This window comes from Ornithodoros turicata, chromosome 4 (genome assembly GCF_037126465.1).
Source record: "Ornithodoros turicata isolate Travis chromosome 4, ASM3712646v1, whole genome shotgun sequence".
NCBI classification, from domain to species: Eukaryota; Metazoa; Arthropoda; class Arachnida; order Ixodida; family Argasidae; genus Ornithodoros; species Ornithodoros turicata.
The window spans coordinates 4,268,249-4,409,309 of NC_088204.1; the positions used below are offsets into that span (position 1 = coordinate 4,268,249).

Below are 141,061 nucleotides of genomic sequence, written 5' to 3' on the forward strand. Positions count from 1 at the left end.
TGCGACCGGCTAGGAAAGATATCCGAGAGGCCAGCTATGTTAGGCGCTCAAACGGCACGTCCGGGGCTCTCATAAATTTTTAATAACAACTGTGGCACCTAACAAAGGACAACCTGTATATCCTCATGTGTTTCCATACTGACTCCCGGAAGAATTCGAGGCTCGTTCGAGTAGACCGATTATACAATCGTATTTATGAAATAGCGCAATAGAGTGAATGTTGGCGTGGATATGTATTAGTGACGTAGATGGTGTCGTCTAGACGAAAAAAATCCTGGAGGCTTGAAGGCTCGGCAGTGCAGAGAACCTACGGATACGCATGTAAGATGAGGGAAGTAGGACAACCATGCACACACGCGCATGACGCTGAACTATAAAACCGATCTATTCGATTTGTCGAATAGGAAAACTCTTTTGATCACAATAACGCTCGTTGCCTTGTCAATGTCATCTGCATTTTTTAGATACTGTAGATAAGTCGTTCACCTCGAAACTGCAAAAAAAGTGAAGAAGTCACGACTTCTGTTGTTTGAGTTTCATTTGTGATTTTGTGGCGACTTTCTGTTCTATCTATCAAAGTCTATCAAAATAAGCACAATTTCAGACAACAACAACAAAAAAAAAAACGTATCGTGCTACGTTGCTGTCTTTTATTTTTCATACTTAATACAGCTAACGCCGTAGTGGCTCAAATCTATCCCTATTGCAGCCTAATGTCGCGTGCTTTTCGACAGCCGCCCAAGCAGCACAACGTACTAAAAGTCGAGTGCAATAGGGGTGGACGGTGTGTGTCTTATCAATGTTCCTTAGTTTCAAGAGTCTGTTCAAGGTCTTCCACCTACCCGTCCACCCCTAATGCCCTCGACTTTCCCCAAGCAGCACAATGTACTGAAAGTCGAGTGCAATAGGGGTGGTCGGTATTCGTCTTCTCAGAGTACTTCAGTTTCACGAGCCTGTTCAAGGCCATCCACCTACCCGTCCACCCCTATTGCACTCGACTTTCAGTACATTTTGCTGCTTGGGTCAGTACATTGTGCTGCTTGGGCGTACTCCTGGCTTTTCTTTTCGTCAGTGGAGAGGGTTCTAGCAGGTTGCTGTCTCATCAGCGTATTTCTTCTGAAGATTTACTATCTTGATCTAGCCGTCGTACATGCTCACGCTTTCAGCAGACTGCTTGGGACTGTGTTGTTCGCTGTCGCGTCTTTTTTCATTCGATCATCTTTGTTTCTGTAGGTGTGAAGAAAAATTTATTGACTAGTTGATAAGCAACTGCGTGCACCACGTACAAGTCAGTTGTGTAGCATCGATTGCTAGTAGGTATGAGTTGAATAAATATGAACGAAGCACGGTGAACATTTGATTTACACATAAGAGTTAGTGACGTCTTCATGTTGGGAAAAACTTCGCATGGCTGCATATGCGACTACAATGTCCTCCTTTTAACGTTGAAGCCAAAATAATCGGGGGCACTTCAAACCACGTTACTCAAGCTGTGACGCAACATTTGCCTCAGCTTGCCGTCGTCTGGATCTTTGGACGTCGTACCCGATTTCCGCTCTTAGCTCACCTCGCGTCATAGAGTCCACATCTAACATGCGTGACACGCGCTGGTTGAGTTCGACACTTCAGCCTGGCCTCTTTCCTCTTGGGTGCCACCTTCTTCCCAGCACGTGACGTCACGTTCCTGATATCTCCTAGCCTGTAGCGCAGATGAATTTTCTTCTATCCTTTAACATATTTTAGCCCATCCCATGCTGCGTCCCATTTGTTTGTTCGCCAATGATGTAGACACAATTTTTCTTTTTTAGTCCTTGGCTAGAAGGCCATTCTAGTCAGCGCTGCTGCATGTGGCTCATCGCGGCGTGATGCGAAAAAACATGTATATACGGGATCACGCTCTACTGTCCATACCCCTTGCATTTGTTTCCCAGATCTAGAAACATAGTTAGGACGTTGAACGTCTCCTGACGCAGATCTTTCCCTGCAGTATCTTGCCCAATTCTTTTACCACACCTCTGAAAAGACCCCATAACTGTGCTAGTTCATCTCTGGTGTCCGAGGACAGGGCTGGGGGCGCAAGGCGTGGTAGATTCTCAAGAAGTAAATCGTCATTCTTCCCGGTTAATGATGTGAATTTAGCAACTTCCGTTTTGCTGTCAGTGAGCAGTCTGACGTTCGCACCAGATCCCTTTATAATCTCTGCCAGCTTTCTCACGCACCTGTAATATATTCCTTGTATATTCCCATACAGATTATCGAATACCCTTTAGCAATTATTCGTTCTATGGCGTACAGGGAGTCTGAAGACATATAGGAAGGCCCATCTGTTCGTACTCCCGTCGCAGACTCCCAGAATTCTCAGCCGCAGAAAATAGGGGCACAAAAGCTCTTGCATACAGGAACAATAGCAAGAACGCGCGCAGAGCGAATAAGCTATGGCATCATCCTTTTGCGTTTTCATCATCTCATCATCGGATTGAACTTTCTGTATTAAGTGTACTGGGGTAGCCAGTTTGACTTCGTCGAAACTCACATCCCCATTTTTTTCTTTATTCACATCACATCACATCACATATGGCAACGTCCTAGCATACTTCCTACTCAAGACAAGACCGCAGTGCTATCAGGTCCAGTAGATATATTGATGAACAAGCAATGATTTCATTAGATGAAGTACGGAAGGGAAAAAAAGTCACTAAAATCAAAGAAAACAATAAGTCGGTCGTTACTTTTGTGCACGGGTTTCGTTGATAGCTGCTCTAATCGCCCTCGCCTTTCTTTCTGTCGTGTGGTTAATGCAGAAGCGGGCAACTCAACAAGATACAGATAAAATAATAATTCCGCGCTTGATGCCCCGGTACGAGTACATCATGAGCCGTGCAGCAGTGGCCGATCTGCAACCGCTGCAAGAAAAAAAAGAAAAGAAAAAAAAAGAGAGAGAGAGAAACTTCAGTAGTCGAGTGGCATCGGCGAGTCCCGGAAAAGAAGCTGATTATCGCTCTTATCTCTTATCGCTCTCAAAGCATGTACGCAGAAGGTGGACGGTTGTTTTGCTGTGAGACCTCCAGACTCATGTATTTATTTCCCCTGGCGGCCATGGAGGCAATACAAACGGCAAAGCATTTCGTAGCAGAATGTTAACATACCAGCATACAACCACATGAAAAAAATGTGCAGATACGTGGTGGTAAATAAACAAGTACATGAAACATTTTGGTCAACTGGAGCAAACAATGACAACACGTACAAAGTGAAAATTTAAAAACGGCAATGCAGCGCAATGGTCATGCCAGCCAGACGCGTGAGCCTTCCTCCTTCATCTCCCCCTCTTCATCCCTTCCCAGGCAAAGTGCCGCTAGTGTAGGCATGCAGATCGCTCCAATTTCCACGTCACCCCTCCGCCCGCAATGGTCGCATAAGCATTTCTTAAATTGTTTGGCATCGGTAATGGAATGCATATAAGCTCTTGAATTAACGATCCTCTTAGGTATTATTATGATAATCAATTTTGTGAAACAAACACTCACAAGTTATTATTCGGCCAGTGGAACGCAGACGCAGATGTACGGCAACATGAAAAACTCAGTGCGGCACCCCCCATTGTTCTCTATCGAACCCCGCTTCATTGTCCCTGATGTTTTGCACATGAAGATACGAATAGTCGAGCAGCTTCTTGAAAACCTGCTCTGGAAATGCAGGACGTAGACACTGCTAATACAGTGCGCGATCCAAAAGGAAAAGACACGTCCGTGAGAAAACTGGTGGACATTATAAAGGAAACTGGCGCGAACGTCAGACTGCTCACTGACAGCAAAACGGAAGTTGCTAAATTCACATCATTAACAGGAAAGGATGTCGATTTACTTCTTGATAATCTACCACGCCTTGGGACTCCATTACTTTCCTCAGACACCAGAGATGAACTAGTACACTTATGGGATCTTTTTAGACGTGTGGTAAATGAATTTGAGCAAGATACTGCAGGGAAAGATCTGCGTCAGGAGACGTTAAACGTACTAACTATGTTTCTAGATCTGGGAAACAAATGCAAGGGGTACGGACAGGAGAGCGTGACCCCGTATATACATGTTTTTTCGCATCATGCCGCGATGAGCCACATGCAGCAGCGCTGACTAGGATGGCCTTCTAGCCAAGGACTAGAAAAGAAAAATTGTGTCTTAGAGAACCTACATCATCGGCGAACAAACAAATGGGACGCAGCATGGGATGGACTAAAATATGTTAAAAGAGAGAAGAAAATTCATCTGCGCTACAGGCTAGGAGATATCAGAAACGTGACGTCATGTACTGGGAAGAAGATGGCATCCAAGAGGAAACAAGCCACGTATAAGTGTCGAACTCAACCAGCGCGTGTCACGCATGCTAGAACGGAAATCGGGAACGACGTCCAAAGATCCAGACGACGGCAAGCTGAGGCAAATGCTGCGTCACAGCTTGAGTAACGTGGTTTGGAGTGCCCCCGATTATTTTGGCTTCAACGTTAAAAGGAAGACATTGTGATCGCATATGTAGCCATGCGAGGTTTTTCCCAACATGAAGACGTCACTAACTCTTATGTGTAAATCAAATGTTCATCGTGCTTCATTCGTCTTTATTCAACTCATACGTATTAGCAATCGATGCTACACAACTGACTTTTACGTGGTGCACGCAGTTGCTTATCAACCGGTCAATAAACTTTTCTTCCCACCTACAGAAACAAAGATGATCGAATGAAAAAAGACGCGATAGCGAACAACACAGTCCCAAGCAGTCTGCTGAAAGCGCGAGCATGTACGTCTGGATCATGATTGTAAATCTTCAGAAGAACTACGCTGATAAGACAGCACACCTGCTAGAACCCTCTCCACTGACGAAAAGAAAAGCCAGGAGTACGGCTGTCGAAAAGCACGCGGCATTAGGCTGCAATAGGGATAGATTTGAGCCACTACGGCGTTAGCTGTAGTAGTTGACCAAATTTAGCTGTATGAAAAATAAAAGACAGGAAAGCAGAACGATATATTTTCTTTACTCTTCTATTTTTTTTTTTCGTTGTCTGAAATTGTGCTTATTTTGAGAGATTTTGAGAGATGACGACAACAGAAAGTCGCCAGATAATCGCAAACCAAACAAAAACAGCAGAAAGTCGTGATTTCTTAACTTTTTTTGTAGTTTCGAGGTGAACGACATATCTACAGTGTCTAAAAAATGCAGATGACATTGACAAGGCAACGAGCATTATTGTGGTCAAAAGAGAGCAGAGTAATGTGTTGTAATACAAACCGACCACGTGACCGCCTTTGCGCTTTCCTCGCTAGAGAGGCTCCTGCGTTAGCGAGCACCCTGACATCCTATAGCTGTATCATAAATTCTCTTCAGGTATTAATAAGACCCCCCCCCCAAAAAAAAAGAAAAAAGGAAAAGAAAAAGGGAAAAAGGAGAGAGCGAGAAAGAAGAAACGAAACCGGCAGTCTATACAAACGGTGCCACTTGGAGTTTCGGAATATATAGATCGGTTTTATAGTTCAGCGTCATGCGCGTGTGTGCATGGTTGTCCTACTTCCCTCCTTTTACATGCGTATCCGTAGGTTCTCTGCACTGCCGAGCCTTCAGCATTTTTTTCGTCTAGACGACACCATCTACGTCACCGCGACATATCCACGCAAACATTCACTCAACTTATAGACCTATCGTGCCTCAAAATACCTTGTTTCTACAATCAAACTGAATGTTGGTTCGTTAGTCAATTTTAGACAAATCTTTTATTTGTGTATGTCTAAAATTTTGCAACCATGTCATTTTTTTTAGTTTCCTTTTTTTTTTTTTTGTGCGCTATTTCATAAATACGATTGTACATTCGGTCTACACGAACGAGCCTCGAATTCTTCCGGGAGTCAGTATGGAAACACATGAGGATATACAGGTTGTCCTTTGTTAGGTGCCACAGTTGTTATTAAAAATTTATGAGAGCCCCGGACGTGCCGTTTGGGCGCCTAACATACCTGGCCTCTCGGATATCGTTCCTAGCCGGTCGCATCAGTGTTCGATGGCTAAATGAAATGGTATACTTAATTAGCTTCACTAATTTTCAAAGATAAGAGATTGACCGAATAACAGCATCGAATCCCTTGGAGTCATTGTCATATGACCGACGCATTGGTGTCTATAATTATTAACCTATCCTCGATAAACTTGGTTTGACAACCCTAGCACATCGTAGAACCTCAGATATCACATTTTCCAATGCAAAGTAGTACATGTCTCGTCTTAAGCTGTCGTTGGTCTATTTTCTGCCGTTCATTTTAGTTCTTTCTTGTGTTCTCATCCTTCCTTCATCATCTTCACATAATGTTCCACGTGCAGTGGGGTAGGGTGCGCACCCCCGCGGTGAAACACCCCATCTCATCGTCATCATTTATTATTGTTTTTGTTGTGCCGTTCACTCCAACCACACCTTTATTTTATGTTTTGTTTGATTTCTCACAGTTTTGAAGATACCAACAGACTTCGTAACAGCCATAATGTACACACGTTTGCTCTTTATAACCTCAAAGATGTTAGTTCTCCTAACAGCTGTCAAGTTTTTAGCTTTTTATATCCTATACCATTACCACGTGAAGTAACACACAAATCTATGCTCCTCCTATTGTTATTTCTTGTTTGTCTTCTTTATCTGTTGTAGTCTCTTCTGCGGCGAGCCATTTCCCAAACCTGTGGTTGCGCGTGGCCTTGAACGTAGGCTTCGCCGCTACGCGTTCGTGCGGCGATTGAAGGCTCCTTTACATGTTCAGAATTTCGAACCCGAATGGAACCTTGAAGATGCCACTATTCATGCCCCAAAAAATGCTCAAAAGTTTTGTCTTGGCAGAGGCAACATGCCATTAGAGAACGAATGCAAAGCGCTGCCAGCAGAATATGTAGCACGCGCTTTTCGTTCCAAAATACACAGGCTCTATGGGAGGCGTTTTAGGTGAAGCCTGCTTTACGTTGTGTCCCTAATTCTTGGGCATGTATGGAGTTGCACCACATCAAGTTCTGTTCCGAGTTCAAAAGATCGCGGGTGGTGTTAGGGAGGTAGACATTGCTTCTTGCACCGTGTGTCGGAGATTTCCGGCGCAATCGATGGTACCCCAGGTGCCCGAAATTATCCGCGGTCCCATACCCTCCACGTTCAGCATGTCGCCACAAAAATGGGCTGACACGCGCCGTACCCGTAAATCTATCCCAATAACCTTACCTTGCCTATTTTCAGAGTGCATATCGCGCGTGTATTATCTAACTAATTGATGATTTGTAAAAGAAAATTGAGACGTTAGTCCGAAGCCACTAGGGACGGGCTACACTCTTAAAAAAAAGGGTGTACTTTATCTCCTTTCCTTGCCACATATATAACACCCTTTTGGAGAGTACAATTACGCTCAAAAGGGTGTCTCCTCACTCCCTCAAGGGAGTAGCATAACACCTTTTTTCTGCAGGGGAGTAATATTATTCTCCAGGTAGGTGGAAAAGGGGAGTAATATTACTCTCACTCCTTCTATGGAGGGCATTCCCTGAAAGGAGTGAGGAGACACCCTTTTCAGCATAATTGTGCTCTCTAAAAGGGTGTTATATACGTGAAAAAAAAAAGAGTTAAAGTACAGTGACCCCTCGTTAATATGACCCCCGATAATCTGACATAAGCGCTTTACGACCATACTCCTGGGACACACTGCAGTGAAACCTCTGCAAATCCCACCGTTAATATGACAATTCCCCATTCTGACCAAAATTTTCGGGAACGACCATGGTCATAATAACGAGGGTTCACTGTACACCCTTTTTTTAAGAGTGTACTCCAGGACGCCTATTGTCCTTCTCTTCTGACATTAGATGTAACACCTATAGGACATTCTAAAAGTGAACGCAGTGTGTAGAATTACGTGAATCCAACTAAGACGAATGTTTCATCCCAAGAGGCGGATCCAGGATTTTTCTCAGGGGGGAAGTCCGGCCTTGGACAGCATGCTGTTACAGTGAACCCTCGTTATTATGACCATGGTCGTTCCCGAAAATTTTGGTCAGAATGGGGAATTGTCATATTAACGGTGGGATTTGCAGAGGTTTCACTGCAGTGTGTCCCAGGAGTATGGTCGTAAAGCGCTTATGTCAGATTATCGGGGGTCATATTAACGAGGGGTCACTGTACACTATCGAGGTCACTTTAAACTCTGCTCAGAGACGGATATCGAGGGAGGTCAGGATATCGAGACCCCCCAGAGATCCGCCACTGGTCCTCCCTGTGGTGGAAAAAAAGTGCCACGGAAAACAAAACGACCTCGTGGAAAATAATTGACTCTACAGTTTTGTGAAACGTACACGTCTATTTAACAAACTTAGACCCAGTGACACATGAAGTCTTATTCCGGAAGTGGTGGCGGTAGTTCCTGGTCGCGCATCAGTGTGATTCAAAAGTTCCTCGGTTATTAAGCCACGATATATATGTATATAAGTAAGATAAGAAGACGTGGACGACAGATTACAGGAAAGCTAACAGCGTGAACTGATGTTCCGACGCTGGAACAAACATAGACAGGACAGACACAAAGAAAAAGTCAGCCAGAGGTTGGCATGTTATTCAAAAAATCAATAATTATAATGAAACGTAGGGAAACTTGTAGCGCTTCGCTTGCCTCGTTCCAGTAACGCCGCTCTTCATTCTGGCGGCCCAATCAGACCTCTTCCGCTTTGTTCCGGCCATCCTAACGTGACGTCACCGGCACAGTGTATAATCGCGTGTTCATCGCCTTTTTAGGCGCTTCCGGTGATACGAAAAGCCAGTGTGAGTTTAAAAACAGGGAGTGTGTAGCGTATGTGAGTATAAATATAAATCATCACAAACCCTGACACCCTACCTTAACACATATCACTCTCTGAGCGAAGAGCGTGGTAGCCTCTACCGAGGCTTAATCGAAGGGTCATGTGCGGCGGTCATATTAACGAGAAGATAATGCCTGTGTTTGACCCTACTTGTGTCAAAAATGTTGGTCATTGTCCGATAAACGGGTTGTCGTATTAACGAGGGGGACTTACATGCCCGCGGAACGTGTTCGACAAGTTCTGCGCGGTGATTCACTGCCGGTGGTTTTGATATCTGACGGCAGTGAATCACCGCACAGAACTTGTCGAGCACGTGCTAAAAACAGGTCATATTCTTTTGACTTTCACGATGCAAAGACCGTGGCACACGAGCATAGATGGGGCGTAAGAAAATTTTTGGAATCTAGGCACATTCACCGTGATGATAACGCATGTAACAGTCACAAAGGGCCACTACCTGATTGCTACAAGGTCATGATTAAGCTATAACTAGAACTCGGATGGCGTACTGTTTCTTGTTTCATTCTGATGATGATGATGCCCGAACAGGCATCGAAACGTCATATTACATTTTGTTTCATTGTTGCGTCAAGCCAGTGTGCGTAAGTTTTCCTCATGATGTCCCCTGGCTTTTGGTCTATCTTCGGTGTTGTTTCTTGTAGAGATTTAGTGTTCAACGACTGGGACAGCAACACAGCTCTTCGAACACCCGCAAACCCTTTATTATTTATTGGCCGTCAAATTACTAGATCAATAGCGCTCTGGTAAAGCACGATTTAGGCTATAGTTAATCTCATATAGTTCGCTGACGCACTATCTGGAACTATATCGGTGAAGTCCCCGGTGTCGGTGGTTACAGAAAATTCTAGGAATGTTCCTGGAGCGATTATCGCCGCTGTGAGTTTGTCACATCTTCGACGAGCCCAATTTCGGCCACGCACTGTGTCTGTGGCTTGGGAAAGTGGGCCACACCTCATGTGGCGAATTTCCCCATTGATCATCATTAATTCATCTGTTGTTGCGTACTCAAAACAGCCGGACGTTGCGTTAGAAACATTTTAAGGAAACACACTAGCAAAAGTGAAGAAAGAATACAAACCTGGTCTTGGAGTGACTTTCTGCACGTTTCGGACCATGTATATACAGGGTGTATGCTCTAAAGGGCCAGTGATATTTTCACGTGTGACGCGATGCCTATTGGCGGATAGACCACCGCTGCGACACAGCGAAGAATTTTATTCGTGGGTTTTTCTGGCATAAAACCTTCACTATGTGGCAGCCGTAGTCTGTCCGTCAAGTAGGTATCGCGTCACACGCGAAAATGTGATTGATATTCTGATATACTGACTCACTGATATGATGACTGATAGACAGATTGTCCTACTCTCATATCCAATCATATTTCTGGAACACTGCTACACAAAGAGCAGGAAGAGTTTATAAGGTCGACTAGTAGGCGGGGAGGAGCGGTTCGGGATTAATGTTCGTATGTAGGAGTGTGCTTATGAGTGATAGCAGTCACTAGTGGCTGACTACAGACATTAGTGAGATGGCTCATGCCGTCAAGCTGAAGCACTGTTTTTGACAGTCCGCTGTAATTTTCTTTGTGGCAACGTATCGAATTATACGGCTATATGTTACGCACGTAAAGAAAACACAAATGAATGTGTGCTGGGAAATATTATTTGCGGGTCTGGAGCATGGAGGCATGTTCCTTTAGAGGCGTCTGCCTCCACGGCAATACTAGGCGTAATGGTGTAATTGGACTATTCATTGTTGTTTCTTTTTATTTGCCGCATGGAGGCCACGTCGCTAGAAAGCTGCGTCGCTCACTGCCTCCTTGCCTGTGTCTCGGCACCCCATTGGTGAAATAAATCGAAATAAAAAAAAAGATAGAGACAAAGGAGCAGAGAGTCTTTTCCAGCATTCATGTGGAACAGTAAAAACCAGTAAGAATAAAGGCAGCCCTGTTGGTTCTCAGGTCGTCCAAGGGACGTCGCGATGCCGTGAGGACCCACACTAGTCACTCAATCATGGCCTGATATAGATCAGTGTTTCATGTACGGGGAAAGAGGGAACCCCCAAGAAATGTGCAACTTCATTACATTACTAACGGTGTTTCTGTACATGCAAAAGGGAACGCATTGAAGGTATATACTACCTTGCACTGAAGTGTAACACAAGAGCCAAGACGAGACAAAAAAGAAAGAGGAAAGAAAAAAAAGAAGTGTCACCACTCTAAAACAGCACTCACCGTCACCGCAGGAGCCACCAATCCAACCACACACGACGAAACAGCAGAGCACGAGACAGCGACGCATCACGAAGACATCACCGTACCACCTCACTTTGAGACAACACCCTCGGCGACCGTACAATGGGCGAAAGACAGAGACCTTTTGTGGGATGCTGTGACTTCATACTTCCCGTGTGTTTGCCTTGCCGTTCCTGGTTGTGAGGCTCCGGATATCGCACGGAATCAGAGTGTCGAACCGAAACAATTACGTGTTCGGTGCATGTTCAGGTTCGAAGATTTTGGTTCGGTTCAGGTTCAGTTTACAGAGCGCAGAAATAACGGTGCATTACGGTTTATTCGAGTTCGTTACGGTTCAGCGCACTGCAGAAAGTTGTACCAACATTCTCAGGTAATACGATGCGCGGGGTGTACGGGAGGTAAGCGTCGCGGTGAACACATTAAGTCAACGGTGTTTTGAAGTCGGACGTTGATTTATTTAAGATATCCACGATGAGTTGATGGCAACGCATATGCGCGCACACCAAGAAGTAAGAGAAGGTTAGTAAAATAATGAGTATATGTAGTACACTTTCGATTTTGAAGTCTAGGAATTGGACCACACCATCTTTAAGGGGTGTCCTTAGTGAACGAAAGCCTCAAGAGGCTGTCCCGATAAACCTGGACGACATCTTGAAGGGAAGATGCACCTTCCCAGCTGTACCTTTTCCTCACCAATGAATAAAAAGATCATCCACTAGCGCCGCGAAGCAAATGTAGCTATAAACGCCGTACAGACTAGGAGAGGACACCAGGAGTGAGTGTAGGAGAGAAGGGTTAATACGCATATAACGTGGCAAGGAAGCAGGCAAGATGGTGGTGACGTACGGCTCGTGTCAAACTTAACTTGAACAGCGCTCCAGCCCGAGAAGCGGGAGGAGAGCAACTCTGGCAGCGCTAAGCAGAGAACGACGCCTTATCATAACGGAGTTCACACACTCTGTGCACTCTTAAAAATGAATTTCACCGCATAGCACGCTCCTAGCCAACCATAACCTCGAATGATGTCGTTATCTGCCCTGATTTGTTGAAAACAGGAGGCGTACGCCCTTTCTGTGACTCTTATGCTGTTCATAATTGTCACAGAAAAGGCGTACGCCTCCCGTTTTCAACAAATTAGGGGTGTGAGCAATGTCGCTGGGAATGATGGTTGGCTAGGAGCGTGCTATGACGTGAAGTTCATTTTTAAGAGTATAGGCGTGTTTAACTGAAGGAAAAGAAATCTAGTCCGTCGGCTCTCAAAAGATTACTGCGCCGCATGTGGCATGGGCAACACCAGCTATATAGAGAAAGCCTGCGCATTGCCTCCTCTCTCTCCTTCGCTACGAGGACATATAAAGTCAGAAATCGTCTGCTACAGCGATTCGCCGTTCTGCAAGTTCAAGAACCCGCCAGTGATTGCAGCTCAGTTGGAACGTACAAGCCTAAATATTTAGACAAAAAGTGCGACACGCTTTTCAGAACATCACTTTTGAGAAAGATCGAGACAGTTTTCCGCTTAATTTTTTTCAAGTTTTTCCATTTAGTACGCGGAGACTTGCAGTCACAACTCGCACACGACGGTGGTTCTTCTCCATGGCCACGGCCGCTGAAAGCACGTTCGTGATTGGCTACGGCCGTTGAAAACACGTTCCTGATTGGCTAACTCTTAAGTCTTACGTCAGGTCTACGAGCGCGCAGGCTTTCTGTATCTAGGTGGTGTTGGCATGGCTGGGCACACAGACGTCACTCTCCCCCTCCGCCACATAATGTAATCCATCACACTCACTCCCCCCGCTGTAGTGTCTCCTGATCTCCAACGGCGTATGTATACACGACGGACTAGATTTCTTTTCCTTCTTAAGTTGAACAGGACTACAACTGTAAGTAGACGATCAAAACACCCTCCGCCGTTATTTCTACTGCGTACCACCAGGGTGCGCAGGCCGGATTGGCGTTCAAGTTAACTCTGATGCGGACTGTACATCCACAATGAACGCTGCGACGATGGTGTCCTTTGTTTTCTGTCTTTTCAGTCCTAGGTTTGATTATAGAGATTAGCGTACGTATTGGGCCGACTTCGAGGAGGGGGAGGAGGAGGAGTGTCGTTGGGAGGAACCCGAGAGGTCTGCCTGCCTGATTAGGCGGCATGTTTCTCGGGAAGGGAAAGGTGGTGGAGAGGAGGAGAGGAAAGGGTGAAGTGGAAGACCAAGCGGAATCCGCTCGGGGTGAGGATAGCTGCGTCCATGGGCCGACTTCAGGGGAACTGTGCCGGCATACGCCTATTACACATCTGAGGGAAACCCAGGAAAAACCCCAGACGGCACAGCCGGCCCGCGGATTCGAACCGCGGACCTCCCAGTCTCCAAGGGCACGCGTTACCGCTGCGCCACCGGAGCTGGTGGGGCCGACTTCAGAGGGAACTGTCCCGGCATTCATCTGGAACGTCTTCCGGGAGAGAACCGCAGAGAGAACAGCGGGTACAGTGGCTTCGTCTTGAAAGCGTCACTTACTACTGAAGCTCAACTACCAGAGGTTCAAAACCGCGTGGGGGCTGTGCGATCGTGTTTCTGCACGTTTCACTACGATTTAGGGACGCGAAGGGATTAAAGGAGCAGTGAAAGCCTCCCTCCAAGCCTCCCGTTCTCGTACAAGAACTTCGGTGGTAGCCGACTTGTAACGCGCGCGCGATATCTATGAGTACACCCTCAATCTAATCCTACGAAATCCTTCAGGGAACCTGTGAGAGTATGCTAGTATATTGAAACTGTATTGAAATCAGTGTATCGAACCTGTACTATATAAGTTTACTTGGTCATATTAAATATACTGATTAGTATATGCCAAATGGTAGTTGTTTAGTGTATTCGTTCCTGATTTTCAGCAATCACTTCATCGTTCGTTTATCGCTCTTCTTGCTTGTTTCTTGTTACAGCTGAACGAGTAAGGCCGGTTTCACATCTAACGTTTTCCTTGTCCGTATTTTAGGCGGGGTCGAAACGGACCCATTGGAACCTACTGTGCTCTTCCGAACTGAGAGCACAAGCAACGCGGACAAAGAAGTTATCTTCAGTTCACGTGTCTCACCACCAACTAGTCCAATAGACTACCGAGTACGACTATTATGCAGGTTTCGCCAAGACAACCTTCGGTGTTTGTAACGAAGATAAAACAACTAAGAACAGTGTCGGAACGCTGAAGTTGGTGCTAGGGCGTATATTATGTCCCCAAATGCCGCAAATTTTATGTCCAATACCGCGTAGTCTGTTTCTCTGCGGATAAATCGTGAAAATTAAAAAAAAACACCGCTGCCTACTCGGCTATACCTATATGTTCCAGCTACTTTCCGTCAGATAACGACAAGGTCGAATGCGGCGTTGCAGAGTACGAGTCTGCATTCAGTTCCACTTGTTCACTTGGTTTCGATATCGTCTGCAACACCGCGCTTGACCGTTTCGCCATCTGATTGAAAGGAGCTGAAACACAGGTATTGCCGATGATGCAGCGGCGGTTTTTTTAATTTTCACGATTTATCATCAGAGAAACAGACCAAGCGGCATTATCGACATAAAATTGGGGGGCATAATACGTCCGCTAACATCTATACTTTAGGTTTCCGACACTGTTCTTATTCGTTTTACCTTCGTTACAAACCCCGAAGGTTATTTTGGTGAACCCTGTATTTTAGGTTCTTTTCTACTAGCGGGCCTCCGACTTGACCAGTTTTGATCCAACGAGCCGACAACGGATACATTTACTGGAATATGTGCCTTATCGTAGACATCAAGCCGCGAATAAGTGATTCTGCCAGAACTGAAGTGATTCACTTGTCCTCGTCCATGACACTGAGGCGTGCGGGTCTAAGCTGTGTCGTTCAAGAAACCCTGGACCCTGGCTTGCAACAAGTTGGGACACACTCCCGTACTTCCGACCCCGTTCGTCCAGCGTATTTGCAGGCCTTCAAGGAGTTGTACACAGTGTCGGTGCTTTCCCAAAGATAATTGACTTCTTGAATAGGTTTTGCCATGAGCAGGACGTTCCATCGTTCAGAACGCCTGAGCACGCCCACAGAGCGATGCTACCAGCAGACGGTAATGGACATGCGTTCGGCATGCAGTGGTGAGGACCATCGGGAGTCAGACGGGCAGGCGCCAAGCGGTAATTGTATACGGTCAGAAACCACTGGACTGCCCTTGTAGTCACAGTTACTTTGGATTTTTCTTTATTTCAATCCATCCATCCATTATCTCTTCTTCCATAGCTTACGCCTCTGTCACATGGGCAGTCTTCAATGATGATTGGAACTAATGGCTAAAAAACGTGCGCATAGTGTCACCTAGCGAGTAACGTGCCAACTTCTCAAACATCATTGCATCCAATGTTTCCTGACAGGTTGACATGTTACACGCTTGACGGCGCTAACCGCATATTCAGTGTCCGTTGGTTTCAAAGATGATTGGAGACTGCCCACGTTACAAGGGTATTACAATCATACCCTCCACCCAATGCGGTACACTCTTTAAAAGCGGCGAACATCATGAACTAAAAACAGCCCACTTTCACTGCAAGTTCGCGTAGGTGCTCAATTTGTCGAGGAAAGCCAAGGCCACATCGTAGCAAAACTGGTACTGGACCTGCAAAGGAGGAACCCATGAGTTATCGTAACAGTTTTGAGCGATTTCGTCACCTTTCCTACGCTAACATTGCCCCAAGACTAAGAAAAGCGCTGTTAGGCACGTTCTCTCGGTAACAGTTCTTATAATATCAGAGCGATGCGCCAAGTAGAATGATCAACGGAAGAAACGTCAGCAACCTCCGCTTAACGATATTATATCCCCCTAAACAAATATTACCAGTTCTCGCACGAATTCTGTTCGACTTCTTCGAATGGTCTGCACGCTTTGAAAGACATCCACCATTTGTTCTGTATTCATTCGTTTCCAGATGATACTTGAAGCGCAGAAGAGTCCACTCGCAAGACATCCGTCCCTGCATAACACGTACGACAGACAAGTTATTATAACGATCATCCTAGCGGGATATGTACTATGGAACTTACGTGCACTGAATGACTAGCACAGCGTTCGGCAATCGACTCTGCCAGTCCTGTACTTGCTGAATGATGTTCAATATGACGTCACAAGATGGCGGAACCGGGGCCGATCGCGGCCAACGTTGCAGGTGGAACTGGCGCACTGCTCTAGGAGGTTGCTGGAACCATTCATCAATTATTTAAATTTATGTCATTTCTTTACACCTAAAAGAATATAGAGACCATTACCTCATTCTGCTCAACTCTAAAGGTTCGCACGACGATTGCAGAGTTTACCGTCGTCGCTATGTTGCAGACTGAGCAGCCGTAGCTTCTCAGAGTCTGGTGAACTTCCGGCCAGAACTGGGGGCAGTTCTACAGCAATATTTAAAATACAAACCTATTATAATACGCAATACTGAATGTGTCCTTCCAAACCTTATCTCCCGGATGCAGGTTGTCCAAAGTGACGATGGTTGTCGTCTTGCTCGTCGAGACCATCTGCCAAAAGTCCCCGACCGTGTCTGGTCTCGGGAACTGAGTCACCAGAAACGCGTTGCAGCTTCTGTAACCCTGCAAAATAGTCTTAGTGATTATTCCGAAACAAAAGAGATTTCCTACTGGACGAGGTAGTCTTACATCAACATAGACGGCGTTGATGTAGTCGGTACGACCAGAACCTTGCGGAGGGCACAGGAGGAATCGTTTGGAGTCGCCTGTAAAAATCCACGGCGAATCTTGGAGGAAGGCATGGGAAGATTTTTGAACACTGCTGTCTGTGTCAGAACCGAGGAATTGTACTAAGTTTTAAGTTTAGTTCAGCAGTCGCTTAACCCGGTTATAACGCGATTTAGAAGAGTCATAAACGGGAATACAGTAGGTGTACGGGATTATACAAACAAACGGAGCATGGGATTCAACAGATTACAATGCTATAGGGACCTTTATAGATATGCTTCAGCACCACGTCACGGACCACGGATTTTACCTGCCAGAACGTCACGCGTTTGATTTTTCCCGACGTTTTCGTTGCTGAGGGCGCTCTTGTAGGTTTCGTTACTTCGATATATTGGTCTGTTGAGTTCCTGCAAGAGGGAGGATCAAGGAAACCCTTAATGTACTCGTAGGCACGGATATTCAACACTTAATTCCAGTTATAACGATGTAACCCTGACCTCAAACTCCTCTTCAATTATACTTTTTCTCGAAGCACTATTTGTAACTCTGAGTTCCTGCAGTCGCTTCCTGAAGTCTTTGATGCTTATCGAATGGCACGTTTTACAGAGGGCCTCGATCGCGCGGTGCGCAAAGAAGTACTGGTCCTATTCGGGAGACAGAGGGACGAGGGTGACTCAGGTCCTTGTTATCCACAGTCTAGTAGCCGTGTTCGTACCAATGACTCAACTAACTTGGCCCGACATTGTCGCATAGCATTTAAGTGAGAGAAGACGTCCAACTGCTTCTGGGCCTCTGCTTGGTCCAGCACGCTGTCCATTAGAATGAAAGTACCGGTTGCACCAGTGCCTGCACTGCAGTACGTAGTGGGGACGCACCAACAGAATATTATGTAGATATTGTCCAATTTATATCAATAACTCACCTGCAGTGGACGATGATTGGAGAGTCTTCATGATGAAAGCCCCTTACCCGTTTCATAAATGAACATGTGGCATCCAGACAAGCGGGAACGCCATGTTCGGGCCAACTGGTGAAGTGGAACTGGAGGAGGTGTCGGCGCTCCTTTTCCTACAGTGAAGCAGACGTGAAGCGCTATCCGTATGGGTTGTGTACTAATGGGTACGCGACCATTTTAGTTGTTACATTCTTCTACTTGCCCGTGACATAGCGAACTCTCTTATAACGAAGTCATCCGTGGTGTCGGTGTGATGGAGCCTGACTTCAATGTCACTGTACTGCTCCACTGAATCTGGCCAATACTTGACGCACTTTACCTACGTTGTAGACAACAACAACAACAGCAACATGAATGACGATGGATGAGGTGATTCCCCCCCACCGCTACGGTGTAAGAAATATTGTCGAGCTATGCATTTCCAGGAAGCAGTGCTTGATATATTGAATACCACTTTTTGTTCCACCAGATTGGTAAGCATGACGATCTTGCAGCTACCAGATCCCCACACCATGCGCCAGAAGTCGGTGACCGTTCCAAGTGTTGGACCTTAGAATCATTAAAGTACCTTGTCCAGAACAATTGTACACGACGACAGGAATACGAGGGGTGTTCAAGTCACATCGGGACTTTCTGTTTCCTTAGTGTACAAATGCCTCGCGCTGCTACTTTTTCGTAATTTTCACACGCCACATGCCTCCGCATTCACCACGTGGTAGTCCAAAGTTTGAGCAAAACAAAAGACACGTACTGGACAAGATGACCGACAACGAGGTGAGCGCGCACATCGAACAGCGAACTGTCATGAAGCCTCTCGTGAATGAAGGCGTAAAGACATCTGAAATTCACAGAAGACTTCAGGCTCAGTAGGGCCACGATACATTTAGCTGCAGCAAAGCGTTTGAGTGGTGCGAACGGTTCCGAGACGGCCGTACATTAGTACAGGACGATCCCAGCCGGGGCAGCTCAGAGCCCAGTGTCAGAGTTCCCGAGAACATCCAACTTGTGGAGCGCCTGAACCTCAAGGACCGACGGGTAACATGGCTCGAATTGGCTCGAAAGACGGACCTTTCTGTGAGAGCATTGAACACTATCAGTCATGAACACCTCCAGTTTCGGAAAGTTAATGCCCGTCGGGTCCCGAGGCACCTCTCCATGTTTGGCTGGCAGAGAAGACTGAAAATCTCCCAAGAGCTAAGGTACCTTTTTGACACCGAAGGACAGCGTTCCTTGATCGGATCATCACATGTAATGAAACGTGGGTGCACCATTTCACTGCTGAGTCTAAAGGCGCATCAAAACAGTGGAAGCATCCAGGCTCCGAGCTCCCAAGAAGTTCCGAAGCACCCCGTCTGTAGGTAAGGTCATGGCCATGATTTTCTGGGACAAGGCTGGCGTTGTTCATGTTGATTTTCTGCCCAGTGGTGCCACCATCAATACTGCATATTACTGCCAGGTTCTCAAGGATGTGCGTAAGGCGCTGAAGCAAGAGCGGATGGGCCTCATCACTAAAGGAGTCCTCCTCCTACAGGACAATGCACGCCCGCATAGCGCACATCTCACGACACGCACCTTACGGGCACTTGGATGGGAGTTGCTGTCACATCCCCCTTACAGTCCAGAAGTCGCCCCCAGCGATTTCCATCTGTTCGGGCCACCGACTTGAAGGCGTCCCTTGGCGGCCGCCACATCAGCTGCGACGACGTGGTCAAGAATGTGGTCTGATCATGGCTGCTACGCGCCGGTAAGGATTTCTACGCTGCTGGCATCCATGCCCTTGCAAAACGCTGAGACAAGTGCGTTATTACTGCTGAAGATTTCGTTGAAAGATAAAACTAATATCTCGACCGTAAGTTAATTTTACTTTGGCGAAAAATGAAACGTCCCGATTTGAATTGAACACCCCTTGTATATACTCTATGAACTATAGAATTAGTAATACGATGGTATGGTCAACATTTAACGATCTGTGTGGAATAATTGAGGAATGTGAGGAACACGAAATAAAATTGAATGGTAGGCACAAAAATCCTCACCCACCTTGTGTTGCAATGTACCTTCTATCGTTATTGTAACCCTAGAAGAAGAAACCATTCATTGTGACAAGGTTTCCATGTAATGTGAAGCTGACTGCTCACAGCAACATAATTTGCGTTGATATAATCCGACCCACCATCTGGGAGCTCTGACAAAATAACGCGCGAATGGTCGTCTGGAAAGCAAGAAAAGTTTAATACTATATGTGAGCGTTTTCAGTTATTGAAAGATACTTCTTCAGTTGTTTTCAATGCTGACTTCAGGACATAAGATAGACTCACACGGCAGAACGTTCCCGTATCGATTCTTATGCATGTTTTCCGGCCTTTTTGCAGCTTCACAAGGATGCAGCTCACCCGAGTCAATAACCTACCAGGAGTGTGCCATAAAACTTGCTATTTATCCACTTTTATATGTGTACTCCATATGTATACCATGAACTCCTCCTTGAGCCTGCCGTTTGCCTCGGCATTGATGACATGTGACCTAAATTGTTGGACCAATATCAACGTTACACTCGTTCCCTTTCTCTGCGGTGCGTCCACGGCGACGTACTCTTCAGCTTCCGGGGCACAGTCCACATAACCTGCGGATTGTTGAATGGTTGTTGAGTGTGAGGTGTGTGTTGATTGTGTTGGGGTACAAATGGTACTGCACCTGGTAGTACATCTCAAAGTAAGAGTTATTTGAAACTTGTGTAACTAATTTCATAGAAGGCAAGGTCAACAGACTGTGTATTCACACTAGGAAGAGCTTGTAGAATGTCTCCGAAAGACAGTGTTTCATACGAGGTCTCGCTCACGAAATCATTCGCCTCACTTCCTATTTTGTCACTTTCAAGTTGAGTAAAGTTATGTTAGTTGCGAAAAGCGAGAGTCATACCTGCAGAGGGAATGTCCAGAAGCTGGTTCGCGGAAAAAGGTGCTACGGAAGTTTCCCGTTCGATGGACAGGTTTCGCTTGCGTCTGCTGGACATAGAGAACAGGCGGTGAAAACACTCCATAATGGTGGTGTATTCATGCGCAGGACTACATAAGTCAATCCTTACCTGCGGTAGTATAATGCCGTTGCTGAGATGGCTAATATGAGGAGAACGCTGACCACTACCGCCACAGTGGTTTCTATGTCTGCCCAGGGGCTGACTGCAGTAAAAATGGAAGATAAACTATGTGGGATGGAGTAAGAACAGCACGTCCCACTGAACGACGAAACATTCCTGTACAGCAATTCAAAGGAGTGATGTTTACGAAGCACTTAGACGTAGACTCTCTAGACTCAGTGAAGCTCCTTTGAGAACGGCCGTATGTTCATAGACAACATCCGACAGCTGGTATAATCGTATTCCTTGTGCACCTTGCAGCGCGTCTAACTCATGAGATGTACTACTTTTTACTTTTGTAAGTGTTTTGCTGTAGCCGGCTTCTGTGTTTTGTAGGGGCACCATCTCCTGTGGGACTAATGTGGACTTCACTATGGCTACATGAAAAGGAACAGCACTGACTCTTCTTGTCAAACAAGTCTCATACACCGAATGATAAAGTTACACATTCCACAGATTTGCGTGATGAACCCGTATGTACCTGATGCCTTGGTGCTGACTTCTCTGCATTGAGGAGGTCCAAAGCCTGCAACTGTGCTTGCTTGTATGCACACATTGTAACTGCAACCCGGCAACAGGGACTTCAGGTCATACCATAGGATGGAGGTATTCCGCAAGACAGCAGAATATGGACGGCTTGTGTTCAGCAGCTCCGCGTTATATGAGTGCACCAACGATATGTTCAGCTGCAGGCAAGTTTGTAATAGATACAGCACGATCGTCAACAGGGCTCCTGCATGAATTCTGAACATTTATCTTCATCATCACTCACCATCTTCTCCCCCTCAAGCAATGGGATAGGGTGCTGCATCAACAGTAAAACATTCCACGACATAATTATTAGTTATTTGTTGTTGTTGTCACCTTCAAACTCATCTACAATACTTTGAGGTTATAGGTGAGTCACGCAGGTGCGTATTCCGGGAGCACGATGTCCAATTTAAACGTTTATTACAGTGCACGTACGGTGTGTGCATTATCGCTTTATTACATGTCTGCTCTTTGGAATCGCCTGCTACAGTTGTCGCTTTTCCGTTAGATTAAAGGGAAATATAGAAGGCTGTGAGGTGGGGTAGTTTGTACATAATGAATTTTATTCCAAATAGCCAGATTCACAAGGGACTATTGAGATGTGGACAACACGTACACAGCTCAAACTCAACTATCAGACATTCACTTTTCGCACATGTACATGTAAATGAACAATGAAGAGGTATCCACAGGATCCTCATTCTGTTATCAATGTGTGATTGTGGGAGTAACTCCCATTTTTGGAAAGACCACTGTCAAAGGCATACTAAAAGTCCACAGGACCTGAGACGTACTAGAAGCAGCTATTCTTACCACTTCTGGGAGAAATCAGTGCATTAGTCAATCGTTAATAATGCTCCTTCATCAAAAATTTCAAATCCTACAACAGTGACTGATAACCGTATATACCGACGCCAGGTTGACGTCGCACAGCAATGTAACAACGTAACAACAACAACGTAACAGCAACAACAATAAATGAAGTAGTGATAATGTTATGGGTAGTTAACTTGGATAACAGAATTAGAATCCTGTGGAAACCTGTATATTTTAAATTTGCATATATGTCTGCAAAGACTGATGCTCCAAGATCGTCCATCTCCATTTCGACTTCTTGTGACCCCTCTGGCTACCCACGAATGAACTGCCGATGTTCTCTTTTTCCTTATATTTTTCTGCCAATAAATTCTCCCCCGTAGTCACTTGTGAATCTGGCTGCGTAGACTGAAATTCAAACTTAAGGAGGTTGGACCGACTTTCGTCAACGGGCTGACGGAACGAGCTGAATTCATGGGGGCGACAATCCTGGTGGCGTGGTATGGCGCCCCTTCTCCCTCGTTAGCGTATAAGGAGGAAATGGAACGAATTCTCCCCCCTACTATACTACTAGCATCACTTCTGGGGGTTGTGATTTTCAGCATTTTCTTTCACACCAATTCGTATGGTGTTGATCGTCATTTATATGACTCAGGAAAAATCGGATTCTTTCGGCAGCTATATTCAGCCCCGAAAATAAACGACCGAATGCGGGTATCTATTCAATTCTTCACGAAGGCCTTGCTGGCTTGACCGTGTTTTAACGGGCCTGAGAAACGAAACCAAGGGTCAGTCTTAGTCGTTATTGGAATGGTGTAGCCAGAAGAATGCAAAGTGGAGCTAAAAGGCTATGGAGTCAGTGATCAGCTTTTGGAACTGTTTGGTGTTCCGAACATTCCTTGCCGATAACAGACCTCACAACCAGGTCATCCTTCTATGTATGACGTGTTCCGAAACATGCTCCAAAACAAGGGCACTGTTCCAAGATAATAGTGAGTAGTAGTGCATCGTACGCTACCATCTGAGTGGTGGCTGTGTGCAGTGCGCGAGCTCCCTTTTGGTTTTTTTTAGCGTGCTAGCTTTAACGCTATCCCTTTAAAGGGCATATTCAAAATTTGAAGTAAAAAATGGTTGGGGTGATCACCTTTCGGCATTTTCCCGCAAATACCGTAAACCGCGATCCCTACATGACGTAGTCCCACCCGCCTTTTCTGAACTATCTCGTAGGCAGTGCTCTGCAGTGAACTCCCAGTGGGTACGTAGTTCCTTGTTTCCGTCTTTCGTAAAGGTCAATCGAAGGACGCGTCACTTGCCCTGTACTGCTTGATAACTCCATTCTTGCGCAGCGGCTCCTTCCATTCTACCCTGATACTATGCTCTGTTCTGTCCGTGGCAGACAATTCTCTCGGTGGATCGGGAGCTGTAAAACACGTTCACTCGGTGCATAAGTCGGTCATCCTTTCCCTTTTAATTGACCTTGCTTCCACTTACGTAAGTCTTTCGTTTCCGCTTCTATTTCCTCCGATGGGGGTCCCGTCATTGTTCCTACGTTAGTCGCAGACACCTGCAAACAGCGTTCGACAAGTTACTCAGCAAAGCGAAACGTTATGAGCAACAATGTAAACGAAGAACGAGAAAAGAGCAAATCCATCATATGTAACGTAGAGCTTTGTTGTCTCTTTTAACCATGGTCTAGTTATCGATGACGTGCGAAATGGCCAAGTCAATGCAAAAATAAAGAGAACAAATTAGGCAGTTAAAAGGAAAAAGAAAAGGTGGTGGCTGCTGCCCATGAAGCCCCTGGCGGCAGCCGATAGCCACGATTGTGTTTATGTTGGTTTACTGGATTCCATCAACTCAAGAGCCCAAAGAGTCGACTCCTGCTTTGCGAAAATGCCTGGGCGCGGCTCTCGTGACGTCATCCCCACGACTGTGACTCCACTACTACAGGTGCTGGAGGGTCGACTCCCTGCGACTCTCGTCTCGTTGCGAGGAGCTGGAGTCGATGACGTACGATGACCCACGACTCCGGCCCGCAGGACTCTGAGTAGTCGCTTGAGAGTACTCGCGTATTGGGTGTGTTCGACCTTCGAGTCGTGACGTATGAGAGTCATCGTATATATGTCATTCGACTCTAGCGACCCATCTCGAAAGGAGAGCCGGTGCAAGTCGACCCTCGAAAACCTCTACTGTTGAATCCTCGATATTGTAACGGGACCCATTGCTTCATTCCCCGCTTCACCTCCCGCAATGGGGTAGAGTATCGCCCCCGACGATGAAACTCCCCATCCATCATCCTGAAATAAAGTTGGGGGGAATGTTATTCAGTCGTAGGCCGAGTTGTAAGAATGGCGTCAAAACGCTGCTTCTTTACATCGCAAGCTCCGAGTTCACATAAGGGAGTACGAATGATGTTGCAGGGGTGGTTACCGTAATGAAGTACTTGGTGTCCGGCTGAAGATCCTCGATGGTAAAACACTGTTTCTTCCGGTCTTTCATTCCACGACAGATGGCGCCTTTGGGGCCAATTTCCTTTTTCATCTCAAAGTAACTTTGATGTTGAGGTCGAAGCTCAATCGTATACCTCTCCAGGATACCGTAAGGTGGGTATGGAGCGTCCCATGTTAAGGAAATGCTCGTTTTTGATTGTTGTTCTGCTACGAGTGAGGTGGGGGCAAGAGGCTCTGGAGAACAGAAACAACAACTCCTTTGGTAACCACAGGTTTCCCGTAATGCTGTTAGAACAAATAGACTTATCCCGTTATTTTTCAGTTATAGCCTGTCTCTTATGACTACCAATGACTATACGTCACTGTATTTGCACTTTCTTCAATCGCCGTCATGAGTACTCACCTATTGGCAGTGTGGTGAAGTTCATGTAATCGTGTAATCTCGATAGTCCAGCACCATTTTCCGCAATCACCCGCACATCGTAGCGGTTGTATGGCACTAAGGTATTGAAGGTTATCATGTTCTTTGTGGTCGTTTGATTGTATACTTCAGGGTCCCATGGGTCCAGGCTGCGGGCAGTCACGTGATATCTAGAGATGATCCCATTGGCTTGGTCGCACGGAACGTCAGACCATCTTATCTCCACGTACTCTCGTGTTATGGTATACGGCGTGAATGATGCTATACCATCGGGAACTGATAAAAACAATGTGATTACTATTCCAAGAAGTTGTATCAGCAACAATACAACAATAACACCTACTACTAAAATGACGATGAGATGAGGTATTTCACCGCGACAGTTGTGGTACCATACATCTGTGCATGTAGGATAATATATGAGTGGGATTACGATGAAAAATATGAGGCATACAGACACACACACACACATAACCCAAGCAAATGAGATATATCACGCACTTTGGACAGTCGTAACTGATGGGGACATAAGCTCCTCATCCGGCCGAGTCAGGGCTCTTCGTCATGGTGATTGCGTTGAACCACACGTCAGTATCAGCGCCTATCGAGTGGCGCTAGAGGTTCTGTCAAATTATTGCACCAGAACTACCGGCGTCCTCGGATCATAGCCTATGTTTTCGGTGGGAACCCATAGTCACAGCAACTTCCACGGAAACACCCGCGCGGACGCCTTAGCGCATCGGGCAAATGGGGACGTCGTCACCTTCCATAACTGTTCACTACCAATTTCAGCCTCAGCATGTCGATTACAGATACGCCGAATCCGCCACAGCGGCACTCGGCAGATACAAGAGGGCGCTGTCCGATGAAACGATCACCTCTGGTCCATCAACCCGTCGATGGATTCCGTTGCCACACATCACTGCTCGCGTCGAGACGCGTCCATTCTACACCGGACTGCAACATTATGTCGCCAGGGCAACTCAATAAAAAGTGAGTCTTCTCCAAGTCTCCTCCAGTCTGCCCCACTTGCGCCGTTGAAGATGATATCTCACATCTTCTCCTCGACTGCGGCAGATTCGACATCCCTCGAGCGACGCTCAGACGAGAAACCGTCACATGAGAATCCGGAAAGAGAAACTGTAAGGGTAAATGAGACATTCGGAGAATTGAGGTTCGAAGGACTTGGTGATGAAAACTGGGGCACAAGCGTGTGTCTAGCCGCGTACGTGGAGTACACAGCGTTTGGTGAAATTTGAACCCCAATTCCCGGAATGTCTCATTTACCCTTACAGCTTCTCTTATCCGGATTGTCATGTGACGGCTGCTCACGTGATGCATTGTATTCCTGTTCGGTTATTCTATTCACTTGGTTCAGGAAACCTGTTTTAGTGTATCTGTTTCTTTGATTATATATATTTCTGTCGCTGTTAGTTGTGTAACCTGAAGTGCAGCGCCTCTTGCACGAAAGTTCTTGTTCAAATAAACCTGTGTTGCTCCTAACCGTTTTCATGATACGTTTGTAATTCCCTCATCATTTTTAATGGGACATTTGTAATTCCCTCATCATTTGTAATGGAACATTTGTAATTCTCTCATCATTGACAGTGTTTCGTCCCCCTCGTTTTTGTTTTTGTTCCCCATTTCGACGTATACTCTGGAGTCGCCAAGACAGGTTCTGAATCTGCGTGCAAGGTGGCACCGAAGTCTTCACGAGCACATTTTAATAGACCTCTCCGTGTTTGTAAACAAATGACGTCACGGTGTTCGACAGCGCCACAACTTTGGCACAGTTGAACTACGGCCGAAGCTATGGGGCGAACAAGGTAGCGCCCGAAAGCCACGGTCTTGAGGGGATTACGATGGTCCCTAAAAGGGACGCGACCTTCGATCCTACTTTCGTTTCAATAGCAGGCAACGAACAAGTGCGCATTCGTCGAATCCAGCCCTCCCCTTGTGATTTGTTTCGGTTTCAGTCTGTCTACCAACGTCATGATGATGCTCCTTGGATAGAGGTCTATTTATATCCCCACGTTCATGTATGAGGTTGATCAGTCCAGTATATGATCATGCAATGACATTGTTCTTTTCATGTTCTTGCATTAGAAATAAAATAATTGTAATACATATAATTCGGTTTTCAATGATAGGCTGCCTAGAGAAAAATTGTGAAGCGGTATCCTACAGCATGTTTATTACAACAAGGAAAAAGTCTCGTTAGTGAATACCGCTGTGAATGACCATATATGACAAACTGAGTCAACGACTTAAGCTCAGTTAATGACCATAATTTAGACCATAAAGCCCTAGCCATATTTACACCTCATGATCACATAATCTGAAATCACCAGTTTATTGTCTCAAGAGAGAGCCCTATACGTCTGATAACACTGTCATTTTGCTTAGATAGTCGATGACGCGCTTAACCATCGCTTTTGAAACCCAGCATGATCATTTACTGGTGCTGGTTTATTCACTGAGCTACTCCCCCTACTCAATATTCCTTTTTGTTCTTCTTTTCTTGTACACAGAAATGCATCCGAAGAGGAACACACTGAAAAAAAAGGAAACGAAAAAAAGGCAAAGGCACCGCAGGGGGGCTCTACTGTACATTTTGTGTCCAATCTGCCCTCTAAAAAAAAGGATTTGACCGCATAGCACTCACGTCCCAACGATTGCCACGAATGACCGTGTTATCGCTCCTGATATGAAAGAGAGAGTAGGCCGTACGCCTTTTTGCGTCAATTGGGATATGTGATAACTGACACAAAAAGGGCGTACGCCTCCCAGTCTCTTCGAATCAGAAGCGACAAACCTACCATTGGTAGCAGTGGCTGGCGCAGAGCGTGCTACGCGGTGAAGCTCAGTTTTTACAGTGCGGAACACAAACGCCTGATGCAGCCTGCAGCAGCGCACGCGTGAAATACCAGTTTATTTCTTCCCTGTTCTCGCGAAAGGCCGACGGTTCCCCATGATCGTGACGTAAGTAGCAGTAGCCAACCGCCTACTGGGACTGTATAGTATTGCCGATATCTCACGAGGTAAGCACTCACGGGACATAGGTGCTTACCTCACCTTTTGCTCCCTTTGCGGTATTGGGAAATAGTCATGTAGTGCTCACGTTACTTATGTCACGTGACGTCACCAAGAGATCCAAGAAGAGGAAAAAAATGGGAGAGCACGATCGCTCTTTTTTTCTCAAAGCATTAACGTGTAGTTTTTCAAAGTCCCGCTTGTCCGAAAACCTCGTACACCCGCGCTGTTAAGATTGTGTCAAAGCATGAAACCAATCACCTGCTTGTAGAGTCTGGAACCTCAACGTGGTCTCTGGCCCAGCTTTGATGGTGAAAGCTCTGATCGCAAAGACATATTCAGCGTATGGCTTCAACCCTCTAAGCTTTAACTGTTGAGCACCGTAGGTCAAGTTGATGCTGTTAATTCGTCCCTTATCAATGCTGTAGCATTGTGGCGCCAGAAGCCTTTCCTCCTGGTACGTAATCCCATAGCTCCGGAGGATCCCGTTGGGCTCGCTGGGTGGAAGCCATGCAATGATCGCACTCCGAGCATGTATCTTTACTGTGGCTACACCCCGAACCTCAGACGGTGCTGTAAGACGAAGAAACGGATGTATTAGCCACGTATAGGTACGCTGTTTTATATTACCATCTTGAACGGAGACGACTGTTCCCATAGCAGTCCATTCTCCTGGTTCTCCATCTGGAGTCTCCATACGAAGTTTGATGTTCCATAAAGTATACGGCTTTGTGGAGAACGAGTGATTAGTTTTTGAATGGGATTCTGGATGTGTTAGATTGAATGTAGCTATGTAGTCGTTGTACATGAGGGTGACATTGATGGTCCAACAGTTCCAAGAGTGTCGAGGAGGATTCTGTAAGCAGATTTCATAGAACTTACAATTCCCATGCAGCCATGTTATGCTTGCTGGTATTGTATATGCGAAGACACAGTTTGGAAGATGATGGCACTGGACAGTTCAACGAGACCTGCTTTAAAAAGCATTTTGTACACTATCAGTAACAAAGTAAAGTAATAGTAAAGCTAAGCAAGAACTGGGAGTATGGCATAGATGCAGCCCAACTGGTGAACAAACTCCATAATTGGAAAAGCCTGTGTCTGGGCATAAGTACAGGAAGCAAAAAGGTCTTTTAGTCATTGAGAGAAAAGCAGGCATTGGTGTCACAAACCTCCCACTTGACAATGATCAGTCTGCTGCGAGAATTATCGATCCATATGGAAGAAGGTGGTTGCGAAGGACCTTGAAAGAAGAAAACAAACTAGGTTAAGTATTTTAATAGCGATAGGCCCGTATAACGGCACTGTCGAGCGTTAAAACAATTTCGATGAAATATACCACTCGAGACTATATTTCACGCAAATTGAACAAGTCCTCCGGCGGTTTCGCAGTACATGGAAAATCCCATAGCGTCTGAATGGTGTCACATATAAAGCTGTGTTCTCCAATTAGAATGACCTTGACACGAGCTAGCACTCTCAAGACACAATGACGATTTAATTGATGAGCATATGAAAGTAGCGGCACGTTGCCCTTGAGGAAAGTGTCGCCCTGTTGTTACGCCATTCATTCTCAGATTCGAAATGCCTTTGGGGAAGACAATCTACAATAACAGCGTGTTGCTGACTTTCGTATTTGTACACAGCACTCGAGTACTCACGTCCACAGTGCGTGCGAAAGTGTTCTTCTTGGGCTCCTCTTGTCTGGTAGTTGTTGTCACTGTCTCTCACCAGGACTCGGACGTCGTAGAATGTGCCGGGTGTCAATCCTGTGAGCGTGTGGCTGTGTCTTCCTGCAGAGGAACCGGGCTGTCCGAGAGAAAATGGAACCACAGCTGTAGTCCAATCCTCCGCTGTAGCTTCCTGCATCGCAGAAGCATAGCATCGTTTACCGCTTAGCGTTTATCGTTTAGGCATCATTCAGCAGTTCTACCCTGTGCTGTAGCAAGTACGCGTTAGGGACACCTCCCCCAGTTTCTGGCCCAGCCTGCCAGGCGTTCCACGACACTTTAGCGCTGGTGCCACTGATATCTTCAAGCTCAGGTTTGTCCCTAAGCAAGGGGTAGCCTGTACGAAAAGACGCGTGAAACCTGTGTATTTTAGCTCTGTAACAGATAAACCTCCTTCTTACTGATATCGCAGAAAGGTGAGTTCTTCCATCCATCGAGACATTGTCCACTGTCTTGTAAGCAGGTTCCGGTGAAGCCATTGCAAGTGCTGCCATTTTTGCAGTAACAGATCCGGTTCTGCTTGCAGTCGGCACCGTATTCGTGTGGTGAACACGCTATATGATGACAAAATAAGAACGATGTGATTCCAATGAACATTTGAGTAGCGGTCTTCATACTTTCATTGCAGAAGGGACCTTTGAAACCAGTTCCGCATGAACAGCCATAAGGATCGGGAAGACAGATCATGATGCCAGAACAGGTTTTCGACTTAGGGTCGAGATTGGAGTATGAACAACGCTTCTGGCAGTTCTGGCCGAACTTGTCATCGCCACAAGCTGCAACAGTAAACAATTCAGTATAGAGAACCAAAAGTCTCAGTGACGTCTCTGGTGGCACTCAAGTAAATACAGAGCTATGAACGACAACAACAACATATCTATTCTGATGATGAAGTGGGGAGGTTTTCCACTCTATGAGTGGAACGCTACTCCATAGCTAGGGGGGTCTCATATGAGTGGTGACAATCATGAGTGATGACGATGAGAGATGACGGGAATGATCAGAGCGGCGATGGAGATGCTGAACGTGATTCTGATGGTGGGAATGTCCTAGAGCGCTGCTGGAGTCGGAGTCCTTTAGGCCTGTCGCCTCAAAGAAGCCAACCATACGACGTAAGGCCGCCCTGGAGTGGACCACGGTGTCCCAAGGGCCGAGGATGGTCGACAAGTTGAAGGGGCGGCAGCCAAGGGTAGGAAGCTGTGACTGCAGTGAACGCCTCTCGTTGATATAGGTCCGGCAGCGGAGGAGTTGCACATAGGGCTAGCCTCGCAGCCTAGCTGACAGCGATAGAACGTAGTGAAGGCCACATTCAGACGCAGCCTGTGGATTAGCGACTTCCGAGGACGAGGAAGCTTTGCAGGCAGCCGGTATGACAGCGTTGGGTCTACACTTCCCAAAGTGGACCTAGTTGGAATGTCGTGTTGCCACTGTAGGGTAGACCAGGCATCGGACAAATGCCTGAGGAGGGATCTTCTGTCTCCTCTCGAGAGTATAATGGGCATAGAACGCCGTTGTTGATGTGCAGCGGCAGCGTGGGCCTCGTGGATTCCAGTTATTCCGCAGTGCCCCGGAACCCACTGAAAGGCAATGGAGTGGGAGCGATCTTGTAGGGACTTCAGGGCGCACAGGATATATATCACCACTGAGGAAAGGGAACCACGGATGTCCACGTTTTTAATGCACAGGAGAGCTGCTTTGGAGTCGGTGTAAATTACCCAGTGCCGCGGATCACAGTCTTCCTCACAGGGCTATGAAGAGCCGCAACTATTTAGCGAAACCCGCGTATACCTGCATCTGGGGAAGTTACAACAAAAGATCGATAACAGTGTAATGGAATGTCCTCATGGAAGCGAAATCATAAAATCACATCCATGAATTCAAAAGCAAGATCATGAACTCACGTTGTTCGCAGCGTTCTCCTTTAAACCCTGGAGGACAGATGCAGCGACCGCTGATGTCGTGGCAAATGCCACCGTTCTTGCAGTCAGTGCACGTAGATTGGCACAAAGGTCCGTACTTGTTTGCTCTGCACACTACAGGGTATAGACAAGACTTGCTTTTAACGTGAGTTAAACTACTACAGTAAAGGTCGTCGTGAAGGAGTCCGCTCACTTCGCACGATGACTCGCATCAAAGCACGGTTCCTTCCGGGAGATCCTGTGTATGGCCCGTTGACGACGTATACTCCACCATCATGCAACGCAGCTCTGTCGCGATGTAGATGATACGTTTTGACACCACTGTGGTTCACAACCTGATGATGGCCATCGCCACGCCCGTCCACCTTGACCCACGACGTCACCTCGCCTGGTCTCCGTGGAACCACTTCTATGTCCAGTGGTTCATCCAGGCTTACGGTGGTCGTGTAGTGTTTTGGAAGAAATGGAACGGCTGTATTACCAAAGAAAAGGAAAGACGACATTTGATAATGAAATGTCTTCACTGCTATACGGCGATGAATAAGAAGACTTGGTAACAAGTAAGAATAGCTAGCGACTAAAGGAAAGTTAGGTAGCAAGCGAGCTGCTGGTGACGATCTATGACTTGAAAACCCGAGATGAGGTAGGGACGATAACAGACAAACCGACCGTGAGACCGTGTTTGTGTTTGTCTGTTATCGTCCCTACCTCGTCTCGGGTTTTCAAGTCATAGCTAGCGACTTTCCGTCAACTGCTCACCAGGTTTGATGTCACCGAAGAACATAGCGGGAGATGCAATGTCTGATGTCATTCTACCCTGGATTCTGCACCAGAATATGTTCGTACGAATGTGAGGGTAAACTGTACTCGGCCACGTGATGTTGTAGCTTCCTTTGTAGACATGCAAATAAGATCACAAAAATTGCAGTTTCAAAGGCAGTTATTAGCATTGTCTGCCCAATGATGGTAGCATAAAGTTCAAGTGGAAAGCGTAAAGCCTAAGCCACCACCAACAAAGAAATCGTGAAGTGTAAAGCGTGCAAATCAGTGCAAAGCGTCGCACAGTACATCATCATCCTGAAGGTCCCGTCCACCAGGGCTTTCAACAGCCCGATGTTTACGGGGCTCCTTTCTATAAAAGTGGACTAATGTCGACTATGATCTGTCACTGTCTTCCTAACATAGAGAATGGGCTCCATTGCTCTATCCAGAAGAGATGGCAAGAGCGAGACTATTGGAAAATGTGACGTACCGTTGTTGGGCCTAGGTGAGAGGTCGACAGCACCCTTGAGGTCTTTTTCTTTAAGCGTGTAATCAAAGTGTGCCGTATATCCAGGAGGCACGTGGCATTCTTGCGAAGGAGTCTCTTTCAGGGAATAGATAAAGTTACGATGGAGCATGGTGACATCCAGCACTTCCTCTGAAAAATAATATAACATCAATGCGAGTACATGCCAATCTGTTAAATCCACGTATCTTTTGACTCACCGGTGATCCTAGGAGAGGTGAAATGGAAATATCTAGAGGCCTGAAAACCGCTGTGGAAAGATACATAAATTAAGCGAGTTCTTTATGGCCTCGCTCTTTCCTTGGCAATGCAATAAAAATCCCAGAGAACGCACTCTTTTGAAGGGATGTTAAAACGGACAGATCCTGAGAAGTCACTGCGTCTGTCATCCTGTGGAGAGGCCACGAAAGTGACTGTCCTTGCACTGGCATTCCAGGACGAAATGCGCAAGTCATGCACTGCACTCTTGCAGATGGACGAGCTCTACGAAAACACAAAAGGAAAATCAACTACACACAGCTACTCAACCTCGCAGGTACAATTCTGAACGTAGCCACTTTTAACCTTTCTTTATGAAAGTACTGGATATTCGGCTTGCTGAAATACGTGCCCTTGTCCGAGAAAATATGTTGTGTACGTTTTCTCCGAGAGTTCCGAATGAAATTTCACTTGCATCGTGTGCCTTACCACGTCATACACTGGTAAACACACCTTCAGATACACCTTCAAACTGACTGTTTTGTGTGTGTATGTGTGTGGAGGCTTTTTGATACAGTACTTCAGTTTGCAGACACGTGCGACTATCACGTGACCGGCACCAAATTCACAAGTTTCAGTTAACACAAAAACTGGTAATATCTATTCGACATTAAATGCAACAACACCTTACCAGAGCGTAGAACTCAGTGCCTATGACATCCGCTTCGGTGTCATTATGACAACTATGCTTGCAGTGCACTCTGAGGAAAGAAGACATTGCAGTCGAATAACCACAAAATTTCTTGTCCCCAAAGAAATGAACCACTCACGTGCAGTGTTCGCAGATGTTGGGTTGCAGAAATGACTCCGCTGTCTCTCTGCAGTCAATACTTCGTGCATCTGCACCTGTATCACGCATCAAGAAATTAACTTGTGAGTGACGATATTATAGTGTCGGCATAAGTGTCACAGAAAGGCGTACGCCTCTAGCTTTCAACGAACCGGGGGAGGGCACGATGCCATTCTGGATGGTAATTAGCTTCTTTCTTCCGTTTTTTTTTTCTTTTTTCTTTTGCTATAGTAGTGACGATGCTCGCTTTCGTGTGGCCAAGAACGGCGAGCCAATGCTGCAATTCCCCCTCTCCCCCCTCTTTTTTCAGACGCTTCAGATATATGTCGGCACAGTTCCCTTAGAAGTCGGCCCAGGACGCACATTCTCCCAAGGCGTTAGTCGTGACGTTGCCCACATCACCGTCGCCGCCACCTGTTTGAAGTATGGCGGCACAGTTTCATGTGAAGTCGGCCCAATACGCACGATCCTATTTCCCTCGTGACAGTCATGACGCTGTCCCCGCGAGCTTGGCCGACTATACGGCATGGAGTTCCACCACCTCAAGTTCTGTTCCGAGTTCAAAAGGTCGCGGGTTCGATTCCGGCCGAGGACGATGGCAGTGTTGAGGGGGTAGACACAGAGCCATTTATAGGGAGAGTTTGGCCATTCTTTGATCTTTTGCCGCCTCATGGGTGGAGCCTATTTTGACGTCAGAGTCATCGTTGCACCGCCCAAAAAGCCTGAATCCGAGCGGAATCCGCTTATCAGCCGTCTAGTTCGCGCTATATTGATGCTGTCCTCCAGCTAGTCCACAGCTTCGTGGTAGCGCTGAATGTAATCTACAGGAATAACCGGCTTATGACCCACTCGCGCCAGTGATAAGGGGGCTTTGTTGCCGAACTGAAAGAGTTCAAGGACGAAAGGCTTTCGAAGCAAGAAGTTCGCACGTGTCTTCTCTCCGTGGATTGTAAACAACGGTCAGCATCAATATGGCGTCGGTGACCAGCTGACGACGGCACAACAATAGACCACGACGAGGGAGGTCGTTCAGCCGTGACGTCGCGTGACGCGCTTTAAGTTAGGCTCCTCCTAATGGCCAAACTCTCCCAATAGACGGCTCTGGGTAGACAGTGCTTCTAGCGCCGTGTGTCGGAGACTTCCGGCGCAGTCGATGGTACCCCAGGTGGTCGAAATTATCCGCGGTCCTATACCCTCCACGTTCAGCATGTCGCCACAAAAATGGGCTGCCGGAGGCCTTACCTCGAAATCTATTCCAATTACCTTATCTTACCTATTTTAAGAGTGTATATCGCGCGTGTATTATCTTTTGATTGATGGATTTTGTAAAAGAAAAGTAGAGATGTTGGTCCCAAGCCACTCGGGACTGGCTACTCCAGGACGCGTATTGTCTTTTTCTTCTGACATTAGATGTAATAGGATATTCTAAAAGTGAATGCAGTGTGTAGAATTACGTGAACCCAACTAACACGAATGTTTCCTCCCCCAGAGGCGGATTCAGGAGTTTTCTGAACGGGGGGACTCTCCATACAGTTTATAGCGATAACGCAAAGGCTTTCAAGAGAGCAGCTAAAGAACTTTGCGTGCTATGGAGTGTAATGAGAGCTCCCATCATCCAAGACTATGCAGCCATCAGAGCAATCAAATGGCGTTTTATAGCAGAGCGGGCTCCGTGGTGGGGTGGCTTCTATGAGCGGGTTATATACGCTCGGTAAAATCCGCCATTCGGAAGACCTCATCAAGGACAATTGTACATCTCGCTGAGATGGAAACACTACTCACCGAAGTGGAGGCCATGATTAACTCCAGGCCAATCAGATACGTCTATAACGAACACACACACAGCCTACGCCATTGACACCAGCAGACATGATTACTGGGAAAGGACTAATAGCACACTCTTCAACGACATCGACCCCTCCCGAGGACGCATTGCAGGATGCTCTCCGGTCAACGGAGTTACTGAGAAGCACATGGAGGATGCGCCAACAACGCCTTGCATTCGTATGGGAAAGATGGCGGAAAGAATATCTTAGCGAGCTTTCCGGTTCAGCGCATCACTCAAAAGGCTTAAAAGGGACTGATGTGAGTGTCGGTGATGTTGTTCTCATTGAACAACCGAACTAAACCAGGCTACAATGGAGAATGGGGGTCGTGGAAAAGGGTTTCCCGAGCTCTGATGGAAGGATCAGGGTATGCTTGTTGAGGACATCGTCTCGGACCACACTTATAGCGAATTCGGGTGGTCATTTCGTAGCAACACGGCCGAGTGCTCGGAAATTGCTAGGTCGGCGACCGAGCTGGATCACGTGACCGTTGCCACCCGAACATGGTTGCTAGGAATCTAGCGGTTTTAGGTACTCGGATCACGCTAGGGGCGTCGCGGTCGCAAGTCTTCGAGTTCTGTCGTCTGCTAAACCACGTGATTTCAGCATGCGGGCCAATGAGGGCACTCGCCACCGTTGCAGTGCGGATGTGACGACACCGGATACAGTTGAGCATTCTGCTGCTGGATCGTTTTGAGACCGGGCAAAAAAAAGTGCTAGCTGGCAAATTCCGAGCGCTCGGAAAGCGCCACGCGAACATGCGACATTGCTTCATTTTGATCGAGCGAACATGACTGCTCGAAATCTGGCAAAAAAAAAAAAAAGTTGCTACGAAATGACCACACGAATTCGCACCGCGTGTTACGTCACGACTATCCCTGGCCAATCGCCCTTAGTGGCTAACGACCATTGCTCTGAGGTGGAAGAACAAGAAGAACGTCAACCTTCGTAGAATAAACAGCTCATCTTCATCCTTCCTCTCTGTCCTGTCATATCTTCTGTCATATCTAATCTGGCATGCTTGGAAAGCATGCTGTTACACTACCAATGTCACTTAAAAGTCTATGCAACGACAGATATTAAGGGGGGGTCAGGACATCCACCCCCCCCCCTCATAGATCCGCCCCTGGTCCTTCCTGTGGTGAAAAAAAAAAGTGTCAGGGAAAACAAAACGACCCCATGGAATAGTTATGTTCAACTTACACATCTATTTAACAAACTTAGACCCAGTGAGACATGACGTGTTATTCCGGAAATGGCGTTGGTAGTTCCTGGTCGCGTACCAATGTGATTCAAAAGTTATATGTATGAAGGGTTTCATCCGCGTTTGAAATGCTTTATGCGCAAGATTTTTCTTCCTCAGTTATTAAGCCTCGATATATTCACGATATATATATATATATATATATACAAATACAAAAATGAGCAAATGCTCCATGGCTGCACGTGCAGCCATGGAGCATTTGCTCATTTTTGTATTTGTATCTGTACTTACTGGCTTTGCACTGCGGCCTCCAGAGGTGTTGCTAACACCCTGGAACATTGATGTCTTGCAGAGACACAATGTTTGTGCCGACCCAAGAGCGTGTCACATCCCTACGCTGTGCCGATGAGAGCCAAGAAGCTCGAAACGGCCGTCCACAGCTGGGATTGTGGCACGCTTGAACTGTAAACATATATATATATATATATATATATATATATAGGAAATGTCCTGATATAGGAATAGTCCTGAAAGTCCAATGCTGGTGTGGCGACGTTTGGGACTTATAAACATATATATATATATATATATGAATGTATAACTGAGTACAGATGGACGCGAAAACAAATAGACTACAAGTAATGAAGAGACTTGGGAGGCCGTATAAGGGTTAAAAACACTTGCTACTTTTATTACATTAATAATTAAAGGGGCGCTAGGAATAGATTTACAGTTAGGGGTCGACGTTTCGGCAGTCAGCGCTGCCTTCGACAGAACTAAACTTGGAAATAGGTGACAAGGGCTTATATACAAGGGAAAGGGGGAAAATGAGAGGGGAACGGTGCACGTGGAGCGGAGTTGGTGATGTTGCAGGAGCATTGTTGCTAATGGTCCATTGAGCACTTGCAGGAGCGTTGGCTGTCTTCCAGGAGAGTTCTCCTTGGTCGTCTGATAAACCTGAAATGATAACAGAGAGACGGCAGAAAGAACGAAAGAGGATCGGGGGACTTGGTCTAGGAGCTAAGGCTGCGAACTGTAGACAATACGCCGGGGTCTTCGTTTATCGTGGACTGGAATTTGTGGATTAGGAATGATTCACGCTGTTGCCTGCTACGGTCTGAGGGGAAACCAGATTGTAAGATGTACACGTGGATGTCCTTGAATGAGTGGCCGGTTTGATTGAAATGACGCGACACAGGGAGATTTGGTTTCTTTGTAATATCGGACTTGTGATTATTAAAACGAATTCGGAATGATGTTGTAGTTTGGCCGATATATTGTGCTTTGCATGCGTTGCATTCCAATAGATATACTACGTTGGATGAGTTGCAGTCAGAAGTAGTTTTGATTTTTACTTGGAAGTTGCTGTTTGTGCTTTGTACCCTGTCTGCAGTCTGCATTACAATACAAATTTGGCATCTTTGTCCGTTGCATGGGTGGCAGCCTTCGGTTGTAGGAGGTGGCTTATTGACTTTTGCGTTGACTAAGTGGTCTTGAAGATTCCTTGCACGACGATATGCTATGCGAGGCGGTTCTGGGAATATTTCTCCAAGGCGCTCCGACTGTGTTAAAATTGGGTGATGACGTTTCAGTATGTTTTTAAGGTTAGGGATCGTGCCATTGAAGGTGACTGTAAGATTAACCCGCTTGGGGCGTTCGAGGCGTGTTGAGTTTTTTAGAAGTTCACTGCGATTAGTACGGCGGGCTCTACATATCGCGTCCTTCACGAGATCCTGGGGGAAGTTTCGGCTGACCAGCGTGTTTTGAAGATCGTTAAGGTTTGCGTCCAGCTCGTCCTCTTGGGAACAAATGCGCCGGTAGCGGAGGGCCTGACTGTACGGGATGGCCAATTTTGTATGTCGGGGATGGCAGCTGTGAAATGATAGGTACTGTTGGGAGTCTGTTGGTTTTCGGTACAGATTTGTTACGAGGGTGCCATTGGATATGCCTATATGGACATCTAGAAAATCTATGCTCTCTCTAGAATAAGCGTGAGTGAATTGTATTGTGGGGTGCACGTTACCGAAGTTTTCAATGAAAGACAGAAGCGAGTCTTCAGAATGTGGCCACAGCATGAATATGTCGTCCAAAAAACGCTTAAAAATTAGGGGTTTAAGTTGACAGGTGCCAAGGAACCGTCCTTCTAGATCACCCATAAAGATATTTGCGTAATTTGGGGCCATTTTCGTGCCCATGGCTGTGCCGTTAATTTGAATGTAATGCCTGTTGTCAAATTCAAAATTATTACATGTGAGTATTAGAGAAATTAGTGTTTCTACGACAGCAGAGTCGTACGGTTTTTCGGAAAATTTTTCATATGCTACGACAGTGGCATGGATGCCGTCATCCTGAGGAATATTGGTGTGCAATGAGGTAACATCGAGTGTTACAAGCAGGGAGCCGGTCGGGACTTCGATATCCGAAATTATTTGCAGGAAATGGTTCGGAAATGGCACCCTCGTAACAAATCTGTACCGAAAACCAACTGACTCCCAACAGTACCTATCATTTCACAGCTGCCATCCCCGACATACAAAATTGGCCATCCCGTACAGTCAGGCCCTCCGCTACCGGCGCATTTGTTCCCAAGAGGACGAGCTGGACGCAAACCTTAACGATCTTCAAAACACGCTGGTCAGCCGAAACTTCCCCCAGGATCTCGTGAAGGACGCGATATGTAGAGCCCGCCGTACTAATCGCAGTGAACTTCTAAAAAACTCAACACGCCTCGAACGCCCCAAGCGGGTTAATCTTACAGTCACCTTCAATGGCGCGATCCCTAACCTTAAAAACATACTGAAACGTCATCACCCAATTTTAACACAGTCGGAGCGCCTTGGAGAAATATTCCCAGAACCGCCTCGCATAGCATATCGTCGTGCAAGGAATCTTCAAGACCACTTAGTAAACGCAAAAGTCAATAAGCCACCTCCTACAACCGAAGGCTGCCACCCATGCAACGGACGAAGATGCCAAATTTGTATTGTAATGCAGACTGCAGACAGGGTACAAAGCACAAACAGCAACTTCCAAGTAAAAATCAAAACTACTTCTGACTGCAACTCATCCAACGTAGTATATCTATTGGAATGCAACGCATGCAAAGCACAATATATCGGCCAAACTACAACATCATTCCGAATTCGTTTTAATAATCACAAGTCCGATATTACAAAGAAACCAAATCTCCCTGTGTCGCGTCATTTCAATCAAACCGGCCTCTCATTCAAGGACATCCACGTGTACATCTTACAATCTGGTTTCCCCTCAGACCGTAGCAGGCAACAGCGTGAATCATTCCTAATCCACAAATTCCAGTCCACGATAAACGAAGACCCCGGCGTATTGTCTACAGTTCGCAGCCTTAGCTCCTAGACCAAGTCCCCCGACCCTCTTTCGTTCTTTCTGCCGTCTCTCTGTTATCATTTCAGGTTTATCAGACGACCAAGGAGAACTCTCCTGGAAGACAGCCAACGCTCCTGCAAGTGCTCAATGGACCATTAGCAACAATGCTCCTGCAACATCACCAACTCCGCTCCACGTGCACTGTTCCCCTCTCATTTTCCCCCTTTCCCTTGTATATAAGCCCTTGTCACCTATTTCCAAGTTTAGTTCTGTTGAAGGCAGCGCTGACTGCCGAAACGTCGACCCCTAACTGTAAATCTATTCCTAGCGCCCCTTTAATTATTAATGTAATAAAAGTAGCAAGTGTTTTTAACCCTTATACGGCCTCCCAAGTCTCTTCATTACTTGTAGTCTATATATATATATATATATATATATAGGGTGAGGTAAACGGATTATCGAACGGCCACGAAGTTTTACAGAAGTTCAAAAAAAGACGCGCAGCTGGTTACACATTACTTAACTAGGTTTGGTACATGACGTCATAATCGGTACGGGCACGCCACAGGCGTTTCTCAATGAGTCAGATTCGGGAGTATTCCAGAAGGTCAAGTCCGGGTGGTGATGTCATTCGCCGTAGGTCACTGTCCGCTTTGGGAAAAATTTTCCCCAAAGCGGACAGTTCGCTGTAATTTGCTTTGTTGCAACGTATAGAAATATTCGGCTATATGTTATGCACGTAAAGAAAACACAAATGAAAGCGTGCTGGGAAATATTATTTGTGTGTCTGGAGCATGGAAGCATGTTCCTTTACAGACGTCTGCCTCCACGGCATTACTAGGCGTAATGGTGTAATTGGACTATTCATTGTTGTTTCTCTTTATTTGCCGCATGGAGGCCACGTCACGTGTAGTAAGCTGCGTCGCTCACTGCCTCCTTGCCTGTGTCTCCGCGCCCCACTGGTGAAATAAATAGAAAAAAAAAGATAGAGAAAAAGGAGTAGAGAAAAAGGAGGAGACTTTTCCAGCATTCATGTGGACAGTAAAAAAAGTAGGAATAAAAGCAGCCCTGCTGGTTCTCAGGGCGTCCAAGGGACGTGGCGATGCCCTAAAAAAAGTCAGGACCGATACTAGTCACTCAACCATGGCCTGATATAGATCAGTCTATAGATCAGCGGGGAAAGAGGGAAACCCCTATTTCGCCAAGAAATGTGCAACTTCATCGTCTCACCCAAGACGAGATAAAAAAAAAGAAAGGAAAGAAAGAAAAGTGTCACCACTCTAAAACAACACTCACCGCCACCGCAGGAGCCACCAATCCAACCACACAAGACGAAACAGCAGAGCACGAGACAGCGACGCATCACGAAGACATCACCATATCACTCCACTTTGAGACAACACCCTCGGCGACCGTGCAATGGGCGAAAGAAAAAGACCTTTTGTGGGATGCTGTGACTTCATACTTCCCGTGTATTGTTCTTGCCGTTCCTGGTTGCGAGTCTAGGGATTGCCCGAGATGGAGTGACTGTTTCCTGGTGTTTGTAGACATCCCGCATTAGGCTAATGGGTCGCGATGTTCTTGTCCGCAACCTCTTGGTTTTGTGAAGACGAGAAAATGTTCCGTCATCTAGCCCCTGTGAGTACCATTACATCACCGGGGAACATGAGGCAGTCGAGCAATAATGCCAGACGTAGACCTCGCAATTTCAAAAGTATAAAAAAACTCCCCGGCATTCAATTTCGACTTGAAGAGATCGTTCCGGAAGTATATTCCTTAAAAGTATACGATATGACAGGCTGGGAGTGGTGGCTCGCTCCTGTAATCCAGCTACTTGGAAGCCAGGTCTAGGGATGGCCCGAGATGGAGTGACTGTCTCATGTCTCCTGGTGTTTGTAGATTCCCCGCATTAGGCAGACTCACTCCTCCCGCTATAATGTCTCCTTATCTCCAACGGCGTATGAATACACGACAGACTCGATTTCTTCTTAAGTTGAACATGACTATAATTCTAAATAGATGATCAAAACACCCTCCGTCGTTATAGCTACTACGCATCACCAGGGTGCGCACGGCGGAATGGCGTTCAAGTTAACTCTGATGCGAGTTGTACATCCACAATGAACGCTGAGACGATGGTGTCCTTTGTTTTCTGTCTCTCAGTCGCGGGTTTAATTATAGAGATTGGCATACGTATTGGGCCGACTTCAGAGGGAACTTTGCCGGCATTCATCTGGAAAGTCTTCCGGAAAACCCGGAGAGAACCTCAGAGAGGACAGTTGGTGCCGGGATTCGAACCGACGTCCCGTCCCAGTCTCGGTATGGTATAGGTGATCATTTGGAAGAGGATGTTTCCCAGGCTCGGACTTTTCACATCATCTCACACGATCCTAACTGCTACTCCTATACGACTTTTTTTCTTTTTTGGAATAGCAAACCGACCTTCGTCTGGCTGACTTTTCCTTTCTTCTTCTTAATAAACATATCCCCCCCCCCCCCCCCCGATACACGCACGTCGTCATGCAAGCGTCACTTAATTCTCTAGTCCATCTACCAGAAGTTAAAAAGACGCCTGGGAACTGTGCGATCGTGTTTCTGAGTGTCTCTCTACGGTATAGAGAGGCGAAGGAATTACTGGAGCAGTGAAAGCTTCCCTCCAAAAAGTCTGTCTTCGACTGCGGTGCAGCAAAATACCACGCGTTCTCGTACAAAACCGACGGTTGTAGCTGACTAGAAACGCGCGCGCGAGATCTACGACCGGTACACCCCCCAGACTAATCCCACGAAATCCTTCAGGGGTCCTGTGAGAGGATGCCAGTATGCTAGTGCTAGTATGCTAATATATTCAAACTGTATTGAAACTGTATCGAACCTGTACTATACCAGTTTACTTGGTCATATTAAGTATCCTGATCAGTATATGCCAAGTGGTTGTTGTTTAGTGTATACGTTCCCGATTTTCAGCAATAACCTCATCGTTCGTTTATCGCTCTTCTTACCTATTTCGTGTTACATTTGAACCAGTAGGGCCGGTTCCATGTCAAACGTTTTGCGTGCTTGTATTTTTGGCGGGACCCTTAGGAACCTACTGAGCTCTCCTGAACTGAGAGCGCAAGCAACACATTCCGTTCTTTGTGCGTGTTTCTTGCGCTCTCAGTTCAGATGTCTCATTACCTGAAGTAGCCCAATCCTCAACCCTGCTACTGGGCTCGATTGCCCTTAGACTCTATTTTTGAAGCGAACGGACGGCAAACACGTTAGTGTGAAATTGGGGGAGGGGGGTGATATGTTTATTGAAAGAAGAAAGGGAAAGGTTAGTCATGCTAATGAGCGTAACTGAACGTGCCTACGTTATGGCTGATTTTCTTCTGAGAACGACGACATTGATAAAGTTTCTCCCGTTTCCACCGCCGTGAATGCAAGGACACGTCCTCGGCTTCACCTTAACACTCCTCACGGTATAGTCATGAACAACGACTACCAAACGGCAATACAACGCATATTGGAACTACACGGCTGTATTATATGCAGGGTTTCCCAAGATAAACTTCGGGGTTTGTAACGACGATAAAACAACTAAGACCAGTGTCGAAAAGCTAAAGTTGATGTTAGAGGACGGGTTATGCTCCCAAATTTTATGTCCAATGCCGCTTAGTCCGTTTCTCTGCGTATAAATCGTGAAAATAAAAAAAAAACGCCGCTGCCTACTCTATATATACTATACCTACCCTATACTATACCTATATGATTCAGCTACTTTCCGTCAGATAGCGACACGGTCGAATGCAGAGTACGAGTCTGCATTCACTTCCACATGTTCGCTTGGTTTCGATGTCGTCTGCAACGCCGCACTCGACGGCTTCGCCATCTGGCGGAAAGAAGCTGAAACACAGGTATAACCGATTAGGCAGCGGAGTTTTTTCTTTTTTTAATGCTCACGATTTATCCGCAGAGAAACAGACCAATTATCGACAAAATATTTTTGGGGCATAATACGTTCTCTAACATCTACTTCAGTTTCCCGACACTGTTTTTATTCGTTTTATTAATTATTCGTTAAAAACCTTATCCGAACCGAAGTTTATCTTGGTGAACCCTGTAGAACATCTTCGATATTTGAACCATTTTCAACTTCATACTTCAATAAGTGAGTGCTTTAGTACAGGGGAACAAATTAGAAATGATCGCGGGCTTGTCAAATGTCCTTTCATGGTCCCTTGAAAAGTTCGCTGCCGGACGGCGGTGGTCGCTTCAATCGCCGCCCCGCTGCCGCCGGTTCAGGTGGACGTGATGAAGTTCGGGAGATGAAAGTACGCTACAGAAAACCACGCGTTCTTTTGCGTTTTTTGGGATTCGCAGAGTAGGTTTCACTACAGCTAGTATGTTTGAACCAACACGCCGTTTTTGTTCTATCTCTGCTATGCGGTCAATCACATTTATTCGAAGAGCGCTTTCGCTACGTATTATAATACATTTTATGAAATTTTACTCGAAAGAAATTGAATTACTTCAATGTAACGACAAAATTTTCCAAGGTGATGTACCTTTGACAGAAAGTGGAAATATTTCATGAAAGATTACTACCATTCCATTACGAAACACACCCGCTACAATAGCATCAAAGTTGGAGATACAGCGGGTAAATCCAATGACTCTGCCTAGCGATATTGTGCGGCGATTACTATTGTATCAGCGAATAGTCCGGAATGTGCCTTCTAATAGAATGAAGTAAATGTGAGATATGCTTTCGGTCTATGAGAACGACGTTACATTCACTTTGCAGACATCGGAGTTCAATCGACGCCGAACGTTCTCTACAGATGAATATTTTAGCCTGCATATTTCCGGCAGCGTTCCCGGTCATTTTGACGCGATTACTAAGATTAATTCTGTGAACTGGCTTTTGTACCTCACCCATTGGTGCGAAATGTTCATCAGCTGCATAACCCGTGACCGTTGTGCTTGCATAGCAAAGCCGTAATTTGGATAGGAGAAACAAAAGTTTTTCAGACGTGCCGGTCCAATGTCGACGGTATTCACGTTGAAGTTACGAAGCTCCAAACACACGTCAACACGGGAACGACGTGCACAAACAAGCTGTGTTGTTGTTCCCGCTTCTTTCTCGCTCCCAATCTCGGATGCTCCTTTCTGGATATGTGATACCAATCGGTGTTTTCTATAGGTGGGGCGCATTTGCGTAAGCCGGTTCACCAGAAAGAGGGAAAACCCACGGGTAAAGCTATGGTGTGACGTCATATGCACGCCACCTATAAGCATTCTCTTTGGGACATTTAATATGACCAAGTGTCCTATCACTTCCAAGCAATTTTAGCTCCTACAGAGAAAAGAAACAGAAACGGTCACCACTATGAAGCCAAACCATACTTCGAGTATATATATATATATATATAGGTATTCAATTCAATTTTTCAATTCAATTTTTCGTGGTCAACCGCATTCGTTTATTTCAACTTGTATATATATATATATATATATATAAAAACATGTAATTTACGAAAAGCGTGGCAGTAGTAATCACGCTGCCGCTGACACCAGCGTGACGTGAACATGCCCCGAATGGCCCCGCCGCCGCAGACTAAAAATGGGCCCAATTCTGGGCGCTGAAAAAAACAGCATCGGCGCACACCTTACCACTGTTCAAGAGCCGCCGGTGTCAAGAACCCGAGGCAATTAGGCACCCGATGCTCTATCTTCTTCTTCTTCTTCTACCAATGAGATAATGGCTCTATCGGAAGCTCCAGTTCTTCTTCTTCTTCTTCAGCCACAAAGGAAATGGCCCTTAGCCACACAGGGCGATTGCCCAGGAGTATGAGAGGGGGGGGATAATAGTTCCAGGGGCACGGGCGGGGGCGTTGTACAGACGAGGACGGTGGTGGGGGTTAGGTGGTGGGGGTTGTCTTCAGAATTTAAATAAAGCCTCGTCGTTGTTTTCGTCGTCAGCATTACGGCGTAATACACAACCATGGGTTCACCAAAGACGATGAGGAGGAAGACTTTGTTCAAGATGCGGTCTGCAAATCAGCCTTGCCTGCGTGTATATGCAGGTATGTCTTGTTTTGGTAATACACTAACCATTGACATTCTGCGAGTTCTTTTTCAGGATTTCGTACTCACCTTGCTGGCTCCTGCAACCCAGCCACTTGGAAGCCAGGTCTAGGAATGGCCCGAGATGGAGTGACTGACTTACTTCTCCTGGTGTTTGCAGATTCCCCGCATTAGGCTAATGGGTCGCGATGTTCTTGTCCGCAACCTCTTGGTTTTCTAAAGACGAGAAATGTTCCTTTAGCCCCAGTGGGTACCATCACATCACCCGGGAACATGAGGCAGTCGAGCAATAATGCCAGACCTAGACCTCGCAATTTCAGTATTATAAAAAAAAAAAGCTCCCCGGCATTCAATTTCGACTTGAAGAGAAGTTCCGAGAAGTATATTCCTTAAAAGTATACGATATGACAGGCTGGGAGTGGTGGCTCGCTCCTGTAATCCAGCTACTTGGAAGCCAGGTCTAGGGATGGCCCGAGATGGAGTGACTGACTTACTTCTCCTGGTGTTTGCAGATTCCCCGCATTAGGCTAATGGGTCGCGATGTTCTTGTCCGCAACCTCTTGGTTTTCTGAAGACGAGAAGATGTCTAGCCCCAGTGGGTACCATCGCATCAACCGGGAACATGAGGCAGTCGAGCAATAATGCCAGACCTAGACCTCGCAATTTCACAACTTAAAAAGAAAAGCTCCCCGGCATTTAATTTCGACTTGAAGAGAAGTTCCGAGAAGTATATTCCTTAAAAGTATACGATATGACAGGCTGGGAGTGGTGGCTCGCTCCTGTAATCCAGCTACTTGGAAGCCAGGTCTAGGGATGGCCCGAGATGGAGTGACTGTCTCATGTCTTCTGGTGTTTGCAGATTCCCCGCATTAGGCTAATGGGTCGCGATGTTCTTGTCCGCAACCTCTTGGTTTTCTGAAGACGAGAAGATGTCTAGCCCCAGTGGGTACCATCGCATCAACCGGGAACATGAGGCAGTCGAGCAATAATGCCAGACCTAGACCTCGCAATTTCACAACTTAAAAAGAAAAGCTCCCCGGCATTTAATTTCGACTTGAAGAGAAGTTCCGAGAAGTATATTCCTTAAAAGTATACGATATGACAGGCTGGGAGTGGTGGCTCGCTCCTGTAATCCAGCTACTTGGAAGCCAGGTCTAGGGATGGCCCGAGATGGAGTGACTGTCTCATGTCTTCTGGTGTTTGTAGATTCCCCGCATTAGGCTAATGGGTCGCGAGTTCTTGTCCGCAGCCTCTTGGTTTTCTGAAGACGAGAAGATGTCTAGCCCCAGTGGGTACCATCGCATCAACCGGGAACATGAGGCAGTCGAGCAATAATGCCAGACCTAGACCTCGCAATTTCACAACTTAAAAAGAAAAGCTCCCCGGCATTTAATTTCGACTTGAAGAGAAGTTCCGAGAAGTATATTCCTTAAAAGTATACGATATGACAGGCTGGGAGTGGTGGCTCGCTCCTGTAATGCAGCTACTTGGAAGCCAGGTCTAGGGATGGCCCGAGATGGAGTGACTGTCTCATGTCTCCTGGTGTTTGTAGATTCCCCGCATTAGGCTAATGGGTCGCGATGTTCTTGTCCGTAACCTCTTGGTTTTCTGAAGACGAGAAGATGTCTAGCCCCAGTGGGTACCATCGCATCAACCGGGAACATGAGGCAGTCGAGCAATAATGCCAGACCTAGACCTCGCAATTTCACAACTTAAAAAGAAAAGCTCCCCGGCATTTAATTTCGACTTGAAGAGAAGTTCCGAGAAGTATATTCCTTAAAAGTATACGATATGACAGGCTGGGAGTGGTGGCTCGCTCCTGTAATCCAGCTACTTGGAAGCCAGGTCTAGGGATGGCCCGAGATGGAGTGACTGTCTCATGTCTCCTGGTGTTTGTAGATTCCCCGCATTAGGCTAATGGGTCGCGATGTTCTTGTCCGCAACCTCTTGGTTTTCTGAAGACGAGAAGATGTCTAGCCCCAGTGGGTACCATCGCATCAACCGGGAACATGAGGCAGTCGAGCAATAATGCCAGACCTAGACCTCGCAATTTCACAACTTAAAAAGAAAAGCTCCCCGGCATTTAATTTCGACTTGAAGAGAAGTTCCGAGAAGTATATTCCTTAAAAGTATACGATATGACAGGCTGGGAGTGGTGGCTCGCTCCTGTAATCCAGCTACTTGGAAGCCAGGTCTAGGGATGGCCCGAGATGGAGTGACTGTCTCATGTCTCCTGGTGTTTGTAGATTGCCCGCATTAGGCTAATGGGTCGCGATGTTCTTGTCCGCAACCTGTTGGTTTTCTGAAGACGAGAAGATGTCTAGCCCCAGTGGGTACCATCGCATCACCCGGGAACATGAGTCAGTCGAGCAATAATGCCAGACCAAGACCTCGCAATTTCAGAACTTAAAAAAAGAAGCTCCCCGGCATTCAATTTCGACTTGAAGAGAAGTTCCGAGAAGTATATTCCTTAAAAATATACGATATGACAGGCTGGGAGTGGTGGCTCGCTCCTGTAATCCAGCTACTTGGAAGCCAGGTCTAGGGATGGCCCGAGATGGAGTGACTGTCTCATGTCTCCTGGTGTTTGTAGATTCCCCGCATTAGGCTAATGGGTCGCGATGTTCTTGTCCGCAACCTCTTGGTTTTCTGAAGACGAGAAGATGTCTAGCCCCAGTGGGTACCATCGCATCAACCGGGAACATGAGGCAGTCGAGCAATAATGCCAGACCTAGACCTCGCAATTTCACAACTTAAAAAGAAAAGCTCCCCGGCATTTAATTTCGACTTGAAGAGAAGTTCCGAGAAGTATATTCCTTAAAAGTATACGATATGACAGGCTGGGAGTGGTGGCTCGCTCCTGTAATCCAGCTACTTGGAAGCCAGGTCTAGGGATGGCCCGAGATGGAGTGACTGTCTCATGTCTCCTGGTGTTTGTAGATTGCCCGCATTAGGCTAATGGGTCGCGATGTTCTTGTCCGCAACCTGTTGGTTTTCTGAAGACGAGAAGATGTCTAGCCCCAGTGGGTACCATCGCATCACCCGGGAACATGAGTCAGTCGAGCAATAATGCCAGACCAAGACCTCGCAATTTCAGAACTTAAAAAAAGAAGCTCCCCGGCATTCAATTTCGACTTGAAGAGAAGTTCCGAGAAGTATATTCCTTAAAAATATACGATATGACAGGCTGGGAGTGGTGGCTCGCTCCTGTAATCCAGCTACTTGGAAGCCAGGTCTAGGGATGGCCCGAGATGGAGTGACTGTCTCATGTCTCCTGGTGTTTGTAGATTCCCCGCATTAGGCTAATGGGTCGCTGTTCGATGTTCTTGTCCGCAACCCCTTGGTTTTCTGAAGACGAGAAAATGTGTCGCCCCAGTGGGTAGCATTACATCACCCAGGAACATCAGGCAGTCGAGCAATAATGCCAGACCTAGACCTCGCAATTTCACAATTTAAAAAAAAGCCCCCCGGCATTCAATTTCGACGTGAAGAGAAGTTCCGAGAAGTATATGACAGGCTGGGAGTGGTGGCCCGCTCCTGTAATCCAGCTACTTGGAAGCCAGGTCTAGGGATGGCCCGAGATGGAGTGACTCCATCTCCAGTGAGACCCAATCTCCAGAGTGACTCCAACTCATGTTTCCTGGTTAGCGGGCTAGATAGCCCGCTTTAGGCTAATGGCGACTAGACAGTGAACAACGCATATTAGGACTGTATTATGCCGTAGGTTCTTTTCTACTAGCGGGCCTCCGACTTGACCAGTTTTCATCCAACATGCTGACAACGGATACATTTACAGAAATATGTGCCTAATAGAAAACGTCAAGCCGTGAACAAGTGAATCAGTTTTTCACTTGTCCTTGTCCATGACACTGAGGAGGATGGGACTAAGCTGTGTCGTTGAAAAAACCTTGGACCCTGGCTTGCTTCGGACCCGCTTCGGTAATATCCGATTCCTTTCGTACAGCGTATTTGCACGCATTCAAGGAGTTGTACACAGCTTCGGCGCTTCCCCGCTTTCCGACTTCTTCAATAAGCTTTGCCATGAGCAGGACGTCCCATCGTTCAGACCGTCTCAGGATGCCTATAGACCGATGCTTACGTGTTGCCGGCTACCTACAGGCACTAATGGACATGCGATCGGCATGCTGCGGTGAGGGCCATCGGGAGTCGGACGGGCAGGCCCCAAGTGGTAATTGTATACGGTCAGAGAGCACTGGACTGAATTTGTAGACACAGTTACTTAGGATTATTTCTTTATTCCAATCCATCCATCCATTATCTCTTCTTCCGCAACTTACGCCTCTGTCGCCTTACGCAGTCTTCAATTATGATTGGAACAAATGGCCAAAGAACGTGCGGATAGCCCCACCTAGCGAGTAAAGTGCCGACTTCTCAAACATCATTGCATCCAATACTTCCTGACAGGTTGACAGGTCATACGCTTGATGGCGCTACCCGCGTGTTCAGTGTCCGTTGGTTTCAAGTTTGATTGAAAACTGCCCACGTTACAAGGGTATTACAATCATACACTCAACTAAATGCAGTGAACACTAGAAGCTTAACAGGCGGCGAACACCATGAAGTAAATGAACAGCCCGCAGTCACTGGAGGTTCGCGTAGGTACTCAAGTTGTCGAGGAAAGCCAAGGCCACATCGTAGCAATACTGGTACTGGACCTGTAAGGGAGGATCCGATTTCTTTTCGTGGCAATTTTGTCAGATTTCGTCACCTTTCTTACGTTAACAATGCCCTACGACAAAGAAAAGCACGTTCTGTCGGTAACAGTTCTTGTAATGTCAGAGCGAGGCGCCCAGTAGGATGAACAACTGAGGACACGTCAGGAACCTCTGCTTTACGATATTATATTCCCTGTAAATAAATATTACCAGGTCTCGCACGAATTCTGTTCGACTTCTTCCAATGGTCTGCACGCTTTGAAAGACATCCACCATTTGTTCTGTCTTCATTCGTTTCCAGATGATACTTGAAGCGCAGAAGAGACCACTCGCACGGCATCCGTCACTGCATAATTCGTAAGATGTGTTATCATTATTACGATCAGCACAGCGCTAGACGTCGTATGGAACTCACGTGCACTGAATGACTAGCACAGTGTTCGGCGATCGACTCTGCCAGTCCTCTACTTGCTGAATGAGGTCCACTATGACGTCACAAGACGGTGGCACCAGGGCCGATCGCGGCCAACATTGCAGGTGGAACTGGCGCACTGCTCTAGAAGGTTGCTGGAACCATTAATCGATTATTTAAATATTATGTCATCTGATTGCATCAAAAGAGAAGATAAAAACAACAAGTCCATTACCTCATTCTGCTCAACTCTAAAGGTCCGCATGACGATTCCAGAGTTTACCGTCGTCGCTGTGTTGCAGACTGAGCAGCCGTAGTTTCTCAGAGTCTGGTGAACTTCCGGCCAGAACTGGGGGCAGTTCTACAGAAATATTTAAAATGGAAACCGATTATAATATGCAATACCGAATGTGTCCTTCCACACCTTATCTGCCGGATGCAAGTTGTCTAAAGTGACGATGGTTGTTGTCTTGCTCGTCGAGACCATCTGCCAAAAGTCTCCGACCGTGTCTGGTCTCGGGAACTGAGTCACCAGGAACGCATTGCGGCTTCTGTAACCCTGCAAAATAGTCTTAGTGATTATTCCGAAACAAAAGAGATTTGTTAATGGACGAGATAATCTTACATCAACATAGACGGCGTTGATGTAGTCCGTACGACCAGAACCTTGTGGAGGGCACAGAAGGAATCGTTTGGAGTCGCCTGTAAAGATCCACGGGGAATCTTGGAGGAAGGCATGTGAAGATTTTTTAACATTGCTGTCTGTGTGAGAGCCGAGGAATTGTACTAAGTTTCAAGTTTAGTTCAAGAGTCGCGTAACCCGGTTATAACGCGATTTAGAAGAGTCATGAACAGGAGTACAATAGGTGTACGGGATAAACAAACAAACGCGCAGTATGGGATTCTATAGACCACAAGGTTATAGGGACCTTTGTCAACATGCTTCAACGCTATGTCACGGACCACGAATTTTACCTGCCAGAACGTCACGTGTCTGATTTTTCCCGACGTTTTCGCAGCTGAGGGCGCTGTTGTAGGTTTCGTTACGTCGATATATTGGTCTGTTGAGTTCCTGCAAGAGGAAGGATTAAGAAAAAGCTTAATGTGCCCGTAGGCACGGATATTCAACACTTAATTCCGCTTATAACGATGTGATCCTGACCTCAAACTCTTCCTGAATTATGCTTTTTCTCGAAACACTATTTCGAACTCTGAGGTCCTGCACTCGCTTCCTGAAGTCTGTGACGCTTATCGAATGGCACGTTTTACAGAGGGCCTCGATCGCGCGGTGCGCAAAGACGTACTGGTCCTATTCGTGAGACAGAAGGGCGATGATGACTCAGGTCTCCGTTATACACAGTCTAAGAAGCCGTAGTCATACCAATGACTCAACTAAGTTGGACCGACATTGTCGCATAGCATCTAAGTGAGAGAAGACGTCCAACTGCTTCAGGGCTTCTGCTTGGTCCAGCACGCTGTCCATTAGAATGAAAGTACCGGTTGCACCAGTACCTGCACTGCAATACACAGTGGGGACGCAACAACAGAATATTATGTAGATATTGTCCAATTTATATCAATAACTCACCTGCAGTGGACGATGATTGGAGAGTCTTCATGATGGAAGCCCCTTACTCGTTTCATAAATGAACATATGGCATCCAGACAAGTAGGAATGCCATGTTCGGGCCAACTGGTGAAGTGGAACTGCAGGAGATGTCGGCACTTCTCTTCCTACAGTGAAGCAGCCGTGAAGGGCTATATGCATGAGCTCTGCGCTAATGGGTATGCAACCATTATAATTGTTATATTATGCTTCTACTTGCCTTTGACATAGCGAACTCTCTTATAACGAAGTCATCCGTGGTGTCGGTGTGATGTAGCCTGACTTCAATATCGCCGTACTGCTCCAGTGATTCCGGCCAATACTTGGCGCACCTGACCTGTGTTGTACAGAATACTGATCGGCTATATGCATTTCCAGAAGGAAGTGTTGAAGGAAGAGGTATTAATCGAATACGTCTTGTTGTTCCACCAGGTTGGTAAGCATGACGATCTTGCCGCTACCAGATTCCCACACCATGCGCCAGAAGTCGGTGACCGTTGCAAGAGTTGGACCTTAAAAAGATTAAAGCATCCCTTCCAGCACACGACTCAAATATATATTGCGTGAACTATAGAATTAGTAATACGATGGTACGGTCCGCATATAACGATCTGTGTGGAATAATTGAGGAACACGAAATAAAATTGAATGGTATATAGGCACAAAAATCCTGACCCACCTTGTGTTGCGATGTACCTTCTATCGTTATTGTAACCCTAGAAGAAGAAGCCATTCATTGACACAATGTTTCCATGAAATGTAAAGCTGAATACTCACAGTAACATAATTTGCGTTGATATAATCCGACCCACCATGTGGGAACTCTAACAAAAGAACACGCGAATGGTCGTCTGGAAAGCAAGATAAATTTTGTAATATATGTGACCACTCTCCCTTATAGGAAGATACTTCTTCAGTTGTTTTCAACGCTTTCTTCGGGACATATGGCAGACTCACATGGCAGAACGTTCCCATATCGATTCTTATGCCGGTTTTCTGGCAGTTTTGCAACTTCGCACGGATGCAGCTCACCCGAGTCCATAGCCTGCCAACAGTGTGCCATAAAACTTGCTGTGTATCCACTTTTATATGTGTACCCTGCATACCATGTACTCTTCCTTGAGCGCGCCATTTGCCTCAGCGTTGGTGACATGCGTCCGAAATTGTTGGACCGATATCAACTCTACGTTCGTTCCTTTCCTCTGCGATGTATTCAGGACGACGTACTCTTCAGTTCCCGGGGCACAGTTTGTATAACCTGCGGTTTGTTAGATGGTTGTTGAGTATTGAGCGGGTTCGGTTGAGTACTCAGAAGCCAGTTATAGCATCTCTTAAGGTACGAGTTATTTAAAGCTTGTGTAAGAAGGAAATGGGAACAGACAGTGCATTCATACGAGAAACATCCTGAATCCTGAGTTTCCGGAAGACAATGTTTCCAGACGAATTATCGCTGACTACATCGTTCGGCTCACTTCTTATTTTATTACTTTCATGCTTAGTTAGGTGACGTCCATTGTAAGAGTGATAGTCATACCGACAGAGGGTTTCTTCAGAACCTCTTTCGTGGCGGGAGGTGCTAGGGCACATCCTCGTTCGACAGACAGGTTTCGCTTGCGTCTGCTGGAGGTGAAGAACAGACTGTTATTGGTGGTGCTTTCATGCGGCGCGGAACTAGCTACGTCAGACCTTACCTGCGGTAGTATAACACTGCTGCTGAAATGGCTAATATGAGGGGAACGCTGATCACTACGGCCACGGTGGTTCCTCCATCTGGCCTAGGGTTGACTGTAGTAGGAAATGGAAGATAAACTATGTAGAATGGAGTAAATAAGAGAATTGTTCCCCTGAACAACGAAACACTTTCTATTTCCATAAAATAATCCAATGAGATGGCATTTAAGATGGAATTTTGTCTTCTAGCGTCGGGTAGGAAGTATTTGTGCTTGCTACGTAAGACAGAAGAGGCAGCTTACCAACGACGGCATGTGACAAGCCGTAAGCACACGTCATATCCTGGAATGGTAATTAGATAAAAAAAAATTATGCGTATGCACAGAACCCCGGAACACTGCCCTGTCAGTAAAACGAGAGAAGGACCGGGAGAATGATAGCCTTTTATCTGGCTTTGCATGGAATCGGTTTCAACCACCAGGAAGGTAGTGAAGGAGTCACTTATGTCCAGGCTACGCTTATTCCATACATCAAAAGGAAACTGGAGTTATAGTAACACGGCGCTGTGCCTAGCTTGCCGCACCCCAGCTACGATCCCCCATATCATCGAGGACTGTGAGCGGTACACGTGTGAACGCCGTGTACTTCGACGCCAACTTGAACTCCTCGACCATAGACCATTCAGCCTGTCCAAGGTACTTGGCCCATGGAGCTCCCCTGCGCATCAGTGCCGGGCTCTTCGCTCCCTTTTTGCTTTCATGCAGGCCACTGGACTCCTCGAAGAGCTCTAAACAGAACTCCGACCTGTCGTCGCTTCAATCTCACCATAATTCATCCTCTCATATTAACCACTGTGAAGTGGGGTAGTGTCCTGTGGCTACCACGGGGAAACATCCCATGTCATCATCATCTCCTTCATTTATTGTTGTTGTTGTTGGAGTTATAGATCGCCTTGCAGAATGTGTGCAATGTGTGTGGTTTGCTACGCATTGTGGAACCCTCGAACCAATGAGTCGTTGGCCACGACAAAGTCTCCATGTCTTAAATCTTGCAGAATGGAATCGAGCAGGGTATTGGCCACAGAAAGAGCTACTCACCACGGAAACGTTGCGCTCAACCATCAGCGCGAACCGGTATGGTGTTGCAGACTCCAGAGGAGCGTTGTGATATCCTCCCACGGTAGAGTTATCGCCAACGACAAAGATCCGGTCTTGTTTTAACTCTCCTGGAGCGACACGAGCAGCCACATAATAGGGTAGGCCACGTTCCAGAGACTCCTGGAAGGTCAGCGGCGTCACGTCTTCCTTCAAGTTCTCGTAGCCTCGTAGCACGAGCACGTAGTAGTTACTGTGTCATAACCAAAGATTGGTGGGCGATATGATGCGTGAAAAGGCACTCACGTGAAGACATTGAAGCTTCGAATGCCGAGGAACTAACATAAAAGCCATTACCTGATGGGGCCATTCTTATGTCTGGGCGGAGATAGTTTGAGGATAACAAGATTGCCGACGACTCCCTGCAAGCCAGGCTGGTCTACAACTGGAATTCCGGTCGTATAGAAACATTGTGCTGATCATAAGGTGTGTGCCAAAATAAACGACTAGACAGACTTCAAAGCTATTTCAGTGTCCATTTAAGGGTAAAGATATGTCTTTGATAGCGTCTCTCAATATTGTTACAATCTCGCGTTTTTAAAATAGTGTAGTATTCGCCATCATAAAATGCGTAAGACAGATGAAAAAGCAGCCAAGTTAGAAAGTAAAAAAGTCGAAGAGGACACGTTCGCCTCCGTTATTCTGAATCTTGGTTGGCCACCAGAGTGTCATTTGTCAACTTCTGATTTTAGTTGTCGAGACTGGAAGGTACCCGTGTTCGAATCCAGGTGCCGGCTGTGCTGTCTGGCGTTTTTCCTGGGTTTTCCTCAGTTGCTGTCAGGCACATGTCGGACAGTTCCCTTGGATGTCGGCCCACCAGGACCCACCTTCCCCCATAGCGTGAGTCATGGCGTTGCCCACCTCTGTGGGACCGACAACGGCGACCCCTTTCGTTTGCACCACCACCACCCCATCGCGCCCCATCTTTTCCTGGCGTGTGCTGACGTCAAGTCCGTCAGCATTCTTTATTGGCTGCCGAGAATCGTCTGCTAGCGAAAACGACCAGTCGTCGCACAATGCAACAGCAAAAAAAGAAAAAGTAAAAGAAAGGAAGAAAGAAAAAGTATAAGCACTATTGGGTGACCGACATGTCATAGTACACTGCCAGCCGAGGGAATCTGGAACATTTCTGACGCCTGAGATTGAAAACTGTCTTGCAAGCGAGGATTGCGCGCTGCTGTAGCCATACCTTTTGGGCGTAGGGGCTCCTAGAAGAAAGAAACGAAGAAGGAAGGGACTTGCCGACGTCACAAGAGGGAATAGGGCCGTCGGAGGTTGCTTTCTCTGAGTGTTTCTAAGTTTGATTTCAGAGTGATAGTGCACCGCGCGGCGAAATTATTTTGCATGGTAGCTCCTGATGGGCATCACGACAAAACAAACGGTGGTGGTGGTGCTGGTGAAGAGGCTCGCCATTGTCAGGACCGACGGACAGGGGGAATGTGCGTCCTGGGCCGACTTCTAAGGGCACTGTGCCGACATATGTCTCACAGCAACTAAAGAAAACCCAGAAAAAACCCCAGCCAGCACAGCCAGCACCGGGATTCGAACCCGGGTACCTCCCAGTCTCGATCTGACATGTCCAGCACGCTAACCACAGAGCCACGCGAGCTGGTGACGAATGAAACACTGGCTTCGAGCCACTTTATACGTCACCTCACTGCTCCTTCAACGACTCGCAAGTTACAATCAAGATATAATCGGTGAATATTTCTAGGCAACGACGGAATGTCCTTGGCGAAAAAGTGTTCGGACTTCTGCTGCTGCGCCTTGCATGATATCACGCAAAATGATTCCGGGGCCAAACAGATACAACTGTAGTATACAGCACGACCACAAGGAACAAAGTAAAAGGAGGGATAAAGTATTTGAGAACTCACGTCCACAACGCGTTCTAAAGCGTTCTTGCTGAGCCCCTTCACTCCTGTACTTGTTGTCGCTGTCTCTCACCAGGACTCTGACCTCATAGGGCATGCCAGGTTTCAATCCCGACAGAACACGACTATGGATCGTAGGAGAGATAACATTTCTTGTAGTCGGCCACTTCGCGCTTGTAATTTCCTGCAACAGGAAGTATTGCGATGTACAGTACACAACGACGAGAAAACAGAACGTTCGAGCGACTATGACAGTGACCTAGCCGTAGCCGTTACCCTGTATTGGAGCAAGTACGCTTCAGGGTTCCCTTCGCCTGTATCTCGTCCAGACTTCCATGCGTCCCACATCACTCTAGCGCTGGTGTCACTGATGTCTGAAACCTTTGGTTTTCTCTTAAGAAGAGGGTAGCCTATTCAAGAAAATGTGCAAGAAATTTACATTTCACCTCTCTCGGCTAAATCGTTTCTCTTACTGATATCGCAGTAAGGTTTGTTCTTCCAGCCATCGAGACACTCTTCATTATCATCTACGCAGGTTCCAGTGAAGACATTGCAGGTCCCGTTGTTGTTGCAGTGACAGACGCGCTTCTGCTTGCAGTCAGCTCCATATTCGTTGTCGGAACACGCTATGGAAGCCGTAGGGAAGTACTTATACCCGTAAGTGTGAATACAAAAAAAAAGAAGAGAAAGAAAAGGAAAAAGAAAGAGAAAAAACTCGGTACATTTTAAAATTACATCCAGCTTACTTTCGTTGCAGAAGAATCCCTTGAAGCCAGTTCCACAAGAACAGCCATAAGGATCAGGAAGGCAGATCATGATGCCCGAACAGGTTTTCGCCTCAGGGTCGGGATTGGTGTCTGAACAACGTTTCTGGCATTGGTGGCCGAATTTATCATCTCCACAGGCTGTGGGAGGCAAATGACACAACATCCTCATGAGATAAGCAAATGATCTCAGTCAACAATATTCTTAGAAAAAAAAAAACTCCACCTAAGCATAGGAACTACTAAGACTTGTGCGACGTTGGGGAACTTTAACAGTCCACTGATATGGAAAGATCTGGGGGAGGGGGATATGTTTATTATGTAAAAAAAATAGTAGTGAAAGGTTAGCCACCGCTACGGCGGCTTGCTATTCCCAGGAAAGAAAGGGGGAAAAAAAGAAAGACAAACAAAGAAAGATCTGGACATTCTTACTCACGATTGCAGTATTGCTATAACCAAGATAACACAAGCCATAAAGCAGTGTTTCTCAAACTTTCCCAGTACGTGACCCCTTTGTGTAGTACCAAACCTACCATGACCCCCCATCTTTATAAGCCTTCCGAAAATGAACTTTTTTTCAATGACGCAGATACATTTACATTGTAATTTATTTAAAAGACTTTACTCACAGGGAGAGCTACCAAAAATGCTTAAACAAGGATTGATTTAATCACGTATTTTATTGAGAAGGATGCATTTGCGTTCTTGATACAAGCAAATCAATACGTTGGTCTGTGTTGCTCAAGGCATATCGCATGTCTGCTTGAACCCTCAATGACCCCCAGAAAAAGGCTCATGACCCGTTTGGGGGTCATGAGTCATGACCCGCAGTTTGCGAAACACTGCCATAGAGGAACTCACGTTCTTCGCAGAGTTCTCCTTTAAACCCTGGAGGACAGATGCAGCGACCGATGATGTCGTGGCAAATGGCACCGTTTTTACAGCCAGGGCAAGTGGATTCGCACACAGGTCCGTACTTGTTTGCTCTGCACACTACAGGGAAGAAAAGATTTGATTTTAACGTGAGTTAAACTACTACAATAAAGGTCCTCGTAAAGGATTCCGCTCACTTCGCACGATGACTCGCATCAGAGCACGGTTCCTTCCAGGAGATCTTGTGTGTGGCCCGTTGACGACGTACACTCCGCCATGATGCAACGCAGCTCTGTCGCGGTGTAGGTTATACGTACTGTTACCCCTGTTGTCCAATTTATGCTGATTGCCACTACCATGCCCATCCACCTTGACCCACGAGGTCACCTCGCCTGGTCTCCGTGGAACCACTTCTATGTCCAGTGGTTCATCCAGGCTTACGGTGATCGTGTAGTGTTTTGGAAGAAATGGAACGCCTGCATTTCCAAAGGAAAAAGAAAGGTCAGAGTTGATAATGAAGGAACATTCACTGTTAAAATAGTCAGAACAGGTTAAAGCCGTCCTCACAACTGGTTCGGCTTCTTAACTGAGATGTATTTTACGGTTGCCCGGGAGGGCTGGACTTCCCAATAAAGCCTGAGTCTCACCACGACTGACGTCACCGAAGTACATGGCCGGAGACGCGATGTCTGACGTCATTCTGTTGTGGATTCTGCACCAGAACATGTTAGTGCGAATCTGGGGCAGAATTTTGCTCGGCCACGTGATGCTGTATCGTCCTTTATAGACATGCAAAAGTAAGATCGCAAGTATGATCACACTTATGACCACTGATAACAAGATCACAAGTTCTGCGACTGTAGTTTACCCTTGTCCCAACATAAAGAATGGAATTTGAATAATAATAACTTATGATGATGATGATGATGAGCGGGACGTTCCATCGCGACAGTTGATTCTATGAAGTACCCCACTGATAGAGCTAATGTGACGAAAATAGGATGATGAAACTACTTACACTGGAAAGACGTTATTGTCTCCTGTTATGCATGTTAGAAATGCCCTCTTCAAGAACAAAGTTTATCATACCGTTGCTGGGTGACAGTGAAAGGTTGCCATAAGGATGAAGTTCAAGTTCTTTAAGTGTGTAATCAAAGTGCGCTGTATATCCAGGAGACACATGGCATTCCTGCGAGGGTGTATCTTCCAACCAGATGTCTGACGCGTGTTGCTCATATGATGCGTAGATGAAGTTACGATGGAGCATGGTGATGTCCAATACTTCTTCTGCAAAGTAACAAGGACATCCATGCAAGCACCATACCAATGTGGTAAAACCATTATGTTTTGACTCACCGGTGACCCTAGGTGAGGTGAAATAGAAATATGTAGTGCTCCTAAACTGACTGCGAAAAAGTTGTTTGTTAATGGCCTCGCTCTTCTTTGGCAATATAGTCAGTATATTAAGGAACGCACTCCATTGATGGGATGTTGAAACGGACAGATCCAACAAAGTCATTGCGTCTGTCATCGTGACCAGAGGCCACGAAGGTGGCTGTCCTAGCACTGGCATTCCAGGACGAAATGCGCAAGTCATGCAGGGCACTCTTACAGATCGACGAGGCCTATACCAAGAAACAAAATGTCGGTTAGAAAACGCAGACGCACACATTCTAGGTTGTAAGACAGAGTTATCTTCAACTGATCTAAAGATATCGGTTAACATTTAGCTGAATACTGCGGAAAGAATACTTATCTACTTTATCTAGAGATCTTTGGTACTCGTGATTTATCACTGTCTAATCGTGCTAGCGCAGATCTGGATAGCCCGTGTCAAAGGAAGCCACAACAAAGCCCCGTTATGCCCATGCTCTGATTTTTACTAGTATGAAAAGAAAGTGACTTCTCAGTCCATAGGCGGAGAGTTCTCAACCTGCCGGATGAGGCCGGTGCACAATGCCCCCCCCCCCCTTTTTTTTTCATCCAGAGAGCTCGAGTAGGGTGTCGGGAATTCCGTGTTGCGACGTTGTGAGGTAAATTTTCCCACGATTTTCATGATAACTCTCATGAAACCCGCAATTCTTAGGATATCCCTCGAATCTTTCATCTTGAGTTTCAGCTGGGTAGACTTCCCAGAGGGGCCTGGCTCCCCTGGGAAAGCTCTGTGTGGGGAGGGGGGGGGCTCACTCCCCCAAGCCCCTCCGCAGTCGGCGCCTATGTCTCAATCGTCATTCTTTTTTTCGATAATCATTGGTCGCTGCAGTTTTTTTCCCGAGACCTTGGTGTCGTCAGACGGTGTAGGCGATGATGTCAGGGAGGCACACCTTAAAAAGAAACGTATACATATATAGGGTTTATTCAAATGACGTCATCCGTGGGAGACCGCCACTACCGCTAGCAGGCAGGCGCTACCAAAGGCAGCCATACCCAAGCCGTCACCCCTATCGCATTCACCGTATATTTGGTGTTTCAAAGTTACTGTGCTGTGTGGTTTGTAGCATATCCAAGTAATTTCGACGCTTTCGACGTTAATAGTCGTCCAAAAAGCATATGGTACCGAACGAATGCGGGAACATAACTTGGATGTACCGACAGTATGGAGGCTAGACGTCGTCAGTGAATAAACCCCATTAATACAGGGACGTCTAGTTGAAACTGGGGTATAAATGATCATTTATTTCCCAGTTTCAAGTAGTCGTCCCTGTATGTGTAAACCTTTCTATAACAAGGTACAGGGTCAACCGTTTCGGTTTCGATGGCCATGACGCTGGTGAGGCATCTTACGAAGTGCAGTGCTGGGGAAGTAGGCCACGTAGTACGACAGCCACGCGGGAGCCCGAATACTACACTACGAATACTTGTACTGTCCTGGCAGGCCATTAGTGCGGGCCACGGGTATTGTACTCCGAGGGAGAGAAAAACAGTAGGGGCTGGGTGCTGACACGGTACCGAGCGTACACGAGAAAATAAAATAATGAGAACGTACTTATAGTAACAGTAAAACTGTGAAAGATAAGCCCCAGAATCGGCACAACACCATCCCGGAAATATACCTCACATGGTGTAGCCTTGTTCGCCACCCCGTTGTCCGTACTTTTTTTCTTACGTGTGTAGTCGCGTAGACGGACAGGCAATGCCTTACAAGTAGCCAGCCCTTGTCCCGTCGGACGCTTAAGTAAGGTCGTGGGAATGGTAAACTGTTTAGTAGTGGTGAGGACGGTATACTCAGTCATGGGACAGTTGTTGTCTCAAAAGTAACTAAGTTACAGTTATTTTTCGAAAAAAAGAAACTTAGTTACAGCTACAGTTACTGCTTAACTAGATGAAATAACTCAGCTACTGAACAGTTACTCGATGCAGTTACTTTGCGCACAAGTCAGAACGAACACTCGTTTGTTCATAGGCAAACAGTGAACTATATACATGGCATTTTAACTTAATGGCGCGCAATTCAGATAGTACAACGCTACTCGTTCAGTTATTTTTTTATTTATTTATAAAATACTACAAACCCTGAAAGGGTCCAAATAGGAGGGGCACAGAAAGTCCAAAATAATTTACAACAAGACACATATGTCACATCATGTAACTGCGTTTAAGCCTTTCACAAATGCCGTGACAGAGCTGTGTGAGACCTGAGCAGATGACAGAGAATTCCATTCTTCGACGGTTCGAGGAACGAACGAATACTTAAAGCAGTCAGTCCTGCACTGGAATGGTTTGACTGTGCGCTGATGGCTTAGCCGTGTTGATCTGGGTGCGTGTGGAGTGATATAGTTCTGATGATTGATTCGAAATTGACCATTGAGTAAATGAAAAAGAAACTGGAGCCTATGAGTCTTTCTACGCTCTTCCAGCGGTATTAAGCCACTCCGTGCGTAAAGAGGAGTAACTGAGGTGAGACGATGGTACGACTTAAAAATAAAACGTATGAAACGTATGAAACGTTATGAAGTATTATTTGAACGAGTTACATTTCAAGATTGTTTTTCGAAGTTTTCATCACGAATCTTCCCACGCTTGAGTTCAAAAATGTCCCTCGCGGCGCTGAAGAGCCTTTCGATCTGCTGCACTTCATGGAATTCCGGTGTTTTACAACACGAAGAGCTCTCTTAAGCACGGAAAACAGACAACGACAACAGACAACGTGGGGCTGCGGTTGATCTGTCTTGCCCCTCCAGTTCCTCCCCATGGAAGAGCTCATGGAAGAAATCCTGAAGCTGAAAGATGTCGTTGTCATCACCTTCGTTTGCTGACAGCGCCACGTCGGCAAATCGTCTCTTCTCGATGGTCTTGTATTCAACAGAAAAAGTAGGGCCGGTTGGTAGAACTCTACTTTACTACTACTACTCTACATGCTACTTAAAGATAAGTGCGTCAGTGCTGCGACGGCGACCCTGACAGAGAAACAGCAACTCCTTATCAACTCCGGACGGGTGTTCTGAAGGGTGTTATCTTTCATGATTGGCGGTATCGTCTTTGTTTGGCGGTTGAAGCGGTATGCGGCGCTCAGGTTTGGAAGAAGAGGGGGAGGGTTTGAAAGATAGGCTTGTATTTTTTGGTCTCATTCTAGTAAAGTGGTTGAAAGTTGCGACCTCGTCTTTCCTATTCTGTTCTAACCGAGTGTCCCTATTTATTGTCGCTAAGAAATGGATGGTCTTGTATTCCCCTGAACGGCTGCTTCTCATCGATAGGGACTGAGTTACAGTAACTAGTTACCGAATATTGGTGACTATAGTTACAGGAAACAGTTACCTTTTCAAGAAAAGTAACTACGTACAGTTACTATAGTTACAAAATCAAGTAACTAGTTACTTGTAACTGAGATACTCCCCATGAGAGGGTACATCTGATGGGAGTTGTAACTGCTGTCGTTGGTTGCTTTCTTCTGGGACTTATTATCGACGATACTGCATGCAGAGTTTCTTATGACGACTAGCGGCTCTCGTCTATAGGAGTTTCATACCCATGGGGATAGCAGTGCCTTGCGATATTTCGGCTGATTTTTTTTTTTTTTTTTTCTGATATTCTCACTTTTAACGTCGAAGTTCGGTTTGACATGCGTCTTTATTCGAGCGCAGATCGTCGCATGCTACACCTTCAACGGAGGGACTTTTTTTAAGCAAAGGAGCCTCGATGTAATATAAACGTATCTTCTGATACACGGTAACTAACGCCACTGGTGACGCACCCAGTTTAGCGTACATTCTTTTCTAGCTTTGCAGCTCCTAGATTGCAGACGAAACCGCAGGTAAATAACAGGCATATGTGTAATAGCACATTGCATTTGGGTCGCATACAGTACACAACTCAACTGATAACACTTGCCATAACTGATTCTCTAGACAAAATTCTAAGTGCCATAAAACCAAATAATCGTGTCGTGGGTGAGTTTTTTTTTTTTTTTATATATCGTACGCCATATCGCCTTTGCGTACGTAAGGGGTGGCGTTGGTAGTTCAGCGCACTGCGCGAAGCTATCTCTCTCTGTTATCGGTGTGCACCAGATCAACCGCCGCTATCTTTTACGTACGCAAAAGGCGTATCGCATACGATGTACTACAACTCTCAATAGCGAGTTTTTAATACATCGTAAGGGCTGCACGCAAATGATACGACATAGGAAGTTATCAAATCGAGGCTTTGTAATGTGATGACGCCCGCTTCAAAGAAGGAGGGTGATCGGCTTATCATGTTTTCCGAACTGTTATCGTGAACACGTTCCGATGCATTAAACTTCGCTATCGTTCTCACGGAAGAGCACGACCTACTAGATTATAACGACCACGTCACAATCAGCAACCCCTATGAGGAGCCCGTCCGCACGATCCGCTAGGGGCGCTACTCATCGGCACGCCACGATTGGACGATGGAAATTTGGATTCTGAACGCGCAGAAGCGTATGTAGCAGACGACAGCGACAGCGACCGTAGCAGACGACAGCGATAGCTCCTATGAAAACGCGTAGAATGATGATGATCATCAACCTCAGAATAAAACATCTGTGGAATATCCACCGATTGTGCAGAAATACTAAGGTAAGCTGAAGTACAAAGTATTGTAGAAGTTGAGGAAGCAATAACTGGGACGATGAGAAGCGCCACCGCTACCTTCCAAAAATGCGGCGCTGGGAAGGGGTGCCCACGACATGGTCGTTATAATCTAGTAGGTCGTGCGGAAGAGGAAGAAACTTGACCGTCTTACCACCGAGTAGAACGCAGTGCCAAAAACTTCGGCGTTACTGTCAGTGTAGCAACTGTCCTCGCAGTGCACTCTGGGAAAACGAAACGAACGAACCGTCAGCTGTTCACTCATCAGTTTCATTTCTTTTAATCGAATGCATCGATTATACTCACGTGCAGTTTTGATTTGGACCGCAAGCTTCGGATTGTAAGAATGACTCCGCCGTCTCCTCGCAGTCGATAGTCCGTATAGCTGCACCTAAAGTGTACATAAAATAGTACAGACAGTGCTGTTTTTGCTACGTATGTGGCCAAATATTCCGTCTGGGCTAGCTATCTCCAGCTATCGCTCGAGGGTGCTAATAGAGTCACTAAATAGGGATCATAGTAGCGACACTGAGCCACGCCGACGAGCGAGACCGCCATCTTGGGTCCGGCGTGTCTGCGTCGCCTAGCAACGGGACGCCAATCTCTCCCTTCTCCGCCGGAAAACTGCGCGCAGTCGGGACAGCTCGTAACGGAGGAAACCGGTTTTGGATGGAGGGGACTCAACATGGACGGGGCGTTCTTGGAAGGGGAAACCACGTGATACGATCGGCCCAATCGCAGACACCGAAGCTCCGGAGCGGAAGAGGAATGCGATACTCTGTATCCCTATTTAGTGACTCTAGGTGGCCCACATAGACTCTTCATGAGACGCCACTGTACCATTCATTGAGTGTACTCGTGAAATGCCTCTTTAGCGTCGTTGGCGAGTTATACAAATAAAGAGGATATTGCTGGTAGGCCTTGCTGAAATGTGATTCCCACAACGAGCCAATAAAGCCCATGCCCCAATTTAAAGTAAAATCGGCAATCTCTTCAAGTGTTTTAAATGTATCTTAAACTTTATTTTGTGGAATTTGCTATGAGTGCTATAACTACATTCACTTCCAAACATTTGAACTCTGTCTTAATTATGTTATCCTTTCATTATTTAGTATCCGGTACTTTAAGTACTTCTGTGGCATCTTGTGCAGTGCGTGTATCGCCTCAGCGGCGGTTAATCGCACACTTCATCGTCATCCAATGTGTGTGTGTGTGGATGGGTGGGTGTAGCATCTTGTACATGTATGCAGCAACGTTCATACAACGAACGAACATAGTCTTCATAATAATAGGAACCACATGTCCCCACAGGTCCTGTAGGGTCCTATAGGAACTACGCAAAGCCTATATATAGGTCCCGTAAGAACATGTGGTATGGACCCATAAGGTTCCACAGACAGTGGGGGAAAGGAAGCCGAAGTTCTTTGGATCCACGTAAAACATGTGTTTACAATCCCAAACGTTGCCACACCAGCACTGGACAGCTGTTTCGGCCTTAATGGGCCTCTTCAGCAGTGGGCAGGAGGGCAACGTTTGAGTGGGTGGCGGCGGAAGGTCACGTGGAACGTGATGTCCCCCTGTCAGGGTGAGAGACTCACCACTGAAAACCACTGGGCACTTTGAACTGGGCTTTCAGTAGTGAGTCTCTCATCCTGACAGGGGGACATCACGTTCCACGTGACATTCTGCCGCCACGCACCCAAACGTTGGCCACCTGTGCACTGCTGAAGTGGTCCAAGAAGGTCGAAACAGCTGTACAAGGCTCGTGTGACATATCGTTTGGGACTTGTAAACACACGAGTCCCATAAGCCCTATAGGGTTTCATAACACCACAGAGGCGTATAGGAATTTGGAACTGTCGTAGTACACAAGGTATTAAAAAGGGCACTCAGCTGCAGATGTTTGAACCAACACCGCATTCGAACTAAACCCATCCGCACCACTCCCGAACAGCACTTACCATGATTACAGTAGACACCGACATAGTCACACAGGAGAAAACACCACACAAGACACCAATGCATGACGAAGACGCCGCCGTACTGCGCAGGTCCTAAATGAAATACACCGGCGATCTTCCTATCAACATCTCTTCGTAACGTGTCTCTGTCGTCTGAATTTCTATCTCCAGCGCAATACGTCATTTTCATTTCTATTTGTTCTTCCGTTTCTTTTAAAGATTGATGCGAGTGATAGCGACGCGTATGCATCAGTCAGGATGTGCGTGCAAACGCTTTTAGATAAGCGAAGCATCCGGAGAGTCCGGGGTTGACTATGGTATATGATCTCCGGATCATTTTGTGTCTCCCGTCATTCCGGAAGGTTGTGGCACAGTTTCTACCAGTATGCGTTTCTATAAAGCTTCACGCGAAAGTTTGCTGAAACTCTGCTTTGCCTGAAACGTTTGCTGGTTTGAGTCGTGTGTTCGCGTCGTCCCTCCGTGCGCACAGGCTCAGGCTTTTACAGTATGGACTTCTCTTGCGTGCTGTCTTGTCCATCATAAAGGAGGACGAGTCATTTGATTTGTTTTTCTCATGTTCTACGCCGTGCCATAAGAAGCAGGTGTTGCTTCGGGTCAACGTCCTTTGTGAAGGATGTAGTCTTGACCGTGCGGAAGTGTGAAACATGAAAATCCTCTCACTAGGAAGGACACCGCACACACGAAAAAAAAACGAGAAAAACAACACGCATGAGCATGTAACGAAGGCCTCACTTTCTCTCTTCTTTTCTTCTTTGTCTTTTCCTTTTCTTTCCTTCTCTTCTTTTTCTTCCCCTTTTCTTTCTTTCTTTTCTTTTCTTCTTTGCCTTCCCTTTTCTTTTCCTTTTCGTTTCTTCTTTTCCTTTTATTTTCTTTCCCCTTTTCTCATTTTTCTTCTCCTTCTCTTTTCTTCTTCTTCTTTTCTTTTTCTTCCCTCATTTTCCTTTTTTTTTATAGCAAGCTGACCTCCGTCTGGCTGACCTTTCTTTTCTTTTTTCTTAATAAACATATCCCCCCCCCTCACTTGGGTTCACTAAACGTGTACGCAATCACAACAGAAGTGATATACTGTAATGTCAGCAGCCTTCGCGCATATAGTTGGGATCAGCGGTAAACGATGTATACTGCATGCAGTGCCATCTTCACGATGGACGAGACTGCTTTATTAAAAACCATATACTGAGCGGAACAGCAGTAATCCTCAGAGATAATATGAGACAGACAATATCATATAGTCAACGCTGAACTCTATCGATGCCGCACTAATCTAAAAGCGTCCGCATGCTCATACTGGCGGATGCACACTCATCACGTCCCCTACGCCCTATCTATCGTTCAATCTTTAAATGAAACGGAACAACAGTCATCGAGCAGTGAAACACATAAGGGTCAGAAATTTAGCAGATACACGGACACATTGCTGAAGAACACAGTGATAGAGACGGCGTTGTTCGATTAATAATATATTGTGCGTCGGAGGAAGATGTGTTGATGGCAATATCGCCAGTCTATTCCATTTAAGGGCAGCGCAACAAGGCATCGTTTTCGTCATGCATTGGTGTCTCGTGTGGTGTTTTATCCAATGTTTCTGTGTTGGTGCCTTCTGTGATCATGGTGAGTAACGTTTGGTAGTGGTGGTGTTGGGGTTTTGTTTGGTGCTCTTTCGGTTCTGGTTGAAAGAGTAAGATTGCAAACATCTGTAGCTGAGGGCCCCTTCTTAATGCCTTGCGTACTACCATGTTTATAATGAACATTAAAACGTTCGTTCTTAGTCAGGGGCGGATTTGCAGAGGGAGGCGGGTAAGGATGTCCTGACCCCTACTCAGTTTCTGCCTTCACATACTGTTTAATTGAACTGGGTCGTGTGTCTACCATGGTGGTAAAAGATGGACCCCCCTCTCAGAAATATGGATCCGCCCATGTTTGTAGCGTACGTATATACTTTCCAGCAGACAGGGAAGATACCGAGGGAGTATTTAAAGTACGATACTAATTACTGCACGAAGAACGTAATTAAAATAGAGCACAAATGTTTGGAAGTGAATGTATAGCAGCGTAGCAAATACTCCAAAAGGAATACACTTAAATAGTGGGGTATCGGCTCTCGGAGAGATTTGACTTTTCATCGGGGTATGGACTTTATTTGCTTCTTGTTGGAGTTCCATTAAAAAAATGCCTTCCAGCAATACACTCTTCATTTGAACAACTTTGGCAGCGACAACGCTAAAGAAGCATTCCATGAGTACGCTCTGTGATACAACGGCATCTTATGAATATTGAAGAGCATATGTGTGGACGGTTCATGAGTGGGCGGGGCACGAACGTAGAGTAGTACATGGGTTACCCCCATTGAGACCTGGAGATAAGCCCGAAAGGAATGTTCGACCACATCAGTTGCAAAACTACTACTACTACCGGTATTCCTTTATGTGTAACTTAGGTGCAGCTGTGCAGAGTATCGACTGCAGGGAGACGGCGGAGTCACTCTTACAATCTGGAGCTTGCAATTCAACCCAAAACTGCACGTGAGTAATCAATACATTCGATTAAAAGAAATTAAAGTGATGATTGAAGGTTTGACGGTTCTTCCGTTTTGTTTTCCTAGTGTGTATTGTAAGGGCAGTTGCTACAATGACAGTGAGGCCGAAGTGTTGGGCACTGCGTTCTACGCTCTGGTGAGATTTTCTCTACAGAATCGGTGTTAACGGTCGAAACAGAATAACAGTGTTACAGCATCGAAAGCACACGCATGCTTGCGTTTTCGTCTTCAATACGGGAGCTGCAAATCTAGAAAGTAATTTCACGCGTATAAGCCGCACCGCAGATAAGCCGCAGAACGCGTTTTTTGGGACGTTTTGAAAATTTTCTGGCAGATAAGCCGCACCCGCAGATAAGCCGCGGGCAATACGAGACGACTGATTTGTGCGACAAAGGAGACCATAGAGAAGGCCATAAACCATGTGGTCCATACTCCGGGGTCGGCACAGTGTACAACAGAGGAGGTCAGTTCTGGAGTTCTACCAAGATCGGATTGTGCCCTTGTCGGGTGTTTTTCGTGGTCTGATTGGTCAGTGATCTTCCAGAAGACGTGAATCACTGTCACCACTTTCCTTAAAGCTGCTTGGGGGAATGCACCAGGAAGATCAGTCTAATCGAATGTGGACCCGTCCCTGTTACGCACTGTTCGTGCATCGGCAGGGCAGTGCTGTTCCAGAGACACTGTCGGCCCTTTCGTTAAAATTGGTGTATGGGGAAAATACCAGGAACAAATAGTCATCAGATAAGCCGCACCGGTGGATAAGCCGCAGGGCGCCCGTGAGAAAAAAAAATCGCGCATAAGCCGCGGCTAATACGCGTGAAAATACGGTATATGCCAAACCGGGCGCCAGGGGCGTTAGTTAGCACTTAGAAACCCTGCCAGCCACCGATGAGTACCTCACGGACGGGACAAAATGTCTCTGGGACAGCATCTTTCTGGTTTGCTATAGTACCCTTTGTAACTCTCCTATTCAAGAGTAGGCAAGGCAAGCTACTAACGTCATCGGTTCGTACAGTGTACCGTACGTGCACAACGTCACGTATAGGATAAGGAAGGTTGGTGAAAGGCATCACGGGAACGTTGTGTCAAGTATCAACTTTCGTCTCTCCCAGGAATGTCGTCACGAACACTCCAGATAGCCTATATATATGGTGCACCACAAAGAGACGTTTTCAGAATGTTCCGTGGAAGTGATTTATTCCACCCATTCGGATTATTGTTGTTAATATATAAAGGCTGACACAATTGGAAAGACACTGACGGTTTATATATCTGGCCAGCCACGTTATAAGCTGTGGTTGCAGAGCTCAGTTTCACGAAACAAAGGTTGTGGGAAGATCAAAACAACAACAACAAGAAATCAATCCTGACTATATGACATAGAGCGATTCAGCACTGGGAAGATCGAAAGATGTTTGGCGACACGATGGAAATTGATGTTCTGAGGCTGGAACACAGAAGAAACGGCAAACTTCGTTCTTCTCGTTTCTTCGTTCAACGTTCAGCACGTTGTGCGATGTGTATTGTATTGTATTTTGTCTGTGTGTTCCTAAAATATGTCGCCAGGGCTCAAGTTGCACCAATGAGCCCGTTTCGTGCTCGTGTTAACGTCATTCCTACCGGCCTCGGTGGACCAGTTGATGTACCTGTGTCCGCCCAAACGTTGCGGGTTCAATCACCGCCGAAGACGCCGCAGTAACTTGGTGGTAGGGTACAAGTTGCTTAGACACGTCGTCTTCGACGAGGTTGATTCCGTGTGATATTTCGGCGCACGTCAAAGAACCCTCAGGCGGGCGAAGTTACTCCTTAGACAGACCATTGGGGTATCGCCCATGATCGAAGCGATGAAGTATCAAATTATTATCACCCCATTAATATTGTCACGGATGAAGGCAGACGAGCGAAACGGCGAATAATCGACGAACGGTTTGTTAAGCTATTTGGCTGCTTAACACACAAGAGCGGTAACTCTGAAAAACAACGGAGGTAAAGAATGCTCCGACTGGGAGCTCACAAGCTTTTATACACAACGGTGAACATCGTAACATTGTAGAAAGCGCGCGTCGATGAAGAAGAGGAAGTAGAGAAGCTTCTCCAAGGTCGTCGATCCGCCCATGAGATTGATGCGAGCGAAGGAACAGATGCTTCTAGAAGCATCTGGAAGCTCGCTAATCAGCGCGGCGTGTCGTTGATCTCAGTCCGTCGCTCGACGTCTCGACGTCCGTTGTTACTGTTCCGTGTGGTCGCTTCAAAGATGATACGTGGCAATATCAACACCGTTAATACGATAAGTTACTGATCAATCGTCCGTAGGAACTATATATCTCAAAGTAAACGATTATTGCGTGTTCAGTATTGAGCTGAATGCCAATAGCCAAATGGTCAAAAATGATAAGTAAATGATAGGTGTGCTATCTAGTTCTTATACGTCCTGCGATGTGGAGCTGAATCGTTTATAGCTATCGTTTATTTCTGTTGCACTTTCAAAGCCGTCATCCATCTGCAAGAGTGCCCTGCATGACTTGCGCATTTCCTACTGGAATACCAGTGCCAAGACAGTCACTTTTGTGACCTCTGGACAGGATGACACACGCAGTAACTTTGTTGGATCTGTTCGCTTCAATATCCAATCAAAAAAGTGAGCTCTCTTGCCTCGGTATAAAGAGGGTTCCTCATTTCCCTTCGTCTTCCACAGCCACTTTCCGAGGACAAGAAATTTTTACTTCACCTCGCCGAGGATAATCGGTGAGTGAACAACGGCACTTGACAGTGTGGAGTCAGTCAAGAGATAATCGTTTTAGTGCACTTGCAAGTACCCGCGCATACATGGCATGTCATCTTGCAGAGGAAGTGCTAGACGTCACCATGCTTCATCGCAACTTTATCTACGGCTGTGAGGATACGCCCTCGCAGGAATGTCATGTGCCTGAGAAATATACTGCGCACTTTGATTACACGGTTAAAGAAATGAAACTCAACGGTGCAGTCAACCTGTCACCGTCGCCTAGCAACGGTATGATAAACTTTGCTTTTATAGTCAGTACCTCCGACGTTCGGCGTTTGTATACCATGAATATTAGATCCCGCCCGCGCGTTATATCTATCGCCCGGAGCATGGTTTATTTGGCTTCAGACTCTTGTCTTTGATAGTTTGTGTAGACATTGCTAGACTCAACCACAGGTGTTCCTTTTTTTTTTATAACTGTCGTTATATAAGTTACAGCTGCCTGTTTACGACTAAACGATTTAGTGATCCTATTTACATGCCTACGAAGGATACTACAACATCGTGTGGCCGAGGACGATTTCGCCCAACATTCGCACTAACATGTTCTGGTGCAGACTCCATAATAGGTTGATGTCAGACATCGCATCTCCCGCCATATTCTACGGTGACATCGGACCTGGTGAGTCATGGGCACTGTTAGAGAATCTAATCTTTAATTTGATTTAATCGCTTTGTTACCATTCCTTCCTTATTCCAGGACATGGTTGCGGTCGATGCCCCACTCAGCCCGTCCTGTCAACCGCGAGGTCCCCATATGAATGCGCAAGTCGATCCAGTTGTGAGGACTGCTCTGATCTCTTCTGGCTATCATAGCGATGAAGTTCTTTTTTTTTTTTTTCATTATCAACTGTAACATTTGTCTCTCTTGCAATGTAGTCGTACCATTTCTTCCAAGACACTACACGATCACCGTAAGCCTCGGAGAACCGTTGGAGATAGACGTTGTTCCTCTGAAACCGGGCAATGTGACATCGTGGGTTAAGGAGGATGGCAGCGGCAGCGGCGACCAGCCCGTTTTGTACCATGGTGGCCAGGATATGCATAAACTAAACTACAAAAGGGCTGAGTTGCACCACAGTGGAGTATACATCGTTAGTTTGCCATCGGTAAAAGACGTAACATTTCCCGGAGAGAACCGAGCTCTGATGCGAGTCATCGTGCGAAGTGAGCGGAATCCTTTACGGCGACCTTTATTGTATTAGTTTAACTCGCGTTAAAAGCGGGTCTTGTCTATACCCTGTAGTGTGCAGAGCAAACAAGTACGGACCTTTATGCGAATCCACATGCCCTGACTGCAAAAACGGTGGCATTTGTCACGACATCACCGGTCGTTGTATCTGTCCACCAGGGTTTAAAGGAGAACTCTGCGAAGAAGGTGAGCTCTACTGTGCCTTATCTCACGTTATAGCTATTTAGCAGTAATACGTTAATAAGTAAGGGTCATCATATCGTTGCGTACCAGTAACCAGGTCTTGCTGGTGCTCTTTGCCACTCTCCTTACCTGAGCGTTTGTTGACGAAGTTCTTTGCTTATAATTTTAATAAGGAAACCTTCCTCCCACAGCCTGTGGAGATGACAAATTTGGCCAGCAATGCCAGAAACGCTGTTCAGACACCAATCCCGACCCTAAGTCGAAAACCTGTTCGGGCATCATGATCTGCCTTCCTGATCCTTATGGTTGTTCTTGCGGAACTGGCTTCAAGGGATTCTTCTGCAACGAAAGTAAGCTGGTTAGAAATTTGCAAGCCGTTCAGTCGTGTGTCTGGCGTGCATTCGTGGTGTGTCGTGATGTATATGCAATGAAACTTGCATACAAGGACCGTTGCGAAAATCGAAGAGCTGAAGACATGATTGTTGTAGCGGCAGCATTTTGTACAAATGTCCTCACTTTTGTTGTACACTGCGTGGCAAACCGAAGTGTACCTGCGGACCGTATCCTTGTACCCTTTCCACTGACATTGACACACTGTTGTGTGTAAGAATTATCCTACGACTTTTAGCGTGTTCCCGGCACGAATACGGCGCCGACTGCAAGAAGAGGCGCGTCTGTCACTGTAAGAACAACGGCACCTGCAATATCTTCACGGGAACGTGCTTTGAAGACCAAGGAGAGTGTCTCGATGGCTGGAAGAATAAGCCTTACTGCGACATCAGTAAGATAAACGATTTAACACCGAGACGAAATGTAAATCGCTTGCGAATTTTCTGGTATAGGCTACCCTCTTCTTAAGAGAAAACCAAAAGTTTCAGACATCAGTGACACCAGCGCTAGAGTGATGTGGGACGCATGGAAGTCTGGACGAGATACAGGCGAAGGGAACCCTAAAGCGTACTTGCTCCAATACAAGGTAGCGGCTACGGCTAGATCACTGTCATAGTCGCTCGAATGTTCTATTTTTCTCATCGTTGCGTAATCGCAATACTTTCTGTTGCAGGAAATTACACGCGCGAACTGGCCGATTACTCGAAATGTTATCCCTCCAACGATCCATAGTCGTGTTCTGTCGGGATTGAAACCTGACACCTCCTATGAGGTCAGAGTCCTGGTGATCGACAGCGACAACAAGTACCGGAGTGAAGGGGCTCAGGAAAAACGCTTTAGAACGCGTTGTGGACGTGAGTGTTGGAAATGTTTCGCTCCACCAGTGAATGGCCGGCCAAATGGCCACCTCTTCAACGACCAAATGATGGTGTTGCACATTCGTGTCTTTTCGGGAGGTACCCGGGTTCGAATCCCGATGCCTGCTGTGCTGTCTGGGGTTTTTCCTGGGTTTTCCTCAGACGCTTTCAGACATATATCGGCCCAGTTCCCTCAGAAGTCGGCCCAGGACGCACATTGGCCCAGGGCGTTGGCCGTGACGTTGCCCACCTATGTGAGACCGACAACGGCGAGCCCTTTCGCCATCCACCACCACCACCACCACCACCATTCGTGTCTTTCACAATGTAGCACGAAAGGCGCAATAATCAGGTCCTCTTTCTCGCAAAGGGCATTTTGTCGCTACTTATAAATATCCCGCACCTGCATCGTCATTGTTGTGAGTCGTGGGTGTATCTGAAGCATGACGAAGTGGTCAGGTGCCAGTGCCAACAGCGCATGGTGCTTTATTGGTGCAGATTTAATACACAGCAGAGGGGCGGGGCGTACACGGGTGGAACAGATAAGTAACCGTGCTATCTTAGTGATACGAACAAACAGAACTTATCTTTCCGATACAGTTGATATTCCCAAAGTTTCTTGTGCTTTTTTTTTTTTTCGGGAAAGTGACACAATCTTCACCTTTCCATGTCTAGCTAGACTTTTTACTTCGTGTTAGCACCGCGCAGCACCTGTGGCTATGAGAGGCATCCAGACGTGGACAGAGGGGGAGAGAACCGTATAGAAACGGGTAAGGGTACAAGGTGGTTAGTACGCGTCCTCGGCCGACTTCAAGGGGAACTGGGCCGAGATTCGTCCAGAATGTTTGCCGGAAAACCCATGGAAACCGTCCGATATGTCACAGCCGGTAATAGGACTCGAACCCATATCACCTCCCAGTCGCCAGGACGACTCGCGCACCTGCTCGGCATGCCGCTGGCTTTGTGGAAGGAGGCGGTATATTCACCATATGACGGTGAGCAGTGCTATCACCATCGCCGCCACCACCAGTTCACCACGATCCGTTCCTGTACTGGATATCGCAATCTTGCAGCCAACATGCACCCTTCTTGTATCTGGCCAGTGTTGGCAGACGCTCTAGAATTGAAGCATTCCGCTGCCAATAGAGGCTGACAAGGTCCGATTCTGTGAAACTGTGAAAAACTCCCCCTTTTTATTTGTTCTTGCTCCATGTACTGTCGGTGCAAGTAGTGGTGGTAGCGGTGATAGTGAGGGGGCTCGCCGCTGTCGGCATCAGAGAGGTGGGCAGCATCACAACTTACGCCTTGGGTAAATGTGCGTCCTGGGCCGACTTCTAAGGAACCGTGTAGCCATATGTCTGAAAGTGTCTGAGGAAGACCTAGGAAAAGCCCCAGACAGCCTAGCCGGCAACGAGATTCGAACCCGGGTACCTCCCAATCTCGACGTGACATGGCCAGCAGGCTAGCCACTGAGCCATTGGAGCTGGTCGATGCAAGTAGTATGCCCTTAAAAATGTACTCAACCACGTAGCACGCTCCAAGCTAACCATCACCCCGTGTGACAATATTCTCGCCCCTGATTTGATGAAAACAGGAGGTGGAGCCGTACATAATGGCCACAAAATAGGCTCCGCCTCCTGTTTTCAACAAATCAGGGGCGAGAACGTTGTTATTCGGGATGATGGTTGGCGAGGAGCGTGCTATGTGGTGAAGTTATTCATAAGTGTGTACGGGCAAATTTAAATGCATACACACTTTATAATTCCACCCCCACTGATTCTAAAAAGAAAGCAAACCTTGCTCGGTTGTGATTCCGGTTGGCGGCTTGGTCCTATACATGTTAGTGAATACTGTTCTCGAAACTTGAGGTTGTAATGATATTGGAGCGATATTATCAAGAACATCTTTACCCCCGAAACGGACAGTAAAATTGTTTTGAAGCCAAATCAGAACACAGGACGCCATTATGATTGCCTTTTCTTCTCCTTCTTGGAAGGTCCCTCAGAGACGCCTTCTTCCATCATGATTGACACCTCTCACAGCAGATCAATCACCGTCAAGTGGGAGGTTTGTAACATACGTGTGTTTTCCATTTTCTTCACTTTATCCCCTTCATTCACGTTATAACCGGCTTGACAGACACTCTCGGAGCAGAACTTGACCGCCTATTACACGTTCAGTGGCGTAGCCAGACCTCCAAGGAAGGGGGGGGGGGGGCTCGATACGAAAACCCGCCCACTTTCACCTCCCCCCCCCCCCCCGCGCTATTCCTGGGTCCGTCAGCACACACATGTTATTGCCAGCTGGCTATTGCGCACACCGCAAGATAAGGGATGCAAATCTAGACTGATTTGAACGTTCAGAATGCGATTACATGTAGGCTGTTATAACCAATGAGGCCCTGCCACCAGATTAGAAGTATTTTGATATGCTCATACTTTGAAAGTCATTCAAGAGTGCAGACAGACGAAGGAACTGCAAGAGCTTTCGCGATCGTCACAATGGTACCCCCCCCCCCCCATATATTGTTTTCTCCTTGGATTTGCACGATTTGCATGGGTCGGACCGTAGCAAGTAGGGGGGGTTCGGGCCCCCCTTAGCCCCCCCCCCCCCCCGTGGCTACGCCACTGTACACGTTGTCCGCCAACCATTGCCACGAGTCATAGGGATACCGCTGCTGATTCGAAGAACGAAGGGGGCGTAAGCCTTTTTTTTTTCTTTTTTTAGCAATTTGGATATATCATAATTGCTACCAAAAGGCGTACGCTCACCTCTCTCTTCAAATCGATAACCGCATCAGTTCATTTTTAAGAGTGTAAAGCAGAACATTATGTGTACCTCGGCGTTGGCATATGATTGGGTGCTACAATTCTTCAGATGACGTAACAATGGATAGAGGTATCTGGATGGCGGATGGAGGTATCTGGATCAGGGGCGATAGCGTTGTCATTCGGGATGATGGTTGGCTAGGAGCGTACCATGTGGTGAAGTGGATGATGCCCTACACCCCAGAAGCTCTTTCATGGAAAGACTCTCTAAAATTTGCAGCCTCGTCTGCTTTCTCCAGGAATCTGATCTCGCCCAAAGGCTATATAAGTACTACTCGGACATCTCACCAAATCTGGCAGTGACAGCCCTAGATCTTAACTTTCGCCCGTCATCATTCCTTCATCTGTTATCACATCATCTCATCTCACCCTAGCTACATTCGTGAGGCAGTCCACATTCATGTGGCCAACAACGGCAAGCCGGTTTTCGTCACCACCACCATCATCACCATCTAATTTTTAAGAGTGTGGTGAAGTCATTTTTAGGGGTGTACATTAAAAGAAAAAAAAAAGAAAAACCTTGAAAGGCAAGGCTGAAAGTGTTAAAAAATTCTTCTTGTAGAATCCTCCTCGACACTCTTGGAACTGTTGGACCATCAATGTCACCCTCATGTACAACGACAGCAGAACTACGTTCAATCTAACAGATTATCCAGGATCCCACCCAAAAACTAATCACTCGTTCTCCACAAAGCCGTATACTTTATGGAACATCAAACTTCGTATGGAGACACCAGATGGAGAGCCAGGAGAATGGACTGCTATGGGAACAGTCATCTCCGCTCAGGATGGTAACATGCAGTACCCTACCGACGTGGCTAATACGGTTCATCGACATCCGTTTCTTTGACTTACAGCTCCGTCCGCTGTTCTTAACGTGACTTTAGAAGAGAGGCATACTCGGAATGCAACCATTCGATGGCTTCCACCCAATGAGACTAACGGAATCCTCCGTAACTACGAGATTACGTTTCGTTTGCTACCAGCCATCGAAAGAACGACATTCTTTTGGAGAGAATGCGCCAGTGCTGTTTACACTAATAACAGCACAACCGTCACGTGCGACACTCAGCGGATCACTTTGTCAGGGTTAAAGCCATACGCTGAGTACGTCGTTACGATCAGGGCTTTTACCATCAAAGCTGGGCAAGAGGCGGGATTGACTTTCCGAACAGCACGAACAGGTATATCGAATTTCGTTCTACGACATAGTTCTACAAGCCAGTAGCTAGTAACTTGATTCAATGGTACTATCCCCAGTGTGCTAGTACTGATGATATTTTTCCTGACAGTTCCTGACGGAATGGTATGGTTCCTGTCGCCTGCCATAAGACGAGACCACGTGGAAATACGTTGGTCAAAATTTCCATGCGAGCAAGTCAACGGCATACTACTCCAGTACCTCGTGACCACCCAAAGCCCTGACCCATGGGAGACAGAAGTCTATGAAATGTGGACGTGGCCAAACCTGCTACGAAGTGGCCACGCGGACGGAATTGTATACCACAGGCTTGTCCCACATACTCGATATAATGTGCGTGTGACTGTAGAAAATTTGGATGGACTATCGCGACGATCTGCTTACATGAACTTCACTACACCGCCCGTAGGTGAGTAGCCTAGCCGCCGAGAGTTTACGAACTGGAACTGCTGGTGGGGGTGCACATTTCCAGAGCTGAGAAATGCGTGGTGCATAGCGCTCTTCCATTCGCCACCCGTCATGGCTATTGCACCAAAACTGATCCTTGTGCGTGTGCGTGAGCGGCTACCGTGCCGGCCATGTCTCATCGAGATTAGGAGATATCCGGGTTCGAATCCACGTACCGGCTGTGCTGTTTGGGTTTTTTTTCCTGGGTTTTCTTCAGACACTTTGAGACATATGTCGGCACAGTTCCCTTTAGAAGTCGCCCCAGGACTAGAGATGCGAAGCCCCGAAAAAAAAACCCCCGGAAATTTTGGGGAAAAAAACAGTTTTCTTCGGGGTTTATTCCTCGTCTCCGAAAAAATTGCCCAAAATTTACAGGCAACAAAATTCAAAAATGTAAATTTTCGTGCCTTGCGTTCCAACCCGCCAACAGTGCCTTGGGTGCCTCTAATCCACCAACAACCACCAACTTAGAGCTCCGTCTGGCTGCTCCAAGCGATCGCCATCGCTTTCACACAATGTCGGAGTTCTGGTCGGAGTAGGACGGGTTGTTCCAATTACATATCGCTGAGTCGACAGCAGTCTCATGGGATGCTCTGCTCTGCATTTATGCCTAGAGGGTGAACACTACTAAGGTTTCTAGCTCATTGTATGCTGTGGCTGGGCCGGCAATGCTTCGACTCAGCAGTAACCGCGTTTGTTTCCATTTTTTCGGAAAAAAAACCCGAAAAAAATCGTTTTTTTCTTCGAGCGATTCAAAATTTCCGCATTGCCCCAGAAACTTGAAACTTGAAACGTTTTATTCAGCACAAAAGGGGTGTACATATATTACAGGGACTGCAAGGTAGAGCGTTACAGAGCGTTAGTCGTGACGTTGTCCACCCCTGTAAGGTGGGCAACCCCACCCCTGTAAGGCACCGCGAGCACTTTCCGGAGGACTATCATTTCCTCGGTTCATTCAATTTAATAATGTTGATGTGTTTTATTTTTCAGAGCCCCTTGCGCCCAGTGGACTTGTGGTGGAACAGCAATCGAGGACGAACATTTCCCTAACCTGGATCGCTCCCTACCCACCTTACGGTGTCCTCGACTATTATAACATAGAGCTTCGACCAGAGAGCACGACAGCGCCTGCAGTGACAAGGCACGTCGAGGCTAAGCAAGCGCTGTGTAGTGGAATAGAAGATCCGAGGATGCAGTGCTCTACGATCTTTGGTCTCCAACCAGATACCAAATACTACATTACGGTAACCAACAGCAACAGCAACTTTATCTTAAAGGGGCACTAAAACGCAAAAAAAGAGAGAAAACAACTTGCTATCAAATGAAAGTTCGTGTTTCAATTAGTACATTTCAACAAAATTAGTTCACACAACACTACTGTGTAGAAGAAAAACGCAATGAAAACAGATCTGTCTTCGGCGGCAGCGAATATACACTCTTAAAAATGAACTTCACCGCATAGCACGCTCCTAGCCAACCATTATCTCGAATGATATCGTTATCTGCCCTGATTTGTTGAAAACAGGGGGCGTACTCCTTTTCTGTGACAATTATGAACAGCATAAGTGTCACAGAAATGGCGTACGCCCCCCGTTTTCAACAAATCAGGGCAGATAACGATATCATTCGAGATAATGGTTGGCTAGGAGCGTGCTATGCGGTGAAGTTCATTTTTAAGAGTGTAGGATCCCCAGGAGGCGAAGATTGGCGGTATCCAATGGAACAGCAGGAGGAGCGCGCGCATGCCTATCGTGGACGTGTGGAGTTGGAACGGGTCTGATTGTAGTGTTCCGTATATGCGCGGTATGATGCGCACTGCTGCATTTTTCAATACAGATTCACTTAATTGTAGCCTACAAAAGTTCTCACTAATGTTCAGCTGACAACGTTTATCTTCACTTCCTTCGGACAGCGACGCCAGTTCGCTTCGCAGTGCTCACTGTTTTTCACCGGGACCGCTACATGGCGTGGCACGCGCGTGCGCGCGCCGCATGGACTAAAAACAGGGTAACCTAGTCTGCCATACTAAAAAGCTGAAGCGACGTTCACTCCTTAGCATAGCTCGGCATTTCGGGACTCGGAACTAGCGATCACAGTCATCTGATAAGGTGTGAGTTCGGGACTTGCTACGAACTTACGTGAAGGTCGGCATATCGTATCGGTGAGATCGATCATGCCGCATATTAGCGCACTCATCAGATAACATCACACCTACTCTGTTTACAAGTGTGATGTTATCCGGTGAGTTCACTAATATTAGGCATGATCGAGCTCACTGACACGCCATGTCGACCTTCACGTGAGTTCGTAGCAAGTCCCGAACTCACACCTTATCAGAGGATTGTGATCGTGAGTTTCGAAGGCCCGAAATGCCGAGCTATGCTCCTTAGTGCCGAAGCAAGAAATAGTCCGGTATAATCTTAATTGCTGCTTCCCGACGGAATCAAAGTTGTGGATCATGATAACAAGTACGGAATTAATATAGCGTGTCACGTAATTTGAAGTGAACTTGTTTTTGCATTTTAGTGCTCCTTTATGATTATTATTGGAGAGTTTCATCTCAGGGGGCGAGTTTCGGTGACGATTCGTTGAAGACGATTCAGAATAGAATAGAAGTAGGAAGCAAAAAATTGAAACGTGTGTCGCACTGGTGCGACCACCTGTTCCATGTCGCTTGATGTGTGAAAGCACTGAATGATTTTTAAGATTACTTAAGCGCGTATGTCCTTGAGGTAGTTCGCCGGAGCACACAGCGCATGTTGCTGTTGCTTCCTTGGCCAACTCCCCAGTACCTTCTCAGCACAATAAGGTCGGTTGTCAAGTTTAGCATGGGCGTTCTTCAGTGCTCGCCGACTAGAGTCAAAGCGTCGGCAGATAACCAGCTCGTGCTCCGTGTTCGACACGGTTTCGCATGTTGAACACTTCGGCGGTCCAGCGACACCTATCTTATGAAGGAATGCTGCTGCGAACGGGATCGTTGAGTCGCAGGCGATGGATGACGGACTCTAACTGCCTTGACATCTTCGATGGGAGACAGTACACTCTTAAAAATGAACTTCACCACATAGCACGCTCCTAGCCAACCATCACCCCGAATGACAACGTTCTCTCCCCTGATTTGTTGAAAACGGGAGGCGGAGCCTATTCTATGCCGTGCATAATGCACGGCACGTTTCCACGGCACGGCACGCTTCGTTTCCTTTTTTTTTTGGCTATAGTCGTGACGATGCCCACTTGAGTGCGGCCAACAACGGCAAGCTACCTCGACACCCCCCCCCCCCCCCCTCGCTTTTAAGAGTGCAGCTGTGTTTGTAAGTATAGTTACTTTCGATTGAGTGGATACTTTTTGTAGGTGTTCGCTGCAAACAATGGAACAGGACTAGGACTTCCTTCAGAAGTAGTAGAGGCAGAAACGAGGGTGCTACGTAAGTTGAAAAATAGCCCAGAAAAGGGATCTACGAAGGGGTAATGTACTCATTATAATTGTTTTCCATCAGCTCCAGATCCACCGAGAGGATTGTCTGTCAGAAACCCAACAGAACACAGCATCAGGGTAGCGTGGAAAGCACCCGCAAAGAAAAACGGGGTACTCATGCACTACAGGGTAGGTGGCGTGTTGTAAAACCCTGTTTTAATGTAGTCTACACATTATCCCGCAAACAGATATTCACGTGGAGTCCGCTTACAACGATGCCAGAGCTAGTAGGGGCAACTGAATTACCTTCGAGCCACTGAAGGCTGAACTCTTACGTGCTTATCTATTTACTGTTACACGACTGTAAAGACTTTCAATATACTTAATACGCAGTTTTTTTTTTTGCACATACTCCTAATGGAACAGATTCCAAAACAGCACAGAGGCTGTTTTTGCAGGTGGGTTATACGACTATAGGCAGACATTCTGTGGAAGAGAACATTATACAAGACTGCATACTATCGTTACACAAGATAGTTTTTCGAGAGGAGGCGATGTACAAGGGTCGTTCAGGGTAGACCGACACTTTTGCCCGAGTAAAAAAAAAAAAGGGTAAATGTAATTGAACAAAACTATGGGGAGGACGAAGTGCAAACCTTCCCGGGTCACCGGCACGTGCAACAGCGACAGCAATCATGGCGACGAGCAGCGTGTCTGTAGCTGTAATACGTCAAACCAGCTCAGATATCGCAAAGATTAGAGTCACGGTACGGGAACAAGTGACGTCACGGGTAAGCGCGTACGAGTGGTGCAGGCAGTTTGTCGAATGACGGGATACGGCGACGAATAAACCACATGGACACGTTCGTGCGACTGCAGTCACGCGATTGAACATCGCAGCCGTTGAGCAAACCGTCCTCGTGAACCGGACAGTAACAGTACAATGCTGCAGCCCAGCGTGATATTGGTGTCGGCGGTGCGGAGAGAATGATTCACGGGCACTTGTATACAGTTCCGCAAAGCCTGTGCAAGGTGAGTTCCACCACACCTCACTTGTTGCCAGAAGGGAGCGCGCATGACAGTCTCGGAGCAGCTGCCGAGCCGGTTTCATTCGGAGGGGGGTCGAATTTTTGCAATGAGTTATCGCATCCGATGAGACCTGGATGAATCATTCCACTCCAGAGGCAAAATGATGCAGCATGGAATGGCGACATAAGGCTTCATAAGGACAATTCGCGCGACATGAGGCCAAAGCAAGATGCAGCCGTCTGCTCCGTGGGTACTGCCTTCTGGGTGCGTGGTCTGGGACATATGGACTCCTCGGAACAATGCGTCACGATTAATGTCCAGTACTATACTGCACGTCGGTAAACTCAGTTAGGGTTGCAAACCCTGCAGGGTTCCAAAACACTGCGAAACGCAATTCGCGAGAAAAGGCCTCGGATCCTGTCGGGAAGAAGTTCTTCTTCACAACAATGCGCGGTCTCACACGGCGAATTTCACGGTAGAAACCCTGCCCGAAGTGCGCTGGAAGGTTCTTCGCGATGCCCCTTACCGTCAAGATTTAGCCCCATGCGACACCCTCGAGCCACGTTGAGACGACGCCTACTCGAGCTGCGGTGCACGGACTTTTCTCTGGCCACTCTGCTCGGCCCAGTACGAGATCACACACAGCGGTCTGTGACCAAAGCAGTTCTGACTTTCTTGAGAGATTCAGGTCTGATGAACAGCCTGTGAACTCAGTCGTGAAATCTCATTCTTCTTCTGTGATTCATCTCATCATTCCTTCGCCGTTTGTTAGTCATCTTTTTTTTTTGTCATCTTTGTCATTAATCTACCTCATCCTTCTTTGATCATCTGTTAGTTTTTCGTTATTTCCAAATTCTTTTTCTTTATTTCTAATTTCTTAATTTTCTTCCTTTAATTCTTTCTTATTCCTTCCTATTTCTTTCTTTCTTTAATTCTTATCTTTTCTTTTTATTTATTTATTATTATTTCTTATTTCTGGAATAGCAAGCCGACGTCCCGTTTGGCTGACCTTTCCCCGTTTTTTTTTCCTTTTCGTCTAAAAAAATATATCCCCCCCCCCCCCCCCATGCGACCCTTGCGGGAAAGTCGTTGCACACAAATGGAGCCCTCCAGAAAGATGTCCTGCAGAGGCTACGACAGTTGCCCACTTCTTTTCTGTGCCAAGGGCATCAAAGAGTTGCCACAGCGATGGGAGCGTTGCCTATAGATGAACAGAGACACTTTGAAGAACTGACGCACACACAGAAAAATAACCGTTCGAGAAAGAACTTTTTAAAGTTCGTCGGCTTGTCCGTATTTTTCACCGTGGAAACGTTCTTCGGAAGTAGGACGCAAGGATATCCTTGGCCATTCTTTCGTTCTCGAAGATAGGAAAAGTTCAGAGAAAGGTCCTAGCACGATGAAGAACTCTCGAAGAACGGTTATTTTTCTGTGTGTAGTTTTGTGCTTCCCGAATTTTCCATTCTATTTAAAGAACTAAAAGTTTCGATTGACCTTGAATGACCTTTGCAATAAAGGTTCGCAATAGCGCTTCACACTGGAAGGCATCGTGTTAACCGGTTCTATTTCTATTGGACATGGCTCTATACTATGTGCCTGCGTCTTTACCCACCAACAGTTTAAAATTGAGGGCTATATGCTAAGCGTGGTACGTATCGCGAACTTCATTGCGTGCAGGTGAACTCATCGTTGGTGCACTCTTACGACGCGGAGCTGCTGAACACAAGCCTTGTAAACTCTAGTCTCTTGTGGAACACCTCTACCCTATGGTATGACCTGAAGCCCCTGTTCCCGGGTTGCACTTACAACGTGTGCGTAGAAGCCAGCACAAGTGCAGGTTATGGAGCTCCTCAATGCAAACAAGCCCACACCAAGGCATCAGGTCCGTACGGTTTCACCTCGCGACTGTTCGGAATGTGTAGCTTTATAACCGAGATGTGATTCGATATATGAGAAATGTTCGATATAGAAGCGTCAGCATTTTTGACCTGGTTTATTTCCTTTTCACGTGCCTATATTTAAGTCCGCATTAAAATGTGACAGTCGTTCTTCAGCATGAAAAAGAAAACACGTCTTCTGTTGATAGCAAATCCCTGTCATAAGCCTCTTAAGTCCCTATCTGCAAAAGAGGTGGGGGCTAGCACTGCAATAAATATCAGTGATGGCCACTAACTACTTCTAAGGTAGTTTAACTATAACTACTAACTACTTCGTGATGGAGTAGTTTAACTAGTAGTTCAACTTCTTTTCAGGTGAGGTAGTTAAAACTACTTCTTTAACTACTGCAATGTATTTTAACTACGTCTATAACTACCTAACGCTGTCCGTCAACACCAATCCCATTCTGTAGTGTTCTCGGACACCTAAATATGAGTCACAAGCAGTGATCAAAGTGAAGATTTAGTACACATGCACGGCACAATTGCTCTGCACTTCCGTTCTCATCAAACAAGCAGCGCAACGTAAAAGTCGGAAGCACAATCGTGCCGTAAAGCTTGCGGTAAAATCGGAAGTAGTTGGCACCTGCAATAACCTAACTACTGTAGTTAACTACTCGAAATAGTAGTTTAACTAGTAGATGCATTGGAAACAGCATTTCTGCAAGTAGTCGATAACTACTTTTTAACTACAATCAGGTAGTTTAACTAGTAGTTTAACTACATGTACTGGCCATCACTGATAAATATTGTCACGAAGCGAAATGGATCGGCGAGTCGTCGAATAAACAGCGCACGGTTTATTAGACTACTTGGTAGCAAAACACAGGAGTGATAGCTCTCTGAACACAACTGAGTCCAAAGAATGAATGCTCCAACTTGGAGCGCACAAGCATATAAGCGTCGCGCCGAAAAGTCTAGAAACAGCACATGCGTTTGCCAGAGAGCAGGCGATGTGTCTGGAAGCTTCTTGCTTCTTCTTCAGCATGCGCCGGGATGCGACGTACCGTTTCGTGGCTGCCCTGGAAGTTTCGCGATGATGATTCGTGGCAATATGATAGGCGCTGACTTTTTGAACGCAGCTTATGATCAGCGCAACGTTTCTGTACCATGCAGTCCCATTGATAGACGAGCCTGGCTTGCAAGGAGTCGTCGACAACATGGTCATCCTCCAACTATCTCCGGCCAGTCGTAAGAATGGACCCATCAGGTAATGCTTGCCCCCTCGTGTTGTTCGTCAGCATTCAAAGCTTCTGTGTCTTCACATGAGTATCTTTCCACGCTGTGGCCAGACGCAGTATCAGTAAACAATGTTTGGTTATGATGACGCAGCAACTACTACGTGCTCGTCGTACGAGGCTACGAGGACTTGAAGGGCGACGTGACGCCGCTGCCCTACCAGGAGTCTCTGGAACGTGGCCTACATTATTACGTGGCTGCTCGTGTTGCCCCCGGAGAGTTAAAAGAAGACAGGGAGTTTCTCGCTGGCGATGACTCTGTCGTGGGAGGATACCACAATGCTCCTCTGGAGCCTGCAACACCATACCGGTTCTCGCTGCTGGTTGAGAGCAACATTTCTGGGGTGAGCAGCTCTTTCTGTGGTAAACATTATGTTCGGATCCAGACTAAATTATAAAAGAAAGATCTAGACATTGTCATGGGCAACCATCCCTTGGTTTTCTGCAAATGACCGTGGTGTTCTACTACTGGTGATCTACTCCTCCGCAATGAGTAGCAAGTCAGACACGTCTGATTACTCTTAACCCCTCTATAAAGCAGCATTGGATGCCCCTCTCGAGCCTATAACCCAGTTTTTGCTTTTGCTGAATGGAATAAAGTAACCTAGGATGGACATAAGGGACTTCTTCACTGTCTTCCTGGTGGTTGAAACCGATTGGAAATGCAAGGCTAGATAAAATCCTGTTATTCTCTCTGTCCTTCTGTGATATCACTGACATGGCTCTGTTCCGGAAACGAAGCATAATTTGTATCTAATCACCATTCCAGCATGTGACGTACACTTACAGATTGTCTCAGCCCATCATTGGTAAGTGACCTCTTATGTGTTCCATGGAAAGCGCAAAGACTTCCTGCAGGACACTAGAAGACAAAATATCATCATAAATGTCACTCATTTCGATTCGTTTATGGGAACTGAAAGTGTTTCGTTGTTCAGGGGGACAATTCTTTTGTTTACTCCATTCCACATTGTTTATCTTCCATTTTCTACTACAGTCAACCCTAGGCCAGATGGAGGAACCACTGTGGCCGTATTGATAAGCGTTCTCCTCATATTCGCCATATCAGCAGCAGCATTATACTACCGCAGGTAAGGTCTGGCCTAGCTAGTTCCGCGCCGCATGAAAGTCCCGTCGCTAACCATCTGTTCTTCACGTCCAGTAGACGCAAGCGAAACCTGTCTGCTGAACGAAGATGTGCCCTAGCACCTCCAGCTACGAAAGAAGTTCTCAGCAAATCCTCTGTTGGTATGACTCGCACTTTTTCAGTGGACGTCACCTAACTAAACATGAAAGTAATCAAATAAGAAAGTGAGCCGAACGATATAGTCAGCGATAACTCGTCTGGAAACACTGTCTTTCGGAAACATGCTGGGATGTTAACCGTGTGAATGCACGGTCTGTCGCCATTTCCTTCTTACACAAGCTTTAAATAACTCGTACCTTAAGAGATGCTGTAACTTGCTTTTGAGCACTGATCGGAACCCGCTCAATACTCAGCAATCATTTAACAAACTGCAGGTTATGATAAGTGTGCCCCGGAAACTGAAGAGTACGTCGTCCTGAATACATCGCAGAGGAAAGGAACGAACGTAGAGTTGTTATCGGTCCAACAATTTCGGACGCATGTCATCAATGCCGAGGCAAACGGCACGCTCAAGGAGGAGTACATGGTATGCCGAGTACACATATAAAAGTGTATACATGGCAAGTTTTATGGCACACTGTTGGCAGGCGATTGACTCGGGTGAGCTGCATCCGTGCGAAGTTGCAAAACGGCCGGAAAACATGCATAAGAATCGATACGGGAACGTTCTGCCATGTAAGTCTGCCATATGTCTTGAAGACAGCATTGTAAAGAACTGAAGAAGTCTTTTTCCGACTTCCGAACGCTCACCGAATTTTTTTGTGTTAAATTTTTCATGCCTTCCAGACGACCATTCGCGCGTTATTTTGTCAGAGCTCCCAGACGGTGGGTCGGATTATATCAACGCAAATTATGTTGCTGTGAGTACAGAGCTTTACACTTTATGGAAACATTGTGACAATCAGTGGCTTCTTCTTCTAGGGTTACAATAACGATAGAAGGTACATTGCAACGCAAGGTGGGTCAGGATTTTGTGACTACCGTTCAATTTTATTTCGTGTTCCTCACGTTCCGCAATTATTCCACGCAGATCGTTATATACGGAATATATCGTTATATCGTATTACCAATTGTATAGTTCGTGCGATGTGTCTTTGTGTCGTATGCAATCATGCTGAACAAGATACTTTAATCCTTCTAAGGTCCCACTCTTGCAACAGTCACCGACTTCTGGCTCATGGTGTGGGGATCTAGTACTCGCAAGATCGTCATGCTTACTAACCTGAAGGACCAACAAGAGGTATTCGATTAATTAAACACATCCTTCTGGAAATGCATATAGCCGACCAATATTTTGTACAACATAGATAAAGTGCGTCAAGTATTGGCCGGAATCAGTAGAGCAGTACGGCGATATTGAAGTCAGGCTACATCACACCGACACCACGGATGACTTCGTTATAAGAGAGTTCGCTATGTCACGGGCAAGTAGAAGCATATACCAATTAAAATGGTCGCGTACCCATTAGCACAGGGCCCATACATATAGCTCTTCACGGCTGTTTCACTGTAGGAAGAGAAGTGCCGACATCTCCTGCAGTTCCACTTCACCAGTTGGCCCGAACATGGCGTTCCCACTTGTCTGGATGCCACATGTTCATTTATGACACGGGTAAGGGGCTTTCATCATGGAGACTCTCCAATCATCGTCCACTGCAGGTGAGCTATTGATATAAATTGGACAATATCTACATAATATTCTGTTGGTGCGTCCCCACTATGTATTGCAGTGCAGGTACTGGTGCAACCGGTACTTTCATTCTAATGGACAGCGTGCTGGATCAAGCAGAAGACCTGAAGCAGTTGGACGTGTTGTCTCACTTAAATGCTATGCGACAATGTCGGGTCAACTTAGTGGAGTCATTGGTATGACTACGGCTACTTAGACTGTGGATAACAGAGACCTGAGTCACCATGGTCCCTCTGTCTCCCGAATAGGACCAGTACGTCTTTGCGCACCGTGCTCTGGTTGAGCTCCTCTGTGCAGCATGCCATTCGATAAGCGTCACAGGCTTCATGAAGCTAGTGCAGGAACTCAGAATTCCAAATAGTGCTTCCAACAAAAGCATAATTCAAGAGGAGTTTGAGGTCAGGATCACATCGTTATAAGCGGAATGCTGAATATCTGTGCCTACAAGCACTTTAAGGGTCTTCTTAATCTTCCCTCTTGCAGGAACTCAACAGACCAATATTTCGACATAACGAAACCTACAAGAGCGCCCTCAGCTACGAAAACGTCGGGAAAAACCAAACACGTGACGTTCTGGCAGGTAAAGTCCGTGATCCGTGACGTAGTGCTGAAGCACGTCGATAAAGATCCTTACAACCTTGTGCGTTGTTTACTCCCATACTCTTATTGATTACGTACACCTATTGTATTCCTTTTTATGGCTCTTCTGAGTCGCGTTATAACCGGGTTAATCCAGTGTTGAGCTAAACTTCAAACTTAGTACAGTTCCTCGGTTCTGAGTCTTGACATGTTCTTCCACGAAGATTCGCGGTGAATTTTTACAGGCGACTCCAAACGATTCCTCCTGTGCCCGCCGCAAAGTTCTTGTCGTACAGACTACATCAACGCCGTCTATGTTGATGTAAGACTCCTTCGTCCAATATGAAGTCTTTTCTTGTTTCGGAATAAGGACTAAAACGATTTTACAGGGTTACAAAAGCCAAAATGTATTCCTGGTGACTCAGTTTCCGCGACCAAACACGGTCGAGGACTTTTGGCAGATGGTCTCGACGAGCAAGACCACAACCATCGTCACTTTGGACGGCCTGGATCCTGCGGATAAGGTCTGGAAGGACACACGAGGTATTGCATATTATAATCGGTTTCTGTTTTAAATATTCCTGTAGAACTGCCCCCAGTTCTGGCCGGAAGTTCACCAGACTCTGAGAAACTACGGCTGCTCCGTCTACAACACAGCGACGACGGTAAACTCTGGTATCGTCATGCGGACCTTTAGGGTTGAGCAGAATGAGGTAATGGACTTGTTCGTTTTTTTAAGGAAATGACATCAATTTAAATAATCGATGAATGGTTCCAGCAACCTTCTAGAACAGTGCGCCAGTTCCACCTGCAGTGTTGGCCGCGATCGAATCCGGTGCCGCCATCTTGTGACGTCATATTGAGCCTCATTGAGCAAGTAGAAGACTGGCAGAGTCGATCGGCGAACACTGTGTTAGTCGTTCAGTGCACGTGAGTTCCATACGACGTATAGCGCTGCGCTGATCGTAATAATGATAACATATCTTACGTGTTATGCAGTGACGGATGCCGTGCGAGTGGTCTCTTCTGCGCTTCAAGTATCATCTGGAAACGAATGAAGACAGAACAAATGGTGGATGTCTTTCAAAGCGTGCAGACCATTCGAAGAAGTCGAACAGAATTCGTGCGAGACCTGGTAATATTATTTACAGGGAATATAATATCGTAAAGCAGAGGGTACTGACGTGTCTTCAGTTGATGATTCTTCTGGGCGCCTCGCTATGACATTAACTGCACTTGTTATCGAGAGAAAATGCATACAGCGTTCCCTGGGCAATGTTTGCCTAAGGAAGGAGATGAAATCTATAAGAATTGTCACGAAAGCGTAGCTGAGACTCATGGGTTTCTCCATTACAGGTCCAGTACCAGTTTTGCTACGATGTGGCCTTGGCTTTCCTCGACAACTTGAGCACCTACGCAAACTTTCAGTGAATGTGGGATGGTGATTTACCTCTTGACGTTCGGCCTCTTTTAAGCTTCAAGTGTTCATTGCATTTGGTTCAGTGTACGATCGTACTACCCTTGTAACATGGGCAGCCCTCAATCATCATTGAAACCAACCAATATGTCAAGCCCACCAACGCTTTGCCCTCAAAGCTGTCTTCACCTTTCTGGATATCATACTACATCCATCCTTCCCCAGACATCATTCCTTCGGGAATCTAAACTGATTGATTTTAAAAGAAAAAAATGGAGATGTTAGTCTCGAGCCACTCGGGACTGGCTACTCCAGGACGCGTTATTAATAAAAGAAAGGGAAACTACACTAAACTCCTAATCTAAACTCCTGGGCATTCTCTGATACGTCCTATATGCGCAAACGACTAGTGAAGGAGCTGTTTATTCTGGATTTTTTTTTCATAATTTTCTGTGTCTCGGCTGCTTGTATCTCCTTTTGTTTGCTTGATAGCTTTTGGGAATAGCAAGCCTACACCGTGGCTAACCTTTCTCTTCTCGCTTTTTTTTTTTTTTGCTTTGCATTAAACATATTCCCCCCTCCCCCCAGTCACCATCTCGCAATAAAGTTGTTGTTTTTGCCCTTGCCCGGTGTAGCGCTTGCCTTATCCATGTTAGGTATAACATACGTGTGTGAGCACCCATGTACCTGAACAAGCAACGGTCACAGCAAACCTGGTCTTCTCGTACACTTTGGTAAACTAGTATTGTAACTAATGTGAGGGTTAACGTACTATATTGAATAGTGGCAACACTGAAAAAGTAGAAACGAAAGAGTTATATACAGAGGCCAGAGTCATATTATAGGAGCAAACACGGAGCCATCCATTGTCAGTAATGTCAGCTAACTGTTTCTTCGCGATTTTTCTATTTCCTTTTCCAAATCGAAACTTGGAGCAAAGTAAGCAATACAGTGTGTAAACGCTGTTGTCAGTGCTCCTGAACATTGTCATATTTACCCTGCTGCGTCAAGATGGAGTTTTCCAGTATAGCGAATTTTCCCACACCGTCCGTCCCTACAATGGCTCTACACCGGCCTTGCATGCTGCGTATATTTTTACTCTATGGTACATTAGGGTATTTTATGGCAATTTCCGTCATTTCTTTTCTATGTGGGCTTCGATTATGTGGCCTAATAAACTCAATACGGCCCGCCACTTGACCTAAGTTTGAGGCGCCTGGTCTAGATCACCTTAACTTCGTCATAGCTGCTCTACAGCAGCAAAAACGGTACATGACAGCCTGGTTGTAGCTGCGAGTCACCTTCGTTTTGTGTTCATGTTGAACGTCCAGCACCTGTTGTAATGCGAACAAGAACTTGGAACTCGGGGGTAAGAATGTCTCTGTGTGTATGAGCCAATCGTCTTTTGAGGAAAGAGTATTTCGGCCATGTTAATAAATGTTTTGATCAATCAAATGACCAAAGCACCTTAAGAACCAACATCGAAAGAGGACAAACCAAATCCTATATTCACCACTCCCGAACAGCACTCAGCATCACTACATAAGGCGCCAATACGGACAGGCAGGACAAAGCAGCACACAGGACACTAATGCATGACAAAGACGACGCCGTATTACGCGGCACAGAATTTCACAACACACTGACGATCTTGCTACCAACAAATCTTCATCCAATAAAGAGTTTTAGCGTATCGTACGCTATCGCCTTTGCGTACGTAAATGATAGCGTTGGTTCTTGTGCGTACGCGCAAAACATAACGAAACTTCGCGCACTACGCAGAACCACCAACACAATCCCTTACAGTGAACCCTCGTTATTATGACCATGGTCGTTCCCGAAAATTTTGGTCATAATGCGGAATTGTCATATTAACGGGGGTATCTGCAGAGGTTTCACAGCAATGTTCCCCAAGAGTATGGTCCTAAAGCGCGTATGTCAGATTATCGGGGGTCATATTAACGAGGGTTCACTGTACTTCTTCGCCTAGACTAAAGACTAAAACTCTCTACTATTATTAGTGAGTTTTTGTGCATCGTACGCTGTCGCCTTTGCGTAACGCAAAGGATAGCGTCATGGTTTCTGTTATGGGTACGCGCGGAACCATCAACGCTATCCCTTACGTACACACAGGCGATATAGCGTATACGATGTGATATAGAACTCTCTATTAACGAAACAACAGCGTCTCTGTTCCCGTATATGTATTCTTCAGCAACGGCTGAATTTCAAATATAGCGTAATGTGTCATTGTTGGATCTCTGTTTGTTCTTCTGTTGTTTTAAAGATTGATGAGAGTGACAGGGTGAACGGATGCGATGAGTATGCATCAGTCAGGATGTGCATCCAAACGCTTTCAGATAAGCGAAGCATCGAGAGGTTCGAACATGAGAGAACTGATGTTCTGAGCCTCAGAACATCAGTTCTCGCATGTTCAACGGTTGCCGCTTGTGTCGATCCCGTCGTATGATTGTGTGTATGAGTGAGAAAAATGTAAGAGTGAAAGGGGGATGAGTGTGAGAGAGAGAGTGGTTGATGTGTCCCTTCAGATGACGCGCCGTTGGAAGTCGCTGGGGAGGTGTGGTAGCTTAGCTCAATTGGTAGAGCCCGGGATTGGTAAGCCAGAAGATGTGGGTTCGAGTCCTACAACCTTTTCAGTGACTTTCATCTTTCATCGAGAGATTCCGGTGATATGATATCCGGATCATTTTGTGTCTCCTGGCATCCCAGAAGTCTGTGACTGTATCGGCCAGTATATATATATTTTTTATAAAGCTTCACCCGTTATTTTGTTGTTGTTGCGCGCGCTGTCTTGTCCATCATGAAGGCGGACGAGTCATTTGATTTGATTTATTTGTTTTTCTCGTGCTCTTCGCCGTGCCACAAGGAGCAGGAGTTGCTCCGGATCAACGTCCTTTGTTAAGACTGAAGTCTTGAAGCGTGTGGGGCATCAACAGTGAAACTGTACAGCAAAAGCAATGTTTGTAAGTCGAGGTTTCATTGCGGAGGCCCAGCCCTTAAAACGAGCCTTAAAAGTGCGCATATCGTGATCTAGATTCGTAACATGCGCAGCGGACGTGGGTTCATCGTGTCCTTCGCCTTTCCACACGCAGTTCAGAGACATAACCAAAACTGAACTTTAGAAAAAGCGAAGGCTTTTCAGTAGACAAACAACACGCGAGGTCTATCCTCTCAGTATAGGAAGAACAGCTACCACTCAAAGAAAACAACGACAACCACATATGCTTCCACGGCTGAGCCACTGGTAAAGAAGGCCTCACTTGGATTCACTAAATGTGTATGCCATCACAACAGAAGCAACATGTTGTAAGTCCAGCAGTGAACGGCATACTTTGTACTTGCCGTAGTTGCTGGTAGAGTCCTACACGGGCCCGGGCCCCCGACCCAACCTGCGAGCCTGGTCGGGCGTCTTATTGGCTCTGCGCTCCGGGCCGAGCCCGCGTCGACAAAATATTCCAGCACCTCGTGACGGATAGGGCCCTGACTGATAAACATGTTTCCGAGAGTCTGGCTCGGCCGAAACTGCCCTCCCCTGCTTCGCCACTTCCGATGACGTCACTGGTATTGCCAGCGAGATTCCTAATCGCTGAGCTCACTGCGTCGCCAGTTCGCTCGCGATCCGATACCACCGAAAGCATGAACGGAGATGTTTCTAGCAACTGTTCAGCAGCAGATTGCGAGGCGGAAGACCACATTTTGTGACGGACAGTCTGCCTTCATAACGGACATCAGTGACGTCGGTCCGCACAGTGTTGCCTGAATTCAGCCAGAAGCGCGCAGCCGGCTGCAAAATTCGATGAAGTTCATTTTACAATGTTTCCGCCTGTTTCAAAAGGAACTATTCCGGTGATATGTATTTCATACACCCATTACTCCAACCACGCCTTCAGTACAAGTGCATTTCTTTTCTTTCTTTCGTCTTTTTCTTTTTTTTTTTTTTGTCCGGACACCAGTTTGAAACACTCGCGCTCAGGGGCGCCTACTGAACGCACCGAATGATGACAAGAGACACCAACTTGTCCCTAGACAATATGATAGACAACATTTTAGCACTCTCGACGTTGTACTTATCTGGAAGCGTCTGCCCTGACGGATGCACACTCATCACGTCCCATCCGCCCTATCTCTCGAATGAATCTTTAAAAGAAACGGAACAACAGACATCGAACAGTGACACATGGGATAGAAATTCAACCGACGCGTACACAGAGCCCAAGAACGCATACATACATACATACGGTCAGAGACGTCTGAATCCATACGTCGGGCGAAGACATGTTGATAGGAATATCGCCAGTGTATGTCATTTAGGGGCTGTGCAAGACGGCGCCGTCTTCGTCATGGATTGGTTTGGTGTGTGGTGTATTTATGTTGGTGTCTTCTGTAACCCTGGTGAGTACTCTTTGGGAGTGGTGGTGGTGGTTCTTTCTTTTTCTTTTTTGTGCTCTTTCGGTGTTGGATGAAAGTGGAGGATCACAGGAGGCGTACGCCTTTTTTGTGACACTTATGCTACTCATAATTTTCACAAAAAAAGGCGTACGCCTCCGGTTTTCAACAAATCAGGGCAGATAACGCTATCATTCGAGACGATGGTTGGCTAGGAGCGTGCTATGCGGTGAAGTTCATTTTTAAGAGTGTGACACTCTTGCTCTGGGATTTGGATTTGAACTGAACCACAATTTTGTTTAGCGATTTTGTCTGAATCACTTATTCATTTATTTTTTAAACAAAGGTTTTGCACGTTGCTTACGTCAATTTACGGTCGGTACTTCGTGAACGCAAGACAATACGGATTTAATTTAAATTCGATTTGTTTCCTCAAATTCCCAACACTGGTGTGGACCATTCATATGTGGAGGAGACTCGAAGGTAATACAGTATATATATTATCCTCGAGCCTACCCTCAGACGACACCTGCTCGACCTGTGGTGAACAGACTTTTCTCTAGCCACTTCTCTCTCCACAGCTTCTCGGCCCTAGTACGACATCCGACACAGTTGTCGTCATCAAGACAGGGCTGAAATTCCTCGGCGGCACAGGTCGCATGCACAGCACTCTTAGGAGCGTGCTATGCGGTGAAGTTCATTTTTAAGAGTGAGCCTGTAACCTGACGTCTTGTGCCATCGCATTCGTCGGTGCCCCACCCACACGCTTCATCCTCCTGCACGTTACTCTCATCCGTGCGTTTTTTGTCGCTTTTTTTTTCTTGCATCTCTTGCATCCTTCTTTATTCGTTCTTTTTTAATTGTTTCATTTACTTTGTACTCGCAGAATAGCAAGCAGACACTCCGCGTGGCTCACCTTCCCCACTCTCTTTTTCTTTTTTTCTTTTGTTTCCTAATAGACGTACCCCACCACCCCCGTTTTCGAAAGCTGGAGGTAGCTAGTCCGAATGGAATGTTTAATCACACACGCTGCAGAAATAGAACTGATTGTATTTGTATGTGTATAATTTAGGTGAAGCTGTGCACAGTATCGGTTGCATTGAGACTGCGAAGTCATTCTTAGAATCCGAAGCTTGCGGTGCAACTCAAAACTGCACGTGAGTATAATCAATACATTCGACGAAAAGAAATTAAACAGTTGACGGTTCCTTCGTTTCGTTTTCCCAGAGTGCATTGCGAGGACAGTTGCTACAATGACAGTAAAGCTGAAGTTTTGGGCACTGTGTTCTACTCGGAGGTAAGCTGGTCAGGTTACCTCCTCATACTCGCGAGAACAGTGACACGATTATTTGGTTTTCTACAGAATCAGTAAGTGTTGTCATTTGAGCTGTGTACTGTATGCGACCCACCGCTCACTCAAATGCAACGTGCTATACACATATGCCTGCTGTTTTCCCGTGCTTTCGATCGTTTTCAATCCCAGGGGTACTAGCAAAGAAAGTACGCTAAATTAGCGTCCAGTTGCACCAGCGGTTGGCAAGCCGGGTAACCCAATATCGAATTGAATGAGGCAGGGTCTGGGTGCCGATAAGGTATTACGTGCCGCATATGCGAGTGCACTGGAAAAACTCAACGCCACTCAAACTATTCAACGCTATACTCAAAACGCCTTTAACCCCCACCCCCACCCCCAAATCTGGTGGAGATCCCCCCCAAAAGTTGTGTGAGATTGCGGAATATTTTGCCAACATCATGTAAACACACACCCCTGTCCTGGGCCGACATTCGTCTGGAAGGACTGGCCCCCGGAAAACCCAAGGACAACCCCAGACAGCAGAGCCGGTGCCGGTATTCGAATCTCCCAGTCCCTCTCCCATAGCCAGAAACTGTTCAATAGTCCTATACTGCCGCTGAAGAGCAGGTCAAGGCGAGGAGAAAGGTTATCTGGGGCTTCATGTTTCTGGTTTGTTGTGCCAACCTTTGTCGCTGACAAAATCTACGCTAGCACGATTCTTTGAGGAAATTCATTGAACGTCAGGATTAGACACGGATCAATCAGCTTCCGATCAACCGATCACCGATCAACTTTCTTCTTTCAAGTGTCATTTGTTCAGTAGTCACTTAACGACATTTTTAGATCAGTTGAAAACAGCCTCTGTCGTCCTGTTCTCACAACCCAGAATGTGTAGATCTGCATTTTCTAGGTGACTTTTTGCGCTTTCGTAGAACTCGTCCATCTGTAAGAGTGCCCTGCATGACTTGCGCATTTCGTCCTGGAATGCCAGTGCCAGGACAGTCACCTTTGTGGCCTCTGAAGAAGATGACAGACGCTATGACTTCGTAGGATCTGTGCGTTTCAACATTCCATCAAAAGAGTGCGTCCCTTAAGATTTTTATTACAGTGCCAAAGAAGAGCAATGCCATAAAGAAACAACTTTTTCACAGTCACTTTCAGAACACTGCATATTTCTATTTCACCTCACCTAGGGTCACCGGTGAGTCAAAACATAGTGCTTTTATCAGATTAGTGTGGTGCTTGCATTCATGTTCTTGTTACCTTACAGAAGAAGTATTGGACACCACCATGCTCCATCGTAACTTTATCTACTCATCATATCAGCAACAGAAGTCAGACAAATGGCTGAAAGATACACCCTCGCAGGAATGCCACGTATCTCCTGGATATACGGCGCACTTTGATTACACACTTAAAGAACTTGAACTGAATGCTTCTGTCAACCTTTCACCGTCGCCCAGCAACGGTATGATAAACTTTTGTACGGGTAGATGGTATCTCTGACATGCATAACAGGACAATAATGTCTTTAAAGTATAGAAAAGCTCGTGATCATATTTTCACCACATTACTTCTAGCACTATATCTTATCCTGCACTATACTTTGGCAGGATAGCCTTTCGCCTGTAATCAACATCTTGTGACCGTGTGTGATTTTTCAGTTCTTTTCTTTTTCTGTACTTGTTGCTTTTTAATAACAAGACGACCTCTGTCTGGTTGACCTATCCTTTTGCATTAATAAATCTTCATATCCCCCCCCCCCCCCCCCCCCGTCGCGTTGATTCACCACTCCACTCATTGTCATCAAAATAAGGTGTTGGTGTCGCCACTTGAAAAGGCGTTGTTTATGTTTGAACAAAGGTAACCTACCTGATATAACCTACATATAGATAACCTTTAGTAATCTTATTTGCATGACTATACTAAGGACGATACAGCATCACGTGGCCTAGGACACTTCAGCCGCGGGTTCGCACTAACATGTTCTGGTGCAGAATCCACAACAGAATGACGTCAGACATCGCATCTCCGGCCATGTACTTCCGTGACATCAGTCCTGGTGAGATTCAGGCTTTACTGGGAAGTTCGTCCCGTTCCGTCAACTACAAGAATATATCAGTGACAAAAGTCGACCTACTTGTGAGGACGGCGTTAGCCTCTTATGGGATGACTATGTTTACAGTGAATGTTTCTTCGTTATCAACTCTGATCTTTCGTTTTTTCTTTGGTCAGCCGTTCCATTTCTTCCGAGACACTACACGACCACCGTAAGCCTGGATGAACCACTGGACATAGAAGTGGTTCCACGGAGACCAGGCGAGGTGACCTCGTGGGTCAAGGAGAATGGGAGTGGTAATGGAGATCGGCCTAAAGTGAACAACAGTGGCTACAAGCTAAGGCACAAAAAAGCTGCGTTGCATCACGGCGGATTATATGTCGTCAACGGGCCATACAGAAGATCTCCCGGAAAGAACCGTGCTGTGATGCGAGTCATCGTGCGAAGTGAGCGGACTCCTTCACGACGACCTTTACTGTAGTAGTTTAACTCACGTTAAAAGCAAGTCTTGTCTATACCCTGTAGTGTGCAGAGCAAACAAGTACGGACCTCTGTGCGAATCCACGTGCCCTGGCTGCAAAAACGGTGGCATTTGCCACGACATCATCGGTCGCTGCATCTGTCCTCCAGGGTTTAAAGGAGAACTCTGCGAAGAACGTGAGTTCCTCTATGGCCTGGATTATCTAAGTTATAGCAGTACCACACCCGTGAGTAAGAACGTCCAGATCAACTTTCCCAACGCCGCCTTATGCACATGTTTTAGCAGCTCTTCATCACTCTGCCTTGTTGAGTGTTTTTCTTTTTTCTTCGAATATTGCTTACCGAGATTATTTGCTTACCCAGTCAGAAAACGTCCTGTCATTTACCTCCCATAGCATGCGGAGATGATAAATACGGCCAGCAATGCCAGAAACGTTGTTCAGACACCAACCCTGACCCCGAGTCAAAAACATGTTCGGGCATCATGATCTGCCTTCCCGATCCTTATGGCTGTTCTTGTGGAACTGGCTTCAAGGGATTCTTCTGCAACGAAAGTAAGCTGGATGTTTAAATATACCTGATTTTGCCTTTTTTTAAAATTTAATTTAATTCACACTTATGTGTGTAAGCACTTCCCTATAGCGTGTTCCGAACACAAATACGGAGCTGACTGCAAGCAGAAGCGCGTCTGCTACTGCAAGAACAACGGGACTTGCAATGTCTTCACTGGAACCTGCGTAGATGATAACCAAGAGTGTCTCCATGGCTGGAAGAACAAACCTTACTGCGATATCAGTAAGATAAAAGATTTAGCAGGGAGCCGAAATGTAAGTCGCCTGCGAATTTTCTGCTGTAGGCTACCCTCTCCTAAAGAGCAAACCCGAAGTTTCAAACATCAACGACACCAGCGCTAAAGTAACTTGGAATCCATGGAATTCTGGACATGATACTGGCGAAGGGAACCCTGAAGCGTACTCGCTCCAATACAAGGTAACGGCAACGGCTAAGTCACTGTCATAGTCATAGTCACTGTCACATAGTCATAGTCACTGTCATACAATGTTCTATTTTCTCATCGTTGTGTATTGTGCATCTCAATACTTCCTGTTGCAGGAAATTGCAAGCGCGAAGTGGTCGTCTACTCGAAATGCTCGCTCTCCAACGATCCATAGCCATCTTCTGTCGGGATTGAAGCCCGACACTTCTTACGACGTCAGAGTCCTGGTGATCGACAGCGACAACAAGTACCGGAGTGAAGGGGCCCAGGAAGAACGCTTTAGAACGCGTTGTGGACGTGAGTTCTCAAATGCTTCACTCCACCAATGAATCCACCTCTTCAATGGCCAAATGATCGTGTATGCACAGCTGTATTTGTTTCTCTTACGTTGTATAGCACGAAAGACGCAACAACCAAGTCCTCGTTTTCGCAAAGGGTATTTTGTCGCTAGTTATGACTATTTCCTGTGAGCCGTTGATAGCCTGAGTGTTTTTCTCGTTCGAGAACATAGTTTGTGCTCGGCATGCCGCTAGTGTTATGGGATGAGCCGGTGCAGCTCGGTATATTTCTACTAGGGGTGGGCCGATCAGATCCGCGAATCTTATAGGCAGGGATTCAACATGTATTCAGGACGAAAGCAAGCCCTGCAGGGTGTTGACTCCGATTGGCGGCTCTGGCATTTTACTGAATGCGTTATAGCGAATACTGTTCTCGAAACTCGAGGTTGCAATGATATTGGAGCGATATTATCAAGAACGTCTCTAACCCTTAAAGTAGCACAGAAGTCATTTTTAACACCCAGTTTCCTTCTTATAAAACTGTTAAGTAGGCCAGTAAGATGCACCATGCGAAGTAATTTACACCACAGAGTCATAATTATCGCAGAAATCCGTGCGCAACGGTGGTGAAGAGCAGTACCAGCCTGTGATCTGCCTGGAACCTCGCGCTGACGGTATAAGGAGAACGCTCGCTGATTGGCCTAGAGAAATGTTCTCTGCTACTCTGCCGTCGTCTGCTACTCGGCTGTTCGGGGTTCTGATAAAGTCTTTCTCCTTGCTCGGTAATGCTTCGGCCGCTACTTCTATCACCAATTCTCCGGGAAAACAGGTTTACGCCGGCAAAGGGACAAGGCGCTGTCCCCCACTGACCGGCCAACCAGAACGAGTTCTCCTTATACCGTCATCGGTGACGTGGCATCATACCTCCTCATCCTCGATATAGCTGGAGTGGTGAGTTAAGGGTGAACGCGCGAAGCTATGTTTATGTGAGTTTTTTTTTTTTTTTTTTTCTGGGAAACAAATTGCACACATAAAAACCTTTCGCGCTATTCGGTATAATGACACACACGCTTTCATCAGATGTCTTAATCTGATTTGTTTTCTTTTTTTTTTTTTGGATGGCCCTCTGTACTCGTTTAAGCGGGCATTGAAATTGTTTTGAAGTCTGTCGAATCGTTTATTTTGACGAATCAAACTCGAATGCACGAAGCCATTATGATTTTCTTTTTCTTCTCCTTCTTGGAAGGTCCCTCAGAGGCGCCTTCTTCCATCGTGATTGACACCTCTCACAGCAGATCAATCACCGTCAACTGGGAGGTTTGTAACATATATGTGTTTTTCATTTTCTTCACTTTATCCCCTTCATTCACGTTATAATTGTCTTGATATACGCTCTCAGAGCAGAACTTCACCGCATAGCGCGCTGTGCGCCAACTATTGCCACGAATGATATGGTTAGCGCTTCTGATTCGAAGAAAGAGGTGGGCGTACGCCTTTTTGTGGACTGTGGACTTTTGGATATATGAAAATTGCTACAAAAAGGCGTGCGCCCCCATCTTTCTTCGAATCAGAAGCGATAATACTATCATTCTTGGCAACGGTTCAAACTTCATTCAAACTTTATTCTTGGCAACGGTTGGAGCACAGCGTGCTATGCGGTGAAGTTCTGTTTTTAGAGTGTACGCCTCCGATTCGAAGAACGAGGGGGGCGCACGCGTTTTTGTAGAAATTTGGATATAGGATAATTGCTACAAAAAGGCGTACGCCCATCTCTCTCTTCATTTCAGAGGCGCTAACCCTATCAATCGTGGCGGTGGAATGCGTGCCATGCGGTGAAGCTTAGTTCATAGAGTGCAGGCTGCGGCTGTACATTACGTTGCCATTAACAGTGAGTTTCGTCCAATGGTAACAACTGTTCCTTCCTATTGGCCACACTTGGGACTGAAGGAGCGAATTGACATATTGTAATAGCGGCATCCCTATCAGTGTAGATTACACCGTTAAACAAGAGCTCAAGAGTAGGGAGCCAACCGCCATTCAGAATGATGTCGTCCTATTTCTTGATTCGTTGAAAATGGGATGGATCCGCCTTCATTGAACGCATTATGCAAAATTCAAAGTCCCTGAAACCCCATCCCTCTGTCATCGAATCAGGAAGCTGGTCTATATCATTGAGTACACTCCTAAAAATGAACTTCACCGCATAGCACGCACGCTCCTAGCCAACCATAATCTCGAATGACATCGTATCTGCCCTGATTTGTTGAAAGCAGGGGGGCGTACGCCTTTTTTGTCACACTTATGCGGCTCATAATTGTCACAAAAACGGCGTACTCCTACCGTTTTCAACAAGTCACACTCTAAAAACTGATGGTGGTGGTGGTGATGTTGAAAGGGCTTGCCGTTGTCGGCAAACTGTCGTCCTAAAAACTGAACTTCACCGCATAGCACGCTCACAGCCAACCATCATCTCGAATGATATCGTTTTCACCAAATCAAGGCAGATAACAATATCATTTGAGATGATGGTATAGGCTAGGAGCGTGCTATGCGGTCAAGTTCATTTCTAAGAGTGTATGATAGGGGTTTCGCTCCTGATTCGAAGACCGAGGGGGGCGTACGCCTTTTTGTGTCAATTTGGATATATGATAACTGACATAAAGACTGTTTGACATTGGCATTGACTGTTTTTAGAGTGCAGGGCAGATAACGATATCACTCGAAATGATGGTTGGCTAGGAGCGTGCTATGCGGTGAAGTTCATTTTTAAGAGTGCACGATTCTGAAGGACAGATGACTCCGAAGACGTTGTCTGCACTCGTAGAAATAAATTTCACCGCATAGCATGCGCCTACACTATAAAAACAGAGCTTCACCGCGTAGCACGCTGTGGGCCGACCATTGCCACGAATCATAGGGTTATCGCTTTTGATTCGAGGAGAGAGGGGGCGTACGCCTTTTTGTGGCAATTTGGGTGTGTGGTAATTGCCACAAAAAGGCGTACGCCTCCCTCTCTCCTCAAATCAGAGGCGATAATAATATCATTCGTCGCAATGGTTGGTGCAGGACGTACTATGCGGTGAAGTTCTGTCGTTACTGTGTACTCAATGCTACAAAATAGCCTACACCTCTCGTTTTGAACAAATGAGGACGAGAACGTTGTCATTCGGGATGAATGGTTGACTAGGAGCATGCGGTGTGGTGAAGTTCGTTTTTCAACGGCTAGCCGATCCTGCCATTACCCCCTCCCCCCCCCCCCCATTTTTCAATGTGTACATAAAAATAAGAAGCAAAAAAACTTGAAAGGCGAGGTTGTATGTCTTAAAAATTATTCTTGCAGAATCCTCCTCGGCAGTCCTGGAACTGTAGGACCATCAATGTCACCCTCATGTACAACTACAGCAGAGCTACATTCAATCTAACAGCTAATCCAGACTTCCATCCAAAAGCCAATCTCTCGTTTTCCACAAAGCCGTATACTTTATGGAGCATCAAACTTCGTATGGAGACTCCAGATGGAGGGCCAGGAGAATGGACCGCTATCACAAAAGCACGCTCCGCTCAAGATGGTAACATGCAATACTCTACCGACGTGGCTAATCCAGCTCATTGACTCCCGTTTCTTCGTCTTACAGCACCGTCTGAGGTTCGGGGTGTAGCCACAGTAAAAATAAGTGCTCGGAGTGCAATCATTCTGTGGCTTCCACCCAACGAGCCCAATGGGATCCTCCGGAACTATGGGATTACGTACCAGGTGGAAAGGCTCTTGGCGCCAAAGTGCAACAGAAGAAATGAAGGACATATGAACAGCACCAACGTTACCTACGACACTCAACAGATAACGCTTACAGGGTTGAAGCCATATGCTCAATACGTCTTTCGGATCAAGGCTTTCACAATCAAAGCAGGGCAGGAGACAACATTGATATTCAGCACGCCAGAAGCAGGTGATTACGTTTGGCTATACCATATGCAGTGAGGCAGCCAGGGGATTCGGGGTTGAATTATCTCCGTACTCGTACATTTAGTAGTGCATTTGGGAAAGGAAAGGCAGGTAAAATCCTCCTCTCCATGCCAACTTCCAATAGAACTTTTTTGAACCAAAATATTTCTCTGTCTGTGTACTTCGGGTGGAGAGGGAATTAATGCATTGCTTGCGTGCGGTCTCAGGATTGTATAGGGACGTATCGACGTCTGTTCTCTCGTACTTGTCCTACTGGGAGGTCCTGGACAGCAGTTGACTGTCTTTTGGAAGCACAAGATCACAGCAGGGACGTCGCGCGGCCATTTTAGTCAGTTGTTCTGCTAATTAGGGACAGTTCTCCAGGACTGCCCAAGGTGCACACCGTCGTAGCCTTGTGTCATCGCTGCCCACCTGGGGAGGGGGGATATGTTTATTAAGAAACAGAAAGGAAAGGCACTTCTGGATAATCGTACATACTTTCCCGTAAAGGCTCTCGGGCGCTGGCAAATGCTTATTTTTCTTTCGTGTTGTTCTAATAGAGCCTATTCGATACATGAGCAGGAATTGGTTGCTGGGCAACCTCATGTATCGATTTGATAGTGCCTATAAATGCCTATTCCGGCGTTAGTGACTCTTTCTGCGTGCCTAAGGCTCCGATTACACACGAAAAAATGCCTATAATGGCCCTAAAGCGGTGGCGAAACACGTGCGAAATTGACATGGCGAAATTGACATGGGTGACGTCGCAAGTCATTTTGAAGCCATCGATCATTTGATAAGGGGCGAGTGTAAACCTATTGGAATGTAAGGTGAGAATTAGGAACCAATTACTCGGTACAGAACTCACTCGTTCTTTCTCTCCATTCCAGCATTGTTGTGTCCCGTGGGTCGTTATTAAAGAGTATAGGCAAGTTTCGTAGCGGTTTTTCTGTCAATCTAGAACACGTATCGTTATTAGCAGCTTACATCTAGATGAGTTCCCGAAGCTTTCTCTTTCTTTTTTCGTTCTCTTTTTTTTTTTTTTTTGTCGACGAGAGGGCGTGACGTATGAAGGTAGGTACAAGTCCCTATACCGTTTGGTTATACCATTATACTGTTTGGTTATACCATTATACCGTTTGGTTATACCATTCCTCCTTTCTTTTTGTTTGTTTTTGTTTTTTTCTTTCCTTCCTTTTCCTTTTTGACTCCCCCTTTTTATTTCTACTTTCTCCTTCCTTTTCTTTTTCGCTTCCCCCTTCCGCTTTTTTCGGAATAGCAAGCAGGCTCTTTGCTATAGGCTAACATTTCCTTCCTTTTGTTCTTAATAAACATATAACCCTCCTTCCTCGAGGGCTGTCGGGGCCATGGGCACACGAGCGAAGGTGACACGTGACACCGCGTTCAGCGTGAGCAGAATCGAGCCCCCATAGTTGATCCCCACATAGTATTGCGCCCCTTGTTGTAACGCTGAAAACGAAATCCGAAGGGCGAAGCCTTAAATGTTCGAGGTCTAAAAGTTTTTATCGATACACTAAAGCTTCCGATGCTCGAATGTCGTCACTATACATGCTGCCCGAGGCAAGTCCTCCCTAGTGTCGTGAAACCGGGGGCAATGGCTAGAAGTCTTGTCTTTCGACCAAAGTAGGATCAATAAGTTTTGCATTTCGTGCAGCAACAAAAAAGAAACTAATATGAAAACAGTCAAAACCACCATTTACAGTATTGTTTCTAAAGGCCAGTTCCCACATATAGCGCTTTGCTACATAGCACTAGAAAATTGCGCTATATTTTCCTCCTCGCATTGCTACGAACCGCTATAAAACCGCTCTTGTCGAAGTAGAGGCCCGGTCTACTTTTCTAGCGCTATATTGAGCGGTGAGTCTGCGTTAACCAATCATGAGACTCTTTCAACCGTGACGTCGCGGAAGCTGGGGTTTGTTTTGCTTCCGATCACTCGAAGCAGCAAGGCGGGAAGACGACGACGATGACGACGACGCGAAAATGGCCACGAGTTTCATCTGCCAATGCATGGGTGTTGGTTATAAGTCTGGTATCGCGATCACAGCATCCAAAGTGTCATCCCCCTTGATGCTGCGGATACCCGACGCCGACAGTAAGCAATCACGGTAGCACCGGTGCATCACGTCGCAAAAAGATATCCCGTGACCCCAGCAGGATAGCGCTATGTGCTCGGTTGTATGTGAGAACGGCAAACGGAAAAACAGCGCTAGGTTTCGAGCGCTATTTTCTAGCCCTATAGAGGGAAGCGCTATATGTGGGAACTCGCCTTAAGGATGAAACTGATTTATTCACTTTCTTTTTGTGTTTCAGCGCTTCAGATAAAAAAGGAACAATTTATACGCTGTACAAGTTGAACTTCCGCGCAGGAGAGGGGAAAATGGGCGGAGAAATCACGTGGGCAGCGTTCCTCCACTCACCGGTCGGCGCGGAGTAACCAACGTGCTCGATGTTGTGGTAGCGCGGTTACTTCGTTGCTTCCTTCCCACGTGGGGCCTCCGCGTCCAGTTTGTTGTGCTGGGGAGCGGCCAATCATGTGCCGCCTTAGGTTACGTCAGAGGCTGAGGGAAAAGGAGAAACTGAGGAGCTGCGCGGAATCGTGACCTACTTGCAGAGCGTATTGTGCCGATAATGCCATTTTGAGGACAGTCAAATGAAATTCATCCATCACACACTCAAGTACGTGTCACCGAGTATCGGTGTGCCGGCTACCCCAAACAACACTGCGGGCATTCATGTCTCCACAGATGATGACCGGTGAAGGACGGAGAAATCACGAAACTGATCCACGTTGATCCTTACATTTTGGGCCACATACATACTAGTCACTGTGATACGCGTATCCTTGAGGTGCACCCGGCACATTGCATATTCAAAATTTTCATCTGTCGAGCATCGTATAGGAAGGCACACGGTATGTCTTTTCTCTCGCACAACGTTGCTCTACTGTGGTTACCTGTCCTCTGAGAACTGTACACTTCGTACCCTGAGAGACCGAAGCTACTGTCCACTCTCGGTTCGCTCAATGCCAATATTGGAAAACTATGGCTAAAAATAAAGTTGCGAAAATCTCCCATTTTCGGCTTAAGGCTGTCGCAATTCCACTGGAAGATAATGGCCGACCTAAGAGCCGTTGCCATGATGCGAGTCATTGCTTCTTTCACAGTCCTTTTCTTTTTCTTTTTTTTCTTCTTTTTTTAGTAAGATAGTCTCCATGGCTAGCAACGCTTGTACTAGAGGGAGGTTCTGCGACGCAGGGTGATCTCGCAGAATGACAGGCAAGATGACGAATAACATTGGTACAATCATACCTAAGGACTCCACCGTGGTCCTGCACGAATTTCCTTTCACACGAGGTCGTCGGGCCTCCGGGGCTCTGCTATGACATCCCGCCAACTTCTCAAGGGGGCCACGGGTCTCTCCTTGAATGTGAGGCTTTCCAGCTGCGACGGCAGCATACTTTCCTATGCCCTTATTCTTCCCAGCTTTGGGTCTTGCCTTTTGACTTGTCTGGCTGGTGAGACGGGGATACTCTTGTGAAGTAGCTGTTACGTAGTCGGGGTTAGGTGGAGCCATCTTGCTAGTAGTATAGGCTGACCGCTTGTCACCCGACGAACTTGGGCTGCGACTGCCGCTCTAACCACCCTGCACTCTCCGTACGTCGCTGCATGTGGGAAACTGCACTTAGTGCACCTTGGCTCCCTCCGACCAGCTCCGGTGGTGCAGCGGTAACGCGTGCGCTTGGAAAGTGGGCGGTCCGCGGTTCGAATCCGCGGGCCGGCTGTGCCGTCTGGGGTTTTTCCTGGGTTTCCCTCAGATGTGTAATAGGCGTATGCCGGCACAGTTCCCCTGAAGTCGGCCCATGGACGCAGCTATCCTCCCCCCGAGCGGATTCCGCTCGGTCTTCCACTTCACCCTTTCCTCTCCTCCTCTCCACCACCTTTCCCTTCCCGAGAAACATGCCGCCTAATCAGGCAGGCAGACCTCTCGAGTTCCTCCCAACGACACTCCTCCTCCTCCTCCTCTGGCTCCCTCCGAGCGGTGGACACCTTGTAATCATGGGGACCAGCGCACACTTTGCATCGTTCATCGTATCGGCAATGCCGAGCAATATGCCCGAATCGTTGGCAGCGAAAACACCGAGTAGGAGGTGACACATATTCTTCTACAGGGTAGCTAGTGAAACCTAGTCGAACCTCCGGCGGCAGTGCTTGCCCTGACTGAAATGTGAGGATGACGCTGTCCTTCTCAACAGAGGTGCACGTCTGAGAGGAAGTCTGGCTTGCTCTGCTCGTTTGATCTTCAAAAGTAGCTACAGTGAGACATCTCGCACGTACGTTTTCCACGGAAGATAACATCCTTCACTAGATAATGTGCAGCCACCTGTTACAATAACGCTTTCATCAAATATTGCTCTTCGAAAGTTCTATACGTCGTCACTCAGCTAATGCTCTTCCTATCCTTCCTAACAGTGCCTGATGGATCGGTATCGTTCCTGTCACCTAACATTACAAGGGAGTATGTAAAGCTGGAGTGGACGATAGTTCCATGCGAGCGAGCCAACGGCAATATATCCCGTTATCGCGTGATCACCCGAAGCCCTGAGGAGTGGGAGGTAAAGGTCTACAATGAGACGACGAGCGAGACCAAAATTGCGTACGACAGCCTGGTCCCATATACTCTCTACTATGTGAGTGTGATCGCAGAAAATCGTGCTGGACTATCGACGCAACCTGCCAGCATGAACTTCACTACACTGCCGACAAGTGAGTAGCTGTCACAATGATCGAAAATTCAAATGTACATCATGTGGTTATAATCATAGTCACTGAAGATACTCTGTCAAGGGGGTAGAAAATATAGTCACTGTATTGTTTTAACATAAACGCAAAAATATGAAACATCACTAAATATCTATTTAAATGCGCACGAAACCTGTACAACTAGCGGGACAAACACTGTTAAAACAGAACTTCACCACATAGCACGCTCCTAGCCAACCATCATTCCGAGTGATATCATTCTGTGCCATGATTTGTTCAAACCAGGCGCCTATCTGGGACAGATTATCTTGTCCCAGATAGGTGCCTGTTTTGAACACTCACTCTCTCGACATTCTCTCCTACATGTCTTTCTCTCACGCACAAAAACACACTGCGCACTCGGCCGGCAACCGAGAGATGCGTCGTTCAAATCCCTCCGCTCTCTGGATTTTTCAACGGCAAGCCACATTCCAATTGTTCATGTTCTGTACACCTTCACTCTCAGAAAAAACAGTGTAAACAGGTGGTAACTTCTGTAGTTACCTCCTACACTCTTAAAGATGAACTTCGCCGCATAGCACGCTCCTAGCAAACCATTTTCTCGAATGATATCGTTATCTGCCCTGATTTGTTGAAAACGGGAGGCGTACGCCTTTTCGTCACACTTATGCTGTTCATAATTGTCACCAAAAAGGCGTACGCCCCCCCGTTTTCAACAAATTAGGGAAGATAACGATATCATTCGAGATGATGGTTGGCTAGGAGCGTGCTATGCGGTGAAGTTCATTTCTAAGAGTGTAGTTCAACATAGCGCCTGGAAAAAAATGTGTAAAAGGGTGGTAAAAGCAATTATCATATGTCCAAATTGCTACAAAAAGGCGTACGCCCCACTCGCTCACCGCATCAAAAGCGGTAACCCTACCATTCGTGGCAGAGAGTGAAGTAGCAGGTACACTCTTAAAAATTAACTTCACCGCACAGCACGCTCCTAGCCAACCATAATCCCAAGTGATGTCGTTATCTGCCCTGATTTGTTGAAAACGGGAGGCGTACGCCTTTTTTGTGACACTTATGCTGTTCATAATTGTCACAGAAAAGGCGTCTGAAAAGGCCTCCCGTTTTCAGCAAACCAGGGGGCTTAATCGCTTCATCGTCGTTACGGTCGTTACAAGCTAACGAGTGGCGGGAAATTCAAAAAGGCTGGCGGGAAATCTAAAAGGTGGGCACGTGATAAAACACGTGCACGGCGCTCTTCGCGCGATACGTGAAGGCCGTGGTACACGTCACGCGCAATGTGTCACGTACCCACCTTTTTGAATTTCCCGCCACTCGTTAGCTTGTAACGACCGTAACGACGATGAAGCGATTAAACCCCCAGGGCAGATAACGATATCATTCGAGATTATGGTTGGTTAGGACCGTGCTATGCGGTGAAGTTCATTTCTGGTGGTGGTGGTGGTGGTTGGTAAAATAATAAGGGGAGGTTGAATTCGCGCAAGCGAATTCTGCTACCCCAAAAAAAAGAAAGACGGTACACCCCAAAGCAGAAAAGAAAAAAGAAAGGAAACGGTAAGATTGCACCACAGAATGTGCGCGCGCACCGCAAAAGTTCACCGGGGTGAGCGTCTCGATCGCGACAACGCAGGACCGAGCGCGCCGTTCACATCAAGGATCATAATAATGTCCACGCTCCGTCTAGTATAGAGTTTCTAGTCCAGATTTCACAATGAAATTGACAAGAGCATTGAGGGCCGCGTCCCTGTGGTTAGCGTCCCATACGCCTAAGACTTTCTTTATGCTGAAGTCCCTGCTGTCGAGATGGCCAAGGGTCAGCCTCAAGATGCCTCTTTGTGCATCATGTTTTGGACAATGCATGATGATATGTTCAGTGTTTTCCACTGTCCCGCACAGTAGACAGTTGGGCGAGTCCACCTTGCCCACTTTATGAAGAAACTGGCGACCATAGGGCAGTTCATTTCTGTTCTGTTCAGTCTAGGACTTTGCAACCTTTTATTCACAACATATGCAACAAAGGTGTAACTAATCCACCTTTTTTTTCTAAGAGTGTCCAGGCTCGTGTTGTGTTCGTATGTTTGTGTTTCAGCATCAGAACAGTTACGTTCCTATACAGCTAGTGTAATAGCTGGAGGTGTTTTACTTTTCAGAGCCTCCTGCTCCGACTGCACTTGTGGGGGAACAGCAATCAAGAACGAGCATTTCCTTAACCTGGGTCGTTCCCTACCCACCTTACGGTGTCCTGAAGTATTACAACGTTTTGTTTCAATCAGAAAATTCCACAACGTATACGACAACGCAAGTCGACCCTAAGCGAGCGATCTGTCGTGGAATGGAAGGCACCAAGAAACAGTGCTTTACCATGAGTGATCTTCGACAAGATACGAAATACTACATTAAGGTAACCACTCGTGTGTAATTCATTATTTGATTGTATTGTTTCATTTCGTTTGATTTTAAGGAAAAATAAAGTTGAGATTCGTGTTGTTTTGTTCTGAGCGTACACATCCAAAGTTAAAAATGTAGGATGATTCCAAGTGTTCGCTGTGTTTGTAGCTTACAGTATGACTTTCCTCTGTTCTCAGTCGTGTGAATGCAAATAGCTCTGGTTCTGAAAAATGCACATTCAGGTCTACATCCCATTGATTAGTTGGGCAAAGCAATGAAGGAAACACACAAGGAAAACGCACATGTTACGCTACCCGACATGTAACTGCCCTTCTGTCCTAGTAACTATACTTCTAAAGGCATATTGCTTTCGACTGTGTGAATTTTGGAACACTTTCTATAGGTGTCTGCTGCCAACGAAGGAACAGGTGAAGGAAACTCATGCAAAGAAATAGAAGTAGTGACGAAGGAACTGCGTAAGTTGAAGCTCAGTTAAGAAAATAGAAAAAGGGATTTTTTAAGGTGTCTGACTAATGTACTGAATGTGCTTGTTCTTGCATAGCTCCCGAGGCACCCAGAGAACTGTCCGTAACGGACCGAAGAGAACGCAGTATCAGGGTGGAATGGAAGGAACCACTGCGCAAAAATGGGGTTCTCAGGCAGTACAGGGTAGGTGACATGTCGTGAAATCCTTGGGTTCTCTCTCTCTCTGTTTTTTTTTTCTTTTCTTTTTTACGAACTGCGGCTATGTGGTCTGGATAGCCAGTCTGACGTTGTCGTGACTTTAATCCCTTTCTTTCTTCGTCTTTCGCATCACATCACAAGAAGGAAAGGATTAGAAGGGGTTAGGACAGCAGTTGAGAAACTGTCTTAGCAGTGTGTCTACTGTCAAAGGCGTAGGACGATATTCGTGTCCCTTAAGAAGCTGACAAGAGCAGCAGTTTGTTCGCGTCCTTCAAGGAGCTGCACTTGTCAAAAGCCAGTCAAAGTAATTTGCATTATACTTCGTTCGCACTGACGCGGGATCCACATCGCGCCCAATCGTGATCAGGATGCGATCCGGGTAGCTACGATCATGATCCAGTGCCGATTCAGATTGTGCGTAACAATGCAAACAGAGTATTAGGCACCAGACTACTGGCTTTATGTCTCAATATTAGCGACGCAAAATCTTGAAGCGTTGGAGCGGTAAAATTACGGAGTAGTCAGCGTGATATATATTAGCCTGGTGCGGTATCGCAAACTTGCTTGTAGCCACGGTTGTTTCGCGTTGCTTAACACAGAATAAATGAATAAACTTTCTTGCAGCTGAACATATCATTAATTCACTCATTCGATACGGAACTGCTGAACGCAAGTCGTCCAAACTCTACTGAATTTTCCAATACCTCCATCCTGTGGTGCGACCTGCAGCCTCTTTTCCCGGCATGCACATACAATGTGTGCGTAGAAGCAAGCACGAGTGCCGGCTTCGGAGCTCCTCAGTGCGAACGAGTCACCACCAAAGCATCAGGTGCGTCTGCCCATTTTTTTCTTTCAATCATCATCATCATCATCATCAGGTGCGTCTGCTTTCATCACACAACGAATCACACCATGGCCCCATGGAACTACAGCATTCAAACACGTTTGGCACAGTGCCCAAAGATGCGGACACTTTCTTCTTCTTCTTTTTTCTTTTACAAAAACGACATCCTTTTCTTGTTGTTGAATTCTCGTAAAAAGTGTTTCCAACATGTTCATTTAGCCTTATGCTATGGTTCTCAGCATACTAGATATAAATAATTACTCTCCGAAAATTTGTTATGCAAGCGTGTTATCGCTGTTCTCTTCTGACTCTTTATAGTGAACTGATTCAGTCATTTGGCATATAGTAGTGCTTTTTCACTGTACTGGCTTTGCCGTGTTTTTTTTTTTTTTTCATAACGCAGTTCCAGTTGTAGAAGCTGAACCCAGCTTAGAAAGAATCATCAACAACACAGTTCACCTCACACTGTCTCCAGTCACGTTCAAAAATGGGCCCATCAGGTAATAACGCTTCTTACTTTCATTCCTCCGTGCTGAAATCTTACATGTCCTCAGAACCTCCGCACTAAACGCATATCATTCACGTCCCTTGTTCAATATGGCACAGTAACTGCTACGTGCTCGTCGTACGAGGCTACGACCACTACCAGGGCAGCGTACGTCCTTTGACCTACCAGGAGTCTCGAGAACTTGACCTGCCCTACTACGTGGCTGCTCGATTGGACCCGGAACAGTTAAGAGGCCCCCAAGACTTTGTCGTCGGCGATGGCTCCACGATTGGAGGGTACCACAATGCTCCTCTGGAACCTACAACTACATACCGGTTTGCAGTTTTGGTTGAGAGCAACTTTTCAGGGGTAAGTATAACTCTTTCAAAATTCGTGCTGGGCGTAATCGGAAGCGACGTTCCTGTAGTAATGTGCCAGTTTAAGCGGTGCTGCACTGTAGTAGTGTATTGGATGCGATAGAATTTAAGAGCGAACCCTCCGAGTTTTCTTGAGGCGAGGTATGTCGCAGCGATTTTTAGTGCCGCACTCATTGGCTGCTGCTTTGAGATCACGTGCTCGAGCACGGCTACAAAACCGCCATGAGAGTCGCCCTTTTGTCTCTTTTAGCATTCTTAAATCTTAAGCACATACTCTGTGCAAGTTGAACTTCTGCGAAGGAGGAGGAAAATGGGCGGAGAAATCACGTGATTAGCGTTCCTCCACTCACCAGTCAGAGCGGAGTAACCAAAGTGTTCGATGTTGTGGTTGCGGATACTTCGTTGCTTCCTTCCCGCGTGTATCGACTCACGTGGGCTCTCCGCGTCGAGTTTGTTGTGTTGGGGTGCGGCCAATCATGTGTCGCGTTAGGTTACCGCGGAGGCTATGGGGAAAGGGGGAAACTGAAGAGCTGCGCGGAAGCGTGACGTACTTGCAGTGCGTATTGATGAGAGAGGTCATCAGCTCTCATAATGAATGTTTGAAAAAAGATAAGAAGAAGGTATCGTGACTGAGTTGCTACTGTGCTGTCCATATCACGTCTTGACATCGTAACCGGGTTCGAATCCCGGTGCCGGCTATGCTGTCTGGGTTGTTTCCTGGGTTTTCCCATCACGCTCTCGGACATATTATAATGATTGGGCTTTTTCTGGAGCAAGAGCTACTCACTGTCACTCATATCCCGGCACAGTTTCCTTTGAATGCAGGCACGCGATAGTCACCACAGACACTTACTGGCCATCGTTGGAGAATGCGTCATATATGCTATCGCGTTTCAATGACGATCTGCACAGCGATTTCTGTCATATATTTTTTTTATCTCATCGTGATTTCAGGAGGTCTTGTACGGTTACCGCTTATCTCAGCCTGTTGTGGGTGAGTTCCATCAGCCTTTCATCTTATGCCTACGTATCGCTCAACCGTAGTTTGATGTGTTCTATGACAGTGAGACCTCTTGCTAATCTTGGAACGATCCTCGCTGTTCTGGTAATGTTTCTGCTCGTACTCCTGTTGGTGGCAGCCATATTCTGCTACCGGAAGTGAGTGCATTAATCGTCCTGTCATGCATACCAGTAACTACGTCCTTGGTTGGCCTCATTATGTCGTTGATAGATTTGAAGCAGTTGAGTACTGATCCTATGGCTTTAATGCGTTCCGCATTTTGTAACAGAAGTCTTCAAGACCCTTACTATATGCCTTGCCAACTTCTTATCGCCACGTTCTTGTCGCCTTCCTTTTAGACGAAAGCGAGCTACTCCTTCCAGGAGCAACAGATTAATGGTTCACGAGCTCAAGGAAGCATTGCCCATACCCTCGAAATGTATGTCCTCAGCATGCTCTACATTAAAACGATAAGGACTTTGACAATAACGAGTTTTTATCGTAGTCACCGAAAAGTTTTTTTTTTTTTTTTTCATTCACCACTACGTTCTCACGTGACTTCGCAGTGGGTGACGACAACGTGTCTGGATCCCGGATGACACTGAACATGGTGGACGTCGACCTGAACGCCATGGAGCCAATCCAGAACAACGGTGGCACATCCGGGTCAGTAGCTGTAAAAGACTTTAAGCTGCACGTACAACGATGTCAAGAGAATGGTAAACTCGAGGAAGAGTATATGGTACGTTTTGAGCACACGCGGTCCATAAAGATAGATTCAAATGTAGCTTCATCGTGTTGTTGCCAGAGCGTTGGTCATGGTCAACTGCATCCGTGGGAAAATGCCAAGAAGCCTGGAAATAAATCAAAGAACCGTTATGGGAATATCCTACCCTGTAAGTCTAGTCATATACTGATATAATGACATTACCGTGGTATATAATTATTTAAACCTGCGCGTTTGGCTCCACCTGAAGCACAACCAGGCGAGTACGTGGTACAGTCAGAGCCAGGGTGCTCTTACAGAACCGCAAAGATATACCGAACATCGTGTTACGCTGAACCCGAACATGCGTTGTCCATTATGAAGCCCTTACACCGTTACACGACGACCTATAGACAAAAATCTGAAGGGTATAACAATGTTGCAAAGGGTACTGGGGCGAAACGCCTCATAATCACGACGGAAGATCACGATACCTTACACCGTGGTTAAAGAAGTAATTGGGCCTCTGTCGATTACCATATTGTTGTCAGCCGAATGAACCTGCAAACAAATCCAACAAAGCGAGCACAAAACAACAACAACACTGCTTCCAGCGCCGTATATGTCTTAGACTTCTGGCGCACGTCAAAAGAACCGTAGATGTGCGAAATTATCCGCAGTCCTGCCCTGCAGCACGTGCAGCTTGCCTCCACGCAAATAGGCTGACACACCTTGCGCGTAAATATATTCCAATTACCTAATTTACTAATTAACTGCTACCTAGCAACAAGGACAAACAAAAAAAAGACTATACAGGATGATTGCACGAGTGTAATAATTTGGTTTCCACCTTCTCGTCTTGAGAGCTGTCTTGCAGGTCTATAGAAAAGTCACAGTGTGCGTCTCGGATATAACGATGATTTCATCTCCTCTCAGACGACCACTCCCGGGTTGTTCTATCATGGGGCTCTGGCCCTGACTCGGACTACATCAACGCCAATTACGTTCCCGTATGTGAACTATAATACTCCTTACATCTATACAGAAGGTATACCATAGGCGGCAATCACATTAACCGTATTTTTGTCGTTATAGGGTTACAATAATCCCAGAAGGTACATCGCTACACAAGGTGAGCATCGTCTTATGTGGGGTACAATGAAGTCAGCTCATATACAACACGCGGCAGAGAGCTGTTACTTCCTGTAATTCCTGTATTTCGGTCGCCCATGTCCCGATCGCACCACTATGACGTCGACAAAGCTCCGCCCACTAAGGCTTACGTCACTCGAAAGCAGAAACTGTACCCGCGTATTTGTTTCATTTTCAAATCCGAAGCGATAACACTATCAATCATGGCAATGGTTGGCACAGAGCGTGTGCTAGGCGGCGAAGCTCTGTTTCTAGGGTGTAGGATCAAAAGCTGCTGAAGCCCATCAAAAGCTGGTGAAGAGCTACTGCAATACACGTCATGGGTCGGGTTTATCCCCTAGCGGTGCGGTCAACATTGTAAGCACTGAAAACAGCACTGTGTTTCATTGATATGGGTCTCCTCAACGCACGGACACCTCGTCGAGTAGTAATAACGAAACACAAGTTTATGCCTTACTTCTCACACGGAAGGTCCAAAGTCAACGACCACCGCCGATTTCTGGCGGATGGTATGGGAAGAGAAGAGCTGCATGATCGTCATGCTCGCAAACCTCAAGGAAAAGGAGAAGGTGGGTGGATTCCTTGTTTTTCTTTTTTTTTCTTTTGAACACTTATTACGCATCATTTATTTGTTGACTCAATTGCGCAGGTGAAATGCGAGCAGTACTGGCCAGAGTCAACACGAAAGTACGGATTCGTCACTGTCCGCACGGACAAAACGGAGACTTCCGTCGACTTTGTAGTCCGAGAGTTTACCGTAACTAATGTAAGCTATTCGCATAGGTATTATGGGCATATTATGTAAGACACTGATTATTCGTGCTTAGGAGAAAGAAAAGAACACTCGTCTGGTTGTGCAGCTCCACTTTACGACGTGGCCCGATCATGGGGTTCCAGTTTACCCCGATGCGATGCAACCTTTTATGAAACGGGTGAGAGGGATACGTAAGACGGACGCTAATCCAATCATCGTTCATTGCAGGTGAGGCAAATATTAAGATTATGCACGCATGCGCGTTCCCAGGATGTTTTCCGAGGGGGGGGACAAAGCACTTCCAGGGGTTGGGGGGCAAGAATGCAACCTCCACCACAGTCTTAAAAATGAACTTCACCACATAGCACGCTCCTAGCCAACCATCATCCCGAATGACAACGTTCTCGCCCCCGATTTGTTGAAAACAGGAGGCGGAGCCTATTTTTTGTCAATTACGTACGGCGCTCTCGTGTTCAACAAATCGGGGGCGAGAACGTGGCGGATCATGGTTGGCTAGGGGCGTGCTATGTGGTGAAGTTCATTTTTAAGAGTGCACCACCACATCTTTTTCTGGAGCCGGATGTTGTGCTCTGTGTGGGTGTTCAGAGGTTCCTATCATCGTGACATCTAAGAATAACCATTAGGACTTAGGACTAAGAGTGCACTATTTCCACAAGCGACCATGGAGTTCCTCGGGAGGGGGGGGGGGGGGCATGACCCTCTGGTTACTCTGGGTACGCCCATGTACATCTCTGCTTGATGACTCTCGTAACGTCACGTCTTAGTGTATAAAACTGACCATTGCCATGATTTGATGACGCAGTGGAGGAATTGGCCGAACGGGGACTTTCATTCTATTGGACAGCATGATGGATCAATCAGAAAATGAGGGACAAGTCAACCTCGCGGAGCAATTACGTGCAATGAGGCAGAACCGCATCAGCTTGGTCGAATCATTGGTAACGCCTGTCTACAGGCATCACAGAAATGCCGCGTTGTACGTTTTGACTAAGAAATGTTGTGCGTTATAACAGGACCAATACATCTTCGTTCATCAAGCCCTTGTGGAAATCTTGTGCTCCAAGTTCCACAAGATGACTGTCCAGGAGTTCACGGAACGGTTTCACATGCTCAGAGTGCGGAGCCCAGATTCTGGAAAAAGCACAGTAGAGGAAGAGATTGAAGTATGTATTGTATTGTTATAACCGGGATAGTAGTATTTTCTTGACCATACAGGCTTGTACAGAATTACAACACTTGTACAATACACAAGATACGTATTTTGTGCAGGAGCTCAATTCGACTGACCTACCACCCAATGTAACCTACACGGCTGCCACGAGTGCAGAGAATACGGCAAAGAACCGCGCTCAAAACATCCTTGCAGGTTTGAACGTTTATACTAAAGTACGGACTTCATCGTTGCTTTCTACTTACTACTTAAAATTGTAACTACTGTGCCAAGTTTATGTCCTTCAGTCTTGTGTATGCCGTCACTTCTTTTCGCTGCAGCTGACGCAAGGAGGCCCTACTTGAGTGTCCCTCCAGATAGTGGTCGCACAGATTACATAAACGCCGTCTACGTTGACGTAAGAGCGAAAGTTTATCTCTTTCGTCTATAGAAGCTTTATTCTGAATATCCTTATCATATTGAGCGTTCGTTCTGATGCAGGGCTTTAAAAGACGCAACGCCTTTCTGGTAACACAGTTCCCGTTGCCCGACACCATTGGAGACTTCTGGCAGATGGTGGCTACAAGCAACACTAGAGCGATTGTCACCTTAGATAAGCTAGATTTGGCAGATGAGGTTAGCGACACTGTGTTCCATGAACTGCATGTTGTGTGACAGCATTCTACAAACTGCAACCAGAATGCAGATTCTGAAGCCCCTGTGCGTTACTGTCTGCGCTGTGTTTTCAGACCTGCCCACAGTTCTGGCCAGACCTGAACACAACTGTCAAGTATTACGGTTCCAAGGTCCAAAACGAAGGAACGAATATCGAGTCCGGGATCGTCGTTCGGACGTTCAGGGTCGAACAGACCGGGGTACGAGGGGTTATCAACTGCATTTTTCGAAGTTGCAAGAGAAAATGTTACGGTTTTGCAGTTGAAGAAAACGCAGAGAATAGTACGCCAGTTCCACTTGCAAGAATGGCCGCTGTCCAACGTTACACCGCCATCTTGTGACATCATGCTGGACCTTATTCAGAAGGTGGAACGATGGCAGAGGCAGTCGAAGAATACGACACTTATTGTGCAATGCATGTAAGCAACACTGCAATCTGCAAGTCTTGTTGATCTTGTTGATTGGTTAATGCTAGTACTATTTGCAACGATATTGGGGACGTTTGTCACAATAGAAGGAAACAACATACGCCTTCCCGTTATAACGTCATGTATGTTTCCAACATACGAACCCGTATTCACTTTTTGTCACTCTTCAATGCATCCTTTCTTGCAGAAACGGTTGCACAAACAGCGGGTTGTACTGCGCTTCGAGCATCGTCTGCGAACAGCTGAAGACGGAACAGGATTTGGACGCGTTCCGAAGCGTTCAGACGATCCGGAACAGCCGACAGCAGTTCGTCCGTGACCAGGTACGGGATCCTTCGTTGCGGTTATGATGCGTTCTACGTGATGGACTTTTTGTAGGTCCAGTACGAGTTCCTCTATGACGTGGCCTTGGCTTTCCTGGACAGATTCGACGGGTACTCCAACTTCCAGTGATACTTCCGCACGTGACGCGCTCACCACCCGTGAGACAATATACGTAGTATTACAGTAGACAATACATATGTAGCGTAATATTTAAAGCGTTCATAAGAGTGTAAGATTGGCTTCGCTATGTCTGCGTGTATCATCGGTCATCACGACGCCACATGATGCGAAGGGGTCCGCTAGGAGCAGCTTTCATCCAACATGATGGCAATTGATCTTCTGGATCCAGAAGGTGTGGGTTCGAGTCCTACAGCTGGCTAACTTTTTCAGTGACTTCCTTCTTTCATCAGCTTCTATCCATTTGCGCGATACAGTGCTGTGAGACGCTGCTATTAGATGCTTGTCTGCAGGCTTGACGTAAGATGAAATGGTTCTGCATTTGTACTTTTCTACTGAGTGCAATGTTCAAAAATCAATGTTTAATACGCTTCTTCCGGGAGTATGAGTTGCTCGGTAAGAGTTGTGGGGAACAAGAGGACGAAGAAGTTAGAGTGGAGCAGGAAAGGAAGAAGGCGAGGAGATTAATTGTTTGATGTGTGGACCTGAAAGCGTGGAAGCGATCGGCTATATATGATGAGAGTTATTAAAATAACGGGTTTCTTGGCACATCTTTTGCTCGTTGTTGTGTTTCGCCTTCCACGGGGATCGAATGAACGGGCTTTGGACCCTGAAAGTGGGAATAGGCTCCCACAATTGGCGCCCAACGTGGGGCTCCCACAGAGTCTACCCGTGTGAGATCACCTCCGGAATGAAACATCTGGTGAGAAAAAAATACGATGCAGCTTTTCCCTCTGAACATTTACAATACTGTCAACAATCAATTGATTAAAGGTTAATCGCCTGTGTACCGCCACCTAACAAGTATGCAAAGAGCATTAAAGGGGCAATAAACAGGTATACGAGGCGCACTTTTTTTAAATGCATTGTGATACGATGCCGACGGTGAACGTTTTCAAAAATTTGTGTCGCAAAAAAGTAAATAATGGCTCCAAACCGAGTGAATATTCGCTGCACTCTATCGCTCTCAAGCCCCGCCCTGCGATGTTCTGGCGACAATAGCGACACTTCATTTTGACGTCGCGCTTCATCAGCCATTTAGAATCTGGGAATCTTATACAATATTGATTGAATATCACGCTTATGGCAACAAAAGAAATGACACCAACGAACCAGAGAGAGAGAGCAAGAAAACACGTGGATGTGTGTGAAAGCGAGTTAAAAGTGACTTGGAACTTAAGTTACTCTGGCAAAGGTACCTGAAAAAGAAACGAGTCCCGAGTTAAATTACAAGTTACCAAAGAAAGGACCTTAGTTACAGTAGTGAGTTACTTGTAACGAGTTATCTCGATATACAGGCAAGAGAGAACTGATGTTCTGAGGCTGGAACAACATAGGAAGGACAAATACATACAAAGCCTTTGAGGCCTTTGAGACTTTGTATGTATTTGTCCTTTCTATGTTGTTCCAGCCTCAGAATATCACTTCTCTCATGTTCAACTGTTGCCGCTTGCGTCGATCCCGTCGTATGAATGTGTGTATGAGTGAAAGGAGGATGAGTGAGAGAGAGTGGCTGGTTTGTCCCTTCAGATGACGCGCTCTTGGAAGTCGCTGGGGAGGTGTGTTAGCTTAGCTCAGTTGGTAGAGCCCTGGACCGGTAATCCAGATGTGGGTTCGAGTCCTACAGCTGGCTAACCTTTTCAGTGACTTTCATCTTACATCGTTATACACGCAGTTCTAGTTTTTTGCAACGGATGTGTGCAGACATGCGGTGTGTCATCTATGTGGAATTCTTGGAGCAACGGGGTCACGATTAATGTTCATTACTACTCTACGCTGGTAATAGGTGCCGTCCAAAACGCTATTCTCAAGGGAAGGCCTGGCATGTTGTCCAGGAGGGTCATCCTTCATCATGGCGGTACCCTGCCTCGCACAGCGAAGTTGGCGGTACCATCCCTGACCGAAATGCGCCCATGGCCCTTTAATTTACTCCCCAGCGATCAAGTTTTGTTTGGGCTCCTTGATAACCAACTCGAATTAAAGAAGTTCCACACAGTCGAAGCCCTCCAGAAAGATGTCTTGCAGTGGCAACGACTGCAACCCACTTCTTTAAGCCAAAGGCATTAAAGGTTCACCATACAGAGGTTGCCGGGTGTCTTGATACCCGTGGTGAATACTTCGAAAAATTCTGTCATCCTTGAACGACCCTTGTACTTCCGTACGTATTTCTGGTCACAATAATTCCGCTTCTGTTCTACAGTACATTGCTGCAGTACATTCTATTTGCTTTGCAGCCGAACTGCAGTTTCTGTAAATCGGCACCAGATATAAGTACGCAAATTCCTCAACTGGCGCTACAAAGCATGAAAATGCCCCTTTATTCTACATACCCGCAACATTGAGGCAGATATTTGTCACCTTCTGCTCGAATGCCGCTGTTCCAGGTTCTTCCGCGACAACCTCAAGTCTCGCCCTGCCAGCCTCGGGTACTCCATGTCCCTCGCCACACTACTTGGCACACAGAGTAGTGGTGTAACCGCGGCGCTCCTCCACTACCTACGTGATACCGGTCTCCTCAGCAGACTGTGACATCGTGTGTGGGACGGCGGAAGACATGTGACCCCTCATCGCCTTACTTTTAACTACCGCAGGACCACGCTCTAACGAATCATTTATTAAGGAATAGCAAGCCGTCCTTTCTGGCTGACCTTTCCTGTGGAAATAAATAGATCCCCCCCCCCTCTACATACCCTCTCCCAGGGAAATGAACAGAGAGGAGATTATGTTGGGAGCTGGCGACACGTCAGTGCAAAAAGTACGGGCATGTCCCTCCATGGCTTTGTGAACAGCAACTACTTTATCTTAATGATGATGATGATGATTGGGGTGTCTCGTCGTCACAGGTGACCCTGCACCCCATTGCCCAGGGTAATTTGTTGAAGATATAAGGGTGAGTCTCAGAAGAAGGATGGAAGCCATTCCTTGCTCAGGAAGGATAGTAATGTTCTAGGGCAGAGCGCTGATAGGTGGACTGGACTTGGTCACGAAACAGGTAATTCTTTAACGTGACGTAAACAAAAAGGTGCTTAGGTTGCTGCTGTGATTGATCTTCAATGTTGAACGTTCAACCCTTCTTATAATGGGAACGCACGTGCATGTATACGGGGCACATCCGCATCCCCTAGTGACGTACATGTTAACCGGCTTACCAGCAGGTACAGCAAGCAGGGCGCACGCAGGCATGCTCTTCAGTGGGTAATCCAGCGCATTGTGATGGGGACGGGGGATGAACCGGCTGGCAGCGCCACAGAAGCAGGTCTCTCATTGGTCCAACGCTCATCCTCCGGGTACCACGAAACCACCACCGCATGCGGTGAAGAAGGGATGCGTAGTGTCGCGGAAGGCGATGAGGAAGCGACCGTGAGAGAGGCGGATCCACTGCATGGAGTAGAGAGTAGGGTGTAATGTCACGCAGCCACTGTGATCTTGTTTTATCTGCAGAGATAGCTCGGGCGAGGGCCTGGCGATCACCTTTGGGCAAGATGATAGAGTCGGCTCAAAGTATCTGATGACCCCGTAGGGCAGCCCGATCAGCCTCTTCATTGCCGGGTACGCCTACATGACCAGGTAGCCACTGTAATACTATGCAGTGGCCCAGGTCCAGCAGCTTCTTGTAAGTTTCAAGCACATCAGCAACAATGGACATGAGAGGACCGCGAAGGCGCATTGTTGTGCGCAATTGCATTGGAGAGCAGTCTTTGAGTCTGTGTAAAACACCCATGGCCTTTCCTTCCGTTCTTTCTTTCCTTCCTTTATTTTGTTTTCGTCTATTTCATTTTTCCATTTCCTTTTCCTTTCTTTCTTTCCTTCCATTTTCTCCCCTTTTTTTTCTGAATGGCAAGCCGGCTCTTTGCTTGGTAACCTTTCGTGCCTTTTTCTTTTCCATAAGAAACATGTACCCCCTCCACCCCACCCCATGGCCGAGCTGAACACTGCAGGATCTTGCGCATGGCAAAGAGCAAAGCATGCAGCTCAGCACATATTGAAGACGTCGGATGCGAGAGACGGGAGATACCAGTTAGTATATCTTCGGATGGAATAATACAGGCGCATGCGGAGCTGGTTTTTGTGGACGAGCCGTCCGTAAAAACAGGAGTATAGCCTGCATACAGCTCGCTCATCATATCCAATGTGAGCGCCTTAGACACACCTGCAGCGACATCATTCTTTCTCTGCTGCCCGGAAACGAATAGCGAGTGAGGGTCCAAGGTGCACTCTTAAAAATTAACTTCACCGCATAGCACGCTCCTAGCCAACCATCAACTCGAATGATATCGTTATCTGCCCTGATTTGTTGAAAACGGGAGGCGTGCGCCTCTTTTGTGACAATTATGAACAGCATAAGTGTCACAGAAAAGGCGTACGCCTCCCGTTTTCAACAAATCAGGGTAGATAACGATATGATTCGAGATGATGGTTGGCTAGGAGCGTGCTATGCGGTGAAGTTCATTTTTAAGAGTGTGGCGTTGAACGCGCCTGGGGCTCAACTTGAAAACGTGGCAGGTCAGGCTTCAGCTGTTGAATGCAGGACCGGAACTTGTTATTCCCGCAACGGGTAAGCTTCATCAGTAAAGAATGCCGCCGGTGATGGGCCAACAAACGGTGATGTAGTGACGGCTCGTCTCATTAAAGCGCTGGACAGCAAGCGGAGTCTCTCTCGCCCCTGCCACGACCACACTCTTAAAAATGAACTTCACCGCACAGCACGATCCTAGCCAACCATCATCTCAAATGATATCGTTATCTGCCCTGATTTGTTGAAAACGGGAGGCGTACGCCTTTTCTGTGACAATTATGAACGGCACAAGTGTCACAAAAAAGGCGTACGCCTCCCGTTTTCAACAAATCAGAGCAGATAACGATATCATTCGAGATGATGGTTGGCTAGGAGCGTGCTATGCGGTGAAGTTCATTTTTAAGAGTGCACACAAGTGCCCGGTGGTCCTGGCATGCCCACACTTTTAAGAATGAACTTCACCACATAGCATGCTCCTAGCCAATCATCGTCTCGAATGATACCGTTGTCTGACCTGATTTGCTGAAAACGGGAAGCGTACGCCTTTTTTGTGACAATTATGAACAGCATAAGTATCACAAGAAAGGCGTACGCCTCCCGTTTTCAACAAATCAGGACAGATAATGATATCATTCGAGACGATGATTGGCTAGGAGCATGCTATGCGGTGAAGTTCATTTTTAAGAGCCGGTGCCGGCTGTGCTGTCTGGGGTTTTTCCTGGGTTTTCCTCATACGCTTTCAGACATATGTCGGCACAGTTCCCTTAGAAGTCGGCCCAGGACGCACCCTCCCCCAGGGCGTGAGTCGTGACGTTGCCCACATACGTGAGGCCGACAACGGCAAGCCCTATCACCACCCACCACCACCACCACCATCATTTTTAAGAGTGCAGACACACACGAAGGCTATACGCACTCTTAAAAACGAACTTCACCGCATAGCACGCTCCTAACCAACCATCATCTCGAATGATATCGTTATCTGCCCTGATTTGTTGGAAACGGGAGGCGTACGCCTTTTCTGTGACACTTATGCTGTTCATAATTGTCACAGAAAAGGCGTACGCCTCCCGTTTTCAACAAATCAGGGCAGGTAACGATATCATTCGAGATGTTGGTTGGCTAGGAGCGTGCTATGCGGTGAAGTTCATTTTTAAGAGTGCGCGCCTGAAGACATTGAAGCTTAGACTCGGAGGACAAAGCACCGCAGAGGACGCCAATGCATGCCGATTACGCTCGTATTATCGACTCATTTTCGCCCAACGTGCAATATAGTATCAGTCAAACAGCACCCGTCTCTGCCAGTGTCTGTGTATGTATATTCATCATCTATTGTATCCATTCATGTGTATGTATTCGTGTTGTCTGAATTTGTAATCCAACTCAATGTGTCATTGTTTGGTTCCTGTTTGTTCTTCCGTCTCTTCTAAAGATTCGTGCAAGCGATACGGTGGACGGAAGCTATGAGTATGTATCAGTCAGGATGTGCATGCAAACGCTTTTAGATAAGCGAAGAATCGGAAGATTCCGGTGATATGATCTCGGGATCATTTCGCGTCCCCTGTCGTCCTATAGCAGTTTGAGACTGTTTCGCCCTTCGGCAGTTTGTCAATACTTTTAGACACCTTCACCCGTTGTTTGACTCCTGTTCTGCGTCGTTTTCCCCACCGTGAAGAGGGACAGGCCATTTGATTTGTTATCCTCACATTCCTGCTGTGCAACAGTTGCCCCGTTTAACGTCCTTTGTTGAGTATGCAGTCTCGGCATCCTTGGGGGCATCAACTATGAAGCCGTAGCTAAAACAATATTTGTAAGTATGCAGGCTTGATTGCGGATCACACGTGAAGCACTTGAAAGACAGAACCAGAACTAACAGGCCTTTCAGCGAAAATGAATCACGAGTCACGATACGGTGTCTATCATCGGACACAAGGAAACCAATCGCGGACGCTTCTACGGCTGAGCCAATGGCAACGAAGGCCCAACTTGGATTCGCTAAATGTGTACGTCATCACAGCAGAAGAAGTGATATTTTATCGTAATGCCAGCAGCATGTATAGATGGGATCAGTGGCAGCCGTTGTGGTTCAGGTTCATCTCCACAGTGAACAATGCCGGGGGACAACGTGTTTGATAGAAAGAAAAGAGGAAATGTCGGTGCCAGACTTCACACAGAAGGCGCCACTTGTGGAGCTTTATTAGAAAAGTAAATACTGGCCAGAACAGCCACAAACCACCAACTGATCCCTGGACAATATCATAATCAACACTGAACTCCATCGATGCTGTACTCATCTAAAAGCGTCTGCATGCTCATCCTGACGGATGCACACTCATCATGTCCCACCCAGACTATCACAAGTATCAATCTTTAAAAGAAACAGAGCAACGGAACGCTCGTCTACCCAACGTTACCGCCTTCCTCCTCCACTCCTCCCCCCGGAACAACAGACATCAAACAGTAACACGCGACCTGCCAACACGAACACATTGCTGAAGAACGCACACGTAGTGACGGCGATGCCGCTGTTAAATTACTAGTATACTACGGGTTGGATGCGTATACGTATATGTTGATAGCAAGATCGCCAGTGTATTTCATTTAAGGGCAGCACAACAGGGCAACGTCTCCGTCATGCATTGGTGTCTTGTGCTGTGTATTCTTCTGTGCCTGTGTGTTGGTGTCTTCTGTGACCAAGGTGAGTGCTGTTTAGTAGTTGTGGGGATGATTTTTGTTTGGCTCTTTCGGTGCTCGATGAAAGTAAGAATGCGAACATCTATAGCTGAGGCCCCTTCTTGATGCCTTCTGTACTACCAAGTTTATTCAGGGCACAGAGCTGTTTAAGGTGACGATAACGCGAAGACACGGTCGGCGTCCGGCGTTCTGTCCCTTTGCGTTGCCGTCACGTTAAGTGTGAACGCACGCGTTCTCTGTTCTCTCGCACTGAAGTGTTTGTTCCTAGTACTATACAGTGGCACACTTTGCTCTGCAGACGTATACAAGGTGCCATAAAGGTATTTAAAGTACGATACTAAATAGTGGATGGAGGACGGACGGAGTTCAAATGCTTGCAAATGAATGTAGCACAGTAGCCAGTGTACTCCAAAATTAATTTAAGGTGCACTCAAAATAACCGTGTATCAGTCGTCTACTATAGAGTGCCGATTTTTTTTTCTTTTTTTTTTTTTGTCTTTAGAGCCTGGGTTTTACTGTCTCGTAGTGCGAATTCATAAAAAAAAACAATCCTCGCATTTCAAAGATACCTTCCAGCAATGTCCTCTTTATTTGAATCACGTTTCCGTTTGCACTAAAGAGATTTTCCACAACTGCACTCAATGGTGCAACGAAAGCAGGGGGGGGGGGTATGCACGCGAGTGAGCATCATCACGACTATCACCCCCCACCCACCCACACACTCCCAAAGCAAGGAGGTGAGGAATGCGAAAGTTGTAGGGTTCAAGGTGAGACAGGGGCAGGATTGAACGACGCTTATGAGACTGATGTGCACTTAGATGTGAGAGGTGCACTACAGGGGTCCTTGCACGAGGCCTATTTCCTGGAAAAAGCTGGCGGGGTTGTGAGTTTCGGTGGTTCGTTCTGCATAAGAACCTTCGGTCATATAGGGTGTCCATCACTATGCAAGACCTATAGAGCGTGCGAGGTGAGTTTCCCGCATAGGGTGGCATATGCGCGGCATTCTGTCAGGGTAAATATTCGATGGTTTCCCTGGCAGTGACCGCTGCTGGCATCCTCGCTAGAGCCGATCTTGAACAGTTGCGAGTTGATGAACGCAGATTCTTTGCGTAGTCCATGGAGCGTTGTCTGTATGACTCAGGGAAGATCCTTTCATGGGAAGAGAGGGTCGGCGATTTTCTATGATGTCCTGTTTACCGGGATGACGCACGTCAACTAGCTGTTTTACGACCATGCGCCTGTCGGTGCTGGCCGGAACTGGTGAGGAAGGGCTGTGAATGCGGTGGTGGTGGTGGTGGTGGTGGTGGTGGTGAAGGGCTCGTCGTTGTCGGCCTCACAGAGGTGCAGAGGAAGGGTTGCTGGTGGTGGTGGTGATGGTGAAGGGCTCGACGTTGTCGGCCTCACATATGTAGGCAACGTCACGACTGACGCCCTGGGGGAATGTGCGTCCTGGGCCGACTTCTAAAGGAACTGTGCCTACATATGTCTGAAAGCGTTTGAGGAAAACCCATGAAAAATCCCAGACAGCACAGCCGGCACCGAGATTCGAACCCGGGTACCTCCCAGTCTCGGAAGGGTTGCATCTCGTGAAGAGGCAATGTGTGGACCATTCATGCGTGGGTTAAAGTAGCATTACATATTCTATTGGAAGCTGGCGATAGCTAGCACGGAGGGAATGTTTGACCACATAGGCTGCAAAAATAGCACTCTCTGTATTCCTTTATGCATAACTTAGGTGCAGCTGTACAAAGTATTGACTGCAAGGAGACGGCGGAGTCATTCTTAGCATCTGGAGCTTGCAGTTCAACCCAAAATTGCACGTGAGTAACCGATACATTCGACGAAAAGAAATAAAACAGATGATAGAACAGTTGAAGGTTCTTTCGTTTCGTTTTCCTATAGTTTGCATTGCCAGGACAGCTGCTACAATGACAGTTATGCCGAAGTGTTGGGCACTGTGTTGTACGCGCAGGTGAGATGATCAAGTTTTCCTGCCTTCTCGCGAGAACAATGCACCGCACTTACAATTTTACAAAACTAGGAATGTCTGATGGTCAAGTTTCCCCCTTTTTGCGAAAACACTGCCATAGTTCCTCGCTTTTAAGGCACTTTCAATGTTCTCTACAGATTCAGTTACAGCATGTGTTATCATTTGAGCTATGTACTCACTGCAATTCAAATGCAATGTGCTACACATATGCCTTCTTTATACCTGTGCTTTCCTTTTCAATTCTGGAGGGGCTAACCTAATAAAGAAGGTACGCTGACTTGGGCGCCAGTGAACGTTAGTTCTGCAGTTATCTGTAGACTTTATTGAAGCTCTTAAAAATGAACTTCACCGCATAGCACGCTGTGCGCCAACCATTGCCACGAATGATAGGGTTATCGCTTCTGATTCGAGGAGAGAGGGGGCGTACGATTTTTTGTGGCAATTTTGATATATGGTAATTGCCACAAACAGGCGTACGCCTTCCCGTCTCCTCGAATCAAAAGCGATAACCCTATCGTTCGCGACAATGATTGGCGCACTACGTGCTATGCGGTGAAGTTCTGTTTTTAGAACGTAGTCACTTATCGGCATCTTTAGATGAGTTGAAAATAATTCTGTCGTCCTGTTCTCACAACTTAGAATGTGTAATTCTGCATTTTCTACACGACTTCTTGCGTTTTCATAGGCCTCATCCATCTGTAAGAGTGCCCTGCATGACTTGCGCATTTCATCCTGGAATGCCAGTGCCAGAACGGCCACCTTCGTGGCCTCTGGACAGCATGACAGACGTAAAGACTTTTTTGGATCTGTGCGTTTCAACATTCCGTCAAAAGAGTGCGTGTTCCTTCCGATTTCATTGGATTGCCAAAGAAGCGTGAGGCCATAAAGAAATTACTTTCTCACAGCTACTTTCAGGAGTCGACATATTTCTATTTCACCTCGCCTAGGGTCACCGGTGAGTCAAAAATAATGGTGTTAGCACATTGGCTGGTACTCGCATTGATGTCATATTACCTTGCAGAAGAAATATTGGACGTCACCATGCTCCATCGTAACTTTATCTACACATCTGATAAGCAACACAAGTCAGGCACGTCGTCGGAGAGTACACCCTCGCAGGAATGCCACGTGCCTGATAATTACTCAGCGTACTTTGATTACACACTTAAAGAACTCGAACTCAACGCTACTGTGAACCTGTCTCCGTCGCCCAGCAACGGTATGATATACTTTTCTCTTCAAGGGGGATATTTCTAACACGCATAACAGGAGAGAGTAGTGCCTCTGCATTAGAAACGCCTGGCATCATATTTTCGCCGCGTTATCTCAAGCAATGGGGTACCTCTATAGAGAATTGCCTGTCAGGATCAACTGTCCCACTTGTCATTGAGGTTTCGCACGTGCGCCCTCCTACACTGTTGCTTTTGGTGCCTTTTCTTTCTTCTTCTTCTTCTTCTTCTTTTTTTTTTTTTTTGTGGTGATGTTTTTATCTATTCCGTTTCAAAATGTATAGATCTGTGTAGTTTCCCATTTCTTATTCATTCGTATTTGATTTGTTGTTCTTTTCTTTGTGGAATAACAAGCCGACGTCCCCTTTGGCTAACCTTTCCCCACGTTTTCCTTTTGTTTCCTTCGTTCGGTCTAATAAATATATTGCCCCCTTTCTTCTTTTCTGAATAATACGCATCCTAGGGTACACAGGGTGCTTCTTTAACATGTCCAGAAATTTTATTGAAAGCGAGCGATAAAAGAGAAACGAGCTCCACTTTTCAGCTACTTGAATAAAGTAACAGGTGCTACTAGTGAAGCAGTGCCTGTTTCTTACTCAAGTACCACTCGCTTTTCTTTTATCGCTCGCTTTAAATATAATTTCTGCACACGTTAGAGCAAACACCCGCGTATAGCCAGTCCCAAGTCTCCCGGTGCTAAGATATCGATTTTTTTTCTTCTACAAATCTACAAATCCCACTTATCATCGTGATAACATCATAATGAGGTGTCGTTGTTATCCTTTGAAAATCCGTTCTTTATGGTCGAACGAGCGTAAGCTACTGGGCTCAATCTAGATATTAAGCTAACTGAGAAAATGAGAGTCGCAGCCCCAGAACTAGTAACCTTATGTGCATCCCTTTCGTATATTTACATGTCTACGAAGGACGCTACACCATCACCTGGCCGGCGACACTTTTCCCTCATATTCGCACCAACATGTTCTGGTGCAGAATCCACAATAGAATGACGTCAGACATCGCATCCCCCGCCATGTACTTCGGTGAGACACATGCCTTACTGGAAATTCCGCTAAGTACCGTGTCGTTGCCCAGCTTTCCCTACTCAGCGACATGACTGCAGTACACTCTTAAAAATGAACTTCACCGCATAGCACGCTCCTAGCCAACCATTATCTCGAATGATATCGTTACCTGCCCTGATTTGTTGAAAACGGGAGGCGTACGCCTTTTCTGTGACAATTATGAACAGCATAAGTGTCACAAAAAAGGCGTACGCCTCCCGTTTTCAACAAATCAGGGCAGATAACGATATCATTCGAGATAATGGATGGCTAGGAGCGTGCTATGCGGTGAAGTTCATTTTTAAGTGTGTAGATGCCAACTTCAGCTCGTTGGGTCAACAGCAAAAATAACCCAGTAACAGAAGTGTACAAGAGTCGACCTACACTCTTAAAAATGAACTTCACCGCATAGCACGCTCCTAGCCAAACATTACCTCGAATGATATCGTTATCTGCCCTGATTTGTTGAAAACAGGGGGCGTACGCCTTTTCTGTGACAATTATGGACAGCATAAGTGTCACAGAAATGGCGTACGCCCCCCGTTTCCAACAAATCGGAGCAGATAACGATATCATTCGAGGTAATGGTTGGCTAGGAGCGTGCTATGCGGTGAAGTTCATTTTTAAGAGCGTACACTCTTAAAAATGAACTTCACCGAAGTTCACTGAAGTTCATTTTTAAGAGCGTACACTCTTAAAAATGAACTTCACCGCATAGCACGCTCCTAGCCAACCATAATCTCGAATGATATCGTTATCTGCCCTGATTTGTTGAAAACGGGAGGCGTACGCCTTTTTTGTGACACTTATGCTGTTCATAATTGTCACAAAAAAGGCGTACGCCTACCGTTTTCAACAAATCAGGGCAGATAACGATATCATTCGAGATAATGGATGGCTAGGAGCGTGCTATGCGGTGAAGTTCATTTTTAAGTGTGTAGATGCCAACTTCAGCTCGTTGGGTCAACAGCAAAAATAACCCAGTAACAGAAGTGTACAAGAGTCGACCTACACTCTTAAAAATGAACTTCACCGCATAGCACGCTCCTAGCCAACCATTACCTCGAATGATATCGTTATCTGCTCCGATTTGTTGGAAACGGGGGGCGTACGCCATTTCTGTGACACTTATGCTGTCCATAATTGTCACAGAAAAGGCGTACGCCCCCTGTTTTCAACAAATCAGGGCAGATAACGATATCATTCGAGGTAATGTTTGGCTAGGAGCGTGCTATGCGGTGAAGTTCATTTTTAAGAGCGTACACTCTTAAAAATGAACTTCACCGCATAGCACGCTCCTAGCCAACCATAATCTCGAATGATATCGTTATCTGCCCTGATTTGTTGAAAACGGGAGGCGTACGCCTTTTTTGTGACACTTATGCTGTTCATAATTGTCACAAAAAAGGCGTACGCCTACCGTTTTCAACAAATCAGGGCAGATAACGATATCATTCGAGATAATGGTTGGCTAGGAGCGTGCTATGCGGTGAAGTTCATTTTTAAGAGCGTAGCTGTGACTCTCTTAACAGTGATGGTTTCTTCATGAGCATCTGTAATATTTCTTTTTCCTTTTGTACTCTGTAGCTGCACCAATTCGTCCAAGGCATTACACGATCACCGTAAGCCTAGGAGATCCACTCAGCATAGAAGTGGACCCTCAGGGAGGAGGAAAGGTGGAGTGGTGGGTGAGGAACAATGGCAGCGGGAGCGGTGACCAGCCTATTGTGAAAAACAGTAGCGACAATATAGATAAGCTAATCTACGAAAGAGCTGCGTTGCACCACAGCGGAGTATACATCGTTAATGGAAACTCCACAACTGACGTGAGAGCTCCAGGAAAGGAGCGCGCTCTGATGCGAGTCATCGTGCGAAGTGAGCGGACACCTTTATGGCGACCTTTATCGTAGTAGTTTAATACCCTAGTCAGACGGCAAACCTAAGGCCGTTAGCGGAACGGCGGTTACTTCACCTATTGTCCAACCATCTTGCCGAATGACATCGTTATCTGCCCTGATTTGTTGAAAACATGAGGCGTACGCCTTTTTTGTGTCAATTATGAACTGCATAATTGTGACAAAAAAGGTGTACGCCTCCCATTTTCAACAAATCAAGGCAAAGAACGATATCATTCGAAATGATGGTTGGACAACAGGTGAAGTAATCGCCGTTCCGCTAACGGACTTAGGTTTGCCGTCTGACTAGGACATAACTCACGTTAAAGGCGAGCCTTGTCTATACCCTGTAGTATGCAGAGCAAACAAGTACGGACCTTTGTGCGAATCCACGTGCCCTGACTGCAAGAACGGTGGCATTTGCCACGACATCGTCGGTCGTTGTATCTGTCCACCAGGATTTAAAGGAGATCTCTGCGAAGAACGTGAGCTCCCTTATACCTTTGTCCCTATTTTAGTTATAGTAATACAGTCAAACTCCTTTATAGCGAACACCTTTTTAACGAAAATACCACTACAGCAATTTTTTTTGCGGTCCCGCTGGAGCCTATAGGTCCAATAATAGACATCCTTTTTAACGAAAATACCTTTACTGCAAATATTTTTTTGCTGTCCCCTGAGTTTCGTTGTAAAGGAGTTTGACTGTAATAAATTCATGCGTAAGCATCGCCAGACGTTTGCATATCAGGGGCTTTTCCGCGATGCCGTTTTATGCGCAGGTGCTACACTATAACTCCTTTTACCGATTTGCCTCTTTAGCTGAGGGTTTTCCTAAGAAGTGTTGAAGGAGACTCTTTGCTTATCTAATAAGGAAAAGTTGTATCATTTGCCTCCCACAGCCTGCGGAGATGATAAATTCGGCCAGCAATGTGAGAAACGCTGCTCAGACACCAATCGCGACCCTGAGTCGAAAACCTGTTCGGGCATCATGATCTGCCTTCCCGATCCTTATGGCTGCACTTGTGGAACCGGGTTCAAGGGATTCTTCTGCAACGAAAGTAAGGTGTTGAAAAACATGTACCTACGAACCGTATCCTTTCTATTGGCACTTTGTTGAGTGCAAACGTTCCCCTACGGCTTCTAGCCTGTTCCAAACACGAATACGGAGCCGACTGCAAGCAGAAGCGCGTCTGCCACTGCAAGAACAACGGGGCTTGCAATGTGTTCACTGGAACCTGCGTAGATGATGATGGACAGTGTCTCGATGGCTGGAAGAACAAAAGTTACTGCGATATCAGTAAGAGGAACGATTTAGCCGAGAGAGACGAAATGTAATTTGCTTGCAAATTTTCTTGTATAGGCTACCCTCTCCTTAAGAACAAACCTAAAGTTTTAAACATCACTGACACCAGCGCTAGAGTGACGTGGGATGCATGGCAGTTTGGACGAGATACAGGCGAAGGGAACCCTAAAGAGTACTTGCTGCAACACAAGGTGCTGTAGGTCACTATCATGGCGTTTGAACGTTATATTCTTTTGTGATACTTTCTGTTGCAGGAAACCACAGACGAGAGCTGGCCGACTATTCGACATATTATCTCTCCAACCTTCTACGCTCGTGTTCTGTCGGGACTGAAACCTGACACGTCTTATGAGGTCAGAGTCCTGGTGAGAGACAGCGACCACAAACACCGGAGTGAGGGGGCTCAAGAAGAACGCTTTAAAACACGCTGTGGTCGTGAGTGCTTTATACCCTCCAATAAGGCACGTTTGGTGTCGCATAGGTGTATCTGTCTCTCCAGAACATTATTGCACTGTATAGGATGGAAGACCCGGCAACAGCGACTTAATGCTACCTTTCGGAGAAGGACGTTTTGTCGCTACATATAAATGTTTACTGATCGCAGCGGCATTGCTTGTTGAGTGTAGTTGATAGCTTCAAGAGTATAGCTTCGAGCCCTGCTGTGTCCAAAAAAAAAAGGTCAGAAGAGCTTTGAGGGCAGAGCGTTGGTGGGCTGAATGATCCAGTGACTAAGCAATGTTGGCTAGTCAGCTTGTTCACTTTCTTGTATTCACTGGAAACGGTCGTGCAAGTAAATATATTGTGTTCTCATAACCAAGTAATTAATCATTCATCACTCACTCTGCACCATGCTGTACCACCTCAGGAGTGCTACGTTCAGGGTCATTTTTTATTCGTGTCAGTTTATTTCTCGTTATTTTTTTTCTTTTTATATATATATATTTTTGTGAAAAGCAGAGGCGCCATGCTGCTCTCATATCTCATCTGCGATTCCATTTTTCCAGATAACGTATTCGACCAGGCGGACGTACTCTGAGCAGTATATGTATACTAGATGAGTAATCGCGCAAAACTCGTTAAGTAACTTTATAACTGGAGGTCTTCGTTGAAACGTGATTGGGGCGAGTCATTATTTTAAGTCTTAAACGATTAAACGAGCGTCGTGCGTTTCGTTTCGCTTTCGGATAAAGTAGCAAAATTGTGTGATGGGTATCTCTAGAGTCACTCGATAGGGGTACAGAGTACTCCTCTTCTGCGCCGGAGCCGCCGTCCGATGTCCTCCATTGGGCTGATCGTGTCATGTGGTTTCTCCTTCCAAGAATGCGACGTTCATGTTGAGTCACCTCCATTGAAACCCGGTTTCCTCGCCTCGGAGCTGACTGGGCCGCGCACAGTTCCCTGGGGGAGAAAGGGGAGATTGGCATGGAGATTGGAGAGCAATTGCTGGGCGACGTAGTCGCTCCGTACCCAAAATGGCGGTCTCGCTCGCCGGCGTGGCTCAGTGTCGCTACTCTGCTCCCTATTTAGTGACTCTAGTTATCTCAAAATGGGCGAGCTGATGTGGTTTCCCTTTTCTTCTTTCGAGGTCCCTCCCAGACGCCTTCATCCATCCAGATCGATGACTCTAGCAGCAGGTCAATCATCGTGAAGTGGAAGGTATGTAACCAGGGGGCTTAATCACTTCATCGTCGTTACGGTCGGTACAAGCTAACGAGTGGCGGGGAATTCAAAAAGGCGGGCGGGAAATTTAAAAAGGTGGGTACGTGATAAAACACGTGCACGGCGCTCTTCGCGCGATACGTGAAGGCCGTGGTACACGTCACGCGCAATGTGTCACGTGCCCACCTTTTTGAATTTCCCGCCACTCGATAGCTTGTAACGACCGTAACGGGCTGGGAGAAGTTTTGTTAGGAGTCGTCATTGGTCGTTACAGTTTTGTAAAGTAATGCATACGTTAATCGTTACTTTTTCAAGCTTAGTAATAGTGCACTGCTAGTATCATTATTTTTGATCAAGTAGTGATATTAAACTTTCCCAGAAATCTCTATCACAGCTCTCCGTGGTGCTTCGAGCATGTTATATGAGGAGACGTGATTACTTTTTTTCATTTCGCCATCGATTAGTCAGTTTATATAACATATAATTGAGCATCCAATGCTAACGTTAACTGCAGCGTAGAAAGAGTCTGTTTTCAAAGACTCTAGTTGAACCTTGTCCTCGTTCTTGGTGAAGAAGGTGCTAGCTGTACCAGGCACAATCCCTAACTACTGTCTTCCCCATTCATCATTATCAGTGTATTTGTTATTGCTGTTACTGGCTTTAGACAATGCCTAAGTTTTCTACCCCAGTAATCGGTAGCGTCATTACGCAATACCCAGCCAAAGTGTAATGGTATTAAATTTCCTATTATTCCGCCCCAACACAACATAACGCCTCGTATGCCGGCCTCGTATGCCGGAATTTGCAATAGCTTGAAGTGCAGATTTGGAGTCTGTGAAGACTGCCCATTCCCGCGGTGTAAGATCAACGGTGTGTTGTAGAAAGAAAAGGATGACATAGAGTTCCGCAGCTGTGGAGGAGGTTGGATGTGAAAGGCGTCGTCCTTGCACTACGCCTTCGGATGGTATGACGAATGCTCAGACGGACTTGTTGTTTCGGGATGCGCCATCTGTATATGCTGCCGTAAACGTAGAAAACTTCTCGTCTACCAGAGCAGGAAAATGGGCTCGGAGGACTTGAGGGGGGACCTGATCTCTTCTTTCCAGAAGGTTTGGATGGCTTACGAAAGTCGGCGGTACCGGCAGACACCGGGGAGCTTCCGGATGTATAATGTCCTGAGCTATGAAGCCAGTGAGAGTCTGGCGTGTCCTCTGCGCTACTCGATAGAAGTCGCTTTCAGGTCCAAAGCTACAATTGTAAGGGTAATTGTTTAAAAGATAACGAACAGCCAGGTTCTGAATTGCTTCGATAGCGTTTCTGTAAGTGGCCTGGTATGGAGCCCATATCGCCGAAGCATATTCTAGATTTGGTCTTAGCAGTTGAAGGGCACTGACACTATATTTATTGCATAAGGATCCTAGTGTGTGGCTTACGTTGGAGATGAGTGACGTACAAGAGGTGCTCAACAAGAACAACAACTTTATTAGGAGATGATGGATGGGGAGTTTCATCGCCGGGTATAGCGATACTCTAGCTATACCCCATTGCTGGATGATGTGGGGAATGAAATAATTAGCCCTTTCACAATAGGGATCGAAGTCCTATGGTATCCAGAAAAGTGAAGAGAGCTTTGAGGGCAGAGCGTTGGTAGGCTGGATGTGGCCATGGACCAAGCAATTTTGTGCAAGAGAGGGGACGGGAATACTGGTTGTTAAGGGGTTCGGAGAGTACGGTTCGGGAAGGTTGGTAGTATGGGCAATGGAGAAGAATATGTTCTAGATCTTCTACAGCACCGCAATGAATGCGCTGTAAAAGACGCAATCTATGAATGAGGTGCTTAGCCCAAGACATGTCGAATGAAAACTGTACACCAAGGCACTCATATGAAAGTACTCGCTGGATTAAGTATGATCTCGAACGAGTGGAGAACTTTTCTTGAGTTCCCCCTTTCGTTCACTTTGTAAACAGTTTGACAAAGGCTGTGCTGTACATTGCGCTCCCATTTGACAGTCTGTCCCGTGCAATAATTACAATTGTTACTTCCTACTGGCGACACCCAGGGTTGAGGCAAACGATGAAACAAAGACGATTCATAATAGCAGCGTTCATACCAGTGTACATATTACTGGTAATCTAGGATTGGCGGGAATGAATCGCGGCATCGTCTCCAAACACTTTGTCAATGCAAATATACATTAACGTACGTTTATATGCATTTATATCTTTTAAAAAATCTCGCAGATTCCTCCTGAAGACTCTTGGAAGTGTCGGACCGTCAACATCACCCTCATGTACAACAACAGCAGTGCTGCATTCAATACCACGCATCCTGCAGGAAGTGCCCCAAGAACGAATTACTCATTCTCAACAGAGCCGTATACCTCGTGGAGTATTAGACTCCGCTTGGAGACTCCTGACGGAGAACCAGGGGATTGGACTCCCATACAAGATGTGACCTCCGCCCCCGAAGGTAACACGCAAGCTCACCGTTGGTAGAGATATGTAACCCCCACACCGTTAATCTAACTTGTTACTCTCATTCTTTCTTCTATTATTTTAAAATGAACGCGATGCGTCTAATTAAATGAACATCTAACATCTTTTAAAAAATCCTCGTCGTATTCTCTCGTGGAATATTTTGCAAGACTTATCGTGCACGGATTCGAGGCGGATTTCTTAATGACCATTTGCGGTGATGTAAATGAAAGACACGAACCGAAGTCCGTAATTGGATACCAATTGAAACTA

General features: G+C 46.4%; 7 protein-coding genes across 8 annotated transcripts in view; 4 read left to right on the top strand and 3 right to left on the bottom strand.

The window, feature by feature from the left end:
- Positions 1-15,538: 15,538 nt before the first annotated feature.
- Positions 15,539-21,706, bottom strand: LOC135392633 (receptor-type tyrosine-protein phosphatase epsilon-like). 2 transcript variants are annotated; one of them, XM_064623346.1, is made up of 19 exons: positions 21,411-21,706; positions 20,879-20,972; positions 20,713-20,798; positions 20,265-20,416; positions 20,112-20,199; positions 19,932-20,005; positions 19,834-19,870; positions 18,245-18,342; positions 17,996-18,112; positions 17,761-17,906; positions 17,554-17,689; positions 17,336-17,482; positions 17,149-17,245; positions 16,800-16,876; positions 16,599-16,733; positions 16,410-16,535; positions 16,188-16,339; positions 15,982-16,117; positions 15,539-15,762 (listed from the first exon to the last, which is right to left on the bottom strand). In XM_064623346.1, exons 1-19 carry the CDS (start codon positions 21,679-21,681, stop codon positions 15,688-15,690), a joined length of 2,244 nt encoding a protein of 747 aa, XP_064479416.1. In that variant the 5' UTR covers positions 21,682-21,706; the 3' UTR covers positions 15,539-15,687. The 2 variants fall into 2 exon arrangements, with proteins under 2 accessions (XP_064479416.1, XP_064479417.1); XM_064623347.1 differs by lacking the exons at positions 17,336-17,482; positions 17,554-17,689 and having other exon boundaries at positions 17,808-17,906.
- A 1,842-nt stretch (positions 21,707-23,548) lies between these two features.
- Positions 23,549-44,329, bottom strand: LOC135392635 (phosphatidylinositol phosphatase PTPRQ-like). Its single transcript, XM_064623348.1, has 20 exons — positions 44,269-44,329; positions 34,146-34,221; positions 34,007-34,076; positions 33,452-33,600; positions 33,318-33,367; positions 33,082-33,249; positions 32,589-32,720; positions 32,023-32,301; positions 31,812-31,943; positions 30,528-30,686; positions 30,312-30,464; positions 30,114-30,247; positions 29,842-30,043; positions 29,353-29,423; positions 28,811-29,036; positions 28,442-28,753; positions 25,130-25,423; positions 24,707-24,960; positions 23,768-23,840; positions 23,549-23,696 (listed from the first exon to the last, which is right to left on the bottom strand). Exons 6-20 carry the CDS (start codon positions 33,227-33,229, stop codon positions 23,566-23,568), a joined length of 2,700 nt encoding a protein of 899 aa, XP_064479418.1. The 5' UTR covers positions 33,230-33,249; positions 33,318-33,367; positions 33,452-33,600; positions 34,007-34,076; positions 34,146-34,221; positions 44,269-44,329; the 3' UTR covers positions 23,549-23,565.
- A 6,519-nt stretch (positions 44,330-50,848) lies between these two features.
- LOC135392636 (receptor-type tyrosine-protein phosphatase kappa-like) lies at positions 50,849-67,772 on the bottom strand. Its single transcript, XM_064623349.1, has 34 exons — positions 67,648-67,772; positions 65,993-66,077; positions 65,841-65,910; positions 61,113-61,261; positions 60,993-61,042; positions 60,726-60,923; positions 60,284-60,415; positions 59,834-60,112; positions 59,625-59,756; positions 58,746-58,904; positions 58,473-58,625; positions 58,276-58,409; positions 58,003-58,183; positions 56,423-56,510; positions 56,069-56,318; positions 55,274-55,313; positions 54,992-55,085; positions 54,835-54,920; positions 54,407-54,558; positions 54,258-54,345; positions 54,078-54,151; positions 53,980-54,016; positions 53,715-53,812; positions 53,521-53,637; positions 53,283-53,428; positions 53,076-53,211; positions 52,857-53,003; positions 52,670-52,766; positions 52,320-52,396; positions 52,119-52,253; positions 51,930-52,055; positions 51,698-51,849; positions 51,493-51,628; positions 50,849-51,282 (listed from the first exon to the last, which is right to left on the bottom strand). The coding sequence occupies exons 1-34, from the start codon at positions 67,709-67,711 to the stop codon at positions 51,208-51,210; spliced, it is 4,137 nt and encodes a 1,378-aa protein (XP_064479419.1). The 5' UTR covers positions 67,712-67,772; the 3' UTR covers positions 50,849-51,207.
- A 1,337-nt stretch (positions 67,773-69,109) lies between these two features.
- On the top strand, positions 69,110-93,917 carry LOC135390531 (receptor-type tyrosine-protein phosphatase U-like). Its single transcript, XM_064620226.1, has 43 exons — positions 69,110-69,279; positions 70,106-70,190; positions 70,271-70,340; positions 72,694-72,842; positions 72,900-72,949; positions 73,050-73,217; positions 73,480-73,611; positions 73,690-73,770; positions 73,869-74,156; positions 74,236-74,367; positions 74,556-74,714; positions 74,993-75,145; positions 75,207-75,340; positions 75,428-75,608; positions 77,608-77,678; positions 79,002-79,230; positions 79,297-79,623; positions 79,732-80,049; positions 81,078-81,331; positions 83,440-83,512; positions 83,585-83,691; positions 86,209-86,413; positions 87,585-87,678; positions 87,801-88,050; positions 88,476-88,515; positions 88,704-88,797; positions 88,869-88,954; positions 89,228-89,379; positions 89,441-89,528; positions 89,640-89,713; positions 89,775-89,811; positions 89,996-90,093; positions 90,161-90,319; positions 90,367-90,512; positions 90,584-90,719; positions 90,792-90,941; positions 91,027-91,123; positions 91,368-91,444; positions 91,512-91,646; positions 91,710-91,835; positions 91,901-92,052; positions 92,122-92,257; positions 92,479-93,917. Exons 1-43 carry the CDS (start codon positions 69,216-69,218, stop codon positions 92,551-92,553), a joined length of 5,832 nt encoding a protein of 1,943 aa, XP_064476296.1. The 5' UTR covers positions 69,110-69,215; the 3' UTR covers positions 92,554-93,917.
- Positions 93,918-96,815: 2,898 nt separating this feature from the next.
- LOC135390757 (receptor-type tyrosine-protein phosphatase T-like) lies at positions 96,816-122,504 on the top strand. The gene is made up of 42 exons (XM_064620628.1): positions 96,816-96,952; positions 98,019-98,103; positions 98,174-98,243; positions 99,151-99,321; positions 99,392-99,441; positions 99,511-99,708; positions 100,171-100,302; positions 100,476-100,745; positions 100,825-100,956; positions 101,175-101,333; positions 101,422-101,574; positions 101,636-101,769; positions 101,893-102,073; positions 103,301-103,371; positions 105,395-105,623; positions 105,690-106,001; positions 110,491-110,784; positions 112,947-113,197; positions 113,588-113,660; positions 113,747-113,853; positions 114,493-114,697; positions 115,116-115,212; positions 115,319-115,568; positions 116,531-116,570; positions 116,641-116,734; positions 116,936-117,015; positions 117,143-117,318; positions 117,385-117,472; positions 118,219-118,292; positions 118,378-118,414; positions 118,906-119,003; positions 119,084-119,200; positions 119,262-119,416; positions 120,012-120,147; positions 120,223-120,372; positions 120,479-120,575; positions 120,701-120,777; positions 120,861-120,995; positions 121,109-121,234; positions 121,296-121,453; positions 121,650-121,785; positions 121,841-122,504. The coding sequence occupies exons 6-42, from the start codon at positions 99,531-99,533 to the stop codon at positions 121,913-121,915; spliced, it is 5,277 nt and encodes a 1,758-aa protein (XP_064476698.1). The 5' UTR covers positions 96,816-96,952; positions 98,019-98,103; positions 98,174-98,243; positions 99,151-99,321; positions 99,392-99,441; positions 99,511-99,530; the 3' UTR covers positions 121,916-122,504.
- A 6,531-nt stretch (positions 122,505-129,035) lies between these two features.
- Positions 129,036-135,313, top strand: LOC135390533 (uncharacterized). Its single transcript, XM_064620227.1, has 9 exons — positions 129,036-129,177; positions 130,909-130,993; positions 131,076-131,145; positions 131,849-131,997; positions 132,069-132,118; positions 132,185-132,382; positions 133,319-133,435; positions 135,044-135,249; positions 135,296-135,313. Exons 1-9 carry the CDS (start codon positions 129,114-129,116, stop codon positions 135,311-135,313), a joined length of 957 nt encoding a protein of 318 aa, XP_064476297.1. The 5' UTR covers positions 129,036-129,113.
- The window catches only part of LOC135390758 (receptor-type tyrosine-protein phosphatase S-like), an 18,956-nt gene continuing 13,155 nt past the window's right edge, over positions 135,261-141,061 (top strand). Inside the window, exons 1-8 of the mRNA XM_064620629.1 lie at positions 135,261-135,331; positions 135,705-135,836; positions 136,251-136,409; positions 136,496-136,648; positions 136,712-136,845; positions 136,909-137,089; positions 138,240-138,310; positions 140,555-140,783. Of these exons, the coding sequence (XP_064476699.1) occupies positions 135,313-135,331; positions 135,705-135,836; positions 136,251-136,409; positions 136,496-136,648; positions 136,712-136,845; positions 136,909-137,089; positions 138,240-138,310; positions 140,555-140,783 (1,078 nt within the window). The 5' untranslated portion in view covers positions 135,261-135,312. The remainder of the gene's footprint in view (positions 135,332-135,704; positions 135,837-136,250; positions 136,410-136,495; positions 136,649-136,711; positions 136,846-136,908; positions 137,090-138,239; positions 138,311-140,554; positions 140,784-141,061) is intronic.

Coding starts and splice junctions, on each gene's coding strand:
- LOC135390757 (XM_064620628.1), top strand. CDS start 99,531: ATGCTCCATCGTAACTTTATCTACTCATCATATCAGCAACAGAAGTCA. Junction 113,198..113,587: donor ATACGAAATACTACATTAAG/GTAACCACTCGT, acceptor CACTTTCTATAG/GTGTCTGCTGCCAACGAAGG. Junction 117,473..118,218: donor TTATGGGAATATCCTACCCT/GTAAGTCTAGTC, acceptor ATCTCCTCTCAG/ACGACCACTCCCGGGTTGTT.
- LOC135392635 (XM_064623348.1), bottom strand. CDS start 33,229: ATGCTCCATCGTAACTTTATCTATTCCCTGAAAGAGACTCCTTCGCAA. Junction 30,248..30,311: donor CTCACCTTTCTGCGATATCA/GTAAGAAGGAGG, acceptor CTTTTCGTACAG/GCTACCCCTTGCTTAGGGAC. Junction 23,697..23,767: donor AGCGGAAACGAAAGACTTAC/GTAAGTGGAAGC, acceptor CGTGTTTTACAG/CTCCCGATCCACCGAGAGAA.
- LOC135392636 (XM_064623349.1), bottom strand. CDS start 67,711: ATGCATTGGTGTCTTGTGTGGTGTTTTCTCCTGTGTGACTATGTCGGT. Junction 58,410..58,472: donor CAAACCTTACTGCGATATCA/GTAAGAGAAACG, acceptor TTTCTTGAATAG/GCTACCCTCTTCTTAAGAGA. Junction 55,314..56,068: donor TTGAGCGCAACGTTTCCGTG/GTGAGTAGCTCT, acceptor TTACCATTCCAG/GATATGACGTGTGCTTACGG.
- LOC135392633 (XM_064623346.1), bottom strand. CDS start 21,681: ATGTTCAGAATTCATGCAGGAGCCCTGTTGACGATCGTGCTGTATCTA. Junction 18,113..18,244: donor ATCTGGTGGAACAAAAAGTG/GTATTCAATATA, acceptor TCTACAACGTAG/GTAAAGTGCGTCAAGTATTG. Junction 16,734..16,799: donor TCAACGCCGTCTATGTTGAT/GTAAGACTACCT, acceptor ACTATTTTGCAG/GGTTACAGAAGCTGCAACGC.
- LOC135390531 (XM_064620226.1), top strand. CDS start 69,216: ATGCATTGGTGTCTCGTGTGGTGTTTTATCCAATGTTTCTGTGTTGGT. Junction 88,516..88,703: donor ATTGTCTCAGCCCATCATTG/GTAAGTGACCTC, acceptor TTTCTACTACAG/TCAACCCTAGGCCAGATGGA. Junction 88,798..88,868: donor GCAGCATTATACTACCGCAG/GTAAGGTCTGGC, acceptor CTTCACGTCCAG/TAGACGCAAGCGAAACCTGT.
- LOC135390533 (XM_064620227.1), top strand. CDS start 129,114: ATGCATTGGTGTCTTGTGCTGTGTATTCTTCTGTGCCTGTGTGTTGGT. Junction 129,178..130,908: donor TGGTGTCTTCTGTGACCAAG/GTGAGTGCTGTT, acceptor TGCATAACTTAG/GTGCAGCTGTACAAAGTATT. Junction 131,146..131,848: donor GCACTGTGTTGTACGCGCAG/GTGAGATGATCA, acceptor GCGTTTTCATAG/GCCTCATCCATCTGTAAGAG.